Source organism: Neolamprologus multifasciatus, chromosome 13 (assembly GCF_963576455.1).
Source record: "Neolamprologus multifasciatus chromosome 13, fNeoMul1.2, whole genome shotgun sequence".
Taxonomy (NCBI): domain Eukaryota; kingdom Metazoa; phylum Chordata; class Actinopteri; order Cichliformes; family Cichlidae; genus Neolamprologus; species Neolamprologus multifasciatus.
The window spans coordinates 28450160-28579719 of NC_140451.1; the positions used below are offsets into that span (position 1 = coordinate 28450160).

General features: G+C 37.9%; 5 protein-coding genes and 2 long non-coding RNA genes across 10 annotated transcripts; 2 read left to right on the forward strand and 5 right to left on the reverse strand.

Annotated features, from left to right (window-relative positions):
- Positions 1-2696: 2696 nt before the first annotated feature.
- mtx2 (metaxin 2) lies at positions 2697-9391 on the reverse strand. The gene is made up of 10 exons (XM_085182990.1): positions 9209-9391; positions 8051-8098; positions 7927-7973; positions 6904-6976; positions 6555-6631; positions 6343-6435; positions 6191-6229; positions 5989-6114; positions 4702-4778; positions 2697-4325 (listed from the first exon to the last, which is right to left on the reverse strand). Exons 1-10 carry the CDS (start codon positions 9246-9248, stop codon positions 4166-4168), a joined length of 780 nt encoding a protein of 259 aa, XP_085039116.1. The 5' UTR covers positions 9249-9391; the 3' UTR covers positions 2697-4165.
- A 3932-nt stretch (positions 9392-13323) lies between these two features.
- On the reverse strand, positions 13324-21212 carry LOC146505740 (homeobox protein Hox-D4b-like). Its single transcript, XM_085182991.1, has 2 exons — positions 15378-21212; positions 13324-14698 (listed from the first exon to the last, which is right to left on the reverse strand). Exons 1-2 carry the CDS (start codon positions 15811-15813, stop codon positions 14373-14375), a joined length of 762 nt encoding a protein of 253 aa, XP_085039117.1. The 5' UTR covers positions 15814-21212; the 3' UTR covers positions 13324-14372.
- Positions 21213-24888: 3676 nt separating this feature from the next.
- Positions 24889-28045, reverse strand: LOC146505741 (uncharacterized). Its single transcript, XR_014877621.1, has 3 exons — positions 27281-28045; positions 26935-26978; positions 24889-25575 (listed from the first exon to the last, which is right to left on the reverse strand). It is a non-coding gene; the product is annotated as an uncharacterized LOC146505741 (long non-coding RNA).
- Positions 28046-32026: 3981 nt separating this feature from the next.
- On the reverse strand, positions 32027-36321 carry LOC146505742 (homeobox protein Hox-D9b-like). Its single transcript, XM_085183291.1, has 2 exons — positions 35520-36321; positions 32027-34412 (listed from the first exon to the last, which is right to left on the reverse strand). The coding sequence occupies exons 1-2, from the start codon at positions 36199-36201 to the stop codon at positions 34168-34170; spliced, it is 927 nt and encodes a 308-aa protein (XP_085039417.1). The 5' UTR covers positions 36202-36321; the 3' UTR covers positions 32027-34167.
- Positions 36322-49618: 13297 nt separating this feature from the next.
- lnpk (lunapark, ER junction formation factor) lies at positions 49619-64221 on the forward strand. 4 transcript variants are annotated; one of them, XM_085182608.1, is made up of 16 exons: positions 49619-49763; positions 50732-50802; positions 51919-51960; positions 52161-52211; positions 52304-52440; positions 52649-52707; positions 53281-53321; positions 54430-54513; positions 54607-54658; positions 54826-54942; positions 55205-55291; positions 56285-56390; positions 57043-57113; positions 57415-57585; positions 58770-58850; positions 60554-64221. In XM_085182608.1, the coding sequence occupies exons 2-16, from the start codon at positions 50776-50778 to the stop codon at positions 60748-60750; spliced, it is 1323 nt and encodes a 440-aa protein (XP_085038734.1). In that variant the 5' UTR covers positions 49619-49763; positions 50732-50775; the 3' UTR covers positions 60751-64221. The 4 variants fall into 4 exon arrangements, with proteins under 4 accessions (XP_085038734.1, XP_085038733.1, XP_085038735.1 ...); XM_085182607.1 differs by having other exon boundaries at positions 49620-49763; positions 55187-55291; XM_085182609.1 differs by lacking the exon at positions 58770-58850 and having other exon boundaries at positions 49621-49763; positions 55187-55291.
- On the reverse strand, positions 63646-82495 carry LOC146505744 (acetylcholine receptor subunit alpha-like). Its single transcript, XM_085182606.1, has 12 exons — positions 82157-82495; positions 75177-75317; positions 74447-74578; positions 71713-71849; positions 67909-67953; positions 67437-67546; positions 67073-67268; positions 66738-66975; positions 66424-66647; positions 66204-66318; positions 65978-66102; positions 63646-65325 (listed from the first exon to the last, which is right to left on the reverse strand). The coding sequence occupies exons 1-12, from the start codon at positions 82209-82211 to the stop codon at positions 65197-65199; spliced, it is 1647 nt and encodes a 548-aa protein (XP_085038732.1). The 5' UTR covers positions 82212-82495; the 3' UTR covers positions 63646-65196.
- LOC146505745 (uncharacterized) lies at positions 67544-71453 on the forward strand. The gene is made up of 2 exons (XR_014877567.1): positions 67544-68977; positions 69497-71453. It is a non-coding gene; the product is annotated as an uncharacterized LOC146505745 (long non-coding RNA).
- Positions 82496-129560: the final 47065 nt, after the last annotated feature.

The window sequence follows — 129560 nt, forward strand, 5'->3', positions numbered from 1 at the left end:
CAAAGTCAGCCACTCAGTCTCAGTGAAATTATTTTTTCAAGGGTGGGATGATTCTGTCATGTTAAAACATAACATTCACAGTGTGTGTGTGTGTGTGTGTGTGGCTCACACCCATATACAAACCCACAGGCACTTAGCTCAGTGTGCGACTGCCTGAGGTCTCCAAATCACTTAAACCACCCCTTTGCTTTGACACCTGAGAAGACATGCTGATCCAGTTTATGTGAATGAGATTAAAGAATTACTGGGTCGCAGCATCAGAAACTACACATTGCATTGATTCAACTCAGTACTTGCATGGACACACACACACACACACACACAAACCAGCTCATACACACCAGATGTAATTAACATGAGTGAAAAAACAACCTCTTTCACAGAAAGTCCACATTATGCATCATGACTCACTCTGAAAATCAAGCTGTGTAATCATCAGCCTCCAGACGTATTGGCTAATCTGATATCACAGCACATGTACAGATGCACATTCACATCCTTGAATACAAAACTTACATTGTCAACTTCTTCCATGATGGCATAATGATTCCCACGATTTGGCAATAATCTTCATTTTTACCTCCTTCCCATCACCACCCTCATATTAACTAATTGTACTATCCTTTAATTTAATCTATCAAAGAGAATGCTAAACTGTTACATGGGAAGACTTTTTTGGGGGGGAACAAATCCATAAACGTATAAATCGATCAAGAATATTATCAAAAGAAAATGCATCGCCTGTTCCAGGCCATCACATGAAATCCACAGCTGAAAATAATAATTCTAAGTGCATTTGTACTGTACAGCTCCACCCATTCAAATTCCTCAGTGGTTTGAATTTGAGTACACACTGACCCAGCATGATCAAGAAACATAATGATAACCAGTGCAACCAGCTGTGTGACTTTTTCTCATAATAAGAACCAAATGTTTCTCTCTCTCCAAAACTGAAAAAGCAGTTAAACTAGACTCTCTTGCCATTTGTTTCATCCTTTTTCTTCTTCTTTCAGTTTTTTTCCTAACCGCAGTTTGAGAAAATCCACAATAAATTTGCTTTGACAAGCTGGCTCCAAATCCCTTAAAGCCCTGCCACGGCAACATACTTTGGAATCCCAATGCTGCCCCCTTCTGGACAAACGTTTTCAATACAATTTGTAGCTCGGGGTAAACCTGTGTTAGTGATAAACCTTGAAACCATGTTTCAAAAATATAACTGTATGCAGTCCCTTCCTGTATGCAAAAATTAAGCTTGTGTGGGAAGACAAATGCATGTTTTTCAGTTTTCTGTGCACTTTTATGAACGTAGAATTTGATTAATATTGTTTTGGTTTCTAATATTCCTCTGTCATGCTTTCGACTTGAGTTAACCCTCTCAAGGCAGGCGTTGCAGATTTGCAACAGTTAAAAACTAACAACCTGATTACCCCACATACATATTTTATGATTTTTTTTTTTTTTTTTTTACTCAGAAGTACCACTGCAGGACTGTGCATAAGCAACAAAAAGTTTAATTTGAGCCTGAGAGGGTTAATTTGTGATTCAAAACTGACTGTAGGTGTGGATATAAGACTGTGTTACCCTGTGATGGACTAGTGACCAGTCAAGGCTGTACCTCTGCCCTTCAACCCCAAACTCATTGCCACAGATTGAACCTGAAACCCTTTGCCCCCTCTAATGGCCTCAGGCATTGTCTCCTTGAAGTGGAAGGCCAAAATAAGAGTTTGGACACAGCATGAGAACATTTTAAAGGTAACAGAAAAGTCAGAGATGTGTGGACTCGGCTGTAATCTTCCTTCCTGCAGGAGAGTAGAATCAAGGGCCATCAGGGAAAATTCTGCTCGTCTGGTGTCACCAGTTTTGACAATAAGCCCATTACTATCTCTGCACCATAAAACATTCTCGCTGTCCACTACTGTTGTGACTCTATTTTAGCTTAAAATCAGCTGATTCACATTAGAAATCATGCATTGTTTACCCTTTTTTCCCTCATTTGAATCATATGAAATAGCACATCTTTACAAGAGCAATTCACATTATTATCATGCTGCCCAACTGCAAGCTCTAGATTTGGAGCTTATGTTTGTAGTTATATTGCTATATGCTATATTTGTTGTATTTTGTGTTGCCCTCTTGGCCAGGACAAATAAAGGATACATTTTCATAACTTTTATTCATACTGTGGTTTTGCATACGTTACATTTTTTCCTTAGAAATGTTCAACAATAAAAAAAAAAACCACGAGAATATTTATAAGGACCTAACTACAAATGACACTGTAGGTCTGCTGACAATTTCTCAGCATTGTTCTCCATCATCTGTTCAATTTCCAACCAAAACTAATTCACATTACTTCAGTCTTTTACTTGTATGGTAAATGGCCTGTATTCATATAGCACCTTACTAGTCCCTAAGGACCCCAAAGCGCTTTACATATCCAGTCATCCACCCATTCACACACTGGTGATGGTAAGCTACAATGTAACCACAGCCACCCTGGGGCGCACTGACAGAGGCGAGGCTGCCGGACACTGGCGCCACCGGGCCCTCTGACCACCACCAGTAGGCAACAGGTGAAGTGTCTTGCCCAAGGACACAACGACCGAGACTGTCCAAGCCGGGGCTCGAACCGGCAACCTTCCAATTACAAGGCGAACTCCCAACTCTTGAGCCACGATCACCCCATGGTGTTGTATGGTGTTTTAGGTCTATTTTTAGAGGTTAATAATTAATCAAAACCCTAATATAGCATGAAGAAAATCGACAAATAACTGCAGACTTGACTACATGTCTTCAATAAGATGTACCTTTTTGTTTTTCCATGTATTTATCTCTGTCTGGTGCCTGGCTGATGACCTCCAAGTGTGCAGCATTTGGTCGTTGCAGGTCATTAGTCATGATGCCACAGCTCCTGGAAGTTCAAGGGTCAAAGCCCGACCTCACAGGAAACCTGGAAGACAGACACTCGCTCTGCCCGTCTGTCACGCACTCACAACCTGTTCAACTCGAGGGCAATCAGAGGTGATCAGACATTACCATTGAGCTTGTATTAGACCCAAAGCTAGAAACAGACAGCCAATAACTTGGCAGTATGTTCCGTCTTTTTAAACTTCTCTCTTTCAGATTTTGTTTTGGCAACATATGAGGGATTAATCCAATAAAACCCGACGCTAAGACATACAGGGGTACCCAATGAAAGAGCCACTATATAGTTTTGTGTTATAATTTCAAACAATATCAAACAAACTTCCGAACACGTATTATTTGGGGGAGAAATGTATTGTGGCAAGTGTATTCCATCATGTAGGCACTTTCTATTCACACAAGTAAAACATGGAAAAAATAAGGAATAAATCACATCTTCATGATTATGTTCATGCATTTTGTACAGAATAAGAAGCAACCTCTCTCTGGATTTTCTCTCTCTGTTTCACATTTCTTGCAAGCTTTGGGAGTGCCCTGGAGGAAAAACACAGTGAGCCATTTGACCTCGGCCGTAGGTCAAGTGGAGTTCTGTTTTCTGAAATGCAGTCATGTCACGAGGCTGGGAAATCCACACCTCGGTTTTCAGCGAGGCGGTGGGCGTTTAGAAACGCACTCATGCACTCTGACACATGTAGACACCACTTCCGTGAAAAAGAGTGTAAAACGTGAAAAACCCAAGTGTGCGCAGACATTCTGCTGAGGTGAACTTGATCCTGACAACAAATCTGAAAGATTTAGAAGTCTGATCAGCGTTTAATCCTAATCTTTGATGTTCATTTCAGGCTGATTTATGGTTGTATATCAGCTTTGATATTTTTTGTATTCACTTTTTATAAAGCTAGATTCTCAAGGTCTTCCACTAACTGTGATAATCACAGTTACTAGCATATGTGGCATTTGTTCTCATCATATTTTGAAAAATACATTTAACTCAGGAGATTTTCTTTTACATATTCTTAATACACTTAAAAATTATGCTTACTTTAGGACATTCAATATCTTAAACTTCTGGAGATGATGTATGAACAGGAAGCCAAAAGTGAAGGAAAAATAGGAAAAAGGACACGTATGCAATTTTTTTTTAGGCATTTCAGCTTCTTGGGGCTACAATCTGGGGAATGAGAGAAGGAAAGAATGTACGAGAACAGGTGATAGAAAGACATATGTTATTTTCAGTCCTTCAGGAGCTCTTGTCTTCAAAGTAGGTCTGTTCAATGCGTCTGCAGAAGGACAGAAGATTGCTGTAGCTCTTGACCCTCTCTGCCAGCTCAGTGCTGGTCAGTCTAGTAGTCAGTATAGTGAAGAGATGGCCAAACACCAATGCATCCAGCTCCGTAGGCCTATAACACACATGCCACACACACACTCGGTTAATGACTGGCACTCCTTCAGCTTTAAATATAATCAGAAATAAGGTGTTACAGACACTGGCTTCACTTGTAATACTTTGTTTTAACACAAATCAAACATTGTCAGGAAGTACAGAACAAAGCTTTTCAGTTGATTACGAGATCATTACAATTTTAAACCACAAGGTGGTGCTCAAGGAAAACTGCTTGCAATAATTAAAAACATTTCCTTTTTGGTGTGAATGCCTATAACAGGGGTTGGAGAAAAGATTCTGAGAACTCAGATGTAGATTTGTTATTTAGTCGCTATAAACAAGACAAGAGAAAGCGATAACCAGAAACATACAGATAGAAAAAAAATACATACTGTTTATTAAAAAAGTATGACTGTGTTCCCAGCCTCTGAGAGAGAGCCTGGCAGCATTGACTCACATCTTCATAAACCTGAAACACATCAGGACGTAAAGACTTTTAAAACATGTTTGTTTACTTTTTTTTTTTTTTCCTAGACAGTCTGATGTTGACGATCAGACTGGGTTTTTCCTACATAGACAAATAAGAGACAAACACAAATAAGTTAAACTTAAGGGCCTTCAAACTGTCTACAAGATCAATTCTGTAAATTTTTGAAGAACTCCACCTTTAACCCTTTAAGACCTACCATAGAACCAAGTCCGCCAGAGCGTATATTATATGTTTACATGCTGTGGAGCCATTTTTGGGAGCATTTCAAGTTGCTATACATCAATACAACCATAACAGCCTAAATTTGAATAATATGCATGCATTAAGTGCATAGTAATTACAGAAATTGCAAAAAAGTGCAATAAACTACAAAAAAATTGAAAATAGTTTTGTTTTTTTTTAACAGATATTTCTAGTTAGAGAGATTTAAGTGGCTTATCCCTCAAAACTGTAAATACAAAAAAGTTGCACAAACTCGTTTCCCACCACAGGAAATTTATTTTGAGTGTCTTCATAGTTTTATTTTTGAAATACACCAATTTTTATATACTGCAGGAAAAACGAAAATAAATATTATGATGCAAATTTGCAAAAAAGCAGCATATGCATCAAAATAAACTATTTCCAGCAGTGCAATATGAGTCCTAAGCATCCCAGAAACCACACAGAAAGTCATAAAGTCAAAGATAACTTTTAAAAACACCAGTATAGGCTCATTGAGGCCCTGATGGTAAAAAACTACATTTCCGCAAAAATGACATCACTTCCGGTTTCGGGCAGGTCATGGCGGACATGCGATAGATCGCGCTGATGGACATAGGAAGTGTTATGAACAGCTGATCGGATCGGCAAAGCGTGTTTCTGGAATATTATGTTTTTGTTGCTGCAAGTGCTTTTTATGCAGTTTTTGCAAAGCTATATGTGGAAGGAAACTGTGACCGAGGACAAGCTGATGGCACAAGATGTAAGTACAACTCCTCCGGTTTCATATGCAAAAAAAATTATTGCGCTAGCTCATGTGGTTGCAGAGCTACCGGGATTTAAAAATAGTTACACAAAACGGAGCATGCCCGCTCTGACCGGTTTTAAAGGGTTAAAAGAAAAAGATATGAAATCATTTTTCTGATTGCAGAAAGGGAATTGTAGAGCTGGCAAAACATCAGCTTTTCACTTCCAGGTTGTCGCTAACCTGCTCCAACGTTTTCCCTCCCCAGCCAATGGCGTTCATCTTCCTGCGCACCTCCCACTGCTTCTGGTAGGCGAGGATTTTATTGAGAGGCCATGAGTACGGACTGCTGTATCTGGGGCGAGAAATCTACAAAAACAGATACAGCTGATTAGGAGGCTATCAAGACTTTAACAAGTTTTTTTAAAAAGCCTGGTGTACACACCTCAGTGGCTGTAGAATCATCACACCACTGAATGTACAACTGTAGAGAGATGAGGACATGTGTGAGAGGATATTTCTCAGACACATTCATAAAAACTGTACATGTGCTGAAGTTCTAGTATCAGTATGTTATGGTTTTTATGTTTTTCATACCTCAGCAGTAAGCAGCATATTGTTGACCAGCTCCATGTACGCTTTCATTTCAGCTCTCTGAACGTCATCTAAGCCATCGCTCAAAGAATGACCCTAAGTACCCAAAAGAAGACAACAGCAGAAAGAAATATGAAAACCTGCTCCTCCACTGGGAAAAACTAGAAGCAAATTTGCCAAAAGAAACAAACAGCATTCATCTGTACAACACTTGCCTTAGCTTTGGTAAATTGCACAATCGGCCCCAGTTCTGACACCACCTGGTTGCCCACGTGGATGAAGGGAATTTTACCTGTGGACACAAACATAAAAAGGCTGGGCATTAAAATCATCACATTTAATTCAACACAAAAAGCTAACCTGCAACAAAGTAACTTCCAGATGCACCTACACGAATCCTGGAAGCAAACTTAGCATTACATTTTATAGTGGACTAAAATTTTGAATACAAACATTACACAGCTTACACGTGTAATGTTTTAATGAGCAGTATGAGTGCTGAGATTCACACAGTGTTGAGATCAGACACCCAGAATTTGTTTCTGAAGCAACATGTATACTTACCAGAAGGTGACATGTATTCAGCATTTGCTCTGCAGAACACCTGAACTGGCAGACCACACATCCTCAGGTACGCCTGCACATCAGAAACGGGACAGAATTAAGCAGCTGAGGAATAAAAGCACTAGGAGGACACTAGCTTGTAATTCCATGAGGTTGGGTTTGCCTCTCCTCCCAGTCTCAAATAGTTCACCTGTGGGATGAATGTGTTAACTAAACATACTGTGAAAGTAAATGAAAAATATTACTTGTGGTATACTTTGATATGGTTTAAAAAAAACCAAAAAAACAGTTAACTTTATTTTGCAGCACTGCAGATTTCCTTCTGCAGTAAGGTCAAATCCAAAGTCAGAGTAGAGGTCAAAAGGTCAAATACAGATAATATCAACAACTGCATTTCATACTTCCATCCATTCGCTTCCGCTTATCCTTTTCAGGGTCGCAGGGGGCGCTGGAGCCTATCCCAGCTGTCATAGGGCGAGAGGCGGGGTACACCCTGGACAGGTCGCCAGTCTGTCGCAGGGTCAACACACAGAGACAGACAACCATTCGCACTCACATTCATTCGCACATTCACACCTAGTGACAATTTGGATTATCCAATTAACCTATCCCCACAAGCTTTTCATTTTCATTTCATACTTGATGCATTTAAAATATATATATATGTATATATTTTCAGCAGTATAACAACCTAAGATCAGTATCTTATTAGTTGGCAGTCAATTAATAAGATACCAAATAAGTTGACATTAAATCGTTGGCAGCAGCCAATGTTCATCTGTTATCTTATATCAGTTTTGTGCTGGTTAAATGTTCAAAATTGCACAATTAAGAACTGAAAGCTTTTATACAAGTTCAGTTTTCATTCATTAAATAATGAAAATAGTATTAAATATTTGAATTAAAACCACTAAAACGTACAGAAGCTTTCCTTGTTTCCTGAGCACAACAGACTGAGTTATTAACAAATAAACATTACATTGAGCAAGGTGTGTAATGTGTGTACATGCATGTTTGCTTTACCTGAACAGCGAGAGATGAGGCGCAGTCTGACAGGAGAATCTGATCCTCTGCAAAAACAACAACATATATAAATAGCTATATTGCTATTGACATTATGTATTGTGCCTCCATTTCACTAACTCACCCTTCAGTGGCTGGTACAAGGTTGCATTTTCAGGCCACGGCTCAGCAGCTGTCAACGTCACAAACAGACATGCAGGCAAACACACACAATTATACGGTGAGAATGTGACTCATTAACCTATAATGTTGCTTGTGGGATCGGCTGTCAACATTCTTTTACTAATTGTTCTTCGTCTACTTTTGACTCTCCCTTTAACAGTCGTCCCGGTGGATCATCTACCTTCATCTCACACCAACTCTCCGCATGTCCTCCTTTGCTATATCCATGACCATTCGTGTGGTCTTCCTTTTTTCCTCCTGCCTGCCAGCTCCATGTTCACTACCCCTCCTCTGCAAATATCTAAACCATCTCAGCCTCACCTCTCTAACTTTGTCAAAATCCTTAACCTGATCTGTCCCTCTGATATACTTAGTTCTAATCTTGTTCATCCTGCTCACTCCCAACGAAAACCTTAGCACCACTGACCTTTGTTAGTGTACCATCTACAGACCATACATCACAACAGGTCTCACTACCATCTTGCAGACTGTCCCTTTCACTCTGGCTCACTTTGTCACAAATCACCCCTGACACTCATCTCCATCCACATCACCCTGACTGCACCCTCTTCTTCACCTCTACTCATATAAAGTTAATCAATAAAGAATACAGACACGAGGTGCACGGTGCTCCCTCAACGACCTATGCTGTAACACCGCCGTGCTTGCAGTACAGCCTCCAGCCACCGGGGGGATCTCTGAGCATGTCTCTGTTAAAATTGATAGATTTGAGCCGTTTTTGTAACGATACGGGGTTGTCAGTAACTTTAGCCCTCTTGAGCTGTTTCCGCTTGAATTCGCCGTCCCCCTGCTGATTTATGGTTTTAACAGTAAACAGAAATATGGCGCTATTTACATTACAGTCCTGTGTTACACCTGCCAAGCAATCCACGACATGAAGAATGACAGAGTGCCTTGGGGCTTTTCCAGGCCAGTCAGCCTTTGTTTAAGAAACCAAGAAAAGGCGAACAAAAGCAGCTATAGTAACAGCTAAAGGTCCATATATGTAAGTAACTACATTTGTAAAGAGCTTATGTTAATGTGAACCTTAGCTCTTGCTAGCTAGCTGGCTAATGTTATTCATAATCAATAGAAAAACGGGGTGAAGTCAACATATTACCTGCCATCTGCGACATGAACGCCTCTGCCGCAAGAGACATGGTGCTGCTGTTGTACTCTTATTGTTAAATAATGATTAGAATAATGAGCGATCTGAGCAACAGCACTGCTTGCAAGTTTAAGGGCAAGTACTTGTTCTGCAGTCACTGACCGGTCCGCCTGCAATTGATGTCCGTAAGAGAAACGGTTGCATTAATCTTTAGTTCCACTTTATGGACGCGCATAGATGCTACTGTAGCAATGTTGTTATATTTAACTAGAAATAATTTGGGCTTTTGATGCATGGAAAAATACATATTATTAAAGTAGCATTTTTAATTTGGGTTTAAGGGAAAGAACTAACCGCACAAAAAGTGTATATGAAACTGACTAAAACAGACACATCATGTGAGAGAGACATGGACTCAGAGAAGCATTATTTGAAATCTGTGTGATAATTTTGTTACAGCAAACATAAGATTAAAAGGATAATTTCCAGGGCAGAGAACATACATTTGGAGGGTAAAGTCAGCAAAACCTAAATATGAAAGGATTTTATCATATTTGACCGGTGGTGTGGGGTGGCTGTGGCTCAGGAGATAGAGGGCAGTGGTTCAATCCCACACTTCTCTAGTTTGCATGTTTAAGTATCCTTGGGCAAGACACCAAACTCAGGTTTTGTGTGAATTTTAGGTTAATAGCGTTTGTAAAATTCGTGCATTCATCCACACTCCATGACTGCTGCTACCTAGCAGCAAGTACAATATCATTCTTTGACAAGCGTAGATTTTTAGCAGAACTGCATTTATGTGTGTTTATACCTTTATATCTGCAAAGTTAATATACTCGTTATTTTGCCCACTATTTTATTGTTGCTGTCTTATTATATTTGCTTTTTTTTTGTATTGTTATTATTTAATTCAGAGGAGTTTCTTTAAGAGTTGCCTCCTTCCCACCAAGTTTATGACCACAGAAATTAAAATCTTCTTACATATATACTCACTTCAATTGAAATGCAGTATACAATGCACAAACAGGGGTTGTGCAATTCTAATGAGCTTGAAAATCCATATTTGATATGACCACCTTTATTCTTCAACACAGTTTGAACTCTCTTAGACTCTATTAGTTTTAGACTTTCTTGTAATTTCTTTATTCAGGAATATTTCTCCAGCCTTCTTGAATGACACTCAAAATTCCATTTTGCATGTTGGCTCCTTTTTCTGTCAAGATGATCTCACATTGCTCTAATAATGTCGAGGTCTGGGCTCTGGGGAGGCCAGTCCATGACTGATAGTGTTTCATTATGTGTTTTTTCTATCTAGACATGTGTTTACTGCATTGACAGTTTGTTTGGGATCATTGTCAAAAAATTAAGCTGCTGGCAATCAATTGCTTTCCAGAAGGTTCTGGGTGGTGGATCAAAAATGTACTGTACTTTTCTGCAGTTATAATTCCATCTATCAAGATCCCCCAACATTACTGGTTAAAATGCAGCCCCCAAAAATGACACAGATGGCGGAAGCATCTCACTGTTGTACCTGTCTCCTTATGATCTCTGTTTATATGGGGATGAACCTAAAATTTCACATTTGGATTCATCACTCCATAAGACATAAGATAAGAAAGTCAGTGATTACTGATTTTCAGTCCAGTTCTTCAATAGTTTGACATACATCAGCCTTTTCTTCCCAGTTTCCTTCCATTGAGATCATTTCTGCAAACAGATGAATCAACTGAAAGGTCAGATGCATCTTTAGCATCCTGTGTCAGTTGATTTTCAGATACTTTTCACCTGCGGGAGATAGTTTTTAATTACACACTGCTCAGCATGCTGAGACATCCCATGTTTTTGTCTAATATGTGTTTGGGAATTGCATTGTTGGTGCAAAAAGACTAAATGCCTAAAAATGAGTTATTTGATACACACCTTTCGTCCCTTGTGAGATGACTTTTTACTCTTAAATGATTAATGTGTCGGTGTTAAGTGATGTAGAAACAACAAAAAGAAAAAAAAACATTTCTCTAAAAATAATCAGGTACAAGGAAAACGACTGAAAAGGCAGATGATGTGCAAATAAAAGATAAAAACTTTATCTTTAAAAACTTACAAGAAAGTCACAGCGACTTTATCTATTTAAACATTTATCTTTTAAATTTTGTTTATTAATCCAGACTATTTGCAGAAAAATGCTGCTGCATTCGATCATATCTAAACAAGCCTGTGGCACACCCATGTTTCTGTGTTTTTCTGTAGCTATGTTATTGTCCACACCCTAATAAGAAATGCTTCACTGTTTCATTCTCGTGACATTTCTCACCCTGTCCATTTTTAAGCTTTACAATCGAACACGTGACTGTATTTAAAGTGACCTCTTGTGAATCTTGTGAGAAGTATCCAACATTCATTCCCGTCTTAAAAGTCTTACTTGTAGGTAGATGTAGTCGTACATTTTTACGGTTGTGTGTTCACAGTGCAAACACAAGTGGACAAAGTAACTGAGACACATTGTGATGCATGGATAGATGTAACAACCCAAAATTGTAACCTTTGCAAAGATGTGTATGTTTCTGGTTCATATACCTTATTATTACTAAGGCTAATTTAGCATTGATTACGGTACATTGTATTATACACATTTCTGTTAATCCAAAGGGCTAATAATAAATATATCCATATATTTCTAATGTAAATATTTCCATGTTTTCTTAAATAGAAAAATATTATTTATCTTAACCTGAAAAAAAAATCTCTTTCAGACTGTAATACCTATTGCTACCAGTCGGGGGCATTCCTGTTTCATCACAGACTAGAGGTGTACACGCACAAACACAAACACATGCATATCCGCAAGTATGCTGTTCAGTATTATTGCATTCTGTTTGCATTCTGTTTCTGTCCATTTAAATGTACATAAAATACATGAATGTGTGTGAACTTGTGCTGTGAAATTTTAGGAATAATTGCATCTCGTTTGTAATCACGCGTGTCTTAGTGGGATCAGGTTTTGAATTCCAGATGTTTGACGTGTTTTTGTGGTATTCCCCTGAGTAACATCTCGAACTGCAGACATGCAGAACTTCAGAAGCTTTTCTGTTTTTAGTGAAGATCTGAACTTTGTTTGTCATGATTGTGGCAGCTCTGTGGTTGATCTTCAGCGTGTGATAGATAATCCAGGTCGCTCCGTGTCAGCCCCTTTGTGGCTATCCTGCACATGTAACCGAGTCTCCAACGGAAGCCACCAATTATTGGCACTCAGCGCTCATTTCTCTTACATATCAACACACAAATACACACAGCCATGATTCCACTACTTCAAGGGATTTTACTTTGATTTACGTTCCTTTCCCGTAAATTTACTATACACATAGGCCTAACCGCTAATCTTGATCCTGGCACAAACGATTTCACTTAAGTTGATATTCATACAAAAATTCGCGGTTTGGACAAACAAGATCTATGACGAGCCCGAATTATTGTATCTGGGATTTATAAACTTCTAAACAAAGATATCATCATAGACAATACTTAAGTCTCTTAACATAATAATTTACATCCCAAAAAGATTTAAACAGTAAAAGACACAGAATACCCACAAATTTAAATATTTTAACGCCGAATTTTCTCCTTAGTTTCGGCTCCGTTTAATAACTCCTCGAAAAACAGAAAACTGTAAAGATCAACCTAAATCCACCCGTGGGACAGCGTGCATGCATTTTAAAAGCTTGTCAACGGAGCCATGACGCACTAGACATTAGTCTTGGCTTATCTATACCATGAGCCCCCGTTAAGTTGTGACTGCGACAAAGACCGTGCTGCTTAAAGATGACACCGTATTTTATTTATTTATTTTATATATTTATTTATTTTATTTTCTTAAGCCGAAAATGGATATCACGATTTCGTCTTTAATTCAGTTTCTAATCACACGTCACTTCCGTTGATTCTCTCCCGACCTCATCTTCCCCTGCCGCCACAAAAAATAAAAATAAATAAATAAATAAATAATCGGTCCTTCGCTTATCTTCCAACACAGACAAATATTCACACCTTTAATGTTTGAATTTTTTTATTATTATTATTTTCTCATCTATTTTTATCAAAACATTTCCACATATAAAATTATTACAGGAATACACTTTTTTTTCAAAAGTAACGAAAAAATAACGACGAAGATGCTTGCTATAAAGAAGGAATAAAATATGCTTCTAATTAGTACAAATTAAACATAAGTACTGGCGTAGACTATGATAGATATCGATAGCATATTAAACTGGAATCAAAGAGAGAACATACCTATTTATATGCAACATCATGGTATTTCACAGAGGGCTAGTTTAATCCTCTCGGTGCGAAATCAAACAAGTTTTTTTCAGAAAAAAAAGATCTCTTTGTAAAACCCTGTAACCCTGAGAAAAGAAGTTGGATTTACAGTCAGGTGTGTGCGTTAAAATATTGTACCTTCATTTTGGCTCTTTTTAAAAAGAAATTATAAATGTGGGAAATAAAATCCAAGAAAAAAATATGGCTAATTTCCTTCCAAATATGAATATTTTTGGATGCTTCTCTGTACAAAATCAAAAGCTAAAACATAATTTGTGCAGTCACTCAACACGCAATTTGGTGTTTCTGCTCTTCTACCTACCCTCTAAGCGCCAGTTTTTGTAACATTTTGGTAACGTGCATATTCATAAATTAGGATTTTTCTACTTTTAGGTAGCTGTTCTATAACCCTGTATTATGTTTACCCTGTGGAGAAAAGAAAACCCTGATTCATCCTGGTTCCACGCAGTCACGAGTATTTTGGCACCGCAACAAACAAGCACTATGTTTTTGCGTCTTCATCGGATGTCTAAATATTAAGCAATTCCCTGTCTGCACCAGAGAGATCTCGGGGCCTCCGTGAACTCAAAATATATTCATTCATTAATTAATTATGAGATTCAATATGGATGAAACCTCAAAAAAGGAAAAAAAATTAAAATGCTCCAAAGTTGAAGTTAAAAACAAGAGAAAAATACATCATGGAATTTATAAACGTGTGTTCGTCAAAGCCGTAACTTTAAAGCAGGTGAGAATTGTTTGAGGACTGCAGTCACCCTGGATAAATTAAGCAACATCAGCTTTGGAGAATGAAGGTGCTACCATGGCTGCTTCGACTGCCACACTCTGCGCTCCTGCGTGTTTAGACAGTTATCACCGTCTTCATGCTGTCGCTGCTGCTGCTGTTGCTGTTGTTGTTGTTGTTGTTGTTGTTGTCGGTCGCTTTCTTGTTTTTGCTCTTTCCTTTGGTGTTGGGCAGCTTGTTGTCTTTCTTCCAGCGCATGCGCCGGTTCTGGAACCACACCTTCACCTGCCGTTCGGACAGACAGAGCGCGTGGGCCACCTCGACGCGGCGGCGGCGCGTGAGATAGCGGCTGAAGTGAAACTCCTTCTCGAGCTCCAGGACCTGCTGTCGCGTGTAGGCCGTCCGCAACCTCTTTGGCTCCGGGCCCACGTGATTTGGATTAACTGTAAAAACAAAGAACAGAGGTGGTTTACAGACCGCTTTAAATTTATTTTATTTATTTTACAGCTTTTATTTTGTTTTGTGTTCCGTAACGATGAGGATGGGCCTGGGTGAAGCCCCATATTAAGAATATATTTAAAATAAAAATGAGTTGATCTTATAAAATTCTCATTCCGGATATAACCGGATATAATTACGTAGCCTTTTCTATCGTAATCTCCATTCGTGGTGGTCTGGGAAGATGCCCAAGAAACGATTTTGACTTTTATCTTTAAAGGTTTGTTCCGCCGCAAGCGTTACACATCAGATACACAAGATGAGCTTGCTTGCACCCCCCCCCCCCACACACACACACACATGCACGCACACACACACACAGACACACACATACACACAAACAAGCTGTAGCAGGGCAGGGTCGTAAAACTTTATAGGGGTTGTAATTCTCGCTGACTCTCACTAAGATCGTAAATAACTCGACAACAAAAAGCGATGCTAACAAATGGACAAAACACTATACAAAGAAAGAAAGAAAGAAAGAAAGAAAGAAAGAAAGAAAGAAAGAAAGAAAGAAAGAAAGGCCAGACAGATAAAAACATTAACATGAGAAATACACCAATGTTGTGGAGAAATGAAATGGGGAGTGAAGATCGACTGATTAAAACGTTCAGGCTACCCTACCATGAGCGATGTGCACTTTCTTCATCCACGGGTAGACAACAATGGGCGGCTTGTCTTTGCCCTGGCAGGCCGTTTTCCTCTGCACCTGAGCGGGCTTTGCGCAGGTCATCCAGGCCTGGCACTGCAGGTCACCCACGGGAAACCTCTCCTTCACGGGCCCGTCCGTCTCTCTGTAGACCGGGTAGTTTGCACCTTGATGCTGCGAGGGGTCCTCTCCATCTTGCCGGCGATGCCCCTGCAAAGAGTGTTGATAACCGGTTTGTTGTTGTGTATAGGGAGGCGGAGGGGGCTGCACGGACATATAGCCCCCTCCATAACTGCCACTGTCTTCGGGGTTGTTGTAATACCCCCCTTGTTCATTAAAATTACTGTAATCTTCTTCACATGGCGGGAACTGCGGCTCAGCATATTTACAGCTCACCACGTAGGACTCCATGATTGATTTATAGTGAGGCTGGTAGGAGAATACTAATTTTTCTTTCTCTCCCCTCTCTCTGTCTCTTTTCCCCCCTCTGGCATGAAGCCATCCTGCGGCTGTCAAATAGACGGACGGCCACTCGGGCCACGTGACCCTGCGGCCAGCCAATGGGAGGCGACACTTTTGGTTGTTTATGTCAGACGTAATGGGATAATTTGGAGGAAAAAATGTTCATTATAGAACTAATGAAGATTTGCTGGCCGGGTAAGTTGCTACGGTTAGGTGTTTGTGGACACTGAAAAATAATCCCGACAGTTTAAAGTGTTAATATGAGTATCTATCTATCTATCTATCTATCTATCACCCTCTGCCACACAGCCCCTATTGAAGACGCACTGACTGTAGATTTATGACTTTTAGCTGACTGACTTTTACCCCCACAGATGGCCGAAGCTGAAAAATTAATCTGGCCCATATTGAGGGACGGCGGGGCCATATTTGGCCTTGTGGCCAGTCAAAGGACGGACAACAAAACGTGGCCGGTCAGAAAGGCCTCAAATAAAAGAATGGGATAAAAGGTTCCCAGACAGTGACTAGTAGTTGGCTTTGTTCGGCCGAGGTCAGGCCGAGGTGTCCCGCTCACCAGCACGGCTTTTAAAGGAGGGGGAGAAAAATGCATTGCTTTAAAAAAATGATGCTAAATCAAGCCGAACGAGAGAAAAATGCGACGGCTTAAAAAATGAAGCTTAATGCAAAATTAGTGGGAAAAAGGGTGAAAGAGATAAGTGGGAATATGCTAAATGTGTGCCCTCACACGAAGAAAGAGACATAATGAGCGTCATTGCGCAAGGAATTTTGCTCTTTTGCTAAAGTGATCCATTTAAAATGGTAAATCGCAAATGTCAAGGTCTTAATAGATCATCTTTACACCCAGCAATCGACCATTAATCCGTATGAAATCCTTCAAGATTTCACAGGATTTCTTTGGCTGCAGCTGCTCTCCGAGGATTTGGAAAGACTGATGCGCAGCTAAAACCCCAGTTTTACTACATGAACTACTTTTACTCCTTCCTATAATACTCTTGTAAAAAGCATTAAAGAGTTCCTATGTTGGATGTAATGCGTTTGAAGTCTTTGCCATGGCTGACAAAATACAACTGGACTTATGCATCTTTGAGCTTAATGGCTCTGATCTAATGAGTCATTTAGACAAAGCAGCCCTTAAAGAGTGACTGATAAGCAACCAAATAGGTAATAGAGTGTCAGAATATTTTTTTTTCCTGTGTCACGGTCTAGTGCCATTTAAATAGGCAGCTCTTCCATTGTTGTTACAATGGATATTTTTCAGCCGAAGCGTTTGTAGCTTCAGTTTCTATCAGACAGTTGTTGTTCCAGCTGAGATAAAGGGAAGGTGTGAACAGATTTTCACTGAAGAGTTACAGATTTACTACATTTGTGAATGGTCTGCAGAGGTGGTGTACTCAGGGCAGCAAACAGAGTTGCATTTTTTTTCATAAGCCAGGGCTTTATCAGCTCTACACCCCAGAACAAGATACTGTGCTGTGGTTCTTGTTGAGATGCTGCACTTAATATTGATTTTATGATTTGTCACTGAGCAAACCTTTACGCTACCATGCAGGAAATTAGATCCAGCGGCATGATCACAATTCATGCCGCGAAACTCAGTATGAGCAAACCATCCTGCCCGATTTGCCAATCCATTTGTATGCAGCAAAGCACAGCATCACTTCACGGACACTTTTCTGTGCTTGACACCGCACAAATGTCAAACAATCCTACTAATCTATGAAAGTGTGGAACTGTAGGGCTGAAGAAGGACACGTTCCTTTAGCAAAGCTAGAGCACAGTAAAGAGTCGTCCCTTTTTCCTCCCCTGTCGTGGATTTTGATGGATGGTTAGTCATCGCCCATAGACTCCCCAAGAACCCAATCTGTGACTGAGGCAGCTCCACACACATTCGGTTCTACAGGGTATATATAGGCGAAGGTTCACTTCATGGCTGGCTGCTGATGACTTCTTTTTGTTGTTGACAGAGATTTACACTCCTGTGCCCTCATTCTGACTTTTTTCATAGAGGCCATTGTGTTGACTAATGCTCTGCGTAAGAGTAATTACAATGCCCAAAATCACTATTCAGCCAGTCCCTTCTTTGTAAAGATGTGCGTGTACCTGTTGTTAAGTGTCATTGTGTAATTTATTGAAACCATTAATGGTGCTTCAGCATGTACCTTCTGACATCAATAATTCGTTATAAAGCATAACACATTAATTCTGATACATGTGTGCAATTACTGTAAACTGGTGAGGCCATCATCCAGAAGACTAGCAAGCTCAACAAGAACATCCTGAGACTTCAGACTTCTCCTCGGGTTAAATAATCATAATGATCTCCACATAGGCACGAATTGATTCCCTGGATCCAGAAGGTTATCTGGAGCTGGATTCGTTTATGATATTTTCTTGAAAACTGCAAGGCAGTGTCTTCTAATTATTCGTATATCATTTTAATGTGTATATTTTAAAGATATGCTGCAAAATGTTTCATTTTGTCCTACCTAATATCGGTAAATGTCCTTGAAGTTAATAACTTCTAAATTGGCTCTACAGTTTAACATAAAAACCATAAATTCTAGGCAGGTCCGCAATAATTGGCACAAGGTGAATTTCAGGTTTATGAAATTGGTCTTGCTGCATGAAAAATAGCTCACCTTCCACTGGAAAGAGGGCAAACAGTTGCCTATAAGATAACTGCAGCAGAGTATAGTTAATGTGAAATTGAGATGGTCACCTTGTCCTAGCCACATTCTCATTTGTTAATTATTATACCAAGTGTCGGAGTTACTCTGATATCAATTTTATCGTTTGAACACAATTCATTGAAGTTCTGCAAGTGTGACTGTGAGTCTGACCCCGCTTTCTCTTCCATGTCTGACTGAGGCATACTATTTTGGCTTTCTGAGGTAAAAGCTAGCTTATCAGAAAGACTTTGTTACAGTAGAGACGTTTGTTACTGATGACCTCACTTTGTTAAACAAGTATGCCACATTTCTTTACTTTAAACATTAGAAATCAACGAGGTGGCGATCTGTTCTGTTGCCCACCAGCAGTTAAAAGTTGCGTGTCTTTCATAATTTAGCCGGCCAAGCTTTGATTGTAGTGTAACTGCCAAATTGCAGTTGGTCTCCTGCCAAGTTTGCTGGTAAACAAACTACCAGCTGCAGTGAAACTAATCCACATTAAAATAGTGGCTGGGGGTAATTTCCAAACTTGGCCTCGACCTCAGATTTATTGGACTGAACTGAAAATTGCAGTGCTTCAGAGAACTTGGCCCTGAAACTGAATCTAAATTTCTCATTAGTTCCTGCTGAAATACATTTATGGTGGTCCACAGCGCCTCTAAATGTTTACAGCTGAACATCTGCCGTCAGCTGCCAGTGAACGCACCACAGTTTATACCCAACTATATTTGAATTCAAGTTGTGCACTTGCAATTGACAGCATTAGTCATCATGTTGACTCTTTTTGCTTGTATATTAAATTTTGGGTAAGATGTATGTGTTACACATGTATTGATTTGTCTCACGTGTCAATGCTCATGCTCCACTGAAGGCAACATTATCCACGCCTTTTTTTTTTCCCATTCCCACACACTTCACTTCTTTATACAGTAATGTATCATTATGAATATTGCTGACGTCTGCATTGTTTTTCGAGTTGTATTGCAAATTTGGTCAAGATGCCACACAGAGTTTCTGTTTCCATTTCTTCCCCTAGGCGATGTTCTGTGCTCTGGCAGACGCTCATTCCTTGTGTTTACATGTTCTAAATTCCCATGGCTGGTTGAATGAGTGCTTGATGACAACTCCGGTCAGAACCATTTGTTGCGAAAGCAAAAAGCTCGCGTTGCATGGAGTGAGAAGAACAGCAAAACTTTATGTAGAGCATGATTGGTTTCACGTTAAACAGTGGGAAAGCTAAACAAAAAAAAAAGAGCGAAGCAAACACTGATCCATAACAATTCTGATTGATTTTGGGTGAAAAATGAAACTGCGGAGTTTAGGGCACCTTTCTGCTGATGTGGAAAATACAAATGGTCAAAAAAGAGAGAGTTCATTCACGTTGAACTATTAATCCCGAGTTTTTTGTTTTGTTTTTTGACTTTCATTTTTCACAATTATTCTTGCCCTCGGACACTGGCGTCATTAGCTTACACCTTTGAATGGTGTTCCCTAGCTCTGAACTTTGGTGGATTTCTTTTACAGACAACAACAACGGAGCAATGCTTCGGTTTCTCAAAGAGCATTCTTCTTTAAGAATGTAGCCTAGCTGCCGTCAGGTCGCCAGAGGGTCAATCAGAATCGTTGACCGCTGGTTCACCGTTTCATTAGTCCCCGCGCTGGACAGGCCAACGCAGGGGCTCGAGGTGGGGACCACGCAGAGTTCACGCGGCCTGCGGGAGTCGCGAGCCTATTGTTCCGTGGGTTTCTCCCTCCCTCTCTCCCTCTCTCTCTCTCCCTCTCGCTCGCTCGTTGGATAGTCTCCTCCGATATTAGGGGTTAAAGTGGGAGGATGCGTGCGTGACCGTTATTTGAATATGATCCACTGATCTAAAAAGGGATTCTCTACCACATGTATGACTTATTGCTACTTTGGCAGCGGTTTAATCAACCTTCTCGTATCGTTTTTCCATTATAGGTTGATTATTGATTAACGCTGTTAATCTGGTAGTATAATTAGACGTCTTTAATGTCCCTCTTCACTCCGGTTGTGGATTTAATTCAGTCCAAGATGATCGCCTTGGATACTCTCGCTGCAGACTTTGTGTTCATGTGATACTCCGAGTACGTAATTTTTCACCAGGCTGTCTTTGCAGATCTGAATCCAACACTCGGGTCTGCAGATGATATAACCACAAGCAGCAGTAACATAAGCACGTATCCGTATAAGCAGCCTGCCTTTTAGAAGATCGCATAAATAAATTCTCCTCTCATCCCGAGTTTGACATGAAGCCATTCAGTTGTGGCTTTTCTTTCTGGGGTCGTTTCACTTTTTCATCTTAGACAGGCTGACCGCGGGCTCACCCCTCCACCCCCGGCCCTGTGCCGGGTCAAAGCCGAGCTGAGAGCTGCTTTAACCCGGTTTAGACATTAACTGCGAACTCCAGCCCCGCATGGGAACCCAGGCACCGTCTCGAACTGACCAGTGCGATCGAGCAAAACCCGGAAAATCTGGCTGTAAATTAGTAAAACTAACTGTAACATTAAATGCTGAGGGCAGTTTAAATGAGCAAGCACTTATGGCAAGACTGCAAAAATATTTTTGGAATTAATTTATTATCTATAACGCCGGAAACGATCGTTTTACATTTAACAAGATACACTTTATTAACCGTGAGACTAAAATGATTTACTTTAAAATTATTTCAAATATGGTCATTTTTCACTAAGAGGGAATAAATCAACTTTCAGCACAAAAACAACAATATTGACCTCATAATTCTAATTAAAAAAAATTATAAGCTTCTTTTTTAATTGATTTTTTAAGTTTGTAGTTTCCATAAACGCATGCGTAAAACTACAATTATATCAAACTACATCAAAATAAGACACCCCTAGTTTTAAATCCTCAAAAATCACACAGGCTCCCGCAACAAATGGAAATAGCTCCCATAAATATCTGTGAACTGAAAAGTTCTCGATGTAAAGACGCTGCACCAGTTCGAAATGGTTGCCGGTATCTAAACAATTAAATTCTTTAATTTTACGGAAAAAATAAAATGACATATTAAAAAATATATACAGTTAAGCCAAAATAAGAACAAGTAACACACACACACTGTTTTTGTTTCCAACTATCCGTCTTCAGAAGACTGAACTCACTTTTAAGTTAAAATATGAAAAAAGATGCCTCAATTGCAAAATTTGTTGTTGCAGCTTAGTGAGGCTCCCCTCTCAGTCGTAACCATTATTTAGTTATTTAAAAGATTAATGTCCCTGCTGCCATGTATTTTTTAAATTGTCGTGCCTCTCTGGAACGGAGTGCCCAGCTGTGAGTATAATCAAAATTTTCCCCTTGCCATAAACCGCTGGGTTATAGTTCTCTTCTGGCTTCTGTTTATAGCCTATAGGGAGCGGGGCTTGGCGTTAGAGAGATAGCTGTAAAATTTAACATCTCAGCAAAGACGCCATAACTTATCTGATTGCGTTTACATATCCATACAAACATGAGCCGAGCAACGACAATAGTCATTTTGAAAAATCATTTTGAATGCGCCAAAGTGTAGTTCCCAAGCAAGCGACTGGTTAGTTTTGCATTATTGCACTTCTCCAGCCTGATTAAATTATTCCACAGGATATTCATATTAATATTATTATGATTTGTTTTATTATTGATAATAATAATGATCTAAATGGGAGGTTATATTTTCGAAATGTACACAAGCAAGATAATCCTCGACATATGGAATAAAGCCCCCTCAGAAAGGATGCAGGCTACCGTTTTCCGATTTAGGAACACACACATATGCCACATGGAAATCGTAAACCCACACACTCACTCACACACACACGAGCACGGATATAGAGTTTCATGTTAAGGACTTCCTACAGAGAACGTTAAAAATTCTGACTACTGTTATCTTTCTTCCAGAATCAGAGGAACAGCTTTTCGGCATCAATCATTTTTTGTCCGCCATGAGCTGAATGCAGACAGCAACATTAAACCTGTGATCCTAAACAGTCCCCCACTGAAAGAGGGTTTTTTCTCCTTGAAAGAGGTGTAAGTGGATAATTTTATTTTTGAAGAAAATCATATATATATATATATATATATATATATATATATATATATATATATATATATATATATAAAAGCAACTACCGATATATACTGTGTACTGGAGTACTGGATATATATACCGGCAGTTTCAATATTAGATCTGAGACACTCAATATAAAGCAAACAAATATTTCTTCAGAGTCCATGTTTATTCTTTCTACTAAAACACGCCTTAAATCGAACTAAAAGGGAAAGTCAAATTTTTTTCTCACAAATTCGATGTAAGTTTACTTTCAGTCCAAACTTATTTATTGCTTCAGTTAATTCGATTATATATCGGACTACAGGTGGCTCTCTGAACCGCTCTCTCACTCTACCAAGGGCCCTCGGGGGTCTCCCGACCACCGCTTTCATTCGGAGATCACTTCCCCCACCCATGTTTTTCCTGCCCCCCTTGCCCCATAGTCATAACTTCATATCTGCGCCAAATATGAAAAACGAAACACACTTACTTGCTCTGTCCTGCTCTCGCGTTAAAACGCGATCGTTCGTTAGTGTAGTGTAAAATCCCGTTAGAGCGGATCGAAGCTGAGTGTGGGGACCGTCTCCGTTGTTTCTCTCAGCAATACAAAGCGCATTCTGTTGATTTCGGACAAATATCGGCTACCAATCCCATCTGGCCGCCTGTCGGCTATTCTCTCTGAGTTATATTTTGGGGCTTGTCAAAGCTCCGGCAATAAAACACACTTTATTACCGTCACGTGCTCAGCTTTTTTTTCTTGCAACTCCCACAAGGGTTCATAAATTATTAGGCCCTGCACCAGAACCACTTTATTCGATAATGGCGCCAAAGGAAAAAAAGGGGAGCTTTAATCTCTGGGGGTTGTGCTGCTGGAGATGTAAAAATTAACCGTTTTGTGGTCTTTTTTTATATTTATATATAGAAATGCGTTTTCCTTCTCACTTAAATGTTCTTTGAATACGGGTTTCTCAATTTATTGAAGCTTCAAATCCTTTTTATCTTTCATTTCTAAAATATATTGATTTTTTCCCCCATTTTCAATCTAACTTCTTTTTTTACCATTAAAATTTTATTTTAACAGATACATTTTCGTGCATAAAACACTTTGTGTGCGTAAAATGGGGAGTCTGCATGCTGTCACTCCCATGAGACTCATGTGGTTTGCACTGCAGTGCTTTCCTCTAAAACAAGCAGAGACTGAAGCCTTTTGCATTTTCCGGATGTGTCTGGAATGCTGTTTGGAGCATTTGTTTCCTGCTTTGATTTCCGTAAATGGGGAGCAATAAAGCCATAAATGTTGCTCTGTGAAAACAGACTGGACACCGGTATGCTTGCTTTAGCAGCAATGCGGCTGCTGGGCACAAACAAGACATTTAACCAAATGTTACACAAGAATCTCTCTAATGAAGTAGCAATGCTTCAAAAACCTAATAACCGAACTTACTGCTACTAATAATAAGAAGGAAAAATATGAATAAGAAAAACAATGGTAACACATAATTGAGCCTAATTCAACCACACAGGCTACTGGTGCGTACAAGCCAATAACACTTCAATAAAACGCATTATATCGGTTCTTTTAAACATATCGTTATTCATTGTATGGCAGATTTTATTGATTTTAGTTTTGGCTTATTCCTCCATTGAAAAGATGATGCACAATGCACTCAAATATTCAACATCTTGCTAATTAATAATTATGAATCATATTAAGCCAAACTTTCACTGATCAACGGCGTTCGTACGCGTTTTGTATAAATCTTTCCATCACTGAAGCTTTAGTGGTGCTGTTAAAACCACAAGCCACTTGACTCCCTGATTTATAGCACCTTGGCTTGGCGTCTTGCCTAATGACTCCCCCTAGCAGCTGTAACATAAAATCCCATCCAGACCAAACAAAATGATCGTGGGACACTAAGCGGGAGAAAATCCCCCTGCTCCAGGTGCATTCAATGTAAGTGGGAGAAAAGAACGTCATAACGGGGCTGGACCGTGAGGAGGATGAAGATAGTGTTGCTACCCCAGTCTGAACAGCGGCTGTTAAAAATCCATAGAGCTTCAATTTGTGCAGCTAGCTGAGGCCATTGTTTAAAAATGTCATCCTTGGGTCTCTAGCGCCATCTAGTGGTCAAACGACACCAAATAGCGCCAGCTCACATGTATTGGAAGTCTGAAAAGGATACAGCCTTTTCTTGTTAGTAGAAAAAAAATTATATATATATATATATATATTTTTTTTTTTTTTTTTATTTTTTTTAAATGTGCTACAAATTTGATAATGCTCTTGGGCTTTGTGTTACTGGCTTTTAAAAGCCGTTCCCTTTTCTGTCTTGAATGAAGTGGGATTAAACTGTCTCCTGTATTTTTCTATCTATGTGTGTGTGTTAGCACTGTGATAGAAGTCCATAAAGGTGGATGGATATTTTGCAGTATCTGCAGTGTGCGCTGCAGTGTGCATTGCCGATTTCCTGGCAAATAGCACCCCCTGCTGGTTAATAATAACATTAGCACTCCAGGCCTAGCAGTTCTCCCAAATTTGTCTATGTTTTTGTATCATCGGTTTTTGTCTAAGTTAAGAAAGTTAGATGGCAGGATCAATAAGGCAATCACTGCTTGTAAATAAGCATTTGCATTCAGTGATAATGGCCAATTTAGCCGAGCTGTGTGAGTGCTGGGAAATAAGGACATTTTTATAAAGAAACACATTGTTATTTAAATGCTCAAGCATGAGCTGAATTTGTAGAACTGTGCCAAACACCAAAGACGAGCCATGACAGAAGGACTATTGAAACAGAAATAAACACCAGCCTGCATGATCAAGCCTGAAATTTGATAGTGTTTAAGCAACTTAAACCTCGACGTCTGCCGAGGAAAACTGTGAAATGAAGCCCTCTGGACAAACCTGCAGTCTGTTTTTGTCTTCGAAAACATCCAGTTGAAACTTGGGTTTTTGCACTGCACTGCAAAGAGAGAGAAACGGGCATGTTTTATACCTCACACACACAAACTCATCTCACACATCTTTGTCATTCTTTCTCAGGCTTTCTTTCTGTCTGTCACAGGCTTTAATTTAATGTCTGCCTCGTTCTCTGCGTCACTATCTTCCCTATCTCCTTTTGTCTCTTTGTTTCTGTCTTATACGCATTGACACACACACACAGAGTCTTTGCCGCATTGCAGTAGGTTGTAAATACTCAGTGCCAGCTGAGCTTGAGTGAGCAGCACCAGTGAAATACTGTCTTTGTTTCTCTGTATCTCTCACACCCCGCCTGCTGCCCTTGTGGGAAAAAAATGTAAAATTCAAAAAAGGGAGAAAACACTGTCTTTCTGTCTATTTGTCTCTCTGACACTTGCCCTCATAAAAAGGGACATCAGCGAAAACAAAAAACATGGGGGAAAGCATTCCTTCTGTCTGATTCTGCCCATCTGATTAAGTACAATTACAGGGGAAAGAAGGAGAAATTGAATTTCTGACATAAAGACCTTGAAAGGTATCAGCACTGAGACAGATAGCAGAACAAGCACTAAAGATAACGTGCAAGAAGATGATATTTTGTGATAATACTGCCAGATAATCCCCTGAGAATGAAAAAAAATTGCTTTCTGGGGCTATTTTTGCAGTTTGCCTCAAAAGAGCCACCATGTGTCCTGTTAGCGTTGCACCCCAATGGTTCATGGAGCCATTTACAGATAAACATTGCATTGATGGCTGAAACAGACAAATATGTATGAACCTTGGGCTAGCATATTTATATGCATGCGCACATTGTCATGTGATCTTAAAGAGGTATGTTAAAGACTCAGAGGATCAGGCCTTATATCACCGTCATGTACATCATGTATATTTACAATTATATTATTGTTTTAAATGTATAGTATTTATATAGATTCAAATGATGCATTTTTCATATTTGACTTAAGGGAATTAACCCAATTCAGTTATATGCAAATATGAAGGATGCTGCTTCTCTCTTTTTCCCTTATTTTTTTTTATTTATTTATTTTTTACAATAGTATTAATATTTGGTTTCATCATTTGGATAAAAAGAGTTAAAGAGGAGTCTGTTTCAGTCTGTTTCTTGTGTGTACAGACAGACCCTGAAGCATTAATACCGTCATTACAAATTCAGTTTTTTAGTAAGGGTGCAAGGTTTTGCACACAGTGCACAAAGTTAAAAATTTCTGCAGCATAACATGAGAGCTTATTGAACCTTGGATATTAGTCGGCAGGAAAACATAACTACTGTGAGGACTCAATTACATTGCTGAATTACATTCTGGATAGTTCTAGACAGTAAAGAATTAGTCAGAAGTAGTACCTGACATCATCAGTCTACTGGACTCCATTTTCTTCCGCAGCATTCTGAAATAAGGAAAAGAAAAAGGAGAAAAAGAAAGGACGATTAAATCAGTCAGAAATCAGCGCAAATAGCACGAGGCTTGTAATAGGCCTACACACAACGAAAAGAGTCTAAAAATACGTCTCATTTTCAGCACTGCTTTCTTGACAGCCTGTTGGTTAGAAACTTGTCTTATATGTGTAAACAAGTAAAGTACATATGACGTCTTAACGTTCAAACGAAAAATGTAACGAGTTATTTAAAAAATAAGACCTTAGGGTGAGAACAGTAGAGAGACAAAAATAAAAAGTGAGAAATTGTTTACCGTCCATGGAGGCGCGCGGATGCCGAGAAACACTTCTGTGGTGTCGAGAGCGCGCGAGGCAAAGCTGTCTGCACACTGCACGCGCACACATGACAGTGAGCGGCCAATGGCGAACAGGGTCAGGTCGTAAAAGCGTTTTACGACCTGTGAGCTGTGCAAAGAGAAAATTGGAATTTGTGGCAGCTGGGTGCAAAAGAGAGCTGCATTTCCAAACAAACAAACACGCGCAGGCAGGGCTCCAGATAAATCTAAGAAGCAGTTTTAAGAAGGTTTAATCATTATTTATTTAGACCACCATCATCCGATGACCACCTCTGATACTAGCTGTTATTTAACCCTTAAAAATATAAATGTTGTAAGAAAAAACAAGTCAGCTCCTTTAGGCTACATTACACTTACAGAACAAAACGGAAGGCCCCAGAACCTTCAAGGCATCTTGTAACTAGAATTTTAGCTATGACGACAACAACCTGTCTGGATACACAGTTTATTTCCGTGTATTCATGTCGGGTCCGCCGCAACAGGAATATCAGTGTATTTTATTGGAAGATTGGAGTAATTAATAACTACCACAATTTCGGCCCACATGTTAAACTAATGCAGCCCAAACGTCGTAATATTAATAATAATAATTTTGCCTTAATTAAATTTGTTGATTAAATCATTAGTGAAGCGTTTTAAACTGGCCCTTTTTTTACCCTTCTTCGTAGACGACTACACAAGTGTCTATATATTATTATTACTGCCCTTCAAAATACTTTGAACTCTGGCTGGACTCCAACCGAATAAATAAAAATGGTTTTAATAGCAACTATAAACTTTTTTGGCGTCAGTTTAGACGTGTGAAGACAGCTTAACTTCTCTACTGAAATATTCATATTCCTGGCTGATATTGAATAGCCCCAAAATATGAGTGGTGCACTAACTTTAAGTAATTGTAACAACAGAGCTGCTGAAAGCATCACGTGTACTTTTTTATTTTTATTTTTTTGTTAAACAACACTAATTTTATTTTTTTTAACAAGGCAAAACAAACAAAAGTAAAACACTAATTACATTCATGGGAGATCTCCAGACCTCCTTGTGTTGGTGAAAAGTACAATATTACTAGTGTAACATTAATAGTTTAGGCTAATATTGATAGTATAATAGTAATATTTTAGCCTACAACGCTTTGTTGCAGAACAGCTCTCATATTTACCCTGATTTTCTGGTTATTTCCTGAAATAAAATAAAGTACATTTTATTAAAAAGTTTATATTGGTATCTATAGCAAATTTAGGCTGGCCTTATGCTATGGATGGATACATTTTATATTTGGTTAATGTGATAAATACTGAATTATTACAGCCTAATTATTTATAAAGTTCAGCGACATCCTCTGTCTCTCCACAGAGGGAGACAGAGGATGTCTCCCTCTGTGACATCCTCTGTCTCCCTCTGTGGAGAGGATAGAAAACAGAAAATAGAAAACAGAGGATAGGATAGAAAACATCCAGTCACATTAATCTGGTCACAACGCTCTAGTACATTCATTTTTGGTATGTAATAGTTTGTATTTTACAGAGTGAAGAAACATAACTTGTACAGTGCGTTTTATTTCTATTTTATTACACTGGAAGTCATCATGGCTAGCACCTGTATATTTAGTGTGTTAGTGTGTGTGTGTGTTTGTGTGTGTGTGTGCGCGCACCCCCCCCCCCCCCCACACACACACACACACTAATAAACTTAATAAATTGTGATTTTAGATTCCACAATTTCTCCTTTTTTATCTTAAACCTCACACATTCATCTCTTGATTCAGAATTCTGTACATGCGCCTTTATTTAAAATTTTATGTCTAAAACTGGTTGTAATGGTTTTAGACATAAGGTGGACAAAACTGAACACTGCCTGTTGTTAAGCAGTAATGTCGATATTTCTTTTCTAAATGTGTATTTTGTAGGCATTTTGTTTTCCCTCTCATTTTCTTTCTCCTGCTTTAAAATAAATAGCGTCAGATCATTTGGAGCACGTTTCAGCAAAGATAACCCTTTTTTTTAATTCTATGGACTTTAAGGCTGTGATCATAAACTGCAGGTCGAAATGATTACAGAGGCTTCAATTATTGCTTCACCTTTTATTTTGAAGAGGAAACAGAGCGGAAGTAGCGTTACTATCCCCTTTGACTATTAAATAAGAAACATAACAGGATTAGAAGAGGATTAATTTATTTAATAGGGTGGATGAAATTGATTAGAAACTCGGATCACGGACTAGCTGTTTGAATATTACTGAGCTGCTTTTTTCCTTCATTGTCTTCCTCCCAAATGAAATGTTCCATTATTATTATTATTATTAGTAGTAGTAGTAGTAGCAGTAGTAGCAGTAGTAGTAGTATTAGTAGTATTATAAATTCTTCCACAGGTCGAGAAAATGTAATTACCTGAAAAGTTACAGCTTTTAACAAGTCACCAGTTGAATACTACAGGTTGGACGTTTACAGCTAGTTTCCCAGACATGGATTAAGTTGTCTCAGACTAAAAGGAAATTTCAGTGACGATGTCCTCTGGAAAAAAAAGGTTCTTTGTCTAAGACTTAACTCATGTCAGGGAAACTACACGTTAATGTAGTAAAATGCTGTGGGGCAAGCATCTGAATGAGATTTTGCCTGTGAAGAAAGATGACGTCATAATCTGAGATTTGGACTCAGGTCCACAGTAATAAATATCACACCATAGAATTGCTGTTCGAGTGCAAATAGCTCATGAAAGACAACACCTCCGCCCAGTGGACATAATGAGTAATTACACATGAAGAAGCAGCCCTGTTTTTTGATTTTTTTGTGTTTATGAGGAATTTCAAATCAGCTCGTGTCTTGAAGTTACCTAATTCAAAAATGTTACTTTAACTTATCGAGGCCATCTTGATTAATAAAACTGATGTATACATTTTTAATTTATCTATGTTAGTATAAAACAGAATATTCATGTCAGGCCGCAGTAGGCCTACGTGCTTTACTGTCTATATTGTTTTCTTCGTGACATAATAAATGCAAGCACACATCACTTTTCTACATCAATCGTTTGCATGCAGCTCAGCTGGTGAGGCCCTGGACTCTGTTAATGGATCATTTTGAATCTATTTTTACCATACTGAAGAAATGTGATGGGGAGCGTGCAGCACTTAGACAGTTGTAATGATTTTAACGTTTCTACGTGCAATCCTATCATCCTAATACATCCGAATTTCTGCAGCACTTTAAATATTATTCTTTTGGAGGCTAATTACATGTAAATGCAGATGGAAGAGTTTCGTTTGTGATAGTTTTATTAAAAGTGTACATTAAATCAGAACTTTGGAGGCATTTACTTAAAAAATGTTTTCAGGTTATTAGTATTATTATTATTATCTTTTTTTATATATGTTATCTACATTCAGTGCTGTTTTGGGCTACAGTAATTCTGATGCATTTGTCCGTGTGCTCTGAGTGAAGTTTTGAGATTTAAATGGTTATAATACTTTTTATTCTTGTCCATCAGCTATTAAAATGGATGCATATATTCTTTCTTTTGTCACTCGTCTGTGCTCCAATGCAGGACCAAATTATTTTAATACTAGTCCATAGAAACCAATACCTGTGCCCAGTCAGCACAAAAGGCCTGAATGGTGTTTGCAACTCAGACGGCCATTTCTTAACTTTAAAAATAAGAAGAAGGTTCTGCTCTAGCTGAATAAAATCAGACTACTGCTGATGTTAAAGCTTCTTGTTTTTACCAGTACGGCTACACCGAAGTTGTAGATAACCTAGCCTAAATTAAACGATTACTTCTGAAACTGGAAAACATACACCTCATCGAGACTCACATGCTTTGTGGCAAATCCGTTTTAATTCCCTCCATAATGAAATTTCCTGTGTTTTGTGCTCTCGCTGTCTGTAAAAGACGTGACTGGAGCTGTCTAGTCTCATCTGCAGACAATGACTTTAACGTTTAGAAGGACAGTTGAGGCTCTAAGGCAGGAAAGGGTGTCCAATAAAACCATATAGTCACGATGACTGTCTGGGCGAAATTACTTTATGGCACCTCTCTCTGCGTGTCTCTCTGTCTTGAGTTGGGGCGGAAAGTCACGTTTATTCTCCAAATGCATGCTGTTGGTTTATGACCCTGCAGTAGGATGAGCCCTGAGAAGATTATATAGCCGCAATAAATGAAGGAAGCTACGAGGCGCTGCACTGACTTTGACAAAACAAGGAGGCAGAAATGTCTCTCCGTGGGCTGAATCTCCGAACACATACCTGAGAGCAGTGAAACACCTTGACGGTGGAATATAATCATAATGACAAACATAATAAATCGAGTTATTGGCCTATAATCCTGTTTAATGTCAACCATGAATTACTGCCTTTGTTTCCCTCCCCTGTAGAATCAGCCGCAGGATAATAATATAGGATAATGCTGTATGTAAGCCTTTTTATTGGGTTGTATTGCGCTATTTAATAAACGACAGCGCAATTTTAACCTTTATGAGTTTTAGGCTACATTGATCAGGGGCTACAAAATATTTTTGCAGTAGTTCTATAGCAGGATATTTTTTTTATGTCCACAATGTTGCCATGTGATGCTATAAATATTATTAATATGCCTTTAATATCAAGTTAAAAACAAACAAAAAGAAAAAAAAAACTGATTTGTGCGGACTAATCCGTGCGTAAAATTACCAAGTCGCCAAAAAGAAGGCGCAAATGAACACCGACGCTGTAATCCATCTTTTATTTTATTTAGAAAAATCACCATGAGCAGCATATTGAACCTATAACCTAAATGACAGGATGGAGGCCTTATTTGATCACACTTCGTCTCACAGTACAGCACAGGCCTGTCGCTGTAGGCTAACATAGCCTGTTGTTCTTCCTCTTCTCTCAAGGAGAATGTGGACAAAAACGAAAAGCACCAAAATACCTTTAAAATCCCCACAATGTTCCCGTTGCCGCGGATGTTATACCAACTTACATTGGAAAATGGAAATCGATTGTGCGTTGTTGTAAAACGTCTTAAGAGGACAGTAGCTGTTTACTGGAAGGAAACAGCGAAACAGAAAATCTAACAATCAAACTGCAGTCACACCATAGCTTAGCCATGACTGGTGTGTGTGTGTGTGTGTGCGTGTGTGTGTGTGTGTGTGTGTGTGTGTAGGCATGACCATATCTGCATTTCAAACCCACAGTAACAACAAATATACACAGCAACAATGACAACAACAGCAAGGACAACAATACCAACAAATATGCCCCTATAAGGCTACATGCAGAGTTTATAAAATCAAAACAAAGAAGCTTTATTCTGTCTTCAGGAGCAAATTCCTTAAAAGCTCCTTTCTGATTGATAAGGGAGACCAGGATTGGTTGTAACACAGAGAACTTCTCCACTAAGAGCAAAGTGAAACAAGTTTCTGTACAGACCTGTCAGGCACCCGAAATACAGCGAGAAGAAGAAGTGGTGTTTTGCTTCCTTTTTTATGTTGCTTATTGTAAATATATAAAATCTCGTAAATTTAGCAAATGCGCTGTGGTTACAAGTGTATGACATGTAAAAGGTTGTGATTATACAAAACCTACATCAGTATTTTTAACTATTATGACCCACGCATTTGTGCAGAAACTTCAATGGAGGACCAGGAAAAGACATGAGCGCCTTTTAAACCCAAACAAGAGGTGGTCCTATTTAAAATGCAGTAGACTAATTTTATTTACAGCCAATAAACCAAAGCCTCGAGTCACAGATAATGTGTTAGACAGAAAATATTCATCTTTAGTCGCTTATTAGCCAGTTGGACAAAGTACAGCTGACCCTGGTCTGAAAAAGCCGCTGAAGTGGGACAGATGTGAAAGTATCACATTTAAAACACATTATTACTTTAGCATGATCAATTCACCTTTTAAGTACTTGCGATTTTTAGATTATTCACATGTGTAATCTTGGTTTTTTCAAAGATACATTTGGTTTTGGTTTGTTTTCTAAGGGTAATTGCATTGTTAAAAGAGCATAAAGAGAATAACTCCAGCCTTAGCGAATGTGTCTTTTATCTTTTGGTAATGCCAACCCAACAGTATTAACATGTTTCACGTAAATATGTTAATACTTACATGCATCAGATACAGTCTATTAGGCCGAATCCTGTTTGCTCCCAAAAAAATATTTCATTTTAATCCCATACAAATATTCTGCAGCTATTTTTCAGGCTATAACAAGCAGGTATTCAGCCATGAGATTACTCATGGGGTTTATCTTTGATAGTTTTCCCTTGTACTTCAGTCCGAGCTTGCACATTAAACATAGTTTTTGTGAGGACGATACTTTTAGCCTTAAATCATAAAACACCATTCCCATTTTTTTGTTGAGAGCACAGACAGTTTAAGTATTACGTCTGGAATGTTTCAAGCATTGCCATTTCTGAACATGAGAGATGTGCATCCATATTAAAAACAGATGTGTTTTAAAATGAGTAGTCTTTGATATGAGCTGGTATGTTTGTGATCGGGTTTATTGACCTCCCTGTAAATGTTAACACATCATTATTTACAACTACCCCGGGTTTCAGATGAGCTGTTTTCTTTTTAAAACATGCAGATGGAAGAATTATGCGCCGAAGTACAGATTACCTAACTTTTTTTTTTTTAAGACATTAATGTGTGTGTTACAGCACATCCCGGTCTCCCCTGCAGAGTTTATCACTGCAGTTTTCAAAAGCAGCCATGTTAGCTCTACAATCCTTTGCTTAGTCACAGCTGATTTTGCCAGTTCATGTTAGAGATGTTGGCCATCTCTGAGCACTGTGTTTCTTTTATCACCACCACCTCTTCACCTATCACAGGAAGAAAACAAAAGCCCCAGCCTCTAAATCCATCATTCATTCACACTCCTCCTCTCCCGAATCATCAGCTTCTTCATCTTCATCCGTCTGTTTTGGAACCAGATTTTGACCTGTCTCTCTGTCAGATTTAAGAGTCCTGCCACCTCCAGGCGCCGATCTCTGGTCAGATACATGTTGTAGAGGAATTCCTTCTCCAGCTCCAGGGTCTGGTGTTTGGTATAAGGACATCTCTTTTTCCGGGTCGATTTGGCATGGATCCAGCTAGCTGATGGATTTTCTGCAGGAAAAGAGACGAGAGTTGCATAGGTTTTTACTCACACCAAACGCCATGTATATTCACTTTCCTCTGGTTTTAAGCATGTCTTTCTGTCTGTGTTGTGAGGAGTTCAAAGGCTGGCATACGATTCTAAGAAAACATTTTGTGGAGCGAATTTTATGAGCCCACAGTTTTTGGCTCATTAGAAAAAGAAACACTTCTACGCCTTTTTTCACATACTCCTCCTGTAATTTATGATAAACCCGTAATTTAACATAATGTGACATAATTTAAAATGTGGCCACATTTGAGGTTTCTGTCCTTTTCGATTTGGAAGGACAGGGAGCTGCTACAAATACAGCAAAGTATACCCAATAAAGATGAGCCTAAACCTCAGTACGAGAGGAGACAGGGCTGAAAAACAACCACAGCCACACTCATGCTCGTTTTTTCTGTTTTTTTAAACAGCTGAGTAAGGATATTTTTTAAACATTTAATAGTTTGATAGTCATGCTCTCATAATGCTATTTTGCATTTAAAAAAATTAAAGCACTTAGGATTCTTACATCATTAAATTAACTTTAGATTAGCTAAAATCTCTCATTTTACAAAAGTAGATATTTTAATGAAACCCAGATAATTGTTTTGTTTATCCCAAGATAAAATATATTAATGTATCTCTACTACTACTAATAATAATAAAGCTATGAGTCTGCACTCTGGAGTAAAGGTCCAATAATGTGTTTTAAATGGCATGGCATGCTTTTAGAGCATAGCATGACTAAACTGACTATTTTAGGCAAAACTAGCTTGGAGTAGTATTTGCAAAAACGGGCTCGCTAACTCTCCTACTATCAGAAAAACCTTCATGTGCAAGTCAACCTGGGTTTTCATACAGCTATTGACAAATTGTTAAATAACAATATCACCTTAATTATTTTAATGGACAATAAGGTTTTATATTTTACAGTTTACAAGACATTTATAGGCCCATAAAAGTCACACACTCACTTCCACAGTCCTCCCCTCTCTAACACACACACACACACACACACACACACACACACCTGTGTATCGCCACTTCTTAAAGCTAATAAACATTCCTGAGTTTAGTGTATCTGTGTTTACCCGGGTCAAGCTGCTGCTGCTGCTGTGTTTTTCTGTCGTCGTCCTCTTTCTTTGGCTCAGGCTTCCTCCCCAGCTCCTCTACAGTCCCAAGCCGCTCCAGGACCACCTCCGCCGGACTGGCGAAGCTGGAATCTTCAGGACTGTCGTGTGACGGGGGTGAACTCTCGGGCTTAATTGTCTCATACCTCGGGCTCGGATTGGAGAGGTCACTCTGTGCTGGGAGACACGCGGGGAAAGTGGCCGAAACTTGCGACAGAGCGGTCTCCGAGGTGGGGCTCGCCCCTTCCCAGCAGCGTACAAACCTGCTGTCCGACGCGGATGCAAGGTGTTCGGCGTGTGTCTGAGTCTGCGGGCCGTAGTAGGGGTGGTGGCTCAGGAGGTGATGTGGATGAAAAAGGCCGGGGATGGACGCACCGGGGGCGGATTGCCGCTGCGGAGAAGAAGACGTAGAAGAAGTGGAAGTGTTTGTCCAAGGAGAAAAGCCATTTAAACTCGGCTGTTTGTTGGAAAAATGAGAGAAATCCGGGATGTGTGAGCCGGGGGTCCCCTCCTCCTCCTCTGCTCCCCGGCCTGGCTTTGCGCAGCCAGCCGTCGAACCCTGCAAGCCTCCCGGGATGAAATGTGCACCGTAAGGCTCCTCGGTCTGGAGACCCATCATGGAATAATAATTCGTTAGCGACATGTTTATTTTATTATTTCAATAAAAAGACACTTAAATGCGACTGTAAAACGTTAGATGGGCTGGTATAGTGGCTTACATCCTCCCCTAAAATGGTAGTAATTTTTTCCTGCCCTTACTTTCTCCTCGGCTGCCCATTGGTTACTCTGCGGATCACATGGTTAGACTGTATTTAGCCAGTATAGAAGATAAATCAATTCATTCTTTTGTTTTCAGAAATGTGATAGCACGCCTACTGCAGATGGACCTGAATGTAACATATATATATTAAAAAAAAAAAAAAAAAAAACTTGGACTCTTTTTAGAGGCTGAATAAAAAGTAGTATTGGGCCGTTCGTATGCCCGTTTGAAGAGAGTGTAGGTGCTTCTGCCTTTTGCACTTATTTAATGCAAAAATATGACCTACACTTTATTAGTAATTATGTCATCACAGCCTCAGATTGTAACAGGACTGATTAAAACGGGAGGGGATGGGTTTCGGCTTTCCTTTGTGTGGATCGTGACTAATTTCGAGCTTAGAGTGATTCTCCCTTGAAGTTCATGTTGAATTGCGTGCAGCTTTATTTTGCTGGAACTATTACCCAAGATCAGAAATTGATTTATATCAGTTCACAAGTTCTGTGCTCAAATTAGTTACTTTTTTTCTAATTTTAAAGTGTCGAGTGTTTTGTTGTTGCTGTGCTTTTGTTGTTCTCTTACTAAATAAACCAAATCTAAGAAGATCATTTGATGTATCCGTTATTTTAAGCAGTGGAAGGAAAACAGTGTCATAATCTATATATATATATAGCAGTGCTTGTGCATAAAAGTGAAATTCCAAGTGCCTTTCTTTGTGGCTCTTATATGCTAGGTTAGGCCAGGAACGTTAAACAGTAAGGATTCATTTTGGCCCACTGACTTTTGAGTTCGGAAAAAGTGTGAAAAGCGTGAAAACTGCAAGAACATTTTTAATATATTGCACTGCTATTTCCAGGGTAATAGTGGTGGCGTTACACAGGAGTGAAAATAGATGGAAATGTAAAATTATCTCTAGATTTAGTCAAGTTGTTGAAATAATAAATAATAATAGTAAATAATACTGTTGGTTAAATACAAAACCTGTACATGTAAAGGTTTGTGTCTTTATAAATCCACAGTGATCAGCAAATGTTATTGTGCATCTAATGACTGCAGGCTCAAGGAATATAAGTAAAAGTTCCTGTTGTCTGGCAGATTTTGTGGGGGAGGGGTTGTGGTATCTTAATTGTTTCCGCTTTTCAAAAATCATAAGAGCCACGCGAATGTTTTCATCGTGATATTTTAGTTTTATTCATCAATTTTTAAATAAAGGCTGTTTTGTAAAGGTTTTACTTTCTCGCCCTACTTCAGATCTAACTGGTCTTTATGTGGCCCATTCACTAAAATGAGTTCGACACCCTTGGGCTACACCTTGATCGTGCACAGCTAGCGCCATCTTCTGGCTGAATTAGACGAATCTGATTGAAAGCACTGCAAGGACTCCAAACTTTGCAATTAAAGGTCTAAAGGCTTTCACTAAATTCATTAATTACTACAGCTAATAATATTCAGATAAAATAAGATTATATGCTTGGAATATAACGTCTTGAAAATAAATAGACACTTTGAGAGTCACTTCCAGCAGGATGAAGAGAGGTATGTGAGCAAAACAGTCCTCTATGTTATACAAAATATCCCAGCAATCATTTATAAATCGCTGCAGAAGTGATTTTAAGATCTGAAAATATTGTTTCTTAAGTAGTTTTATGAAAATACTGACATGGAGAAACACATGAATCAGAATTTATGATTTAATGACTTCAAACCTCATTCGGACCAGAGAGACTTCTCAATGCCTGAATGAAATTCAGGGTATCTTACTCTAGGTGGCAGTGTAATAACGGCTCCTCTGCTAATGGGCGGGGGGTGGGGATGGGGGGGTCTGAGGATGCTGTAAAAGAATGGAGAGTGTTTGCTGTGTAAAAATTAAAAGTCACTCAAGCTGCTCTTTAAATTTATATGACAGATTGTAAGATGTGATGGGACGATGTTGGCACCATTTCCCACGATGCATTTCCCTAAACTGATGCCAAGATGTTTTAGAGATGAGTATTAAGAAAAACAATTAGTGAAGTGTTGTTATTACTATCAGGCCATATTTTACACGATTACTGCCCTGATTTGTCATTCATCATCTTTTTATTTACTTGTGTTCCCCGTATTGGTAACACTTTGCTTGTGCTTCTGCAAACAACTATACGTTGTGTCTTATAAACATTATAATGGACACTAAATGCAAAATACCTCATTCAAGTGTCCCTGTTAGTAGATTCGGAGTAATTGCTGATATATTTCTACACACACTCTTTGTATTATCATGGTTTTAATTCTTTGAATAAAACAGAATTGTACATTTTGGTCAGTGTTAGAATATTACTATATTAAAAATAATTTGACACAGGACAACTACAACTAAAAGATGAGCCTGGTACCAAAATGTATCTTCATATGATCTTTCATATGCTATAACTTGTTTCACCAGCCATATATCTCAAATGCATCTTTTCAAGTTTCCTCCATCAGATAAAACATCCTAGGTACCAATACCTATTTCTATATCTTGCTCATAGACATTGATTTTTTTTTATTTTTCCTGTTGGAGCTATGATATAGTCCATGATAATGATGCTCAAAATTACTTAAACATAGAAAAAATGAAATTTTGGCTTTTGATTCGGACACTTGGTGAGTAGGTTAAACTGACTTCATCGTACTTAGGGACAGAGTTTAAATGTTTTTCTTTATCTTCTTCTTTTAATCTATGAAAAATCCCTGTATTGAAATTTTGAAGGCTCCAAAATGTTGGAAAAATAAGACAAAAAAAGTATCAAATTTCAACCATATGTACTTTGAGGTCCTGTGGAAAATCTTCCTTGTTTAAAGGTAATATACTGCATGGGTTAATTAAATACGCACCAACTTCATTCCACATTTAAAAAAAAATTGAAATGTTGATTTTGAAGGTTTCCAGTAGGAACTTTTTTCAGAATTGTTTGATTTTTTCTTTAATGAAATGACTGACTATTAAAGCCCCTGCAAGTCTACTTCTACACTCCTTTCATTTTCAATATTATGTAACTAAAGGTTTGCAACAACTACTAGTACGACAGCATCAAGTTCTTGCAAAGGTAAAACACCCAAAAAATAGTTTTATTGGGGGTAGCTAGCTTTAATGTCTTTATTTCCAGCCAGAAACACAATCTCTCCTTTGTCTTTCTTTAGACATCACTCACAAATACACACCCGTTTGCAGTCCCACTCACACACAGATGAGGTGAATGTTTGAGACAAACAAAGCGAGAGGCAGCAGACTGTCTGTATTGCCCCAATAAAAGTCACTGAGTTGAGGAAATGGTGGTTTGTGGCCGTGTGGTTTGTTGGGATTTGTTTGCGGTTCAAGGTTCATTAGCAGCCTTGGACTCACTGGGTGTTTCTGCTGTCTGGTCCCATGTTGTTCAGACTCAGCACACCAAGGTGTAACAGAACAAAGAACAGAAGTCTGAGAAGTTCTTCTTTGCAGATTTTCTTTAATGCAGTACTTCTTCTCTTTGCTGTCGAATGTTAAATAGTATAGTATATAGTATAGTATTTTAGACTGCCTTACATTTCAGTTACAACAGGCGTTTTTAAAATTCAATTAAATCCATTGTCCAGTATGGTTGTCGAGCTCCTTTTTCTGAGTACAGGGTTTTTTCAGAGCTTGGTAGAACATCATCCTCTTCTATTACTCCTTAGCCATAGAATAACCTTCAGGAAATACTAACACTAAATAATTTTGGTTTCTCTGGAGTTCAAATCTCAAACTTCTGTAACTGAACAATGACATTTGCATTCCTAAGTTAGATGTTGTGTTACTTGCCTTGATGTTATTTATTTCTGTTCACTGCTTTTGTTATACACCGACAAATTCAATTTTTAATGAAGTAATTTTCTGTAATATTGTTAACCAGTGATTCTTTTAATTTGAACATTTACAGAATATTTAAATATACTTAACACTGTTTTACACATTTTGTAACCTTGTAATATTGTTCATCCTTGGCCAGGTCTCCCATAAACAACAGATGTTGGAAACTTTAAAGCTATAAAATTTAGTCATTAAACTGTCACAAATCAACATCTAGGTTGTCACAACTCCCACTAAATCCATTTCAAAAGAAACAAGTCTGTGTTACTGTAAACAATCCTGTCACAAGGGTATTTAATAATATTTCATTACTTTACTTTACATTTAAGAATATATATATGCGACATTAAATGAGACAAAAAAGAGGAATTAGACATTAGACAATGTGTCAGTGGTAATGATATTCTTTTTAATGTTTAATCAACAACAGTGTCCTCATAGTCCTCATATTCATCATCCTTAAAAGAGTACATAAAGGAAAACCAGGAATGTAACTGCACTTCAGTTGATTTTGCTGATTAGAGGAGAAATAGCAAAGACAAACATCAAATGTTATGCAAAGATGATTGTTTAGACTCATATTCATTTGGTTTTATATTCAGCTTCAGTATACTGAGGTTACTGACTACCATTTTGCCTAAACTGAAGTTATTAGCATTAAGCAGGACATTTTTTATGAATGCATACACATTAACATCGTGATAAACACCAAATTAAAGAAAATAACATCAAAATCCAATATACATATTTTTAAAAAGATATTAACAGAAAACTCAAAACATATATTTTGTTTTGTTTTGCTTGTTTCAAATGAAAATGGATAAAACTTCATGCTTGCTCACATGGCCTCGTGTTCAAAGGACATGGCCTGAGGCAGAGAGAGCATTAATGGCTTTGCAGTGAAACCACATGACTTGAAGCTGGAGTTAAGGGAAGCATTCCAAAAGGTTTTCTCAATGGCAAACATAAAACTACAAGAGAAAAAACACCATGAGCTCTGGGTCTTCCTTTAGCTGGGTTTGTGTAATACCCTCTTATATGTCTCTTACCACCTGCTTATAGGTGTCCAAAGGTTGCAGATGATTGTCTTTTAGTTCTTCTTCGTCACCAGTTCAGAACAGGTAGCCGCAGTCTCCTGATTCTTCTCTTCATTCTGCTGTTCTCTAACCAGATTTTCACCTGAAAACAAAAAGATAGCACACTGTTTCGTTGTTTTAAAACGATGTTTTCTTCGCAATGTACTGCAATAGAATTAATAAACATGAGCATACTGAGACATATTTCAATATGTCACCATTCTACACACACACATCTAACAAAGATCCCCTATTTTATCTGCACTATTTTCATTGCTTTTGTCCTTTTAATTCCTGGAACATCAATACATGTCAAATATATATATTGATTTGGCTAATTTCAACTCTGGATATATTGGTTATCATTAGTTTCTCATTGTGAAGGCTACACAATATTCCCTGCAGCTGAACATTTAATAGTAACAGGACAGCCCATTATTGGTAATCATGAAGTCACATAGCTTTTTGCACTTTGCAAAGTTGGTAATTACAAGATCAACAATTAGAATAGGTGTCTTTTTGTTTTCATTTAGTACATTAACTGATTAATCATCATATTGGATAATATTCCATTGTATTTGACATATACTGATATGAGTCTTAATAACATCCAGATCGGATGGTTAATGGTTAATGAAGGTCAGTCTAGCAGGTACTCCGCAGATTTAAAATCTATCTTTAAAAGATAAAAACAGTAATAAAAAATATTATACGTTTATAGTGATAATTGAATCCGTAGCGCTTTACTCGTGTGCGTCACGTATAGTTGTGTTTTGTTTGTATCTAACAGAATCCTGAACACATAATAAAAGTAAAAAAATTCCAGGTTGAATTTCACAAGTTGAACAAAACCTCATGGGCGGAGACCATTCATCATCACGCCACTCTTAACACAAATCTTTGCCAAGATGTGTGTTAATTACATGCAGCTGCACAGCACATACGAGTCCTTCAGCCAGAACAGTGTCCAGAAAAGGCTTCACAATAACGAAGCAATACACATCATATAGTACTCGAATTTCACTTAAACGTAAGTTGCAGTCCAGTAAGCTGCTGACAAAGATGGCATATTTGCGCCTAAAGTCATTGTTGGAATTTTTTTTTTTATTTTGCAATGAAAATTGGGAAAAGCGAAGAGTAGAAATGCTATTCAATTGCATTGAAATAAACTATCAAATCCAGTCATGTGACCGTTAATCTAGAAACCCTTGTCTGATGTGGAGATCGTTTTATACATTCTCGTACTATAATTACGCCGTGACTTCAACTTCCTCTTAAAATGACTGCCGTTTACACTGTGGCCTACTCTCCGGTGCAGTCTCCCGGTGTTGTGCCAAAAAGTGATTGTCTGCCAAAAACTGATTTCCGGTATTTGCCAAAAACTGATTGCTCGTATTTAAACTGCTATAAGTAACTTGTTGGCCTATAATATGTTAAACATATGTCAAATGCATCCCTTATGGATGACATAAAGTTATCTTGAGCCACAAACAACATTCGTGTAACAAGGTAGAAGCCGCAATCAGTTTTTGGCAGTGACTTTTATATAACCTTTATTTATGCAGTTAAAAAAATCTCATTAACATTAAAAATGTCTTTTGTAAGAGTAAGCCAAGAGGACAGCAGAAATGCCAACAAATATTGCAATAGTTCTGTAAAAATATTTTAAGTGGGGATAAAGGACCGGATTGGCTATAATGTAAGTATATTAACACAGAGTTGTAAAGATACTTGAAAAACAGATTTTTTTTTTTATTTCTATATGTAACCCCTTTGTAATCCCTGTTCACCGAAGTCTATTTATGAACATACGTAAAGATATTACACATAAAAAATACACAGAAACATTGGAAATCAGTTTTTGGCAGACAATCACTTTTTGGCACAACACCGGCCCTCTGATATGGCTCTGACCCCGCCCTCCTCTCGTATCTCCCCTGCAGTGACAACTCCTGCACTCGGGCTGTTTCATTTCTTTCTCGTGTTGGTTCCCAGGTGTAAATTCCCTTCTATGTTCTCAATTCCCTTATACATCTGATCGAAACCATCTTCTGTTGGATTAGCGAGGAAAAAAATCGGAACATTATGTGTCCTTTGGAGAAATCCTTGGATCGAACGTCTTTGCTTAAAAATGGGTTTGACGCGGGCACTGTAAACCAAGATACTCGTGATAAGCAGCTTCCCCGGCAGCTTGAAGAGAGGATGGGAACAGATCCTCCTCCAGCCCAATTTGATGTAGAGTGAGCTGGACCAGTAAATGCTTAATACTGTACTGGAGAAAATACACTTGTTTTGCACTAAAAAGTTGAACTCCCTTGAAAAAATCATGTCACTGAGCTTCTTATTTAAGGTGTAAAGCATTTACTGAGACATCTTTTAAAAAGTTAGGGTGATTTTAAAAATATAACTTTGCAGATTCACATTCTCCGTTTGTTTTGTTATAATTTATGTAATTTACAGATTGTAGTGGCTCTACAGAGACACAAATCCTTCACACATGGTTTCTGTAAGCAAAAACAATATTATTTTACCTCTTTATGAGCAAAAATATAGAAATAGAAGGCATGATTTTGGAAATTTATCTATTAGGCCAAAATGGACAAATGGCGCCTGCTCCCAGTGTTTGACACCTTTGCAGTTGCTTCTTACACAGGAGTTACAATTAAAATGAACTTGCAGTTTGAGTCTCTCTAGGATGTTAAAACACCTTCAAAGATAAAACTATGAAAGAAAACAGAATAAAAAGATCGTGTTTGCATGTGCTCATTACCCTCAAGACCACAGTCAATGGCCCTCAGAAAGGAAAAGTTAGCGTTTGACCTTGAGTCTCTTTAAACTTGGTCTTCTGAGTATAAGTAATCCTACAGGAATGGCTGGATGTTTTTACACTGAAGCCACATCAAATGAGGCCTAATAAGCACCATGTAAGTGAATGTCATAAGAAAAATAAGGAATTCTAAACTTTTAATTCCACACCTGATGTCCAAAACAAATTTGAATTTTCCGTGGAAAAGAACGAAATAACAAATCTTACTAACACAGATGAGAATCTAGTGAAAAATTGATCTACCTGCAATAAGTTCCAGCCCTCTTTTGAACCCTAAAAGAACAATCAAGAATGGTTTATTAGATTGTTTTTAATGGATGAAAAATTATCAATTACTAATAATCAGTGGTAGTAATAATATTAGCAGTAGGAGCAGTCTCATAGTATAGTCACACAGTGGAAGTAGCAACTTATGAAATATGCTTTTTTTTTCCAACTGATGGATGTCTTTTTAAATAGTGAGGAGTAAGTTCAACCCATTCTGCTACTTTGCTTATTGTAAAAACAGTATGAGGTGACAAGTTATTGCCTAATAAATATACAGAATGTGTCTAATCACTTTCATTGAGCATTCACTTATTATGAGAACATCTCACTATGTGCCTTCAGTGAAAACATGACCAGATTTTTCTTTTTAATGGTCTCACTGTAGTAACTACTTAAAATGTATCTAATTTTGACATTTAGATTAGCCTACGGGCATTGATTAGAAAAGCCTTGTTTAAAGAAAGTGACAATAATACGTGGTTCACATCTTCAAAATACTTTACATTGTGAGCATTTGTGTTGCTTTCACATGATAAAAGTATAGCAAATATCCCTTATATTTCCTGAATACATTCCTAACTAAAGCATACACTGTCAAAAATGTAGATCTGTAAGTCATTTTGCAAAAGCATACATATTCATATCAAAATAAGCAACTTATGATGCCCCCACTTCATTGCCTCAAACAATATTGAAATTCACAAGGACAAAAGCTGGTCCTTCTGTAGAAGCATGGAAAAATCCCTGGACTAAACAACAGCCAAATCATGAAAGTATCGCACAAACAAATCCACCACCACTCTCTTGTTTCTAACCTTGGCCTGCTGCCTTAATCAGCTGAGGTTCCATACATCTGCAGCTGTTGTAGGAGAAGACAGAAGGCATTATAGGCAGCAAGTGAGGAAACTGCACCAGAGGTGTGGTTTACTGATTGGCTGATCTTTTTTGTGAAGGCTGCTCTTCAAAAGGATCTGTAGCCTCTTATATGAGGCATAAATCGTGACTAGCTTTGCAATGCAATAGTACAATCCTGAGAAATAGCTATATTATAAATATAAGATGTGTAAATTAGTTACTATTATGTTGACAGGCCTGCTTTGACAAAACTATTCTGATCAGTTTTGGATGGTTTGTGATTATGATGTGTACAGATCAGGTACTTTGCTGGTGAATTGGCCGGGTTCAGTGGTAACCAAACTAAATTTGCATGAAGTAATTTTGTGCAAAACAAATGTAGAGCAAGCTGATGCCCTAACCCTCTTTAAATGAGGCAAAACATCCTTGATGACAGAAACCACAAAGGACTGGTGTATTTTAATTTAATTTATTAAATAAATATATCCAGTGAAAATGATGCCCACTGCTCACCATTTAACCATATGGAACACAATATGCTTTGACATTTTTCACTTTGTACAATGTGTGTATATTAAACGGTAGTTACTGTAGCCCCTGTGGACGTCTAGGACACGCGTGATAATGTCTGGCATGCAGAATAGCTCCTCTTTAACACCTTCTCATCGCAGAGTGCCAAATACCGATGTTGGTTCTAAATGGCAGCTTACAGTGGTCATGGTCGTTACCTTTGGTAGTGCGTATGTTTTAGTAAAATTAATATAAGGCTGTGTATTTTTAGTAATCTTGTTCGAAAAATGTAGTTACTCTAAACTGCGGTAAGAAAGAAAAATGGAAAAAATTATGTTAGGGTGTGAAACGGCAGTTGTAAAAGCAAAAAACAAACAAAAACAAACAAACAAACAAACAAACAAACAAACCACAGAGAATGAATGAAACGTATAGTTCACTAAAAACATGTGTTGTTTGTCCTCCATCGATTAACTAACCAGATTTTCATGTACAGGAAATCCACCCACGCCAGGAAAATAATATCTTGTAAATTCTATATCTCCTAAATAACCGTAAATGTATTAGTAGTAGTAGTAGTAGTAGTAGTAGCTGTAGTATTGTGAAATATCGCGCAATTAATATGTTGTAATATGTGTATAAGTGTTTAGGACAGTATATTTAATATTTTGTGTTTTGATATATTGCGGCACAAAGCACTGAACATTTTGGCCTCGCACTTCATTCAGCGAAACAGATGCCCAAAACTAAAGCAATAAATAAATACACATTAAAATAAAATAAAAATGATGCGGGTAGATACATTATTAAGGCAGTTTAGTGAGGGTCAAACAGTCGAAACACTAAATGTAAATAAAACCAGAAAAAGTATAAGAGACGAAATTAATCGACATGTTGCCTAATGCCCTAATCAGTAATGTATGAAATCCTACAGTTAGAAAGGTAGGCGGAGTGGCGTCATCCAGAACAAATATACGGGCTCTGCCTTGGACATTGTCCGTAAAGAAGGTCTTTATTTTTTTTAGTTACACACACTGACTACCGAGTCCAAAGAACGATCTATCCCCACCACACTCGCTTCGAAATATTCTTGTCACGTTTCGCTAATTGAGGGGAAAACAAACGTGCAGGAGGCCCCTCATCCTACCTGAAGTGCACCCGAATCAACGTCGCCTTTTCAAAGTCGATTGTAGCGCAGCTTTTAATGCAAATAAGGACTTTAAATGAATCAAGTTGGAGAGGAAGCTGCAAATATCGTGGAAATCATTAAAGATCTGATAACAACATTTAAAAAATTTCTCGTTTTTTAAATTGTTTTTGTCGAGTTTTACCTTTTTGTTACATTGTTTCTGTATTTTTAGATACGTACGCAGAATCTGACGTTATCAACAATTACCCAGGCGATGAAATCCCTGTTAAAAAAGCTGTTTCACACATTTTTTTCTAATTCTCTTTAACATAAAAAACATCTCTTCTCTACCTTCATCTAAATAGAGGAATGAAAGATTAGTCTAATTAAAAACTCGATTAAATGCGCGTTTTATTGTACTGTGTCTAAAATTGTCAAACACGAGTGATTATTGTTTGGTGACATCCAGCTGTCCCGCGTAAATTAGCGTGTGTGTACTCTATGCAAGTGGGGCACTGGAGAGTTGGAAAAGTCCCTGTTGCTTATTTTCATTCAGTGTTTAATTTATTACAGGTTAATGAAACGGAAATAACATCAGCATCAGGATTACTCATCAGCTATAATATATACAGCATAGGCCTATCTTTGTGTGTGTGTGTGTGTGTGTGTGTGTGTGTGTAGGAGTGATTGTGTGTGTGTGTGTGTGTGTGTGTGTGTGTGTGTGTGTGTGTGTGTGTGTGTGTGTAGGAGTGATTGTGTGTAAGAGAGAAGAGAGGCAGAATTTTATTAGGCCCATAACTCTTAAGACTCCAGAGGAAGCCGGAAGCATAAAAGTTGAAGGCCAAATCTCTGCACACTGCAGCCAAATCTGAAACAGCTCGGCTGAGAGCTGAGAAATAAATATTGGTGAGATATCACAACTTCACATTTCCTGCGATGGCATAACAGTGAGACACCACGGGAACTTGTGATTAAGATGCTGAGCAGGAACCCAAATGATTTCTTCTTTTTTCTTTCTCTCTTTCAAGCCACTTTCATTTACTAAAGGTTTATATAAAAAGAAGGAAAAAAACATAATTTAGACCTATAATGGAGGCTAAATGTACACAAATGCGATTTGTTCAGTTGTTTAGTTTAACACCTAGGCATATACATATTCTCAGTCCTACTGGTGGGTTTAAAGTCCACATCATACAGTAAAACTGCGACATCTAATGGCAAGAGTTGGAATTACAATTTAAAGTTAGCCTGCAGCTTTGTCGGCCTGTTTGCTGACAACAAACTGGGGAACTACAAGAAAAAGGCTTGACTGGCACTGAGTTGAATGTTTACATCAGTAGTGTTGTTATGGAAAAAAGTAATTTCTTATTACACAGCTGAAATAACTGTTCAGTATTATGATTTTGGAAACGTGGCATGATGCAAGAATTTCAAAAGAAAATACTCTCCAGTGCTTTAGTATTATTATTATTTAGCTTAGATGGTTCTCGTAACTTGACAAAGACGAGAGAAAAGGCTGTTAGAGCTGTAGCTGTTACTTAAAAATGGAGACAAAGCACCAAATACAACTCCAGCTTTTTTCTGACGTTCTTGGTTACACTACTAAATTGACCTCCAAGTTACAGCAGTAAAGATGCCCCAAGGGGCCCATGTATATGTCATCCTCTCATAAGCAGCCAGCTGAGCCACTGTTTTAGCCCATTCATCCTATTTCTCCAGCGAGTAGTATCCGTAAAAGCCCAAACAATCCATCTTCTTTCAAGGAAGAAATCAAAGTCCAAAAGAAAAAAAAGAGCGAGCTTTGTAGAAATCTGAAACCTCTTTTTGAAGACTCCAAACAACATTTCAGGTACCATTAGACCAACATCTGAGTGTGTACAATACATTCCCCTGGTTCTGGTTCCCATTACAAAATTGTGTAGTCCATCTCCTTATATTATGATTATTACCTCTCAAAATAATTTACACGTATGCATATATTTGTATTGTACTATATTTTGATGATACCCACATAAAGGCAACCTGCAGATATTTGTGCTGATCCTATAAGTCCTCTGGTTTTTCCGCTGAGTTATCAGTTAGTTAACAGAGCAGACTTCTAAAGCGAGAATGGCTCCTTTGATTCACTTTGATTTATTTATTTATTCACCCATTCATTCATTTGTTTTGCAGTAGCATCAAATTAATTGATAGATATGTATGTTTTTCTCTGACAAACCAAATTATATGTTAACCTTTAAATGCACAAGTGGGTCAGAAAAACCCCCGCAGCCTTACCATAGTTGCATATGTCAGAAAGAAAGCTGCTGTACATCTGAGCGCAATATATCACAACAAAATGGTGGATGGAAATACCAGAAAGGTGAAAAAACACAATTAATCACATTCTACAACAAGACCAAAGGAGGTGTAGATACTATGGACCAGATGGCTGGAAGCTACACCTGCAGGTATGGAAATGGTCTGGAAGGAAAGCCAGTTTTAAGTGAAAAGCAATAGATGCTACTTTGAAACACTAGCAGCTCAGAAAACTATCAAGAAAGTGTTCACATCCATGACTTCAAAGTACACCAGCATCAGCATATCCTATATACATGTTAAACTTGTGTTTTTAATGTAATTTTCAATTATTGTGCACGAATCTGCCTTTCTTGTTTTCATTAGTCCTGTTTTTTTTTAAAAGATTGTTTAATAACGTTAGATAAAAATACATTTCACAAAATGAAACGAAAAAGACTACACCGCACAGGACTCTGGGAAATGGGTCCGCCCAGCACGTCACACACGTTCAGTTACGTCTCAACACCGCGCCAAACTCCCTTTCTGGTTGGCAGTTGAAATGTCAGTTTAGGTAGCGTTAGCAGACAAGATGTGCTTGTTTCTGCGTGAACTTTACTGAATGGTCAGTGAACAGAAACACCCAGACATCGCGTAAATGTAAGTTTCCTCTGTGCATACGTATTAATTTGAAAAGACCAGGTAAAGATGAATATTATTATCACAGCGTGCCTGCTGCTGATGTCGGCACCAGTATGTTGTTATTATAGAAGCTAGCTTAGTACATCAGTTTACGTACTTCCTTGATCAGAGTTCTGTATATGCCCCAAAAAGTAGTGGTCATGCTAAAGCTTAGTTTTCTAAGACTCTTCTTTCTTCTGAGTATTTAGGTTACCGTGGCTGATTTGCAGCAGTGTAAAATGAGCAGCTAATACTAGCCACAACTACCTTACGTTAGCAGGAATACAGCAAGTTATATCATTGTTTGCTGCTGCTGTTAATAGGAAATATCTTCTTTAAATAGCTAGGAAATACCAGTTATAAATCTCTGCTGCATCATTAGCGGTTATGTCTTGTGACCGCCCAGGGACTTGACTCCCAACTCTTAAAGCTAGGTCAGCTAGCAAGCTAGGTACTCAGCGGAAATACAGCACAGTTGGAGCTTTATGCATGTTGCTGCGCATTTTTGGAAACTACAAACTGTTTCCAGTTTCAGAAATATTTGTAGCTGGAATGACAGCGGTGACATTAGCCGTGGCTAGACTCATCTCATGATAGGGTCTGGCCATTTTAAAGTGAGGAGGATGGAACTTTAATCAACTGCTATGCATTACATTTAACCAGTGAGATTCTGAAAATTGAAATAAGAAATTGAAAAGTGATATATTTAGCCACCTTGTTGCATGCATAAGGAGCCATAGGGAGAGATTATGTTCGTAGATCCATTGCAACAAGAGTTGCCATTGTGTGTGATTTTGTAGGCAGCTTCCTAAATCCTGTTATGATGTAAGTGCATAAATGTCTAGGTCAGGCTCAAACGTGGAGTTAAACATCAAAAGTTGTGTAACTGTTGCAGCAAAGACCGTGTGCTTTGTTTACCTGTAACGTGTTGTTTGTGTGTTTCTTAGTGAACCAAAGAAATCAAAGCAAAGACTTGTGTAGTTTCAAAAACATGGGGGCCCTAATATCTCGATGGAAGGTAAGTGAGTGACAGAAAACATGTTTGAATACAAGAAAATGAAAAATTCAAAATGAAAACCGGATTTTGAATAAAAACATGATGAGAAATTTTCTTGGTTATGATAAATCATAGAGTGACTGGCATTTAAAAAGTTGATTGTATTGCATTGAATCCAAGTGATTATTTTGAAGCTAAGTTCACTGAAATGAACCACATGCACTAAATTTCCAGTCAAATGTCTAAGCCCAATCCATAAAAAACCCCAAAATCACTAGTCATACTCCAACTATGCATGCACAGTGTTTTAAGTGACTTGTTGTCAACCTTACATTCAAAATAACTTAACTGACTCATTTCTAAATATATATATATATATATATATATGTATTTTAATATTTGCCAATCTCGTTAGTTTTACTTCACAAGCCTTGAATAATTAAATAAAATGCTAATTCTGGATGCTGATTCTCAGTAAAGTTTTGCCTTGTGTGACTCTACTGTGAGACAGTTTGATTACTATAAACAGATTGAGCTTAGCACCCAAGCTAGGTGAATTCATACACTATATTTAGACATACTAACCAAGTCAAAGGGAAAGAAAGAGGAGCAGACAGGCAGCATGAGAGATTTAGCAACAGTGAAGGTATTGATTGTTATTTTCACTCAGAAAATCAAACAACCCATTTGCTTTACGTTTCCTTTGACTAAAATATCTAGTTAATCAGAAGGGTATACTATGAAGGAAGTTTAGCAAAGCCAGGATTTCTTTTCTGGCTTGACAAAACCTAAAACCACAGTCAAAGGTAAGGGATATCACAATGGGACTTATCAACTTTTTAAGCGGGCTTTCTGGGTTCTGCTTCACATATAAACCATATTACCCAAGCAGAAAATCTACATTGACTGGAGCCAGGTTATGTGTTAAGCATAAGTTACTACAGTGATTTAGCGAAACAAGAGACACTTTTGTGAGACAGAAAACTCAAAGCTCAAAATAGCATGATAAAACCATTAATCTCGCTTTTTTTGCAGACCCCTCTGGAAATGAACTCTTGATAAATCAAAATCGAGTCTTTATTGGCAAATCAGTTGATTACGCTAATGGTGATTTTCTGACTTTTATCCGCATTCCAGGCAAAGCTAACAACAGTTGAGCAGCTGGAGAACCTGGACAAGGTACTGACTGTGTATATTTTTCCTGATTTTATGGATTTGCACAATGTTTCAATTCTATTTTAGGTTTACTAAAAATATGATGTAGTATGCCACCTGGAAACGCCAACCTACAACAAATACAACTACAAACCTGAGTACATTCCATAGTAGTAGGTTTTTCTTTTAGTGTATACATAACCTTTACCATGTTTGTCTTGTAGGAGATTAAAGAGCTGGAAGAGTTTAAAACTAAAAACCAGCGTCTGCAAAAGGTAATGTCAGCAAAACATTAAAGATCTATAGTTGTATTCTTGAGCTGTCCTTTCTTTTTCTCGTTGATATATTTGTATGTGTCTGTCTGCAGCTATGGGTTGGCCGTTTGCTACTTTACTCATCTGCCCTTTACCTGTTGACCTCCCTGATCGTCTACTGTCTTTACCTCCCCGAGCATTGGTTGCAGAGAATAGCCATGGCCCTGCCTTTCTTCATATACCCTGTGCTGTGAGTGCCAGTGTTGCTTTTCACAATAATTCACAGCTTTGTCTTTGTTTTTATCTGGTACAGATAACTTTCAATGTGTCAAAGTAAAAAAATACATTTCATATTAGGTCTTATTATTTTCCACAAGTTGTGAGGAGATAAAAGGGTTTCTGAATGTGACGAAGATGACGAAGTCTTCTCTCTGCATTTCTTTCTGGCTCTTCAACAGGGTGTGGTTCATCAGAAAGTTATTGATTTTTCTCTTCTCCAAACGCACTGAGAGAAACAGTAAGTGATCTATCAGTCTTCCTTTGCTTGTCTGTCCATTAAACTTAAAAGCACATATATTATTTTTAGGCTTCTGTTAAGCTAGAAGTTGTCTCTCATAAGATACAATTGGGTTCGATCAGGAAACTGCTGCTTCAAATCTGTCTACCTACTGCTCGCGCTGTGCCTCCTTCTATAATTAATTAGGTCATACTCAGAGTTGAGCACAGGGAGGCTCAGGCAAAATGGCCTGCTGAGCAGTGGCCTATTGAAAAATGGTTTGAGGAGTAATGGTTGTTGACTACATGATTTGAAGCATTTCATTTTGATTGTCCTTGCTTACAAATGTGTTTTCTTACAACCTCCTACCTTTGCGACTCGAGTCACACTCTTATTGTTGACAGTACATACTGCTTAGGCTACAAAGACAAAGCAGCATAATTTGATCCTGAGATATGTTACGATACTAGCAGAATCACAAATTGAGCTTATAAGAATTTAAACTGTGTTTTATTTCCAGAGCACGGGTTGATGGAAAAAGGAGCTTATTGGAAATGATGCCAGTTGACTAAAGTTATTCATTCTTCTTTTTAGGCGAAAAACTCGAAGATTTAAAGGTTGCCAAAAAAAAGATTGTAAGTATTCAGTCTTTCACCGTAAAGGCCATTACACACTGAATGCACTGCAAAAAAACAGTTTGAAATTACAAACTTTTCACATCTGAACTTGTCGTGTAACACATATGAATGCATTGCGTTTTTGCTGGAAATTCGTCCTCAAATTATGCACTGTGAAAAAAATACAGTCGGTATTAAGCGACGATGAGCTGGTCCTGATGCTTCTAAAGAAGAAAAGGAATTTACAGATTTTGGATTCAGCTCTCAATTCTCATGAGAAGGCAGCAGCAGAGGGAATTTCATTTTTTAATCCAGGAGTCGAAGCTGTATCACAGTCGCTTTTGCACATATGTCGGTTGGCCTGTTTTTGTTGATGGCAGAGTTAGGACGGAAGAGGCAGAGAGATAATTTGAGAGAGCCGATGGACCTGAAGCAGCTTTTAGCCGTGTGTCTTAGATAAAATAGCTATTTTATAATTTGTATATTCATTACAGGTGTGTATTTTGAGCTACAGTCTGGTTATTGCCAAATACAGTGGTCCGATTGGTCAGATCTGTTTATTTGGATCTGAAAAATTGGGTGTTACACGTCCAGTTTTATTATTTTATTTAACTGTGATTGAAAAATTGTAAGTTTTCCCCCAGTTTTGTCTGTTTGTTTTTTTAAGTTATTTTTTTATTTCTCTTCAGGATTGCAGTGGTATGTCAGATTAAAATTTCCACTCAATCTCCGAATCCTCTGTGGTATCAGAGCTGGGTCTGTTCTTTTATTTTGTATGTTATTTAGTTTCACGCCTTGAGAAGCAGAAAGCATCTTCAAGAAGAAAATCATTCTGGCCTTTTTTTTTTTTTTACCCCTAAGGCTTAATATGTGTATCTGCTAAAATCTCAGATGAATTTGAATCTCAGTGACCTCAGCCTCAAGCTCAAGTTTTCTGAAAATCTTGTGAATGCCATAACTCGAGAACAAAGCAACATAGTGTTTTGAAATTGATACCATAAGTGTATTTACTAGGAGGCTGAGGGGTATCACTGGCCCCATCAATATTTTTTTTATTCCTCGAGCTACTTCAACATTTCTTATCCTGTTGGATGTTATAGCTTAGATTTCCCTTTTTTTTTTCCAGCTTGAGGAGGTGATGGAGACAGAAACGTACAAAAATGCCAAGCTCATCCTGGAACGTTTTGATCCTGAGGCTAAGAAGAAAGCTGTGAGAGCTTTTCACTTGATGTTTATTTTATCTGTTTATTTTTGTATCGTATTTTTATTTTGTTTCACTTTGCTCCGCTTTATTTTGCTGCAGGAACTTGAGTCAACTCCAGTGCGTTCTCCGATGACTCCCAGGCCAGGACAAGGTACTCCATAATTTTGTACAGAGTGTTACTTAATTTTACTTGGAAAGTTTCTGATCAGAAGAGTGGAGCTCTTCAAAAGAGAGAGAGAGAGATTTCTGTGATGGCATAAACACATCCTGTGTTTGGAAAGGACCAAATGCTTCAATGAGTTTCTTCCCCCTGGGCAGAGATTCGGCAGAGAGGGGTGGTAATGAGACCGATGCCAATGGGCACCCCGCATGGAATGGTCATGACTCCTCCACCGGGAGCACGCCCCTTGCTGGGACCAGCAGGCACACCTGTGGGTAAGCAGACAAAATGAGACACTTTAAGTATAATAAACGATCCTAATATTTCTTAAATCTCATGCAGTGCCCATTTGTAATGCATGTAAAAAGAATATTCAGCATCAAAATCTATATGAAGTTTGAGGTCAGAGGCACAGAACTAAGTCAAAGGCAGCTGTAGTAAACAGCAATGCCAGCTGCCTTTGACTTAGTTCTCTTAGATGCCAGTTTGTGTCCATCTCTTGTGTCGCTCTTCCAACAGAACGTGTTCCTCTCTCAGCTCCAGGAGGTCCACCAGACAGATCTGCTCTGTCTGCTTCGGTCCTACAGGGCGCAGTACCGAGGACTCCCCCCTCCCCAATGCTAGGTAATGTCTCTAAGAGCATCTTAGCTTGAAATCAGGCATCTATGCATGGCAAACAAGAACTTCTGCAGTGCCTGATGTCTCCTAACTTTTCAAGGTAGTAATTTGGACATCACCACTCTTATGCTGGGCTTATGCTGGGCTTACACTGTGCGATTTTTTTTTTTTCAGTTGCTATTCAGCTTCTGCTCAAACTGCACGATTGACTCGCAGGGGTTAGAAGTTCGTAGGTCATGATGCAGGGTATCACACTATACGGCCCGATGCTCGGATGCAACCTGAGTGCTCACACTGTGCGTCCATAAAATGAAGGTTATAACAGAAATTCTGTCGCTCGCTCTCCCTTTCTGTCTTTCACTCACACAGACACGCACACCACCACCATCAACTTTGCTAAATTGCTAATGAAAAACATTGATCAGGCAGCTGTGATTGAGCAGCAATGTAAATCCAACTATTTTCACAGTTGTTGTGGTTGTGATAATTTTGTGAAGCCACATCGAAAAGGCTCGGGTGAGCTTGCCATAGTTCTACAAGTTGTGCCTCCATCGCTTGTGTTCAGATCACACGCTGCACTGTCGTGCTGCGCCGTCTTTTTCGCTGACATTTGTGTTTGCGCGTGCGCAGTGTGAGAAGCTGCGGTGACACCCTCACGACCAAGCGATTGATGATCGGGAGCTGGTCGTGAGGTGTTAATCGCTTCTCGTTACCCCACGTATACTACACGATGCACGACGCACGATGAAGGCCAAAATCGGGCCGATCGCCAAAACGGTCGCATGACTCAAAAATCGTCTCAAAATGGGCCAAAAATCGCACAGTGTATGCCCAGCATTAGTGTTTATACCGTTTATATTGTTTTGAGGCTGGCAAAAAGCCCACAATCTGTTTAATCTGTTTGTTTGGTTTTTTTTTAACCCAATCTGTTTTTTTAAACTTACAAAACAATGTATTTGTAATGTCTGTATTAATTTCCATGTGTGGACTTATTTACAGGTATGCACCCTCCAGGTCCTCCGTTAGCTAGACCCATCTTGCCCAAAGACAGGGGAGCTCTGGACAGAGTCATTGAGTATCTGGTAGGGGATGGACCACAGAACAGGTGAGGATCCTTTTTTGAATTTACAGCCCTTTGTAGAATTGTCTTATTTCAAACTGATGGATTAGGCTCTACAGGAAGTGTTGGGCAGTCAATGTCAGCCCAACACTGCCATGTATTGAACTGTACTATAATATAGAATCAAAATAAATGCATTCACTCATGGTAAAGGCAACATTACTTTATTCCTTTAGCTCTGCAGCTTGTACCTGAATGATCTGCATCGAAATGAACGCCATAGCAAAAAATTACACAAGGGTGAAAAGCTAGGCTGCTCATTTTATCTATTATTTGTATGGTAAATGTGTTTAAAAAATCTAGTTACAACAGAAACTGTAAAAAATAAATAAAACCAGGTGGTGCATGCCAGGTTAGCTGCTTCTCCAGATAGATTGCTGTGGGAAGTTATCCCGCCTGAAATAGTTTATAATGAACTCACACCTGTTTGCTGTTCGACTGCACTTATAGTATTCACTATGTTTGTCTGTTGGAGTTATACCATTTGGAGAAAAAACATCATGGGAAATCATGAACTGAAAAAGATGAGGCAGGTTTTTGAGGTGTATGGTTTTTTTCATTGAATAGCTCCTGGAATGCAGCGATCATTATTCTCTTTGCCTCTATATTTTTCTCTGTCCTGTCTTGTTTCTTATAGATACGCGCTGATCTGCCAGCAGTGTTTTTCTCATAATGGCATGGCTCTGAAAGAAGAGTTTGAATATCTAGGTAAGCTCAGAAATGCACTACTGCATTTTTGAAGATGTTTTTCAGGTAAGACAGAAGTGATTGGAAGGTTAGAGACGTAAAAAATCAAACTGTCTTGACTTCTCAACAGCTCACTGAAAGCTCAGATTCCTGGATAAAGTGTTTCCATGATACATACGTTTTCATGGTTCTGAAACCATCTTTACAAATCCACAAATTGATGAAAACCTGGACATTCACGGATATGTGTACAGAACTTAAGCAATCGAATCGCCAATTCTTTTGTGTGTGTTTTGCTTCCTCTCTGTCCTCCTCCCTGCAGCATTTCGTTGCGCGTATTGCTACTTTATGAATCCAGCCAGGAAGACTCGTCCTCAGGCCCCCCGACTTCCAGAGTTCAACTTTGAAAAGAGGCTGCGGGCTGAGTCACGTTCACCTGGGCCATCACCACGTTCTGGGACAGATACAGAGGAGAGCGCGCCACCTTCTGGAGGTACTGGAAAACTCATCACACAAATGACACAGTTGTGTTGCTCTCACCTAACATGCTGAACTCTAACCAAGCAAGAACTAAATGTTATGACTAGTGCCAAGACTGTTCTAGTTCACTTATCAGAAGAGAAATCATTGTTTGTTTGTTTTTAATAAATACCTAAGTTTAAAAAAAGAAAAGAAAATTTAGTTTGAATGTAACCAAAGATAATATGTTGGTTTGTATTTAAATCTAAGAGAATGGGCACACAGTTATGAGGTTCCATTTATGCCAAAAGTGTGTTTAGCTGTGAATGTTGTTGAACTGTAGTTGGTGACAACATGATTTTGACAACCACACATTTGTGTTATAGTCTGGATTTGTTGCATTTTCTTTGAAAATTGACACTGAATTGTAATTTGTGATCCTGACCTCAAATTTCAATTAGGTTTTTTTTTTCTAGAGCATTGAACAAAGTCAGTGGCAGATTTTTAACCATTTAAAATTTTAATACAAGGCCACATCCAACTGAACAAGACTTAATCGAACTTTTTAGCAAAAGTATAGATAGGAGATGTTCCACCTTTGCTGGTGGGGCAATGAATGACATGACAGAGAGAACACACACTCCTAACAACACAGTGTCAATAATTTTGGTACAAATGGCACCCTGTATGCAGTCTTACACTTAGACTCTCCTGTACATCTTGACTATTTCTTCCATGTCCTAACACCTGTTTTAAATGCTTCGCTGCAATGTGCCGGTTGACCTTCTTCATTTATTTATCTTTGATTTTTTTCAACGTTAATCCTTTTTAAAGCTTTTTATTGAGCAACAAGTCAGATGAGTCAGCACACAGGCACACTTCGATTGTCACCACTTTTTATTTAAGGGGAATACACTGTGATTGTAAAATCAAGAAATATAATTCCAATGAGCAAGATGGAATGAGTTTCCTGTAACCGCTTTCTTGCTCAGTGCTCATGAAACTGCACAGTCGAACTAATTGAACAGAATTTCTAGGCTACATGTTTTGCAGTTTCTGTTCATGAGGTAGTTGGGCAAGAAACTTCTCTGCACCAAGTAGAAGCAGAAGCAGTTCAGCATGTATTTCAGTCAACAGTTGATCAAAAGCTGCATTCGTGCAAGTTTCACAGTACATTTCCTGTGACCGGTGGGTTTAATGGTATGATTTTGCTTCTAGCAAAAGCGCCAGCTCCGTGGAATTTGGTCCACAGTTTCCAGATCCAACAGAGACCAGAGACTCGACCTCTGCGGAGTCCAGGTTTCCCCGCCCCTTCTCTCCCTGCGCTGTGCGAGCTGGCATAATTTGAACTGATTTGATTATCGCCAGATGGGTCCATCTTTCTTTGCTGTAGAATTCATAACACTGTAGAATGCAGCCAATCCCAAACTGCTACCAGTAATCAGACTAAAGCAATGATGGGTGTTAGCTGGTGATGGATGTCACCAGACCTGGGTCTGATAAGAGTCATAAATGGATTTTATCCTGCCTTAAAGACATTTTAAAGCCAGACTGCAAAACAAAATAAGTAGATAAATAAAAAATATAATGTGACATTTTTATGCTTCTGCTGATCCACTGATCCTGTATTTCTTGAGCTGAAATTATCCTTATAGATTATATATTTAAACAACATGACTTTGTTCTGACTTATTTGACCCAGGTTTGGTATTCACTGAGTGTGTAAAATATTTAGACCTTCTTCTTAACTAAGTAATTTTTGCTTTGGAGTCCATGTAGAAATGTGAAAATGATCAGAAAAAAACCCCCAAAACATGCCATTGGTCCTGATTTAATTCCCATTCAGCTCGAATAACATTAATATACATTTTTGGGGCAATTTTAAATTGCTCAAATATCCAAGGACTGGTAGGTGCTTTCAGTCACCCCAGTGGAAAATTTTACCTAAATTTATTTACTCTGCACTAGAGCAGGGCGATATGACCAAAAATATTTATCACGATATACATTTGAAAATTTGCAATAATGATATAACTGACGATATAATTGACACTAGACAAAATATTTTACAAGTCCACAACTTTATTAGTGCAAAAAACCCATCAATGTATTTTCACTTAAACAAGCAGCTGTTTTTTATGTGGATTAAAGTTATATAAAAATGTAACAGTGCAAATGCAAATTCCTTGCTGACAGTTTAACCAAAAGGCGTTTCCAGTGGAAATTGGCCGACATATCCTCAGCATAACCATGTATAATATCCGCAAAACTTAAAAAGAGGTTATACACACACAATACGGTAATATTATGTTGAAGCACAGTACGTATCACTCCGCGAGGCTCCTGCCTACGATAGCCGTAATGCTCCGACAATCCATCAAGCGGTGCGGCTTCGTAGCTTAGCAAAGTTGTACTAAAACATTTGACAGATTTTCGAGCACCGTGTACATAAAATCGTTTCGAGGTCAGTAAACACAACCAGAATTCATACATAAGGCACACGGGATTATAAGGGGCACTGTCGATTTTCAGAAAAATCAAAGGATTGATTTTAAGTGTGCCGTATAATAACGGTAATAACGACGGCCCGCTAAATGAATCATTATACATCACAGCGTTTTTCATTTTCATTCCTAAAATGTAATAACATGTACTTGAGATGTAGATTCGTATGCCATAGCCTCTGATGTTGATCTTCCTGGCCCTTTAATTGATGGAAGAGGAGAGGTTTCTGGGTGTGTTAGTAAAGCTCCTTACATTGCTTTCTCCTTCCAATCCAATCTGTTTGTAGAACTCTTGTAAACTCTTGTAAGCTTACAGAATGTTAACCTAACAACAGGAATGCTGCTAATTTCCTTTACCACTTGATCCAAGAAACCAATCATTCGTTGTACTGCAAACTCTTCACGTTACCCCAAAGCTTGCTCTTTCTCACGCCTCCCTTCTGTTACCTTTTTGCTCCGTGGTTATATACCTTTCTTCCTTGCATGTTTTCTCCTCAGATGAGAAGGAGATGGGAGATTGCGAAGAAATCACTAAAGAAGTAGACAGCGAGTGCCCATTAGAGGAGCAGGATCAGCTGCAGCAGAAGGAGGAAGAGAAAGAAGAAGAAGAAGAAATTGTTCAGGAAGAGGTGGCCGAGGATGAACCAGAGCAGAGTCGCAGCAGCCCCTGTGAGACAGGAGCTCAGCCATCGTAGTTTCTAAGAGGCCAGAAAAAGTCCACAAGGATGTGATTGTTCTGTCCAGGCAGAAGGTGATGGTAATGGCCAGGATAGTTATTGATATTTAAAAGCAGCATTGATGGACAAGGATTACCATCATCATTATATATATTTATTAGTGAAATTGTCCAACAGTATTGCCAAAAATGATGCCAACATATCTTGGTCATGAGTTTGATCCGATGACTGGGAAGGAGTCAGATTGAGGGTTGTAGTTTGAATTTTAAGGCTATTTCTCTGTTGTGTAGTTGGTTGATTGGTGGTATTGCTCTGTAGGTGCACTGACTAACTTAAAGTAACGATTTACACTCTAAGGTCCTTTTAGGGTTCATGTAGTTGGATGCTGTATGGGTTTGATAAGAAAAAGTGTTTTAGATAGAACTGCTGGTTCACATATTGTTTTTCCTCAGATGAAAGGACATTAAAAAGAGGATTACTGCTGATTAAAATGACTTCCTGAAGTGGGTGAGAATGTCAGATAGTTGTAGCAAAAGGTCAACACAAACACTCCTCATCCAGTGTGGGAAACACTGGATTTTCCTACACTATCCAAACACTGACATGCATAACACATGAAGTCCATCTCAGGATAAACCTGTTGTGAATCAGGACAGCTTCTGTTGTGTTTACAGTATGTGCTGTTAGGTTTCAGGCTGCTGCTGCTGTGGCTTATTCATCTTCAATTTTAAGTCCCCGATCCGATATTTTAGGCTAACAATAAAAAACATTTATCTCTTTGGATACCGTCTGTTATAGTGATGTTTAGCCAATGCTGATGCATGTATGCTTTTATTCCCATACATTTTAATGCTTTTTGTTTCTCTTTTGTTTTCATTATATTACTGGATCTTTGTCCCAGACTGCCAATGATGAGATATGAGCAGTTAGTTGCATTTAAATCGATTGGAAGCAAAAGTACTGAAACTGAATGCTGAATGAGGGGAGTAAACCAGAGTGTGGCTAATATTGCATCAAGGAAAGGAAGGATGCTTATTACAGAAACAATTAGCTGTAGTCTGTTCACTGAAAGAGGGGAAAAAAGACTCATTCTCACTTCTTCTTCTTTTTTTTTCTTTTTTTTTAAGAGGCTGAGAGAATGAATTTAAATAATGTTTAACTTCAACTGTTACGCTAAAGAATCTGTGCTCTACCAATTGGTATGGTATTCACCACTTTTCTGATGCTGATGGAAACGGCTAACATGACTCTCATTACTCTTATTTCCTTTATAATCTGCATTTGTGTGTGTGTGTGTGTGTGTGTGTTCTCTCATTTTGTGGCTGGATTGAAACGAACTGGCCATCATATCTGGAAAATTAGATTTACCAGAGGAAACATGTTGACTCTATTTTTCCTTGCCATCTTTGAGCAGAATACATTTAAACTAAGCTCTTACTTTTAATCAATGTCTGCAAGATATTGCCTGTCAAAAATTGTTATTAGCTTAGTTATAACATTAGTATTTATTAGCTGGTAACAATGGAAAAAAAAATTGCTGAATAAACTTCTGTATACTTTGCAAGCAGAAGAAACAAACGACTTTGAGCTTAAACTGCCAGTTTATCTGTATGTGTTCATTGCCAATGGTTTTACTCAGTTAGGATTATAATTTGCCAAATCCATTGCTTTTATTCGTCTCTACTTCACGTCGTCATTTGCACTGAGTTATATTTTTATTTTATTTATTTGGCGATACAGTGTTTTAATTAGTAAATCAGACATTTTTTAAAATGTACTCATTTAACCTTTTATTGCCATTGTGTTCACAGCTATTTAAGTGTATTCCTCGATTCTGTTTCGGTAAACATTAGATCATAAAATATTGAAAGAGTTTACGTCTCGGTGTTTACATTCATTCTAAATGTTCACAGTAGGTACCTGGTGCCATTATTTTAAGTCCTAGCTGTAGCTTAAGGGATGGGAATTAATTCTTCTTTTGGCTTGTTGTGTTATTAGGTGGAACCAGGAGAAATGATGAGTGTCTATGCAAATGTAAATGTCCTGTATCACCTGTGTTGCACAGGTTGGGTCCGAGAGACCGACCCTGATGACGTGGGGAAAATAGTTTTGCCAAAAGTTGGCTGGTAGGATTGGGACAGCCCAAAGAATCCAGAGGCAAGAATATTTTTTTCAGATAAACCTTGGTCAAATGTTAAGGAGAGAACACTTTGTGAATTTCAAGTCTCCTGTCGTGACACGTAGAGTATCACTTGAATTTTTTATTTTTTTTTCTTAATCCCGTTATTTCCCTTCATCTGATTGTTTTACAAAGTTGGGGAAAACACTGGTACCTGCAGCATCTTACTGACTTGTGGTTAGCTTAATGCTTCCAATATCAACAAACTGTTTTTGGTATTTTTACATGCTGGTGAAATATGTGTATAACTTCAAAATATGAGGCTGTCTGTTAAATATTTAAAGAATGTTCCAGATCCTCAACATGGTGTCTCGCATCCTGATGTGTAATACTTGTTTCTTTTCCGTTTGTAGTTTTGTTTTTGCCTTCCTAAATTTATCAAATGGATTTCTACCCATGCTTTTGTCATTAAATTTGCACTTGGAACGCCCAATAAAGAGTTTTTCAACAACAAAGGACGGCAGTGGTTGTGTTTTGTTAATTGTTTTGATTCCTAAATATTACGATCCTTCTCTTAGATTACCGTAAATCACTTTTCAGATCACTGTCAGACATCACTTGTGATTTTTAGTGGACGTATTAATTATTCAGTCACAGGTTGTGTACTCTAAATGGGTTTTGTGAACAACCAAATTTACTTTGACCATCTTTCACTCACTGCCAGGCACACCTGTTCAAGTGCGTGTTAATGCGTGTAATTAACATGTGTAATCAGCCAGTCACATGGCAGCAACTGAACAATATTTTTCCCTTTAATCAGGTGGACACTGCAATGATGACCTGCAGAAGTTCAAACCAACCACCAGACTGGGGAAGGCAGGTGATTTAAGTGACTTTGAAGGTGGTGTAATTGTTGGTGCTGTTGTAAATGCTGATCTATTGGGATTATCCTCCATAATCATTTTTAGGGATTACAGAGAATAGTCTGAAAATGAGATAATATCTAGTCAAATAATGAGTCGTTACAACTAACGAATGTAGAAGAGCATCTTTGAATGCAAAACACATGGAACCTTGAACCAGATGGGCTACAGCAGCAAACCCACCAGGTGCCACTCATGCCAGCTCAGAACAGGAAACTGGGACTACAGTTCACACGTGCTCATCAAAATCAGACAATGGATGACTGGAAAAAAGATTGGGTGATCAAATAAGTCTCACTTTCTCCTGCAAATTAAGACAGTATGGTCTGAATTTGACAAAAACAAAATCCTGCCTTAAATCAGCAGTTCGGGTAATATCTGGTGGTGGTGTAATGACACACTGACTATTGTTGACCCTGGCTGTCCTTTTGTGACCACCATATACCTTTCTTCCAAGTAAGAAAACAAAACAAAAACAAATTAAACTGGATTCTTGAACATGACAAGAAATGAAAACATCCAGTGATTTGTCAGTGTAGTCTGAACTTCATAACACTAAAACAAAATGTTCTTTTTCACTTTATTCCACATCTAGAAAACTACAAATTAAAACAAAAAAAACAAAAACAAATGATTAACACAGACAGCAGGACTGAACCATATCATTATACTAAAATAAATGGTCTGTCGCAGCTGCATGCATACATCAAGCTGTCTTTAGCTTGTTAAAGCACATTGGCCAACACTGCAGCTGTGGTATTTCCATTGTTTTTCACTTAATGGAATCAAAGCTTACTAACCAATCTTAATTATTTGAACCACTTTTACTTGCTATAGGGTAACTAAAGATCTGCTTGACTTTAACATATTTTGGAAAAAATTGCTTTAAAAAAAACCTTGCTACTATCTTGTGAGTATAGTAGAAAAAAACCCTTAAGATATTGTCAAACTGAATGTCTGGCAAAAGCAATCAAAAGTTCCAAGGGGAAAATAATCCAAGACAACATCTGACAATAACATTTAAGAGAACCAATCACACAAACCTTAGATCAAGCTGCCAAATATGACAACGTAACAACTACTGTTCGTGATTTTACATAAATGTAAAATAACAGTGTGCGCGATTGTGAGGGCAGCAATCACCAACTGTAGAAATACAAGAGAAACAATAGAAAAATGCTGGATTGTTAATAACAAGAACAGCTTTGTGTGACCCAGTATAACCCATCAAGATATTTGTGTATCATCTGCCTGGAGTTTTTACTGCAGACTCCTCAATAAAAGTAAAAAATATCTTTGCACATTCAAAGTCGGCACGAGTAAAGGCCCTGAACAGAATTTTGAAATTAGCTCGACCTTTGACTGCCTATCTGTGCGTGAGGGACAGTGGGATAAATGCATTCTCCTCCATCATGAAGGCATCTACAGTGTGTTGAGCTCAATGAGTCTCCCAGCAAAGACAGCAAGAGTCCCGATGATGCACACAGCCATGAACACACAGAGCAGGATGTGATCCAAAACCATGGCAACGAACTTCCACTCCTCTGCTGCCTGCAATAAGACGGCATGGAAGAAACTTTAACTTTGAGCATTCACATATTTGGAATTTACTGATCAGTTGCTAGGACACAAAAAGAGATAAGCTTTTCAATTGAATCAATAACACTGCTAAAAGATGTGGAAAATCAGATTGCCTAATGTTGCCTTGTTATCTGTCAGATATGATTTTGTGGACTACATTTATTGGCAGAAGATAAGAAAGACTCATTCTCATCGGTGTAGAAATGATTAATCTAGAATGTAGAAGCCAGTAAGCTTAGCTTATACATTCAAAACATTATATTAGTTTTATTGATATGAAATAACAAGTGGTTGTTTTTTGGAGAACTGTGGATTAGATGGAGTTTCCCCAGATGGGGTGACTTCCTGGGGCCACACTGTTTGGCACACTTACTGTCATTCTAACCTTCCATTTAATTCATTAAAATTAAACCATTAAACCATTGTCTTTTTGGCCATTTCATTTAGATCCAGATTCAGAGGAGAAATGTAAAAAGTTTTGATTACTGTGCCTACGCTTGTAGATTCTTTTAAGTTTTAGAGAAGCACAAGAATGGCTGGGGAGTTGAATGCAAGGCTCTGAACGTCTAAGAACTTTTATGGATTGATACACTATCAATAATTCATGCAGATTTTCTCTTACATTGTTAAATTCTTCATCTGACTTCATAGTCTCTGCGATGTACTTCACCCCCTCGATTGCGCTACGAACATCAGGGTTTTTAACTATGGGGGACTGATAGGTGACAGCCGTCGGGGTAGGATTACCTACAGAGGAGAGAGGAAGGTCAACAATTTTAGGACAGACTTAAACTAAAACTGTTCACTAGCATACAATAATGGTAATGGGAGTTGCAGTTTAGCCTCGCCTGAGATGTCGGAAATGTCCATGTCAGTAGGGAATAGCCTCTTCTGCCGAATCTCCTGACTGGGGCGCTTCATTGTTGAGAAGAACATCATGTTGGGAATGGTTTCAATGAAGACCTGAGATGCAGGGAGATAAAATTATGATATTACTAGTCTTATAAAACAGCAACAATATTTCCCATTTATTACAAATGGAGAGAGAAAAAATACCCCCATACAAACCTTACGGATCCACCCCGGCATGGTGTGCGTACTTGGTGAGCGATGATGTGTGTTGATGACGATAACAGTGATGATGATGGAGGCGATGACCATTACCATTGTGAAGAGCATGTATTTCCCTATGAGGGGAACAGCACTCGAGGTGGAGGGGATCAGCTCCACAATAACCAGCAAGAAGACAGTCAGAGACAGCAGGACAGAGATGGAGAGAGTCATCTTTTCACCTGCAGAGAAAGTGAACCACCTCTAAGTTCAAAAAAATAATCACTGACAATTGTTTTCTGGTACCTATCAAGCTTGCAGAATGAACGTACCAGAGTCAGTAGGCAGGTAGAAGACCAATCCCGTGAGAAAAGAGAACAGCATGCAGGGAATTATGACGTTAACGATAAAATAGAGAGGCAGTCGCAGCATCAGGAAATGGTAGGTAATGTCCAGGTATGGTGTGTCAGGACAGCAAGTGTAGTACACCCAGTGCTTCCACCCTCTGTAGTCCTTTAACACCCATTCACCTGACTCCATGAAGTTACTGAGGTCAGGTCGATCACTCTCCTAAAAGACAGTGGTTCACAAACATTTTAGCGTCCCCATGTTCGGCTGTTTTGCACACAGTCTAAATTCCCAGATTAAAAAAAGCATTTACGCTCACCGGGTTGATTACGACCAGCAGGCCATCGTATGTCCAAGTTCCCAATTTCATAGTACAGTTCTGTAGGTCAAATGGGAAGTGAAGGACAACAATCTCGCAGTAACTCTTAAAGATGGCTGGAGGGTTCCATATGATCTTGCCAGTGTACTCTAGCAGGACTTTAGTTTCATGGATGATGGCAAAATCACCATCAGCACTGCAGATGAAAAGGAGGGTAGAGGACAGAGGCAAAGGAAAACCAAGCATGTAAGTGGAGCAGCAAGTCATTAACTCCCCCCCTCCCCCCCCAAAAAAAAAAAAAAAAAAAAAAAAAATATATATAGGTTTGTTTGTTTTTTTTAACACAAAGAGAAATGAAAATTACTTGTTGTATAACACAAGGTCAGGTTTCCATATGTCAGATGAAGGAACTCTGATCTTTCTGATTCCTCCATAGTCTTCAGGATTCCACCGTAAGTTAACGTCTATCCATTGCTGTAAAGTGAGTAAAAATTTTAGATCATTATTTCACTTCTAAGGTTGTATTTAGCTACGTGATGCCGATTAGAGGATTAAATGGGATGACCAGATCCCAGTAAAGTAACTGTGGGACAAACGCAGTGCTTGTGTGGGACAAAGTGGAATGCTGGGAGGAAATCAATTACATATTTTAATTTATTTTTTATGACTTATTTTCTTCTGTGCTTTGCATCATATTCATCAAAATCTGCGAAGCTTGTGATTTTCTGGTAACTTGTAACTTTCACTGATGTCCATAGCATTAGGCCAACCTTCAAATGGTGTGCAGTCCCACTTAAAGTTATAATGCATGGCCAGTTGTAGTCACACAGACTTACCTGTCGGAGACGGACATTACTGGTCACAATTTGGTTAACTTCATCCTGGGAAAAGACAAAAAGGCCAAGAACAGGTGAAAACATTTTTATGACAATTTATTTTGTGATGTCTACCCCACATACATGTTTACATGACCTGTATTAAAAAGTAAAAAATAAAAACAAAACAAAATGATGGTAACATCTTTTTTTTAAATTTCCTGCTGGCATCACCCCATATTTTAGTTATCTATCACAATAAAAAGAATCCAAATTTAACATCTTGAACCCCAAAGGTCATGACACGCGCAAAATGAATAGAGTATTTCTCTGCAACTACAAACTCTGTGTAAACAATCAAAATAAACCTAATGAGACTTCATCATAGGTGTAAATATTACAGCAGATGCTACTGCGTCATAGTAACTGAGGATGGAACACAGATAAGAAGATTGTTTTCCTGCTTAATTTTTTTGTGAATGTTACAGCATATAACCCCTTTGATATTATCCTGTGGTAGACAATAAATTCCAGAAATCCACAAATCAACATATAGACATTATTTGTGCAAAGGCTGATGCTGCTGACCAAAATTACAGATGGTTCTGCAATTTGGCACATTTTGGCTCATCTTGGCAGAATCTGTGACAGATGCAAAAATGATTTAAGTTTATTGCATGCCTAAAAATGCTTAGTGTTTTTTTCTATATATATTTTGAACGCACAGGTATAATGGGCCTTGTTTTTGCACTGCGAAAATAGTCTTTGAGACTTTAAATTCTGTGGAGCAGTCACTTCGGTTTCTATTGGCCGATTTGCATGATTGACCCCGCCATTTAAGCCAATAGGATCACGGATAACGTCACCACGTTTACGTCACTCCCGACAAAACGCAAATTGCAAGGCCAAAAACTTACACGCAGCAAACGCATGACGCTTGCCATTGTCCAATAAAATCTCTGTCATCGGGCTAACTTTGGCGATTTTTTTGACAGAAAATGGCTCTGAGGCATTATGGGAGATGCAGTTATTCAGTTAATGTAGCTGGCAGCGGTGGAAACCTGTTTCGGATGCAAGAAAGACAGCACAGGTAAGACATAATTCACTGTTTTCTAAAAATGAATCATAGTTTTGGTCTTCTTTTGCTGCTGGTTCAGTGGATTTTGGTCGCAGTGTGACGAAACCTGCTGTTTTGGAATCGAGATGTCGGCTTTGAGTCCAGGTGTTAATTGTCCGTGTACCTGCTATCAGGTGTTTACAACATTTTGCAGAATGTGCTGTAATGCGCTTTTAATTGTTTGTCGTCTTAACTTTAATCTCAGCCAAACTGATTCACTCCGGAACAAATAAAACCCCAAAATAAACCAAACCTTAACTTTTAGAAGCTAAGTGACTTATATATCATGTTTAACCTGAGGTGCAAAAGACCGCTGGGGGGTTAAAAACTAAAATTTTAACAAACACTTTCTCATGTTTTTGTATTTTACATTTTTTAGTAATATGAACACACTTGGGTTAACACGAGATACAAACATTTTTATGATTATTTTATTTTGGTTTGGCAAGCAGTACCCTCTTGACGTTATTAACTTTTCATCTTTTTTGTCAGCACTGGTAATACTAATTTGTTGTCCACTCTAAACTGCTTGGAGTAAAACTGAAGTGACAAGAGGAAACGATAAGACATTTTTCCATCTCTTAAGAGGAATAAAATGGATGAAGGGACTGTCCCAGATACTTTCAAACCTAGTCATCTTCATGGACTTAATAAGCATAGAAGGAGAGCTACACACAATGAGAGTTGCTCATTTTTTTTTATTTATACCTGTATCGCTTCTTTGAGGCTGCTGTGCCATCCTATATGTTTGTGGTTATCCTGGTTCTTGTGTCTTAAATTCAGCCATAGCTGGAATAGTCAAGTACCAGTTTGGTGTTATGCTGGGGTGTAACCCTTAGATTGCAGCTTGTCACGTTTTTGCATTGTATTCTCATTAACCTCTTAAGCCTCAACACCCCCTGATACGGGGGCAAAAGGCAGGAGATCAGTTAGGCTTGGGGCTGAAAAGGTTAACAGGATGTCTGTGGAACATGTCTGAGTTCAAGTCTTGGTCTTAACAGGGTGTCTACACCCCCAAAACACCCTGGTTGTTTGGGTGGCTTGTCATCTTCTGGTATAAATGAGATTTGGGCATGTATGTGGCAGATTAAGTAACTGCTTGTGGCGTTATATCTCTTATCATATGTGTTATTTGACATCTCTTGGTTTCTTCATGTGTTATCTAGGTTTTCAGAACTGATTTGGTTTGTTCAGCACCAACCAAAGTGATATTGCTGCATGACTTGATATGAATTATTCTAATTTTATATAATGGAAAATGTCCACTCTTTGGAGTTCCAGTTTTATACAGGGCACTACAAAAACAAAACTGGTCCTCCAAATCAGCACATGGCAGCCCTCATCTTTTAAATACTTCATTACGTATGTTCTTTTGTTTGTCTTATCCAGTTTATAACATTTGGTATAATAATTTCTTTCCAGAATAATGGTATTATCTCTGTGGCACTGACTGAGATTTAATTATGTATGGTCCTTTTTATTACTTTGCTTTCCTGTTGAATACAGTTAAAAAAAGAAAAACTTGGGGTCATATTGACATAGACTTTAATGTCCTCTCTAAATACTTTATTTTTCAGTCAAACCACAGTGTTCCTTTAACCTCTGTCAATTTTGTGCACTTATTTGGCAGGAGTTACATATGTTTGCATGAATTACTTTTTGGGGCCACATGAGAAAGTTGTGGGGCAATGCAGCAATAAGCTCAACTCAGTTCTGCTCAATATTATTTTGATCTCTTTATAAATGTTACTGTTAAGTGTAGATCCCACAATAAGGCAATAAAAATGTAAAACAGGGATAATAAAGGCACTTACAGTTTATCATTATTGATTCAACATTACCCAAAACAAATTAAAAGACCTAACTCTGTGCTAATGCTATTTTGCTTGGAGTTTTATGATCTAATCTGCAGTTTTAAGTTGTTTTTTTTTCCCTGTTCATTGCGAGAAATCTGGTCTTTTTGGGCTTGAACACGTGCACTGAAGTCAAGTCCAACGTTTGAGGTTGTAATATGAAGGACAGCAGGCAGGTGATCATGACCGCGAGAGGATCTGGATTAGCTTGAACTTCATCACAGAGAATGTTTGTTCATATATGAAGGCAGATCCAAAGAGAACCAATATTGTCTAAGCATATTTCCTTTTCCGTGCGTAAAGTTCTTCTCTTTGCGAAAATAACTAATAAATAAAGACGGACAACTGCTTGATTTTTTTTTTTCTTTTTTTCCCCTAAGTGGTCCAACCATAGTGAATCAAAAGTGCAACAATGTCTGTGATTCAGTGCCTTTGCCCAGTTTTTAGTCCTAACATCAACAACAAGTAATTTCTGGGTTCATTTCAGTCACTGTGTCTTGCAGCATTTTTCCCTGTCTGATTTAGACAGTCATCATCTGTAACACTTTCCAGTTTGTCCAATTTCAGCCTAAGACTATGAAGGTCATTTACCTTTGTGAACAAACCATTCCCTGTCACCATAGTCCTTTTCATTTAACACCTTAAGGCCAGCTCCTCCATAATCAAAAAATCTTTGGTTATTGTAATTTCATTATATTGGTTAGTATTTGAAATTTAAGCCAACAATTGTTTGAGTTTGTCCTTTTAGAGAAACTGCAATTACAGTCAAAAGGTCAAAGTCAAGAAACAACACAGTGGCGACAGCTGGTCATATCTTTCTTCATGTAAAATGCAGACAAAGAGTTACAGACTTACCACACTTATAAGCTGTATTAACTGTAGTCCCACAGTAACCACTACAGCTTCACTGAAGTGGTTAACAGGACGGACCACTTTGTTGTAACCAGCGAACAGTCGTTTCACCAGCGTCGTCTCATCGTTTGAGCAACATTCTACATTTAGAACAAACAAAAATAAAGTTTGGGCAGTCAGGAGGATTGAAAACGACAGCATAATGGTGTCAGACTTTAGCAGACTGATCGATAAAGAAGTTGAAGACAGTCTGGGTTGTCAAAATATTAATTTAAAAAGTGTCAGATTTATTGGAAGGAATTTTACTTATGAGGTATTGATTTTTGCACACTAACTCTTCACCACACAGCCATTACTAATTATATTTTGAAGTCACTTTGACAGCATTACATGATAAGTAGAACATCTTGCCACCCAGGTATCCCTAAAAATATTTTCTCTGAAGTGACAGGGAAGGCAGTAAAGGACATTTTCTGTGATTTACACTCCATTTTCCTGATGTAGGGACCAAAATGTGTATTTTTGAGTATTGCGGATGTAGTTCCTTTGGATTATTGCTTTGTCTCACATTTGTTACCATGGTGATATTAATTTCTGGTAAATGTTTCAATGGGTGTGGTTTCCCCTTACTTACCTGGTCTCTTCTCAAGTGGCAGACGAAGTGACCGGGTGAGAAGGACTCAGATATTTTCTGTTGACCGTCTCATCTGCTCCTGTTCTTATCACTTATACATCACTGGCTGATTGCAATGTAATATTTCAATGTTTCAAAAATCAGCATCCATAAAAGGCAAGAGGTTTTCAGAAGGGACTTTGTTGAAGTGTACAATGACAATAAAGGGGTATTCTATTATATTCTAGTCTCTATTCTAATTTAGCCTCTCAATATTGTTTTCAAAGGTATTTGTTGCGACACCTGACTTACCACATGTAATCTGAAACATTGCGTTTATCTCAGAGAAAGCTAGAGTGCATATAGAAGAGAGCAGGACAGAGGCAGGGATGGACAGATGCAAAAAGATCCACAGTAACAGCAACAAATGGTGGTCATTTTATACTGGTGAAAAGCCTCTGCACTGAATGTCCTATGAACACTGTAATCAAATCTGTTTCTATAAGTCTGCAAGTCCTAGAAGTCCTTGGTGAACTTTTGGTGTCTTAGGATGTTTGGGAATACCAATCCTGGCTAATCCATTTGACATTAAGTTTAGATCGGCATGAGTTCTGAACACTAAATCTGCTTTTAACCCTTCTGAATATATAGTACTTTAATGCATGCTATAATGGAGAGCACCATGCCCTGCAATTCTTTTTTTTTTTTTTTTTTTTTTTTTTTTTTTTTTTTTTTTTTGGTCTTTTATTTTCCCCATGCTTTTCCTCTCCACTAGGTCTGATGAAATTCAGCCTGGTAGTTTTTTGTCTGAGAAATAAACCAAGACAGCAAACAACCATCAAGCCAACGACAGGAGTTATAATAGTCTAGCATTTTCCATTAGCTTCACATTTTCGTCCTAAATTTAGTTTGCTTTCAGTTCTGTTTACAGAGTGGGTCTACTCATTTCTAATGGTACTGGGAGTTTTAACGTTTAATATATTATTGGCATTTGTCAATTTGTAAGATATAAAGTACATGAATACTTCGGTCACATATAAACTGCTTAAAAATATGTACCAATGCACCATTACTTTACTAAAGAAACTATTTACTTTAGTTACTTTAGTTACAAGGCCCTAAAAAAAATAAATAAATAAAAACAAAGTAAATAAATATTTTATTTACTTGTATTTATTATAAGGACCCAGAAAGCAAAAGACGCAGTGAATTGGTAATCTTACTGAGTATCATAGCAAAGACATCATGTAATTTTGTCTAACGTGACCAAGCAAACAGCCCTGTGAGCAGGTGACAGCTTTTGCATATTATTTTGGGAATCTGTTGGCTGGCTACACTGAGCTGCCTGAGCTCGGATCTGGTTTCATTTAGCCACCATGAGCAAATTCTCTCTCTCTCAGAGGAGCACTCTGTCTGGGCCGCTGATTCACCCAGGCACTCTGGTCCATAAGGAGGCTCTTATAGGCTGCGGTTAATATTGATCTACTTTGTGTTTTTATTTGGAAAATTTATTTTTTGAATCTTACCAATGTCATATGCCCTTAATTTTTTTGAGGTCATTTAACATCTAATTGCATTCTCCAACAATTGTAATTAATTTACATATTAAAATTAAATTACTTTAGATGCCAGCTGATGAGATGAGAGCTGGCTAACTAAACAGAAAACATTTATACCAGCTCATGTTAGGCTTGCATAAAAATTTTTTTTTTTCCTGCTGATAAATAGTTTGATTACATTCTTATTTTGTATGAGTTTATTCACTAAGCATTAGATAGATGCAAAGTTGCATCCACTTTAAAGAAATTTTCCCTAATGCCATGAACAGTCCCTTTTAAAGGATAACGATAGCTGACAGTGGCAAAAATGACATTTCCAGAATGAATGGAGTATTTCTCTGCAATTACAAAGTCTGTGCAAACATTATTGGTATCAAAATAAAGCTAACGCTTGTGACATTTCATCAGAGTTGTAAAAATTGCAGCAGATGTTACTGTGTCAAAGTTACTGAGGCTGGAACACAGATAAAATAAGTAGAAATTTTCCTCACCTATTTTTTTTTTTTTTTTTCTTTTTGTTTTGGAATATAACCCTTTTAAAAATATGCTTTAGTTCAGATTTTACCTTCTTTTGGCCCTTGCACTAATGGCATGGGGGGCTGTAGGATATCCTGTCTTTGTGGAACATCAGAATGAACATTTGAGGTGTAGGGAAGATCCAAGCTGGTCTTGCTCAACAAATGTTGTTTCACGTGTTCTGCAGACACACACAGACCCATAAGGTCAAAATGGGAGAGACGCACATAGACATGCAACAAAATAAATTAAAAAAAACAAAATGAAGAAAAACATGAGCAGACCATTTGCTACATTGTTTCTGCTAGTTGCCTTTTCCTTAATCAGATTTTTCTGTACAGAGAAAATCTTAAATTAACAAAACAAAAACGATGCTCATAGCTTTTCACCCCAACTGGTCGCGGCAGATGGCCGCTCCTCCCTGAGCCTGGTTCTGCTGGAGGTTTCTTCCTGTTAAAAGGGAGCTTTTCCTTCCCATTGTTGCCAAAGTGCTTGCTCATAGGGGGTCATATGATTATTGTCACTGTATATATATTATCATAGTCTACCTTACAAAATTAAGCGCCTTGACTGTTGTTGTGGTATGCTGCTGCATTAAAAAAATAAATAAATTAAAAAAAAAAAGATTTTTACACTCTAAAAGGTGATGATGGAAAGGACAAATTCAACATTTAAAATACATAAAAATGTTAATTATTCCTACAGGGATGGGCTTTTCTTGCATAGAAGATTCAAGAAAAGCTAGATGCATATAAAATCTAGAAAATCTCATCACTGACCAGGGAAGCTGTTCAATATGGTTTTGAACTCCTCCAAATCTACGTTTGATTCCATGTCCAAGTTCAGTTCTTTGAGGATCTGCGGGTTGTCCTTGACGAAGTTTAACATCGCCTGGATAGTATTCAGGGAGAGTTGTTCTCCTGCAGAGAAAGTGAAGAGGAGCGGACAATGGTATTACATGTTTTTCACAATGTTCGTTAACTCTGAGCAACACACAAACAACAAAATAATAAATCCACTTGATGATTCTCTTAATCAGATGTAACAATACATTGGATCTCTTTTTCATTGACAAATCAGTGAGTTAAATGTACCATGTTGCACTTGGGTAGAAATGAATAAAGACTGTACTATTATTGGCTGCTTTATGGTTTTCAGGCTGCAGTATACATTTGTCTGATAAACGTAGTGCAGACATTAACAGATGTGCATCAACATTCTAAACCTAGTGTCTGATCAAATGGGAAATATGGGCACATCCAACCATCAACATCCATGGCAAGAAAAAAAAGGAAACAGTGAAGCGTCAAACCCTGCAGTTCCTCCAATGTCCACTTGAGATTGGCTTCAAAAGTAGGTCAATCTCCCAACCCCACAGTGAAGCCATTCTTTCAGCTTTTAGGTATGAACTATAAACACTTCATGATTTTATGTTATTGGATATTTTTTTTCTTTTTTTTAAAATTACCATGTGAATTCTTGAGTTATACAGAAACGTGTTTGCTAAATTTAAAAAAGAAAGGAAAATCCCATTAATAAACTAGCATCTGAGTGTTATTTGTTTATTTTACTGTATTTGTACTTTTATAGGATGTTTTTCAACATTCTGTGTCTAACATGAAGCTACAGTTTCACTGAAGTCTTATGCAAATACAGATATCAGGACAGAAAGTCAGATTACTACAGATTATTAATGGGAGCATGCCACTACCATGTCCTTTGTGTTTGCATGTTCTCTCTGTGCTGAGTTACAGACAAGAAAGCTCAGATGGTGATTACTGTGAAGGTGGACAGAGAATTATTATTATTTTTTTGTCAACAGGACAAAAACTGCATTTAAACGTGGAAATACAAAGCAAAATCCTTTATCTAATGCAAATAGCATCTGGCCATCCATCATTCCTCACTGAGTCAATGTTAAATGGAGCTAATGCCTTTGAGTTCATACGCAGACGTTCTCATTCACTTTGTTCAGCCCTCCAGCTGCAATGGCAGGCAGGTTTGTTTACTTACTTTTAGTCAGAGAGACAGGCTTTTATTTTGAAATGGCTTCATGGCTTTGGTAGTAGGAGACACTTAATCAGTTTATCTGCAGTTTGTGTGAATTCAGTTTAGTTTTATAGTCATTTTAATGTCAAAGTATCACCAAAAAGGAAAATCTCAAAAACAGTCAGTGCGTCAAACTTGATACGTTTTTATCAAACATTTCTGGATGGACACCAACCGAGCTGTGTTGAAGTTTGTGTGTTAGCTGAACTTTAAAAGCTGGAGAGTAAAAACATTCAGAAAGTGTTTCATTTTGCTGTAATTATTGTTGTAAACCCTCATTAATGAGAACAATGGTCACATCTCTTTGGCTCACTCCTGACTGATGAGTTTTTAATGATGCTGCTGCCCAGTTATTTATCTCTCCTAATAAAATCATCTCCTTTCTGCAGCAGTTAGTTTGTTAAATAGTGACATGTGTTTCTGATGAGGGTTTTGCTCCACGAGTAGTGAAGTAAAATCCACAGTTTAGCATTTTTTTTTTTTTTTTCCTGTAGAGGAGTCGGCAACCATTACTACAAGAAAAGACAATCAATATGAAGGCACAAAATATATTTTACTGCAAAAGTAAACAAAGTGTCCTATTGTAAAGCATATGATTAGATTTGATTATGATGTGAAATGTAGATATAAAAAAAGGGTCAGAGAAAGAATAGATGCTTCATTTAAAGTTTAGTCTCCTACAGTGCTTTATACATCTGTATTCTACAAACTCTGATGCTGTCATGTAGTTTGAAGAACTGAGGCACACACTTAATCTGAATAGAAAACCAAGCCACCTGGTACATGTGAAGGGGCATAATATATTTAATGGGAGAATTTACCAAACTGACACGCTAATGTCAAACTTAAAGCTTCAACATAGTCTTTTGCTGCTAGTCCACCAGGGTAACAGCACTCAGACACATTATACTCCCCACCACCAGATTATCAAAACAAATAGATACAGGTTTTGAAAAAGTGAGTGTTATCTTACAATTGAGTGTTATTCTATATTTAAACTGCTTCTCTACAGCTGAAATTTCTCCGAGGACTAGCAACCTTTGGACTGAGTACCACTTTTAGTCTTTATTAAGTTTTTGAGAACTTAATTTAACCCCTTAGTTGGAGAGGAAACATTTTTGAAAGTAAGCAAAAAACAAACAAACACTTAGTTGTTGTGAACTCTGACTTGGAGGGGTACTCTACTATAAAATAACTACCAGCTACAGGTGGAGCAGTTTATTTTTGTCAAATCACTGCCACTTTCCTAAAGAGTTTATGGTCTCACTTATTGAACACAATATGAGGTTTATGATCCCATTAATGTAACCAAAAAAAGGGCAATCATTTTAGCTCACTGGTTGAGCAGGTGCCCATATGCTGAAATGCAGCAGCCCAGGTTTAAGGTTAACCGTCAGCTCTTTGCCCTTCCCCTGCTCTCTCCATCTCCTTCATGTCTATTCTTCACTGCTCAACTGCTAAAAAAGGCAAAAAGCCACAAAATTGATCTTTAAAAAAATATGTAAGATAAATTTGGATAAAAGCAATAACACAGGGGGTGCTTCAGGACAGGCAACCTATGCAATTTACAAGTTGTAGTCATATAAGTAAGTAGACTCTCAGATTTACAGACACGCTAAATCTAAGCATGTTATGTTTGTGTGTACAATCTGAGCAATAAGTCTGAGCAGGACTTTATGTTTTGGTTCAGGTTTACAACTTTTGCTATTTCCCTGGTAAGACTCAACCACCTGATAACACATCAGGATTTTGCTTGTTTTAGGCATTATTGACATGTTGTGGTGGGCACCAACAAGGTTTTAGACTCCAGACTGAGAGTTGCTATTGAATGTTAATACTGAAACTGGTTCCTCACATATGTGTTACAAGAACATGCACAGTGCCCAGCCCAGATCTAGCTGAATGTAAATAAACGTCATTAATACACAGTAATACTACAAGACACACAATTTGTGGTGCACAAAGCAGAACTTGGAGAGCAGTCAGATTGAGTTAAGATGCCAAAGTGTGTGTGTGTATGTATGTATAATAGTATAAGCCACTACCATGTACACACACATGCACACAAAAGCATGTTTTGGTTTCCTTTCAAAGTTTCATTTGGGATCTTTATAGAAGATCTGTATAATGAGTGTGGTGTTGTTGTCTGCAGTGTTGATATTCATTTCCTTGGCTGTCTGCCATTAGCCGTGCCTGTTGCTGTGTGCATGTCATCTGTCTCTTGCACTGAGAAGCTTTGATCTGACCACATACAAAAATAGAGAAGAGGCGGGACATGGGAGCCACTTGGAGCTGTCAGTCATTGCCCACACTCTGCATTTACACATGATGCCGCTGCAAGATAAAAATCTTTTTGTCTAATGCAGTTTCATATGGGCTCTTGAAACGTTTGAACAGAGATCACTAGTTTGAGTGACAGCACACAGAAGGTACAGACAAACACTTCTAGGGAAAATAATTTGTTGTTACTGTGACAGTATTTGAGCAAGTTTTTTAAAATATTCAAGTAACCAGTTACGCTTTAAACTAGCTCATCTGTCTGCCTGGCTTTGCTTTGAATTTTTTGCCTTCCATATAGTGGACTTTAATTGGAGCATCCTGTTAAATATGGTTGAACTGGTACGTTTGTGTCTATGATAACAGTTACATGTGTCCACAACAGGAACTGGGATCCACTTTCTCTTCTCTTTATGTGTCCTACTGGAATGGGCCAAATTTATTGGGGTAGTTGAGTTGGGGTGTGGATGACACACCAATACTTTATTAACTTAATTATTCAAAAAACTCTCTAAAAGGTTATTTTCTGCAAATATTTTAACTACATTGTAACAAATGTGGAAAAAATGTAGTAGTATGTTTCATTTCCTCTCCAAAAATTCCTTCTCTTATGGACATAATCCAACACGAAAACTCTACCATCTCAGATTCAGTTAGCTGTGGACCAGCAGGAGCATACGCAGCTGGTGTCTAAGATCACAGATTTTTCATTTGATATTTGTAAATTTTTTGCAGTCATGATATTCTGTTTTTATTTACAATTTACAGATTGTTAGAACTTTTTGGCAAACAAGAGCCTTTAAAAAACAAAAAACAAAAAACATATTTCAACTTATCTCTGGTACTTTGTGAATTCTTAAGCCCAATCTAAAAAGATGGTTTTTGCTCAAAGGGTTAGGGTTATATATTAAAACATGATATGCCATTGTAGAATATAGTTTTTTATCTAAATATCTAATTCTTACAATATTTAAGTAGAGTTTTGACTTGCTGAAATGTCGATATAAGACCCTGGTAAATGTGTTTCAAGGAACACTCATAACATCTTGAAATAAAACCCTTTTCAAATTCTTTATGAGCATCCATTTTTGTTTCACGTCTGCAGTGATGCAGATAATATCCAACTGGTGGCTTACATGCTACGCCCATTCATCCTGACATACCACCTCCATCTTACATCAATTTATCATCAATGTGTTTCATGAAATCTATCAGTATGAGTCACTGAATTGAAATAGAAAAATATGTTATTCCTGGATGAAGCTGTTAGTGGTGGACACCAACAGTGTGGACAAGTAACAAACTACTGACTGCCAGTGGTTGTTTGTTTTCAGCACGTTAATTTATTTATATTATATTAATTATAATTCTATTTAATTATATATAATATATAATATATTTCTGGCAATATTGAAAAAGCAAAACAAAAAAGTACAATTTGATTGATGCTTGCAAGTAAATGAAAGGTATTTTCCATTCTTTTCTAGTGAGCTACTGTCATTGATGACACACTACCTAATTTGAAGTAGGAATGTATTGAAACAAGGTGCCAGCAGTAGCAGCAGTGCAATAGTCACGATTTGGCGAAATGTGTTTGGAACCTGTGCAATATTGTCACATAATAAACTGAAAAGTATTTTCTGACTTGGATATTATGTCCTGGCTGCTTAAAGCCCTACTTCTCCTCCATATAACCACATCAGTAATTTCCATCCACCATTTGCTTTTCCTGTTTTCCAAGTTTCTTCCATATTTTGCAAAGTACAGTGCTTTGTTGGAGGTTGTTGAAGTAGCTTTTTTTATTTTTTTAATCTAATAAATTGTCCTAGCTGTTCCCCACTCATATCTGGGCTTGTCCCCTGTTTGTACACACCAAGGAACATAAAAACATGGCATTTCTCTAGCAATGATATTGCAATACAACACCTTTACATAGTGTAGAAATTACTATGAGTGATATCGTGGACGATTTTGCACAGCCCTATTTTCAAGAGATTGAAAGAAACTTCAGAATAAATTAATTTTATTTATTCCAGTTGCACATACACTAGCCTTATGTTCTAATCTTGGATACATTTGTACATATTATCTGCTAAATATTATATCCTTAGGGTTTTCTTTCTTTCTTTCTTTCTTTTTTCTTTTTTTTTTTTTTTAACAAACTCTGAAGTGCTATTTTTATGTATCATCAATACAAAGGACATGTTTGTGTTTGTTCTCTTTGACTGATTTCATGTATAGTTAATCTTATTATAGGTTCTTTGAGATAAAAGTGTATTGCTTCAAGGCAGCGGCTGAGGTAATTTGATACTAAATAGAACCAGAGTCCTTTTAAAAAAAAAAAAAAAAATCATTTCACCCTTTACCAGATAAGCCAGTCACTTTATGTTGCATCTTTCATCTTCCTTTCAAAACAGTAGATGACATGAGTAAATGAACCGTGCATTCATTTGTATGGGATGAGGTGATGAAAAGTACCATACTCCATGGGAAAAATAGCAGCATAAACCTCATGAACCTTACAGGAATTTATTCGAAAATGCATCGAATATAAGACTCTGAGGTTTTTGGTATTCTGGTACTGAAGTTGTGGTTATTTAACTATCTAGTACTTGAGAGGTCACCGTTTTAAGTACACCAAGAAACAGTGTGTTGATTAACAACTATGTGTCACATTAAATGTCCTTGGGCAAAGGCACTAAATGCATACCTGCTCAATGATAAATACACAGTATTGAATGCAAAAGGAATGTTAACAATGCTGGAGAGACTTTTTTTGTGGGTATGGGATATTTCAAGGACGGATGAAACCACAGCGTCATTTTAAAAATGATTTACAAGTAAAACAAAAGACTGAATATCATCACAGTGAAAACACGATACAACAGCTGTAAACTCTAAAGAGATGGTCTTCACATATACATAAAAAGCACAATTACCAGATAATTTTCTTTCTTTCTTTTTAGACATTGCTCCTTTGTAAAGGGTTTTTCAGAAGTAGCAAACGCCTCTCTCTCATTGTGCCAGTTGTTTCCAAGGGGATTCAATCTTGTCATTATGATTATGATGCTTCGAGATTTTTATTTGGATTTATTTTTATGCTTTTCATCGATGTGATGAAGCCCTTTGATTTCAGTATAATGGATTTGCCAAAATCAGCTGCTCCTCTGTGGTTGTTTAAAATGTTATTAACGTTGCTTAACGTGTTTATTTTTGGTCAGAAAGTGATGTCCTGTTTCCTGAGACTAACATAATTTACAGAAGCCTAAAATTTCACAGCATGGAAAGTACTTTGTAATGAACCATTTCTAATGTCTGATTTTCTGAATAATATTTTTCTTTCTTCTTTATCTGTTTTGAAGCAGCACTGTTACAGCAAGCTGAAACATAACCGATAAGATTGAAATATCAACACATACTGAGGATTACTTACCAGAACATACACAGAGGATGCATGTCAGTAAGACGTGGACCTTTGGAACATTCATATTTCCACCAGATGTTTAAAGAAACAGCTTAGAAATCCACGGCATCTGTTTGGTAATGTGTTGTCGAGTCGTTATCAGGTCAGAACCAAATCTAACCTGTATGCTAACTTTACATAGACACAGAAACATGCACTAAAGCTGTAGCAGTCACCTTAAAGCTGAAGTGAGTAGTGGGAAGGGGATCATCCAGTATGTAAGCTCATGTTTCTTATGGTCAACTCTACTTCCCCCACCCAACAACATCCCGACCTCTCAGCGCGTGTCATGTAGAGGAGACAGCTGGGACTGTGTGTGTGTGTGTGTGTGTGTGTGTGTGTGAGAATATACACAAAAAAGCACAATCATCATTTTCTCTCACTGAACCCAACTCATGCTCTGTCAATGAAACGGAGTAGCAAAGAACAGTCAGAGTTAAAGAAAGCTTGGCTTAAATCAGTGAAGACGAACATGCTAACACTTTAGGAGACAGAGACGGGAAGGCCAACAGGAGGACAGCTGATAGCTGTCACTGGTGGAATGAGAAGCATGTCCACACATGCTGCTAAGCGGTAATACACACTCCAGCAGACAGACACACACTATACCCACTACACTGCTAGCTTGCATGAAGCGGTGTGCTTCCGATTGACCAGTATTAAACGTTAAAAAAAGGTTTTTCATCCTTCTTAAGGTGAATTTTATTTTGTTAAAAATGACTCGGAGGAGTTTTATTTTATGACAGAACCACTGACTTTTGACGAGGCAATTTATTAAATTTTTGTGAAGTGATTTTCATTACTGTCATAAAGAGTTCTGCTTTTTTCCTTTGATTACTTCTGTCTGACTTTTTAAAAATACATGTAAGTATGCACTTACAATTTTCAAAATCACACCAAGTTTTTTGTTACTTTGGGCTTTTCATTGTATTGATTTGCATATTGGTAGAGCAGTCTAGACAGATTAATCTGATTTTCAGTTGGTCCTTTTCTAGCAGGACTTGTTAAAATTCAAGAAAATGATTAATTTAACAAAAAGTGGAAATTGCATATTGTTTTTTTTTTTTTTTTTAGATCTGGAGGCAATATTACAAAACCCTGAACATTATTTTATTTTGTTCTTCAATTTCTTTTCTTTAAGTGTGCAACATTTCCAAGTAAGTGTCTGTAAAATGTGAAGTAACTTAAAAAAAAAAAAAAAAAGTATAAGGGTGGAAAAATAAATTAAATTTAAAAAATCCCAACTTTAGGGAATGGTATTTTTACAGGTTGGTAAAAAATATGCTTTTGGCCACTATAGTTTCCCCCTTTATTAAAATTCAACAAGGGGTGATTTTTATAATTATTTATTTATTTATTTTCATTAGTTATCCAGTTGGTTGCTTGGAATTGGGGGCTTGGCTACTTTGACTGACAGGTCCCCTGACACAGGCAGCTGAAGCTCATCATTGCCTGCTAGGCCTCACTTCTGCGCACTGAACTGGACCTCTCCACTGTGCCTGCATTCTGAAATATTCTTAATAGAACCCTTTAACACTTGCTGTGTAGTATAGTAAATTTGTGCTTTAGTTTTAGTTAATGAACTTCTAGTGTTTTATCAAACATTTAACAATAATATGTTGGAACCAGTGTACAGTTTATGAATGCAGTTGCTGTTAGCTGATCATGCCAGCCTCTCTTCTAAATATAGCATCTTCTGGTTACAAATCAAGCCAAAAACAAAGCAAAACAGAAAACACAGTAGTGGCCAAAATGCTAATGTTCAGGCCTCAAAATGCAGAATCCAAAAAGCAATGCGTGACCACATGGTGGTTACATTCAGCTGCTAAAGTATCTGCTATTTCAAAAAGATAGAAGATAAGTTAGTTAAATAAGCTAGTGATCCAAGAAGAAAAGCAAGAAAAAAGATACAATTTTAAAGTGGAGTAAACCACCATGATCATGGAGCTCAAACATTGTAAAAATAGAGGAATTCTGACACTGGAGCACTGCTCTTCCTGATCTTAACCCCTTCTTAAACTAACTGCTAATCATCTCCAAAGGAGGATGGCAACAAAGTCCTGGAGCGCGAGAACAAAGCATAAACATCTTTTAGGGCTGTGATACTGCTCATGACACTAGTACGAAATATACAATTTACCAAGACCATTAACATACTGTTATAGGCTGTGGTCATGCTGCTGTTCATCCACTAGATGGCAGGATTTGTTTGAGAGCAGAAGCTTAGCGCATCAAACCAGAGACAAAATGTGAGAATACGAGCCTGAATGTGAGTCACGTCTTTAACTGGGAGCAGCAGAATATACTGTTGTAACAAAGAACTGCTCAGAAACTTTGCCACAAACTCTGGGCTGCAGTGACAAAAAGCTGGATTATTTATCTCCTAACATGATATTACTTTGCATGTGATGAAACTGCTCAGATCAGAAGCCTTGTCACAAATCAGTAGGTTTTATGATTAGACTGGGCAGCCATTAGCAGCTGTGAGAATAAAAATTTAATGTAGCTCAACCTCTAAACTCGAATGGACCACAGGGTAAAATATGACACCATTACCATTATATTAATTTATTTTGAAGAAGCAAGTGGACAAAATTTTATGATGATAATCAAAACAACCCAGTGCGACTTCACATTAAAATTGTACCAAAGACACATGAAGTTTCACTTCTAGCACACACAACTTTTACTTCCCCAACAGATAATCCCAGTGATGAACAGTAATGGGTCTTAAGTAGACTGTATACACTGTATTCTCAGTGCGTCAAAACCAAAATCGGACTTTATCAAAAGCAAATGTAATGCCTTGTTTTTTTTTTTCTTTATAAACCTTTGACACTAAATGTGCATCAGAAAAACATTTTATCTAGAAGTCAATGTCATTATGCAGGTAATCATAGTCAAGAGTTTTGTATCTCCAACTAATGTGTAACTTGTTCATTATTAGAGGTGGACTTAAAGGTGGTGGTGTTTAAAGAATCACAGAATTGCATTACACTGACATTATAGCACGCGATTAGTGTGTAGCAAGTCACTTAGTTAATAAATATTCACTGAAATAACTCGTGAACCTGAATGAACTGACTGCTGTCCACAGTAGATGGCAGTACAAGACTAAACAACAGGGTTTGATGGCACTGTGGCCTACCCTGGGTGTGTGTCTGTGTGTCTTTGCCTCTATTGCCCTGTCTAAAACTCTGTGCTTCTCTCTGACACTCTGTACATTTCCTCTAGGCTTTCTCTCTGTCTGGCACACTAGTTTCACATGTCTTTATGTGTTTTGCTTCCTGTCTCGGGTTCTGTTCAGGACACACGAGCCCACACACTAAACTCTAGTTTTCAGTCTCTCCTCTTTCTTGTAAAAGCTGATACTGGTCTTTGAAGGGAATATGAAAGAATACTTTGAGATAACTGGTGATAGCCGCCTGCCACTATCTCAGAGAAATCACAGGATCAAATGCCATGGCGAATTTACATTATTTTCAATTATAAAAAAACATTTCTGCACTACAATTATTACCCCAAATTTGACTGTTTTACTGGTTGCACAGTTTACAAGGTACTGCCAATCAAGACTTTACATCTGCACACTTACCATCTCTTTGAAGTGTCAGATCTCATGTTATAAAACTACATTTCTGAAAAGATTGTCATTATTAAAAGGACTTTTTTTTTTTGTCTTCTTCTGGTAACTCACAACAAACCAGTAACAACTGTTTTCCCAGAGGGATAAATGACACATTACATGCCCTACGTTGTCTGTGTTCATCTTAGGCCGCTAATTTTATCTGCAAATGAGCAACCATGATTTAATATGACTCAAGGCTTACTGAAGGTTATTTAGTAGACACACAGGCGTGATGCTCTAATTGGGAAAGACACAATTTTAAGTTAGCGAGGAAACAAGCTGTGAAAGAAATTTGGTATTAGTGCATCACGAGAGGTTAATTTAGTTGCCGTGTGAGGGAGTTGCCTAGTTGTTAAAAGGACACTCTTTCCTTTGAAAAAATAACCAGCCTGCTGAACTGAACCAGCCAACCTAGTGAATTATTATTGCGTACACTTTTTTTTTTTTTTTTTATATGAAGTCATAATAAATGTGCATTTAATCTTATTTATTTATTTTTGACCTAAATATAGCTTCCTGTAATCTTGCTGTCAAACAGACTAAGTTAATGGCTTTGATCAGAGATGCCATTAAGCAAACTGAAATCTTTTGAAAAAGCCGATTTGTTTAAACCAAATATTCTTTGCATGTTGCCATGGCTTTTTGCGTGTTTCTTTTTTTGTTCTGTCTGCTGTTTATTTATAAAAGGGTGGGGGTGGTGGTATTAATATTAGAATCTACTTTGGGTTTGAGCTTTCTGTTTTTTCTCTGTTTACATATTACTCTGTAATTTACTTTACTTTAGATGGTAGTTAAGGAGCCTCCACACTGGAAGTGAGGATCACCAGAAGTGACGTGGTGATGATAACCTACAAAGTCAGCAAGATGCACAGATTTTTTTCTATGTTCTGCTCCTGTGTTTGGAGGTTCTGTGAGGCTGGATTATGAAAAATATTAACTACATTGAGCAAAAGGCTGGATGACAGAACCAAATGTTTTAAGTCAGGAATTTACAAACATGGGTCCAGACAACTATTTTCCAAATGCATTCGTTTGATCAGATCAAACAGTTGCTAACTTAAACGTCAGTGAAGTCTGTAATACTGATTCCTGTCAGATAGTTTTTATAACAAGCAAAACATGCAGTGCAAAAACACATTCATGGAAATATTTTTACTTCCACTTATTGCTGAAGAGTCGACCCTCAGTGATCCTGTCATCCCAGCTACTTTCTCATCCAGACTTATTTGGCCTTTGCTTTTGTTAGTATTGCTAATGTTACAGTTATAGTTGTTGAACCACAGCCGTCATTTTTCTTAACATCTCCATTCCCACAAGATCACGTGAAGTGGTAAATTGCTTCCTCTGCCAAAGCAGTTTTAATATCCTGTAGTGTCTATTTTTGCATTATTTTCAAGTCTTTTTCTTTCTATGCTTAAATTTTGAAAAAAACGAATATGAAGTTTCCATTTATACTCATGACGCAAACAGTTTCTAACAGGTTAACAGACATTATTAGTCAGTTTGAGGCTTCTCTAACTGCTGCGCAACCTCTCTGCTTGACATCATGGTGAAATCAAAAGAAAGATGTCACACAAGTCTAGTTCATGCTTTGAAGTCATTTTGAAGTTTGAAGGTATCTTATTCATCTGCACACACAATAATACGCAAACATAAACGCAACTCGATCATACGGCCATCACGTAAGTCAGGAAGGAGACATAATCTGTCTCCTACAGATGAAAGTAAATTCCAGAGTCACACCGAAGAAACTCATGAAGATGTTGGAAGAATTGGGCGCCCAAAAAAATCTGTATTCACAGTAAAATACAAGCTACTCAGTAACGACGAAGCCACTTATGTTCTGGCATAGAAAGACCAGACTTAGGTTAAAGATGACCTACTTTTAGATATATACACTACATATAGAGAAAATCTCAGTATGCTTTGAGTTCTTCAGATGAGCTGACAGTTTATCTATAGTGAGGAAAATGAAGGATAGATTATTTTTTCTTTTATTTGTTGCACACTAGTTTCCAAAACAGGAATGTGCACTGAAAAAGGCTTAACAGCACACTTTCTTATGTGTATTGGATGTAAATTCAACCGCAGCAAGCAAAGTACAATATGACACCATCAGTGTTTGCTAGGCTTAACTGGCACTGATCTTTCATAAATACAGCTAACTGTCAAAACAAGAACATCCCAAATGATTAAATTTAAGCTGCACAGTTTCTTGTTTGAAAGACGAAATTGGATGACAAGTAAAAATGTAATGCTTTAACATGACTACGTGTGTAAAGATGCAGGATTTGGTTCATACGTAGATGTTTGGGCCACCTAGTTAGAGTGGACAGGCCTGTTCACTTTAAAACATGACTGGATCTGGAACAAAAAATAAATTTCTATATTCAAACGTATTTCTAGCGTGCTCCACACATGAAACATCTTTAAAACCTCACAGCTTTTTATTTACTCAGCTATTATTCTGACCAACTGAAGGGCTGGAAAGACTCCAACTGCAAAACAGCTTCATTTTAATTTGTTGTTTGGGATAACATATTGCAGATACAGATACTGTGTGTTTATTCAATATATTCTTCTCTCAAGCTGGGGTGTTGATGGTTACCACAGCTGTTGAATGAAACTGGACTGGAACATATGAGAGGAGGTGGGAGTAATATTTCATCCATGCAATATGCTGGAAGTTAAAGTCTGAATACTTTGAGATTAGAAAGGGCAGATTTCTCCAGCTGGCTAAACGATGTCTGGTGAAGAGCTTACATTCCAGTGGTTAGAGTCTAAAAAGACCAGACAGAAATATGTTTAACATATGTTGAATGAAAATGCTTGCAATTTGAGGTGCTTGATGAAAATTTGAAGCGCTGTGTGAGGGGATATTAGTTTGTTTAGTCATTCTGTCTGGCATATTTCAGTCATTTTAAATATTTTACAATGTAAAAACATCTGATTATCACATGAATACAACAGACCACATATATGGAGGGAGAGACATAAAGATAGACATACTGAAGAAACAAGGATAGGCATTCCAGCCAAGCAGAGATTTTAAAAAATGAAATCTTTTTTACAGGGTTTTGAGAAAGGCCTTTGTCGTGAGACACCATCAAGAGAATTGAAAGTGTCCTTACGAGGCACAAAAAATCAATTTCATCCTGCCATGGTCTCTGTAAATGTGGCTTTGTGTAATAAATGATTGTGTGTAATACAAATACTGCCCTAAGAGGATGGTTATTTGTAAGGATAGGAAAATATGTGGATGTCTTCTAGACTATTTGGTATTTTTAAAGTATAGTAGAATAGATAGCACAAAAGATGGAAGTTGTGTAACTTTTTTCCACCCATCACCAAAAATGAAATGTATTACATCACACATCTCAGCTCTTAAGGGAAGTGTAGTTGCGTAGTCTGCTACAAAGTATCTATGGTTCTCAGGAGAAATCAAAGGCAAATTGCTGAAGGTAATTTGACCAGAGTAAACTGCGGTCACTGGTAACAGCAAACGGCATTGCGTAAAATGCAGAGAAAGAGATTGCTGATTAAGAGGAGACAGTTGTCAAAAAGCTGCCAGTCTCATTGCTGTCATATAGTCAAGGAAAAGAAATAGGCCTCTGATTTTGTGGATGCATTAGACCCTGTCTTTGCAAAGTTTTTTTTCATTTTTAATTTTTTTTATCAGGAACCCAGTATCCTGAATGAGAACAGAAATGATCTATTCAGGACAGCTGTGTAGCTCACATCCTTTTTGTGTTATTCTTTGCATATAATGTTTTTCTACAAAGACAGAAATGTTTTCAAAAGTTTTGATGTATTACATAAGGTGAGTATCATGTGAGAGACATTATATGTTGAGAAGTGTTTCAAAGTCAAGCAATCCTGCATTGAAGTCCATGGAAGCTTAATGAAACACTGTGGATGTTCTCCCCAATAGAGCGAGTCAAGATCTAAAAAAGGAAAAAATACAGTTTAATTTTCAGTGGGAGTATATTCAGTTCTTAGGAGACTCCACCCCAACTTACTCTTAAATGACACTCCCAGACTTGTGACATGCTATCTTCAACTGGTGCTGTGGGTGTTGGACCACGTTTTTGCTCATTATTTAAAGGAATTCCACACAAGACTTTTTGATGGTTTTAAGTTTGGCTCAGTGTGTTTTTTTTTTGCTTTAGTAAAGCAGCATGCAATTACGCTACACCATGAACACTGGACTGGACTGCATTCTTCTTTTTCATTCACCTGATGGTTCAAAAACAAAGAAGCTATACATTTTAAGATAAAAACAGTCACATCAACCTTTCTTTTTTGCTTATTATTTTCAAACATTTGAAAATCATGATCTTGTCAAATCTGAAATGGGGGGAAAAACAATTAGTTATGATGTTGATCCTTTTTTACATCTTTATAAAATCAAGACTAGGGATGGGTATCGTTTAGGTTTTATCTGATACCGGTGCCAAACCGGTACTTTTGAAACGGTGCCGGTGCTTAAACGGTGCTCGAACCGGTGCTTAAAGAATGGAGAACACAAAATTGGTCCAAAAACCTCTCATGTTCAGCTGTTTTTTTGTAAAAAGATAACAATGTTAGCCTTTTCTGCAGCTATAGGGCATATATGGTATCACTCTTGGCTGGAAGCAGTGCTTAAACAATGGAAAAAACACAAATTTGTCCAAAAACCTCTCATGTTTAACTGTTTCCCACTTTTTCTTTGGTCATTTTAGCCTTTTTGGCCAGGGTGAAGGGAGTATCTGCCATCAAACAAGAAGGCAGCCGCATGTAGCTATGATGATGTTTGCTAGTTCACCTTACATGCATTAATTTAATAACGTGGTTAGCCTACTCAACGTAAATTAAACACGAACAACATTAAGCTACTCACGCAGAGAAGAACGGCTGCTGCTGCCATCATCATCCTCATCATTTCTGCTACACTGGCAGGGCTAGGGGCCAGGACTCTACTCTTCAGCTTTTTGGGGGATGTTGCTAACTCCGGGTCCGATAACAGGCACCACACCTGCAGTAGATGCGCTCGGTGTGAGGTCTCGCAGCAAGCTATCAAATACGGCGCATTTTTCGGCTTTTAAAAAAAGACGCTATGCGTCGCCAGGTGTTTCATCGGATTTCAGGTGTTACCTCCTTTCCACAGTATCAGCTTAAAGCACTTGTTGCAGGCTGCTGAGTTTGCATATTTTGCTGTGAAGTACAGCCAGACTTTTGACCGCTTCGTCTTGGACATTTTTAATCTGTAGCTCTGCTCTAAAAGAACGTACGTACCTGGACCCGCCTACTATCCCCGGAAACGTAAAATGATTGGCTACAATTCGAAGTGTATCACATCTCAGGAAAAAAAAGCACCGAAATAAAGCACCGAAATGTGCGCTGCTTTTCGGTCTGGTTACTACCGTTTATGTCAGAACCGGTGCCATCATGGCACTGGACACCGGTACCCATCCCTAATCAAGACTGGATTTTCAAATCTTCTGTGTAGTCAGGTCACACTTGACTTAATGTATTCACTCATTGTTATTTGTCAAGATATCAGAGTATTTGTGCGATCATGCACTGAATAGTGTTTCTTGGAATGTTGTCCAAAGGGCACTAAATGGTTAAAAGAACAAAAATAATCACCCAGCCACATGATATTAATCCAAATACAACAGTGTCAATGGCCTCTATCGTTACAAAATCAAGACTGTGCTTTTTATTGTTGTGTGCTTATATACCGGGACAGTGAACAAAATTGACTTTGTTAGAAAACATGTTCAGTAACTCACCTCTCTGACTCCACAGCATGGGTATTGACTATAGCACAGTATGAAAGTAGTAGGCAAAAGACAGAAGAGATGGACAGGAAGCGAGATTTAATTTGTTTCTTTTTTGAGGGCATGCGCCTATCTTTCTTCTCTGCTGCTTTGAGTTCTGTGCTCATGATTCTTTGAAGTAGGAAAAATTCTCGCTTGCTCTTTTGTTTCAAAGAAACTCTATTAGAGAAGGAAAGTCAAAATCCAATGTCCCCTTGAACAGGCCCCAGGTGAGAGATGATCACTTAAGTCCCTAAATGCCAAGTCGAGTCCTAGTATATTTTAATTAGCCTCAATTCTTGGTAGAGATACTATATTTACTTACATTTTGTCCTTGTAAGATGAGAGCACTGATGTGTTTTTAATTTACCTACATCTACTACGTTTGGTCCCTGGTGGGCATGAGGTAATATGACCATCTTGATGTACACAACAAGAAGTTTATTTAATTTGTTAAAGTGTCTAGTTAGAAAGATGAAAATCCATGTCCCACTGATATTGTTTTTCAGTCTCTGTATCAGTTTAACAGTAAAACATGACCTTTTTGTTTTATAGTGTACTGAAATAAAACTTTCAAGAATTTTAAGATACTGTGGTATGCTTTAAAATGATCAAAGTATACTGGCTTCTGCAAATATACAGACTTAAGAAAACAAAAGATTTTGGGGGGGGGGGGGGCTGACAGAAACAGAAGCATAATTTTAGTGAGTTTATGTCTGAATGTATCAACTTACGAATTCTTACGATATGCAATGCAGTCTTACGTTGTTTCAAATATGTAGTCTAAGAGTACATACATGATCAGCCCTACATGTCATATCTACAGTTCGTATATATCATTTTCTGGTTCTACTTCAACCCAAATGACCCCCAATAACTAATGTACAAGAAAATCAATTCTCCCTCAATAACTAATGTACAAGAAAATCAATTCTCCCTGTGACCCTAAAGCATGTCAGAGGAGGATTCACAGTACTGATTAATTTTGAAAAAAACCATAGCTAGTTAAACCAGACTAAAAAGCAAAAATTCTGCCTGTAAAAGAAAAAAAATACTTGTAAACACTATAATAACAATAAGCATTATCTATATTCCTAATCTAACAAAAACGCGCTTAAGTGACTTTACATAAAATGGCAATACCTCCACTTTTTGTGTCTCAACATCCTTCTTGTCCACAGTCATGAATAATCAAAATGTAGTGTCAACATTTTCATGCAGGATCCAAGCTCCAGTCCTACAAAGGAAAAGAAAACTTTGAAGCTTTCAGAGCTAACCCTGTGAGCATGCTCTAGCTGATGGACAACAACTGGTGCATTGCCAAAATATTCTGGGTGGAGTTCTTAGAGTTCAAGTGCACTTAAATCATTTGAAGGAACTCAATATGATTTAATGAAGTACAGAGTTTGCGTTAAAAAAATTGTCAATTATATAGAGAATGATGAAGCAGTGTAACGTCCAACACTGGTAGGAAGTAGAACATGACCCCCAGATTCTAGACACAGGCGGTGACAGAGATGATTGTATCACAGAGCATACTAAGGGCTTCTAGAACAAAGAAGAAGCTTGGCAGCCATGTTGAAATGATTCTATTTGATTATTTTGTAACCACAATCTTAATGAATGTGACAGAGCTGTTATAACACGTTTTTGTTTGTCACATGAAAGCACTTAACAAATGCTAGGCTAATTTGTGTTATAGACACAGTACATAAAGAAAAGCTTAAAAGGTACACTTAGCTATATATTATCCAACTTATATAACTGCTTATAATAAGCACAGAAGTTTGTTGGCCATCACACAGCTAAAATTGTATTATTATTATTTTAAATCCGCTCCCATCCATCAGTGCATTATGATTAGCTAATGTGTTTCACAGTTTGACTGTTGATTGGCTCTTTGGGGCCAGTGAGGTCATCTTTAGCATTTCAGAATTCTCCAGTATATTCTCTCCTCCTTATAAAAAGGATTGTGGGCATACCTGAGGGCCGTTTATATTGAACTGAACATAAATTAGTTAAAATGGTCAAATCTTAGCTGATATTACATTTTCTCTTATATATATCTTTGTCATGATTCACTCGAATACACGTACAGTCATGCACACACGATGTATGTAGTCCATAAAGTACACAACCAGACCACAACCGGACTTTCAATCCCATAAAGTCCCACACTAGGGGTCAGCGTGTGCGACCTGCGAATAATGGGGTTATGGCCCCTGCAGCCACTGTGGAGAACTCATCACATGGGCTCTGAACTAAGTGCAACTGACAATGCTGGTATTTTCTTTCTCTATTTTTCTCTCTGCTCCCTCCACCTTTGTCTCTCAGTCACACACAGACACCATTTTCATACATTTGCAGCACAAAAACAGACTCTCACATACACATTTTTATGCACATTACACATATGGGCTCACACCAGGCATTTCCACAAAGATGTTAAAATTGTGAATGCAGAATTACTTGAGTGCATACATACATAGAGGCGCTCTATGCAATTTAGGGTATGATCCATATACCCGCAGTCTGTTGGGGATGATGTGTCCTGCGTGTGCTTGACTGTCATTATCAGTACAGCCTCATGCGTATTATTGGCTCGAGAAGGGCAAATCAATCTTTACCCTCTATGAAAAGATTATACAACTCAAAATAAACAAAGTTTTATAGCAGACCTCGCTGCTAGAAAACACAAGCTGCTTATAAAAAGGCCATTCACAAGTGATGCTTCACAGTATGAATAGGTAAGCATTAAAAACAATGTGTTAATTGGCCTTAGTAAGCACACTGAAACATCATTATTAGCTTATCACTTTGACATACCATTTAATAGTGTAATATTTAGAGAACATTTTTACAGTAAAAATGAAAAATTATGTGTTCAGTAACATTTTAAAAGCAAAAAAAAAAAGATGCTCAAAAAGCTTTAATTCAATTTCACTAAAATTTCGCTAAACTGTTCACAAAGAACCAAAAATCATGTCTGTTCATTTTTGAGTGAGGTAAATATTTTGGCCAAATTTAAAAAGAAAAAATATTTCAAGGTGTCAAGGACAGACAACCTGAAAACATAAAGCTTCCAGCAAGAGCTAATAATGTTGGGATAAATAAAATGCTTGTTGTTCATTTATTTATTTAGTTAGTTCATATAAGACTGAAAACTGGACACTACAGCATGCATTTTGCAGAATATTTATTTCATTTATTACATCCTCATCTGTCAGCAGTGTGCAAACAACAAAACATTAAAAACAATGCAAAGCTAAAAATATACAAATCAAAAATGATGCATTTGTTCTTAGCTTCTGTGTTGCTGATGCCCATGCTAAGTGCATTGAGTAACATTAGATACACTTGGCTAGGCTTGCTATAGTGACATTTAATATTTTAAAGTGATTTGATCCATGAGGGAAGTCATGTACTGAATTACAGAGAAATGGGAAGCAACATTTTTTTTATGAAACTGTTTCATAATTTATAGCTAAGTTAAACCGTAATGGACAGACTTAAAATTATCAAATTATTTTGTCACTGTTAATCAGTCAAGTCAAATAAGCTGCATTGCTCAGGAGACACTGGGTGGTATACAGGAAGTAGCAGTTTTAAACAGTAAATGGTATCCAGTTACATAATGTTTTTCTACTTTGGGGTTACTTAAAGCACTTCTCAGTATGCACGCAAACACCAATGAAAATCTACTTCACTGCCTCAGCGGTTTATATTTTTTTAAAATGCTAGATTGTGTAATTTTGGTTATAAAGTTTCAGTGAAACAACACTTTATCTTTAGAATACACTGTAGAGAAAAAGAAAAGTTGGTTTTTGTCTTCTACCTGACAGATGTGGCAAGAAACCATAGCAGACAGGGTGGGGCTGCAGAAAGATCTGCAAAAGAGTGGAAGAGAGAGAGTAAAATGACAGAAGAAGGAAGAGAGCTGCTGTGGAAATCCTCTTCATGTCTGATATGGAAGTGTTGTGATGTTTCACATTGTAAAACCTCACCTAGACACAACATCTCCCCAGGGCTTCATGTGTCTGCTCTTTTCTGACAGTCTGTTGATCTATTTCTGTGCTTCCACCTGTCTTCTTTTTTTTCTCTCGCTCTGTTGTGTCTAGATGGTTAGACTTACAAAGTCAGAATTATGCTCGGAAATAAAGATTTAGCAAGAAAATCAAGATTCATTAATCTACAGTAATTGTTATTTTCTGTCACAAAGCAGAATGTATGTAATACTAAGCTCTATGCCAATTTAGGCTCTATTACTGATTTATTAACTTGGATAGCTGAGAGTTTCAGATGGTCTGCTAGTTTGTTTCATTTTGCCTGACATGAAACATTTCAGATTGTATTTTCTTTTTATAGTACATAAAAGTAACAATTGCCATGTCTCTCTTTAAATGTGTAAATTGCAGCTTGTTGTAAAACCAGGCTATACAGAGTTGAAACCCTAAGCATTGTCAGACCTAAACTAGAAACATAACACTGAGATCATGTCTAGTATGTGTGCTTACTGTTCAAAATAAAACTTTTGATGTTTGTGGTACTGAAGCTTGGCTAGCTGAGTGCATTCCAGCAAACTTTTATCTTACCTCAGACAAGTTGATGTTAACAACCAGTGTATGTTCCACTTCAGTCAGGCATGGCAAACTGTAGGACACAAATCTTGATGCGTTCTCAATAATCCAGGTAAGGAAGTCCCAGAAAATTGATTCCATTCATCTGGATGCAGGATTTTTAGTGCAAGAAACTTTTCATGGCCACGACCCATATTCAGTGGCATTCACAGAGACCTCTATGTACTCACTCAAGCCCTCTGAATAGTATTCATGGCCATTGATCAATGATTCATGACAGTTTGCACATTTATGATCATAAAAGCTTGTGGCTCATTGTTATGGTAACTAATGCTAATACTAGTTTTGGTTGTTATGCATCTGTACTGTTTATAAGGTTGGGGAAGCCTGCAGTCAGCTGGATTGAAGCAGTAACTTGGATGAATGATGATGTTTCTCCCACTAAAAACACTCTGTCCAAATGAACAGAATTAAATGTGTATATCAGTTTGAAATAACATACAGTGGCATGAAAAAGCCGTGATGCCGGGAGATACTGCAATGCATAGATTTAGTTCTTGTGCACATAGCATACACGTATAGTGGTCTTCTTCCACACTTATTCTCTGTCTGTACCTCTCCCTAATTAGCTCCTCCTCCTTTTTCCTTCTCTCAGCACCTCTTGCCAGTATCACAGTTCTGCTTCTGAATGAGTGTACAAACAATTAAGTAGAGCTCAACGAGCTTTTCTTGGGAATTGCACTTTTGTGTCTACTTAGAATAGAAATACACACTAAGATACAGCCTTAGACACACAGGCTCTCTAATGGTGATGGCAACATGGCTCTGTCATTTAGATCCAGGTCATACTGTAAATTCAGTGTGATTGCGAGTTGCTGCTATATCTAACCCCTGGATTTGCCTCTGTTTCATCTTACTGAATGCCTCAACACCTTTAAAGGTAACTGCAATATTTTCATCCTAAATTAGCTAAACAGAAAATGGCAAGTTTCATAAACTTGAGCATCTGTCTTCCTCCCCTGTTCCATTCATTTTGGAGGTACTTTATCCATCAGTAGCTAATGGATAAAGTTCCTGGAACAATAGCTGCCTCAGTAAATTTCATTTCATTTTAATTCAGTTTCATTTCTATAGCGCCAAATCACAGCAGCAGTTGCCTCAAGGTGCTTTATATCGTAAGGTAAAGACCCTACAATAATACACAGAAAATGGAGAAAAACATTGTTCCAATGATACCTGAAACTTGATATACAATTAAAATAAAAATAGGATTACATTTCAGGAATTTTAGGTATCGAAAGGTATTGGATGTGATGTAATCCCTAACTGGCATGTTGTGGGCGCACTTACTCACTGCAAATCTATACAAAGTTCACCTGAGGGATCTTTGTCTTTTCTTGGGGGAAACCTTTCTATCCTATTAGGTATAAAAAGGTCTTGGCAATTTGTCAGAATTCAAACCTAGCTACAATTTTTGTTCCCAGTCATTGCAAAAACAAAATAGTATGTCAAAATTTTTACTTTTTTGATTATGTATTTGCTACAGAGATTTCTGTGTTATAAGTTGCTCTTTTCCTGTATAACAATGCACTTCAAATCAAATTTACTTGCTGAACCAACAGAGTCTGAAGTCTACAATAACTATCTAGAAGTAAAACTGTCAGGATTTTGTAGTTGAATAAATTGTAGTATTGGTGTGGAGTATTGACTGAAGCTGCCTTTGTCTGTGGATTGCTGCTACCTTGGCCTCTCTTCAACCTTGCGGTGGCAGGCTGGCAGGCATCAGTGGTTTCCCCTGTAAGATGGCCTAGAATGCCTTTTTATGCCCAGTTCAGTTCATTTGAATTTCATTTTTTAGTATTTGAAGTTGTTTAGAACCACAGTCTCTATTTCACCTTGACAGCTGTCTGGTCAAAATGTTTTTATCTGACAAAATGTTCATCATTAGGAAAAGTCGCCACAAATTTTCATGAATGGAAAAGTGATCTAAGTAGCTTGGAAGTCGCTTTTCTTTCCAAGCTCTTTAGATTACCATGACCTGGATGACTGAGAACCTTCACAGACAAGTCGAAAAATGCTTTAAAAATAGCCTTTCAGGATAACTCCATTATTTTTGACAGCGGGACGAGCAGACTACATCTACATGTGGCAACCTGACAGTAACAGCTAGCTTAATTAATGTTCACTCTGTGGCTGCACTTTCTTAAAACAGATGGTGTAAAAGTGGAGTGTAAACTTTGTAACACACAAACTGCCACAATCTAATCTACCAAGAATTTATATTGTAGTGAGACTTACTGTAATGTGTGTTTTCCTGTGCTGACTTTTCTAAATTAGAAAATGTTAAAAATGGCAGAAGAGCAGCTTTTTAATGTCTGTTTATAATTCAGGCTAAAAAGGCTAGGAGGCAGAGTGCACCTCTACACTGTAGCAGATTAAGTTCATCAAGAGAAAAATCCTCCATGCACGCCACTGGTCAAGGCTTTCTTTGGTTGAAAACAGCCCTAGACGTATTAGGCTGGATTCTCTGACACCATCAGCAAATGAGGGATTATCTTTATCTTTAGGAAGAATTGAGTTCGATCTCTCCAGTAAGGCTTCATGGACCTATAGAATCAACACCAAAACACTATGAAGTAGTTTCATGTGCACATGGTGACCTAACAACATAAGGCTCTTCATGTTGGCTTTTCCTTTAATTTATCGCACATCTGTGCTTCATCTTCTGTAAACAGCTGGAAGCTTTGGGGCTAAATACTGCGTAACCTTGAGGAGTTTGATGCCAGTGTATGTCTTCACCCCCGCAGTGAGAATAATTTAACTGATTCCCCCGGAGCACATTAGCAATGCGTGGTGGGTCAGTTCGTTTGACCCAAGCTGTCAGACTAGCAGCATGTGGCAAAGAACCAGAGGAAAAACTCTCAGAGCGAAAACGACAAACAGCAGACAAGAGTGATCTTTTCATCTTGGCACAGAAAACCGAAAGAGCAAAGGAGAGACCGCAGATTGAGATGGCAGACAGAGATGGCACGAAAAAACAATCTGACTGAAGAGCAGAGCAAGAAAAAAAAAAGTCATCCTCATCTTTTTATGAAGGGGAGAATAGAGGAAAATAGAGACAGATGAGTACTGGCATCATAACAGTATGGCCCATGAAAGGCACGAATCGGACTACAAACAGACAGATTTCATCGAAGCTTCAAAAGCCCAACAAGAGTGGAGGGAAACGAAAGGAGTGTCAGAAAAAGAGAAACTGCAGTAAACAGAAACAGCAAAAATCTCTTCTGTGATTCACTTTCCTATTTCCTGTAAAGGAAGTGACGGGAAAGACGAGTTTAAGGAAGAAAAGATGACGAAAGCAAAAGATACAGGAAGAGGGGCGAACATATTGAGCAAAGGGAATTTAGATGATCCAAATACTTAGGATGGGGGGAGGATTATTCTTTGCTTACTTGTTACACTGGCTTTGTGAAGGCTCTTAAATTGGCAAAACAAATCCAGCTTACCGAGAGGATGATGGTCATTCTAAGCATTATCATGTCTGAATCTCAGTTCATGAAAACCAACCTTTTGTACATGGAAGATTTCATCTGAAAGCAACCGTCATTTCCTTTGTTGTTGGAAAGAAAGCAATCAAGCCGCAATCATGGTTACAACACCCCTACTCAAGTCAACCCTTGTAGTGAGACTTACTGTAATGCGCGTTCCATCTGCTGCTGTCTAAATGATGTCCCAGCAGTAATAGTGTCCGCCGTCTGAAGCTCACTGAACCAATCCCGAGAAAATCCCCTTTTTGTCATCGAGTGTTTTGGAAAATACCTCCTGGGAGCAATGAGGGTCGGCCTGCAGCGTCATGAGGACGGGAATCAAAATCAGTCAACGTCAAAGGCCCAGTTACATGAGTGAAGTGCTACCATGCTTTTACTGAGAGACTTCCATTAACCAAATCAAGGAGAGATTGTGAGTGAATTGTACACAGCAAATCCAGCATGTCCAAATTAACACTGTCAGATTTGATTTCAACACTTTTAAAGTGTCTATATGGGTCCACACCAGAGAGTGTTAATTTAACTCTTTTTGGAGAGTTGGTATGTTAACTCTGATTTAGTGTTAAACACCAAATCTCTCTGGAGTTGATAATTTAACACTTGGTGTTAAGAGTTTATATATTAACTCTCAAAGAGTATTTTAGTTTAACTACGTAAGAGTTATCTTCTAATTAATTCTAAAAAGCGGGAATTTTACTGTTCTGAACTCCTAGAAATTTCTTTTGGAAATAAACATTTACTAAAAAGACGCAATGGTTTTTGAAAAACATTTATTCTGAACTGTGCACCACAATTTCAAAACATTTTCTGAAAGATGTAACAGTGTACATGTTCTCACTTTCATTAGAATTTCGTTTATCAAAAGGTCTGACATAGGTGAGCTGGTAAATGCAAATAACAGCATTCTCATCACTTATTTCAATAAATACAAAATACAATATGCATGTCCTTCATTCATCACTTTGTGGAACTTCAACGCACTTCTGCTCTCCCCCATATTCCATCTTCACAAGCATATCCTATGTGGAGATTGAATAAAAATTAGTTGACACTAATTAATGGCATAAATCAATTGCAGCACAGTAAAAGAAAAAAAAAAAGAATCCTTTTTGAGCCATTACTTGTGTAAAGTATTTTCCCAAAAGACAAGGACACAGACAACAGGTAATACTGAACTAAATGTAAAACCTCAACCTTTTTCATTTTTACCTAAACCGTGTGCACAAAACTCTGGAGGAATCTAAATGCTAACGTAGAACTCAGTCGGGACTCGGGACATCTGCTACTGCTGTTTGCTCGTTTTTTATGGGAGATCATTTTCAGGCTTCAAGTAGCACCATTATATCAACATTTCACATTCTAGACATTGTTTTAAGTGTATTTGACCAAGAAATTTGACTGAAAATTCACATGCAAGCTTTTTTTCAAGGCTGTGGTATTTGCTGAAAACAATACCTTTCAGCTAGCTAAAACAGAATATGATGCTATCAGCGAGCAACATGGCTAATGCCTTTCACACAGCTTTGTCTCAACTCCAAAGAGCCACAGAAGTAAAAGCTAATAACAATAATTGAAACAATCTTTGAAAACATGACTTACCAAGCATGGCAAACAACTCAAATATGTAGAGCAAAATGTTCTGAAACGGCTTCACTTCAGCTTCGATTGGAACCTATGGTGCTGGGGGCGGAGTCTGTGAATTGGTGTCATAGCCCCTGTAGGAGTTCAGAGTTAAGAGGTCAAGAGTTAATGTTTCCATTGTAACACCTCCAGATTTGAAATAGAAACACTCATTTTTAACACTTGATTTTAACTACTATCATTTTACACCTCAGAGTTACATTAAAAGAATGTGACTCTACTTAGAGTAAAATTAACTCTAAGACTACTAACACCAAAACATTTAACACTTTTGAATTTGCTGTGTACTTTTTGGTTGTAATTGTGATGCTGAAGATCTAAAAAGATTAAAATGTTTAGTTCAAAAGGATGTGTAGAAACCACAGCCATGGCTTTTTAAAGACAGTTCACAAAACGTGAAGAAGTTTAATTCAACATGAAAATCACACTATCAAGTGTGGACGGTAAGTATTTATAAATATTTGAATGGCCACTCATTTATTTAAAAGAGCAATGCATTATTAAAATCTTTTAAAAATTGCCATAGAACCCATTAGCTTATGTGATGGTAAGGCATCCATCTGTCCCTCCATGGTTCAAAAGAATTACTACTCGTCAGATCAGATTTTAGTGAAACTTGCACACAGCGATAACCGAATGGGTTTTTAGATAAAAGGTCAGAGCCTTTGACATTTTATGGGTGCATTTCCACTTTCACATGAAATATGACTTCTTGAGTACTAGTCTAGTTTTTATTTGAAACAAACAAACAAATGAAAACTTTCTTTCTTTACTTCACATATTACAATTTACAATATTTGTGATTATTTGTGAAAAAAAAAAAGTTCAACAGTGAATATCGACCAGTGTTTTTGTGAAAAAAAACAAACAAACAGTTCAGGCATATGATGGAGAGTTGCTAAATCAAGCAAAATGGTCTTTAAGTTGACAACAACACCGTAAAAATTTCAAGAGTCTGTGTTGTAATTGATAAAGATATTATCTGCCCAAGTCAAGATAGTAGTCTTAACTAAAAAGGAAAAGATAAAACCCCCCAAAAAAACAAAAAAACAAATCGATGTTTCAAAATTGAAAACTGAATACGCATCCGATGAGAATATCCCAATGTCTGGGTTTAGCTCTGATCTCTTCCTTACAAAAATATCCTTTGTTCTGGCACAGAAACAGCTGCCTCTCCACATCAAAATGTTGCTTTTTAAATTATTGCATTTCTGTTTCCTGACCATAGAAGTTAGTAAATATAGTCTGGACTGACTGAAGCTGCAGATACAAGCTGTTGTTTAATTTATCAATACCATTGCTATTCAGAGTCAGGGTTTGCCTTATCATATTTCCATGCAAACAGCTTTATGCTGTCAAATGACGAGTATTCCTAGCCGACACCATCTAATGCAAGTCAGTAGCTTTCAACACTTTCAGTGATTTAAAGTATCTGGAGTTAATGTGTCTAGGATGACTTCTAAATAAAGAAAGGTAGCGGTTGTTAGAGGAGGCTGTTTTTAAAATAACTGTTTTTTAAATAACTTTCTGCACTACGTCTCCTGTAAAATCAATTTCCAGCTCTGTGACTGGCATTGTAATGATGATCCTTTCTTTCATTTCACATTGCCCAAGGTTAATAATACAATATGTTAATAAATAGCATTTTAAGCCCCTTAAGTGGAAAAAATGTAACATGAGTGGAAAGTCGATCTTGTTTTGTTTCAAGAAATTGCTCTAAAGTTCATCTCTTGGATGAGGCGCCCCTGTATTGCTTGTATCGGTGGTTTTTGTTCCAGAGCTGTTCTGTGTATTCTGTTATATCTCTTTTTTTAATCCTTCCTTTTCATCCTCTCACATTATTTGTGTGCATACTCCTGTCTTGCTCTCTGTCTGCGCTTTAATCTACCTGTCAATCATTTTGTCACGGTGCTTCCAAAGTCTCATTTCGCAGATAGAAATCCATTAGCAGAGGGCTGCTCTCCCATTACCTGTGGAATTGCCAGGCTGTCCCTGACAATTAGCTGAAAGATGGGGGACACCAATCTGTAGTGGACATAGCCCTCCTGACAACTGGCATGCAGCCAGACACTTGTACACAAGGCTCAGAAAAGCAGGGTTTTTTTTTTTTCCATCAAAGGATATTCCCCCAAAACTATTAGGAACAGCTTTTTTTATTTTTTATTATTTTTTATTTTTTTATTTCCAAACAAAACAAAACAAAAAAACAACCAAAGAAAGAAATCTTGTGTCAGCTGAGTGATTGCTAATGTGTTCATCTGCACTTGTGCCTACTATGGGCAGCTTCCCCTGTCATACCAGGGTGATTTTAATAACTCATCCATGTGGATTCTGGAGTTGGGGTGTGGATGCACAGTTTTACTGTCTTTACAAAAGACTGTCAACACAAGCAGATTTTATTCCTTCTCCTTTGCACTAAAGGGATTGGTGATAGTTTGTACAGATAACCCAGAAATTTACCTTTTTTGGTTTCTCAGGCTTTTTAACATCACTAAATCAATCTGTCTTAAAGCAGGTTTGTCACTGCATTTGAAATTAGATTATTGTAATCCTGTTACATCTGTTGCTTCCCAACTTTTGGTGTCTATGCTATCCCAGTCTTGTTCTGCCAGCATAACCTTTGATATCAATTTTCTCAGAGCTATGTGTTGATTGCTTGTTTTTTCTGATGTGAGGTGTTTATGAGATCTTGAGGTCGTATTTTACAGCAGCACAATTTCGTTTTTCATCTTGTTTTGCTTTTCCCTTATTGGTTTCATTATACATCTTTTCATTTTCATTCTAGTGTACATCAACATAGGAAAACAAACAATATGGGGATTTTTGTATACCATTCCTTTACTAAGCATGGTGCTGGGGAGGGGGTAGTGAAATACTGATCTTTATTGTTAAAGCTTTTTGAATTGCTGAAACAGTAACTTCCATTCTCTGCACAAAATGTTCTTAAGATGATTTACAAAATCACTCCCTTTTGGCAAAGCCTTAGAGAGCTTACATGTATTTAGACACAATTTGAGAATCTCATTCAAGTTTTTGCAACACTTTAAATAGATTCTTAATGACCAAGACACATTTTTATAGTGTTACCCTAGTCACTAACAACATATGTCAGAGGTTAAACACAACAGCAACTTACTAGATAAAGTTGATACAGTTTAATCATCAAGCGAGTTCACAACCAGAGGTGTGTGCTATTTCGTTTCATGGACAATGGCTAAAACCCCACTGGTGCCACAACTTAGAGAATAAGAGCTGGAGAAAACAAGCTGTAACTCTACATGTGATGAGGAATCACACCAAGATCTACACTGAATTGACATCCATTTTATGAAATGTTTATCTAACTAGCTGCAGTCCACCCTTTGAACCTGTGTCATAGGTTGAGAATTGGGGTACCCCGTGATTGCTAGTTCATCACAGGGCTAACAGAGTGAGACATTAGACTGTACACTCTGCCCATACACCTATGGGCAGTTCAGAATCATCAGTTCACATAACCAAAGAGGAAAACCAGAGTACTTGCAGGAGATCCATGCAGTTAGCAATGAAAACAATACCAAGGCCCAGCTGATGAGCAGAAAGATTCTGGGTTTGAACAAATGATTTACAGAGGATGCAGGGACACTGATAGTCCAATATTTGTTTCCAAAACTAACCAAATCCATTTCCTATGTTTACCTTAATCAGCACGAACTGGGCGTAACAATATAAGTATGACATAATTAGCCATTTCCAGGTCCAAATGCTCCTTAAATTCCCCAAAACAAACAACCACAAGGCTAAAAACGATCCAGATTCTTTCAGCTTTAATAAAATATACAATATGTCTGTTCCTCCAGGTCTTACTGAAAAGTGTATTGCCAAGTCCTCCATGAAAAAAAAAAAAAAAAAAAATGGATTTCCTAAACAAAACGAATCCACAGTCCTGACACACCTCAGAATATACACAAAAAGAAAAATCTCTATACTTGTGATGTTTGGAGGGTTAGTGAAGTTGGGCTAGATGACATGTAAATCTTTGAATATGCTCCAGACACAGTGTCTGAGGTATAGTCTGGATCCAGAAACGAGGTTGAGTGATCGTCACTTAATAAGCAGATACTGTACTCGTGTTTCTACCATGATACTTGGTCTGCATTGTAACTTTAAGAGCCAGAAGGGCACGTTTGCGCTGACAAAAAGTTGTTTCCTAGTTTATCTGTTTTACATTCTAACCCAGCCTTATTCTGTCAACATGTGACTGTCTGAAGCTGGATCAGACAAAGAGAGCAGCCTGGACATCAGACCTTTGATCTAACTGCCTTCTGTGTGTTTGACTATTTCTGTGTGGAAGTTAAAGTGAGTGTGTGTATTTTTGTGCTGTGGTTATTCTACATTAAAGAGACACACTTGAGAGGAAAAAGGACAGGTAGATCCTGGCCTTTTGATCCTAACCTTGGATGAAGAGAAAAAGAAAGTATGTGTCAGTGTATATATTCTACCGTCAGAAGACATCATTGAAACCAGAGTCTCAAATCTTTTTAAGTGGCTGAAGTGCAAATGCGGGGAAAAAAAATAGTTTAACGATACTTTCTGAGTGAAAAAAGCTGACATATGTGATAAAACCTTGAGAAAAGGATTCAAAAGATGAGAAGCCAGGAGTGTAAAGGGATAATCTGAGGAAAAAAGATATAAACTACACTTTGAAAAATATAATACAGTCTGCTGGGAATTATGAAATGTTTAGGATCAGTCATTAAAGAATAGTAACTCAAGAATTTGCAATATATTCTTCAGTTCAATACATTTGTATATGTATATGTACATAAATTAACCTGTGGGTTTAAGCAGGGCCCACAGGTTCTCAATAGGGTTTAGATCATAGGAGGAAGGGGACCATGCCATTATTTTTGCACTTATTAACTGCACATCAACTTCGTAACAGTTGAGACTGAACATTAAAAACAATAAATAAACATAAAAACAACAAATGTCTCACATTTTGTCGTTGCCGCAAAATGTTGTACTGCTTGAAATTCTGTCTCCACCGTTGCTCGACACTGCGTGTATAGAGCAGGTAGTACAACAATAGAAAAATACTTGCGGGACGGCACTGTGTAGCGTTTGTCTAGGGTGTTGATCATTTTCCTAAATCCCTCGTTTTGCACAATGTTGATGGAGCCATATCTTTGGTCAGGTGATAAGTAATAGCCTCCGTAATTTCTTTGTGCCTGTGGGAGTTCGACGTGTATAGGGAAGCGCTGTATAAGGTTCCCGTTATTGATGTTTGGGTGGTTGACCGGGACGGATTTTCTCCAGTCACTTTCTCGTCATCCCTGACGTGCTCTACGTTGTTTTTTCCCTGCCATTTTTAGCAGCCAGCTTCTGTATCACGTGGTATAAGGCTCCGCCCTTGTCATTTGTTGAGCAGGAAGAGTGAGCGCTTGTTTTCATGCAGATTACGTCCCGGATCAAAATGCGGTACAATCGCCTCATCTTATCGTTGTCATTTAGAAATGAGATTGCACATAAGTATGAATTGAGATTGCGATTTTCTAACGATTAATCGTGCAGCCCTAGAGCATTGCATGAAAAAAAAGAATCATAGTCTTCCTGAAAGATGCAGACTTTTTCCTGTACTACTGCTTGAAGAAAGTGTCTTTTAAAAACTGGCAGTTGGATTTGATTTTGAGGCCATCTTCAATCTGAAAAGCTCCAACTAGCTCATCTTAAATAATACCAGCCCATACCAGTACCTCACCTTCACCTTGCTGGCATCTGAGTCAAAGTGGAGCCCTGTGTCCTTTACTGATCCAGCCACGGCCCATCCGTCTGGTCCATCAAGAGTCACTCTCATCTCATCATTCCATAAAACCTTTGAAAAATCTGTCTTCAGATTTTTCTTGGCCCAGTCTTGATGTTTCAACTTGCGTGTTTTGTTCAGTGGTGGTCAGGTTTCAGCCTCTTTACCTTAATGATGCCTAGTACTGAACACCTTGTACTTCTGGACACTCTGGGTAGGTCGCAGTTCTGGAATATGACAGCACTGGAGGATAATGGGTTCCTGGTAGCTTCACTTCTGATTCATCTCAAATCTTTGGCAGTTAATTGGCAGTAGTTATTTTTTCTCAATACGTTTCTCCCGACCGTGTTCGCTATTTGCAACAAAACGTTTGATGGTTCTGTGGTCACTCCCCAAATATCTTAGAAATTTCAAGAGCGCTGCATCCTTCTGAAAGACCTTTTACGATTTTTGACTTTCCAGAGTCCTTTAAATGATTGTTCATTCAGTATTCAAACCTGAAACCAGCTTATTCTTAATAAGAGATTTAAGGCCCTAATGAAGTGGAAATCTCCTTTAGTGCTTTGAATATCCTAAAAATAAGACACCATACAAAATGGCTCTGAGAGCTGCAGTGGAGGTCATTTTCATTGAGCCATATCCAATTGGCATTCTCAGTCAGTTGGAATCCATTCCTGTAGCATCAGTTTGAGCATACATCAACGTGCAGCGTGTACACACATGCTAACACTATTTCTAATGGAAACATTGTCGGGCTGTGTGTATGTGAATGATTTTGTGTTGGGGGTACCATTTGTACTGGTTTTGTTGTCAGCTAGGGAAATAAGCATTTTCATCATGTTGTTGTCCCATTACGTTTTAAAATGATATCAGGACGTCATTAAGAGCCGACCCATTCTATTCTGTTCTATTGCATTCAATCCCCCGACACTGGAGATTGATGGTACAAACATTCCATCACATCTCTCCCAAATCCAAATTACACTTCAGGTAAAGCAAAGGCAATGGGGTCAGCTTGTAATCTGCTAAAGCACAATCACTCTCATGCATAATAGAACGGTCTTACGGTGTAATCATAATGCAGACATGGAGATAGCTAGTTGCTCAGGCAATCAGTTATTTGCAGTAGACAGTTCCATTTGACGTTTCAGCCATCTAACTGATGTTTCTATACAGACATACTTACAGTAAGGACACGGGCTGAAAAAAAAAAAAAATTGCGCATTACTTGTACTGCTCTGTTAAAAACTTTCTCCACATGGGAGGCATTTTAATAATATTGGAGGGTGTAGTGTTTGGGGAAAAATGCTTCTAGTCCCTATACACAGGGGAGCAAGGTGAAATAAAGGAATCCCATTGTTCCTTACAACTGTTACAACCAATTTTAATTTTGCCAATATTGGTGCAAGAAGCAATTGCTTACAACAGATTAAACAATACGATTTTCCCAATTGGTACTGTGTAACACTGATGAAGCGCCAATGAATCAATACAGGCTAGGTATTGAGTGAAGTATTATGGTTATTATTAATCGGTGAAGTATTATGGTTATTATTAATCAGAAGATTTAGGAATGCTACAGGAGCTGATGGCAGTAATTAATAAACACACACAACACAAAATGCTTTTGCAGGTACCATGTATTTAACCAAACCCCAAAATAACAAGAAAAAATAGGAAAACTTAAATAATCACTCCTGCTGCAGCTATTCAATTAACCAAAAACCCAGTGAGGGTGCACAAAACAACTAAGCATATTCTTCCACAGGAGAATTCCTAAAGAACTTTAGAAATGACTCTGATTTGATGTCTTTGACTGGATAAACAAGTACTAATAAGAAATTTGACCTAGCAGATTTATTTTAGCTCCAAAAACTTTAAAAGAACACGGACTAAGATAAAATGCCCCATGAAATACCAGGAAAAATCCCTTTTTAAAGTGTTACACTAAAACTTAAGATGTATAACTGCATTCAGTAACTTAGAACATTCAATTACATTTAAGTATTTTAAGTAATAATTAACCGTGTTATACACTTAAACCTTCAGTCCTTAAAAGAAGATAAAAAAAAAATGTTACCATAAAAAATGAGCTCAGTCTCAGCTAAATTTTCCTTTACTAACCACAAAGACATTCTTTTAAAGTGCAAGGTTAGTACACACAATTTGTTGAAAAACATCATGCCCTCATCATGCAATGAGGGCTTTATCATTGCATAGATAAAGCCATCTGCCGCACTTTTACAACCATTGAATATCTCTTTCCCTCCATTATGATCAACACACAAGCAGGGGTGTAATCTTCTTGCATGGACAGCCCTTCATTACATGATCTTCCTGTCCAATATCTCTCTCTCTCTCTCCCCCTCCCTCCCTCCCTCTAAAAATATAGTTTCACATATTATACATATTCTAGGAGTTACCTGTATTTTAGATTAGGTTTAAGCAAGTGCATCAAGTCTTGTGCAATATGCGGTGAAAATCATGCAAATACAGTCACTGTCCTTGGTGTGTCTAAATAAAGTTGTAAGGACCATTTGCATAAATGTGACCCGATTATGGATGACAAAATGCAGTTTTTTTTAATAGCTTGATTAAGTAGGCACAGTAATGTATAATCTGCTGATTTTTTATTTTTATTTTTTCCTGGCTCAAAATAATTGCACGTAATTGTTCTGCATTAAATGAATATATAAATTGTATGTTTTCTTCCTGTCAGCTAACATATTTGTCATGACTCAGGAAATATTCTGACGTGTCTGCAGGAGAACCATCATTACTAAGAGACCTACAGTTTGCACACTTTTTTGCATAATATCCAGTTTGTTTCTCTTTGCTCGACCTTTCTGCCTACCCGTGTAAATGGCAAGGAATATGTGTTGTTTAAACTCTATTTTTATGTATTTGTGTGAGCATCTGCCTGTGTATGTATGTGCCACTTTACTCAATAGCCACCTATGTCAGATAATTGCAACCCTCAGACTGATTTCTACTTGTCTGATTTCAATATATCTGCTCTTTGACATCAAGGCTGTCCATATAAGTATGTGGAGAAAGAGGGTTGGTGAAGGGTAAGAGGAGTTTAGACATAAACGAAAGAGTAAATCATGTTGATTGCATGTCTGTTCTCTTTCAGTCATCTTCTGTATTGTTAGAATAAACAAGTTAAAGCTTGCAACGCAGTGCACACAATACTTGTTACTTTGAGGTTAGTTATATTGGAAAACTTCTAATATAATCAAGCGCTCCGTCTCTTTGAACTTTGTGTTTTTAAGATACACCGGTGAGGAAGTCCACGAATGAATATAGCTGTTGCCATAAAACAGAAAATTTTGCAGTCTAATTATTTTTCCTCTGGCAATTTTCATCATATTTTGTGATAGATAAAACGCAATCAAGCGTGATAAATGATTAATATTAGATAAGTATTAAAGACTTCATGATATCCACAGTTTACATTGCATGAAGTGACCAAGAGTGGAGATCCAACAGTTGCTTGTGGTTTAACTATTGGTCAGACATGGGTTCAATCAAAAAACATTTAAAATCCTAATAAATTAGCAGAAAGCTTCCACTTTATCAGGTGAAATGGCTTCCCTGTGAGACTAATAAAATAAACAAAAGATTTTCCTTTTCTAATTTGGATGTATTATCAATACTGCATTTGTGAAAACTAAAACTAAATAATTGCTTTTGTGTAGAAGTGGGTGTAAATGACAGTTTCTACTACTGATTGACGACTAGTTCTAAAGCGCTCCCTACCACAGTAGGCAGCGTTGACACTGTTTGTACGCTGAGCACAGTGCAATTAATAAGACATACAATGACTAATCTAAGAGACGCATTCAACAAGGTGGCTAAAGTCAACCATAAGTTTTTTATTTTTGCTTGGTTTTAAGCTGCTTGTGGTAAATGAAGGACTTGATATTTTTAAAAATTTAATGGGGAGTATTGTCCGTTGAGTCAGTTTGATATAAAGAGAAGATTCAAATTTTTGCACAGTGCACAGCAGCTGTGATTTTTAGTTTAAGTTACTAACTAGTTACGGACACTGTTATAGGGTTTAAAAGCTTTAATTTTATTGATGGACTTCATGGTTTAAAAGGCTCTCTACTGCATAGTACAGAATTCAATGAATTAGTTTTCCCTGCTCACACCCAATCATTTGGACAGCACGTTGCCTTAGTAGTCAGACACCCTGCTTTGTAATTAATTTCTGTTTTCTTTTCTAAGTCTTATAGTCCAATTGCTAAATCTATTTCTATCAGATTTGTCTTTCCCTCCACCTGATTGGCTAATTATCTGCCAGCTCTCCAGATTTCAAATCTTCCCATCCCTTGGATTTTAAAATCCTGTCTTTTGTTTGAATTTCATTTCGAGCCTTTTTTTCTCTCTCAATGCAATTCTAATTTCTTTTTGTGGGAGATACAATAAAGTAATGGTACTCTGTGATGTAATCTGACTGTAAAGAAAGTATAAAGCCTTTTTAAAGGCCATGGTCATAATTGGCCAAAAAACCACTAAATAAACAACAAAAAAAAAGCTTTTCATTCAGACTGGCCAGAGTTCTAATTATTGCTCCAGACCACATGGTCCCAGAAATCAGGCAGCATATCAGCTTCTTAGACCCTTATGTAAAATCAAGCCTTAGAAACCTTGGCGTCATATTTGACAGCTCGATGTTTCACGAGAGCAGCATTCTAAGCTGCTGGTCCGAAACTGTTTTTATCATTTGCAAAATGTTTCTAAACTCAGACTAATGGTATCAAAGCTTGAACTTGAGATGATTATTCATGCTTTTGTTTCCTCTCGTTTAGACCACTGTAACGGTCTGTTTACTTGTTTTAACAAATCAGCCTTAAATCGTCTTCAGACTGTGCAGAATGCTGCAGCACGACTCTTAACAGGCACCAAGAGAAGATCTCATATCACTCCAGTTTTGGCCTCCCTTCACTGGTTGCCTGTAAATTTTAGGTTTCATTTTAAAATTTTAGTTCTAACTTTTAGGGCCCTACATGGTCAAGCTCCTCAATATTTATCTGACCTGCTGAAACCACATTCATCTTCTCGGGCTTTAAGGTCATTAGATCAGAGACTGCTCGTGGTATTGTGCATTTGTTTTAAAACTCGTGGTGATCGGGCCATTCAGGCTGTGGCACCACGGTTGTGGAATTCTCTTCCACTGTCTCTCCGCTGCACGGACTCCATTGATTCTTTTAAAAAACAGCTGAAGACATTTTTATTTAGAAAAGCATCTGATTAATTTCCTCTTATGCTGTTTTTATAGTTTTGTTGTTTTACATTGTTTTATTTGCTGTTTTATTTACTGTTATATTGTTTTATATTTCCATTTCCTGTGTTTATAAAGCACTTTTTTTTTTTTATCTGTGAAAAGCGCTATATAAAAAATGTTTACTTACTTACTTGGTTACAAAAGCTAGTTTTGTGATACAAATATCACATTCAGAAATTTCCTGTTAAAGAACAGACTATAACTGCTTTTCCTTCTTGTTTTTCTCTGCTGTTTCTCTTCGTGTGGGTGTTGGAGAAAATCAGAGCTGAGTGCTCTACTCCCTACACAGTGATCAGTGTTTTCATGGAGACCCTCTTTGATGCCGTAATGAGACCAGTGTGCTAGGTTATTATTATCCAGAGAGACCGCAAGTGGAGAAAAGACGGATGGACAGACAGAGGAAGAGAGGGGGTGGAAGTGAAAACAAGTCAGTGGGTGGCACATTTGGAAGTGTCTGAACTTCTGAGCACTTTGACTCATTTGAGATGATCATCAAAATGCAGTTTTAATGGGTAATTATGGCACAGAGACGTGATGAAAGTTGGTCTTCTTTCAGTGAGACTGCATAATAAAAATAACATTTAATACAAAGTTTGTCTGAAATGGACACTGCTGGTTTTGATTAGGTGAATTTGATTAAATTGATGATGCTGATTATTGGTAATCAAGGAGATAAAAACAAAGATGCTTACATAATTGTTTTTTTCAGTATATATTTGCGATAACAAAACTAAATATGTCAAAGGAGCTTGCAAAGAAAAGCGTCTGGACTTCTTTAAGTTACTTGAAGACGTTTCACCTCTCATCCGAGAAGCTTCTTCAGTTCTGAGGTGGTTCAAATGGTGGAGAGTCCCAGATATAAACCTAGTGGGAGTATCCCCCCACAGAGGGACAAAAGGACCCCCTGATGATCCTCTAATCGCCTGAGGTGTGAAACTGGGTGTGGGTCCCAATCAGCCAGAGTTTCGGATGAGCCCATTGTGAAACCTGGCCCCACCTTATTATGCGAATTCCTGAGGTCAGATGGACTAAATATGGAGAGTCAGAATCTAGTTTTTTGTAGTGTTTGTTGACTGAAAACAATTAAAACATTTATTGTGTACTATTGCTATGTGTTTTGTTACCTATATTTGTAGTTCCCCATTCCTTGTTTGATGTTAGTTTTGCTTTCCAGTTGTCCTGGTCTCTGTGTTTGGTCCCTACCATTTTCTGTGTGATGTCAGTCATATCTCTGCGGGTTTTCCTTGTTTGTATTTTTGGTCTTGTCTTAATTTGCCCGTGCCCTTGTCTTGTGTGCTTTGTGTTTAGTTTTGCTTCCCCTTGTCTCGTTCGTTTGATCCTGTTCACCTGCATCTCGTATTTCCCAGATGTGTCCTCTCTCCCCAATTACCTCACATGAGTATTTAAACCCTCTGTCTTCTTCAGTTCTATGTCCCATTCGCCCTTCATGCACACAGCATGAAGGGCTTCCTTCCTTTTAGTATCAACAATAAAGCTGCCTCTTTGAGTTCATCCTCTGTCTCTATAGTCCTGCATGCATGTCCACAACGCTGCACACCATACAGCAATATACAGTGGGGCAAAAAAGTATTTAGTCAGCCACCGATTGTGCAAGTTCCCCCACTTAAAATGATGACAGAGGTCAGTAATTTGCACCAGAGGTACACTTCAACTGTGAGAGACAGAATGTGAAAAAAAAATCCATGAATTCACATGGTAGGATTTGTAAAGAATTTATTCGTAAATCAGGGTGGAAAATAAGTATTTGGTCAATAACAAAAATACAACTCAATACTTTGTAACATAACCTTTGTTGGCAATAACAGAGGTCAAACGTTTACTATAGGTCTTTACCAGGTTTGCACACACAGTAGCTGGTATTTTGGCCCATTCCTCCATGCAGATTTTCTCAAGAGCAGTGATGTTTTGGGGCTGTCGCCGAGCAACACGGACTTTCAACTCCCGCCACAGATTTTCTATGGGGTTGAGGTCTGGAGACTGGCTAGGCCACTCCAGGACTTTCAAATGCTTCTTACGGAGCCACTCCTTTGTTGCCCGGGCGGTGTGTTTTGGATCATTGTCATGTTGGAAGACCCAGCCTCGTTTCATCTTCAAAGTTCTCACTGATGGAAGGAGGTTTTGGCTCAAAATCTCACGATACTTGGCCCCATTCATTCTGTCCTTAACACGGATCAGTCGTCCTGTCCCCTTGGCAGAAAAACAGCCCCATAGCATGATGTTTCCACCCCCATGCTTCACAGTAGGTATGGTGTTCTTGGGATGCAACTCAGTATTCTTCTTCCTCCAAACACGACTATTTTTTCTGGGCTTATGCATTTTTATGTTTTATAAAAGCCATCAACCTGCCAGGAGTTATAGCAGAAAATCAGTTTATATGTCTACATCTCATCCTTTATGTAAACAGCTTTAGCAATAGAACACATCTTGTGCAACCAATGAGATGGCTCTGTAGGTGAGACATTAATGTGCTCGATGGAGTGGTGATTTGATTCAAAACTGGTTTAAAAAATAATACTGATAATATCGATAAAAATGTTGAATGTCTGCCCAATAATCTGTAGTTTGAATGATTAGTAAATGTGCCCTAAGTTTTACTGTTTGTAATATGATCCCAGCTAGATTAAAGTGTATTGCTTTGGACTTTACATTTTTTGTCCTGTGTCTTTTATTTTTTTTTTTTAAAATGGAGCCTGTTTTTTCGCTCTTTACAACCCCTTTATTGTACATATGGGGGAAAAAAAGAAATTATAGGGCTGAAAATCTTTTAGCTCCAGTGGAATGTGACAGTCCCTGTCACCATAAAACAGATATGTACTGGACTGAAAAGTGGGAAATGGAAAGAGCAAGGAAGACGCAGAAATGGTGATCTAGAAAGAAAAAGAGGGAGGAAAATCTGAGACTGCAACAAATGTGCCCCCTGAGCAGTCCCATCAGCTCTGTGATAAGTAGCTCTGCACTTAAAATGAACTGTGCATGGTTTCTTCAGTGTCCATACAAGAGTAGCAGAATGACTGCTGTTTCCATTAATGCTAAATTACCTTTAATTTTCACAGACTAGAATAAGAAATCCAGATCACGGGAGTACTCAGTATTTTTAATGCAAATTATGATCTCATCAATGTCCTGGGGTCTTTCTCAAAAGATTTGTTGCTGTTTTTGGGAACAGCAAAGAAAGACGTGGTAATATGATAACTTGAAGTCTAAGACACAACATGACATCAGCATTATTATTAGATTTGATAAGACCTTTTACCAAAACTCTCATTATGACACCAGCCCAGTAAAGTATTTACTTATTTGCCTTATCATTGAATCCTTTTTTAAAATTTACTAACTACAAAATCCATTCATTATAAAATTATTGTGCACATTTGTGGCCCACCTGCAGTAGCTTAAGCTCCCATTAAGATCTGCAGGTCACACTTTGAGATTCACTGGTCCGTATCAATTTGCCAGTAGCGGCAGATGTCTATGGAGGGCCCTGCCTGCTGGAGGTTTCTAACTGTTAAAAGGAAGTTTTTCAAACCCAATATCCCAAAGTGCTTGCTCATAGCAGATCATCTGATTGTTGAGGAGATCTTTTTAACCTTGCAGGGTCTTCACTTCACTCACAATATAAAGTGCTATGAAGTGACAGCTGTTGTGAATGCTCTATTTATAAAAAAACTGAATTGAATATAAACGAATATTCTTTAACATCAGTAAAAGATAAAAAGAGTAAAACTTCCTTAAAAAGATGTATATCCAACATTTCAACAGACAGGGTAAAGAAAGCAGTACTTCTGAGGACGTCCTGCAAATACCCAGATTGGGGAATATGAAGGATTAAAAATTGTAGGGAACAACAGCATACCCTTCTTTCTGTAGACTAATACATCAATGCATTACAAGAAAATAAGGATGCAGATTCATGTTGTAAGTCAAGAGCTACTTAGTGCAAAAGTAGTCACAGTAAGTAGTTTGCCCTTTTTCTCCGACTGCAAGGTTGCAGTAATTAGGGGTGTTTTTCACCAAAAAGCAAGCAGAGTTATTATTCCAATTGGAGCTGAAAAATCACCCAGTAGCACTCTGCAATGTTATGCAGAGTAGGAAGACGACAGGGAGTAAAAGAGGGGCTTATCTGAATAAAAAGCTCTTATCATGTTGTTTCTGCCTCTCTAAGCCATCGCCATATCCCCCAAGGTCAACAGCTAAATAAATGTCTTTATGGGGGGATATTTGCCAGTTTTCTGCAGAAATCTCGTTCAATTATACACGTTCTATCTCTTTCGAGTGACATGATACCCTTTTTCCCTCCTTTAACGGATACACACTCAAACGTTTGTTTGTGCCTCTAACGCCGGAGCAAATGTGTCCGCGTCTGTAACACGTTTTCTAGTTTTGCAAATAATCCTTAAAAGATTTATTACAGAGAAAAGTGTCATTAGACAACAAGGTCAGCAGTTTATAGTGTCATTTACATTTTTTTTCCAGTTCTAACATTTTGCCCTGTTTTAGGGGTTGTCATATGGAGTTATGGAGGCCCTTGTGAGCACAGCTGGCTTTTGGGCTTCACTAACATAAGTGAACAGGAGACTCCGTTTAATCACTTTCATCAGTCACTTTATCTCGGACAGTATTGTCTTCTGAGGGAAAAAAAACTTGCCATAAGTTGTCGTTTCAAATCCCTTGTTTGGAAGTAAATTTGGATTTCTTTTGCATCCATTAAGTACGAGAAGTCAGTGTGGACCCCAATGGTTCAAGGTTCTTTATTTGTCACATGCATAGTTATACAACTTTAATTTTGCAATAAGTAGATGAGCAATAATTTGAAAATCATTTTAGTGCCATCATAAAATAAAAGCATACAGCCAAAACGATAAATAAAATACACACTGTTAATGAAAATTGTCAGTAAGCAAATAGAAAGTCAGCCCTTGACTGAGGCTGCCTGCCACCTTTTATTGAATACATGACAGATTGTTTGCATTAATAGATGACCTCTCTTACTCGGCTTAAACCCAGAATCTTTCCCCAGTGAAGCTGTTGAAACCACGTCCTCTGTGAGTTCTTCTTCCCAGGTTTCTGGCTTAAATTCTGAAGTCCTTGTAAAACTTGCTTTTAGCCTTGAGTAACATGATTGCTGCTGCCTAAGCCCTGCCCACACTGAAACTCAGACACACAGAGCAGATGAGTGAACAAAAGCAGCATGACTAGAAAGTATACCCCCCTCCAAAAACACATGGCTTCTCTGATAGGCAAAAGTTCCCGTATTCCCTCTCTAGCCTGTTTTCATACTCTCACAGTTTTCTCTTTGTTTCGTTGTTGTTGGATGTGCTGTACGCTGTAATTCTAAATGCTTAAAATAATGTTTTGTAAAATGTATATGTTAATTCAGAATTAAAATATATACACATCTTAAGTGTTTTGACTTTGTTCTCTGATATTCTTTCTTTTAGAGTTTCTTAATCTGTTTTCTGCATGAAATACGCATCACTAGAAAGTATAGTTTCACTATACTCATTGCTGTTTTTTTTTTTTCATGAGTGTACGGCTACATAATTCAAACAGCCTTGAGAGTATTATGTATGCATTTTTAGTTTTTATGCAGTAAAGGGAAAAAAAAGACAGGTTGGAAAGGTGTATAAGGCCCAGCAATACCAGTTTAGCTTCAACTTGAACATTATTTTTGCACAATTTATGAGCTGGCATGTCCACATATGTTTGCTAAAAATAATATGCGTGCAGTCTCATACAAAGCAGTTTTGATGTTTGTTAAATAGTTTATGGGTAAGTTGTTCAGGGTGCGTGTCATATACGTCCATATGGGATTAGAAAAACTGAGACCCACCATGAAGGAAGGGAGTAGTTAGGATGATGTCTGTCACCATATAGCACAGATGGACGTAAATATCTGTGTAGTTATGAGTGTCACAAGTTGACCATGGACCTTCACAGCAGGAAACAAATTCAGCTGCTTGGCTGAAAAGAAGCAGAGAGAAGACGATAGGTAAAATTATCAGACTCCAATTACTTGTATTATGTTTTAACTCGTTTTACTGTAACTATTCATTGGGCCACAAGAAAAAAAACGAATATTGCAGCTGTTTTTTCCCTTCATCCAATGTCTGCTGATGATGTATTCTTACAGACAGTTAGCTATGAATTACAAATTTTTATTGTTCTGAAGTTATAACTATGAACAATAAGGGTGTGCTGTTAACAGCTCTTCACAGTGAACAGTATAATATTTTTTGGTTTCCAAAAAAGTAGCTACTGTAAATACCCCTGTAACACTTTGGCAGCAGTATAGGAAATTAAAGCTGGTATGTTAGATGAACCTTTTATATCATCTATCCATCCTCTTCTGCTTATCGTTGTCAGGGTCGTGGGGGGCTCGAGCCTATCCCAGCTATCATAGGGCACCTTGAACAGGTCACCAATGTGACGGCTAACACAGTCTGAGTGTCAGCCTGAGTCTGAGCCAAACTCAGGAACTTCTTGCTGTGAGGTAATGGTACTAACCACTGCGTTACCATGCTGCCCCAGTACCAATTATGGAATGAAAATAGGCATGTCTGCAGAACAACAGGTATGGGAAAGTACCTGGAAATCAGTTGTTGGTGCTTGGAAACAAATGATGGTGCAGAGGTGACTCTTAATGTGTTATAAAAAATACCTTATGTAAACCTTTTGTGAATATTGTAAACTGCTGACTTTAACTTCTCTCTTATAATACTACAGATGTCTTTATAAAACAATAGCAAGGAAACATGGACACACACACACACACGCACGCACGCGCCAAATAGCCTTTAAAGCTTAGTTGAATCCTTCTCCCATTCCCTCAACAGAAACACTCACAAACACACCGAAATCCTCAGCTGTCTGTGGATTAACATAAGTATACACACAAACACACACACAGACACACACACAACCTCTCCTCCTCCTCGTAATCTCTCCTTTTAGTGTCTCCTCTGTCCTATTATGTGGGGATTTTCCTTCTGATGGGAATTCTAGCAGCAGCCCCACCGAGAGGCCATCTAATTAGCCATAGATGGATGACTCCCAATATAAGTAAATGAATAAAGATCTGCCAGTGGACAAATCATTTGAACCCTGATACAAAAAAGAGGCCATATAGCAGTGCTAATCATCATCGTTGGAAACAAATCCTTACATTAAAGAAAACACATTTGCTATAAAGCCACATTGGGGAGAGAATAATGTGTTTTGCCCCTGCTTTTGCAGTTCTAATCAGGTCTTTCCATGGTTACGATCACATGGGAACATTTTCTTTTCTTTTTATTGCCACTTGTCACTGCAGGTCATCAAGATCACCTTTAGAATTTAAAAAGCACACACATGACTTTAGAAACATAGTAAAACAGGCATTTGTTGCAATATTTCAAAGGCCTCACTCCCGGCAAACAGCGGGTTAGAAAAGCTGATCGTATTTAGGAACTGATCAGATAGTCTCCACTATTCCAGTTACCACCACAGCTACAACAAGCAGCAACCTCTATTGCTCAAAAATAAAGCAAATGTGGAAGTTCAGCAAAAACATCAGTTCATCTAAATGGGCACTTAGCTCAAAAGCTAGCAATTTCCTACAGACTCCTATGTTAAAATGTTTAGAGCATTAAAAGTTTGCAGCCTGGTATAAAAGTGTTTCTGCATTGATAGCTTTCCCCTCCATAAAAGTTGCATAGTATGGGGTGATTCTTTTTCTTTTCATTTAATCCTTTTTTTATATATATATATAATATTCTTCATAACCTTGTAGTGGATGTTGTATGTGTTATCATGGCACACAACAGCATCCTATAGAAACCAAACTAAACCAAACACTGGGTCCGGCCACCAGCCTGTATACTGTATGGTCACTCATGCTTTCATAGAGAAAATCCTTCTAGAAAAGTTGAATTAAAGTAGAATTAGCAGACTGCAACCATCGGATTGATCCTTTAAGAGAACCGAAAGCTGTTAGTGGTCCTTTGGCCCCTATCCACTTCACTAAAGCACTGTTTAATACCCCCATTCTCTACCAATATCCATCCATCTTTCACTTTATCCCTCTTTCTCTCTTACTGCCTTTGCAGTGTTCTTTCTTTATGACTCTTTCCCTTTCCTCAGCCATTACTTTATCCTCCATTCATCCACCCTTTGACTTCTGTTCATCCTGCTGCCCATGCATCCATAATGGAGTACACAAAGCCTTGCATTCTAGGGATTACCTCTACAGATTTCCTCTCCTCTCGGCTACTCTGTCCCTTTATGTCTTCTTTACACTCTGTAGCTCTTTTTAAAAATTTTCACCATGCCATTCGCAGCTTCTCTTCTTCTATTGACATCTCATTTTGTTCCTCTCCTCCTCTCTGTCTACCCCACTCACTATCCACTGTGAGTTATCTCTTGTTTGAGGTCGTATTTCTGGGCTGACATATAGAGCTTTTGTAGACTCTTAGTAAGGTAATTTATGCTGCGATGTGGGCAATTTCTTTGGGTAAAACAATCGGACACAAGTCTTAATGAGTCAGAGACAGAGCATGACACACAAGGAAAAAAAACAAAGACAATTTAGTGCAATACAGTGAACATACAACACTCATTTAAACTATTGCTCAATCATGTTGGGTGGAAATTCAAAGTTTTTATTGACAACATTAAGGCATCACTCTTCACAGTGAAACTAGCAAATGTAAAAAGAGACCTTGTTAAGTCACATGAAACATTTATAAAGATAGGATGTATGCTTCGTACAAAAGCAAACAATCCCGTTGTTTATCGCCTCCATGATTGTGCTGAACACAGGTGTTTAAAAAAATGTGAGTCCCTGTCAACGAGATGTGCTTTTGATTTGCTCTGTGCTTTGGTGTTGAATTGATTAAAAGTAGAGAGAAAAACAATAAACTCTCTCAGGACACAATATGAATTAAAAAGACAAACCGATCAACAAGACAAGCAGTCAGATGTTGCAAGCAAGTCCTTGTTGGGTGTTTGTCCATTTACACTCCAAACTCAAAATTGACAGACTCATTCTGCACGTCTTTCCAGCTCTCCTGACACGAATAGGTTTTGTGTTGTGTAAATCTGTTCGATTGTAACGTCTTTGGTATTTTCCCAGAGCTTTGATAGATGTAAACCGAAGGTTGGCTGCGCAACTGCACATTCGTCTCACATTTATTCACAAACTGATTTTTGGAAGGAAATTGATTTTATACAGGACTTTGAGAGTAACACACAAAGACCAAGGAGAACCTGACATGCAGTTAAGTTTTCATTCAGTCAAATATGATTATGGTGTCAGAGTAAAGGGCAGAACTGTCAATCAGCTGTGGCTAGACTGATGTGTGTCTAAGAGCTGATTCACATATTCACCGTTATTGGTTTACATTGGATTTTAATTTTGAACTGAATTTAGTTTAGTTTTGTTTGTATAACAGCTTTTCGCAACATCAATCATCTCAATGTGACTTATATTTCACAATAGAGACCCTACAATATTATAGTGGGGACACCAATCGTCAGACAATCCCCTGACCAAGCAATTTACAGTTGTGGGGAGAAAGAAATCCCTTTTAACAGGAACAGCTGACTGTGTGGTGAGAAGGGAAAAAGAAGAGAGAAAAGAGGAACACAGATAAACAACACACAGGACAAAACACAAACTATGGGAGAGAGGTCACTAGTGGCATATAAATCCAGTGGGAGTGAAAAGGAGGGAGTAAAGCAAGTGCGTTATGGGACATTTTGCAGCAGCCTGAGTTTATCCTGTTGTTAAATGATGATACAACTACCCTGTTTCCTGATCCAACATCAAACAAATAACTGAAAGTCCTGTATTTTTTAGTGTTTGCTGTGGTGGCATGTTTATGAAGTATTCCGGTATATGGGCTGATCAGCCCAGAGAAGTGAGTCTGGGAAGGTAAGCTGACCCTGAACCACTGAAATGGCATGGCATTTATGCTGGTACACCAAAGGACAAGGGCAGCAATCAGCGGAGGGTATGATTTAAGGTGTTAAACTGGAAGACAATAATGAGGTGATAAGAGGTGGCGGTGGTGGCGGCACTGAAGCAAAAGACTCGGGGGGATAGTTGTGGTGTGTTCCGGAATAAGTTGGAAGTCAGAATTTCTGAGTTTCTAGTCTGAAGTTTTGTTTGCTTTTTCTGGAGTGCTTCCTCCAGTCAGATTTGCCACTCAGAATGTCGGAGCGAGCACCCGGTACCCCAAGTTAACAATTCAAGATGAACAAATCAACACAAATCCCATTTTTCCTTTTTTCTTTCCCGCTTTTCTGACTTTCCAACTGGAACTTGAGGGTGACGTCACTCTAAAGTTATTTTCTTTTTCTCACCCTACAGTTGTTTATTACTCTAACACTGGTCACTTGTGTTGTGTCTTTAAGCTCAGCTTTAAATAAATAAAAATCACTGTGTAGACCAGATCGCATTAGCTTACTGTGTCTTAGACAAAAATATTTTGACACTTTTGAATCGATTTCATTGATGACAGTGAGCAAAACTGTCCTTTTTTACAGTGAATAAATCAAGCTTCACGGCAACATCTCAATGACTAACCTCGTTTTGTGCGAAAGCTGATATTCAGATGTCCTATATCTATTTATCTTAAGGTAGACCCTACAATAATACATACAGAGAAAAACCCAACCATCAGATGATCAAGCACTTGACATTGACAGTGACAGTGGGAAGGGAAAAACTCCCTTTTAACGGGAAGAAACCTCCAGCAGAACCAGGCTCAGGGAGGGACGGCCGTCTGCCGGTTGGGGGCCGGTTGGGGAGAGAGAAGAAAGACGGGATAAAAGACATGCTATGGAAGAGAACCAGAAATTAATAAAAAGTATGGTTCAGTGCAGGTCTATTAACACACAGTGAGTGAGAAAGGTGGCTGAAGAAGAAATACTCAGTGCATCATTGGGCACCCCCAACAACCTATTGCAGCATTACTAAGGGAGAATTCAGGTCACCTAATCCAGCCCTAGCTATATGCTTTAGCAAAAAGGGAAGTTTTAAGCTTAATCTTAAAAATAGAAATAGTGTCTTGTTCTATGATTTTATTGGAGTTGAAAGAATTTGGACTGTTTTTAATTCAGAATTATGCCTCAATGCTTCTTTGCTTTTGGGAACTGAAGGAGCATGTAGCCCTTGAAATGGGTAATGACAACAGACTTAATAAGCACATAGCAATATAACTGAGAGACAGTTGAGGGTCAGCTGATCCAGCCCCAACTATAATCTCTATCAGAAGCAAAAGTTTAAAGCCTAATGTTAAGTATCTCCTGACCATTGACTTTGAGCTGGTTTCACAGGAGAGGAGCCTCCTGTTCTGCTTTTAGAAGTCTAACAACCTTAGATAAGTTTACATTCGAAGGGCAAAGTCCTCTATTTCATTAATGGTTAAATACAATAAATAATAAACTGTTAATTGTTAATTGTAGCTTTTCTCTTACCTTCTCTGCACAGTCCCAAGCAAAAGAGAACACACTCTCTCTCTCTCTCTTACTTACACACACACACACACACACACACACACACACACACACACACACACACACTAATTTCTGCTGTTAATTTTGCATATGTTGGCTGTGATCGATGGATTTGTAGGCTAATGGTTATAAATGCATTAGCACCAAGACCTAATCACCCAGACACACGTGCACAAGAACCCACATTTGTGCACTTAGTTGTCAAGCTACACACACACACAGCTCCTTGTGCTTTGCTCTCTCTAATCGTTATCTAGTTCAGAGTGTGGTGAGCTCTGCAGTCCTTCCGATTCAATTTCCTGTTGAGCTTTATTTCATTACTAAATCATGAACCGCCATGTTTACAGACCCCCACATGCCAGAATTCCATCGCATATGGAATGAAGAGTGGAATAATTTGACAAAAAATATGAGCAGATTCTGCACTCATTAAAGTTTGGTTTAAAATGTAATTAATCAACACAGAGTAATGCTGGCAAGGAATACTTTTACATACATGACTTCAGGAGCCTGTACTGCAAAGCAAGTTGCACAGAGCCAGAATACCTTCTTCCCTTCTGGCTCCAGTTACTCTAAAATCAGCAATCAAGTGAAGTGTTCACACGAAGGTAGTTATCAACTCGATAAGTCCACTCAGGGTTTCCCACTTTAGCTATAAGCGCAATCACAGAAAATGATACGTTTCATATGAGGTTAGCTAGTACAAGGCTTAGATGCTCTGTTTTAGGATTATATCAGTATCTACTTGTTAAATCTGATGTCAGTACAAGCCATTTCTGGGTCCAAATGCTCTTCTTGTTCAAAAAAAGGTAAACATGCAATGAAACATCATTGTGAGTTAAAGAGTTTAAATTCTTTCAAGTCAAATAAAATGATCAGTGTGGATCTTGTCCCATTATGTTAGCTAGTTGATACCTAAGATGACATACCATTTTCTGACAGACATGTTTGATACTTGAATTATAGCTTTTCTGGAAAAAACAAAAACTGTCTTTGCACCACTACAAAGCACAGGTCAAGCCCTAACGTTACATTGCTAAGCACCAAATCCTTCTGCATCACAGGCCTGCAATGTCTAATTCTTCCCAGAAATACAGTAGCCATAACTGTAACTTATAATCATTACTCAGTGGGATGGTAGGTAAACCTGCCTGATTGTAAGCATTAAAATATTAGATGTTGTGATGGACAAACATGTAACATTCACATATGTTCAGGCACAAAAAGTATGGCTTAATGGGCATGAATAAGATTTTACAGGTCTGCATATCTAGTAATTCCTTTTTAAGCTGATTTTATTCAGTTCTAACACTCAAACTGCACAATATCAGCTCTTTCTATTCAAGACAGCAGGACCAAAAAAACAAGAACAAGCCAAAAAATGAATGTACCACGATATCTCCTCATGAATCAAAACACATAAAACATAAGTATTTAATTTATTCCCACATTCAAATCTAGTATTTTCAAATGAGAATCAACTGTGCATTGCACAAAATAAATACAGTGTTTTTTTTCCTCTATCCCTTCTGTGGCAAAGCTGGATTTTTAATATCAGGGTTTTGTTTGCATATGTAATGCCATCTAAGCTCATTGTGGAAACTTCAGATTAATTTCTGAGGCTGAGATGAGGCTTGAATTATAACAGAGAGCAGAGGGAAGCAGAGGGAGATAAAGGGGAAGAGAAACAAGGCAGTCGCAAACAAAAAGTCAGACAGGCCACGGGACACAGACAGGCATTATCAGAAGAGTATTACTGTACCTCATAGGCTTACAGGCATAGAGCTCTGACAGCTCTTATTATTGACAGAACAACAAATGGAGCTCTGTGCCGAAAAGAAAAGGTCACATTATACAACTTATGGTTTAGGAGGCGACAGTGTCACCTCAAAAAGCCTACTGAAAATGTCAGAATGTATTTCGCACTTTATAGGTGGTGATCTTTATGGAGCAACAGTGTACACAGCAGTTCGTATACTGGGAGAGTGGACCTGAGAATTGTGAAAACATGGCAACGCAATTATTATACAACTGATGTTAATAATAGACAAATAACATGTTCTGGAGAATGAGGGATTTTTCTGAGAAGAGGGAAATGCAAAGCAATAATTGTTACTTACTTAAAAGTAAACAAGTCGGTTGGCTAATGGAACACATTCTAAACAGACTTCATTTCTGGCCAGCTGCACTCCAGAGATTAGCTTAGTCAACCATGCAAGTACTGTTGTATTGAACCAGCAGAACTGATCAGGCCAAAAATAGAAAGAAAGAATGCAGGAAAAGGGGGGGGAAGAATGGAAGATCTTAGGATAATTATGAGTTGCTATTTTACCTTTTTAAAACAAAAGGACAGAAAGTTATGTTTTAAATGGGACTGTATGCAAAAAACAGAAAAAGCAGTATGCAGCATGCGGCAGTAAATGAATGCGCATGTGTTTGTGCAAAACATACATGTGCTATGTTTGTGCTGTATCCATGAGCGATTGCAGTCCTAATATGTTACCGGTACAGAGATTGAATCCTGTGCCTCAGACATTAATCATGTTTATTGTAAGTTATTAAACATTAATCATGTTTAGAATTACTCGAACACAGAATCAGATTCTCAGGATGCTATTAGTAAAGTTAATTACAGTTCCTGGAATCATAAACAAACAAATGAAACGTCACCATGAGAGGTTAGACTGTAGGGGACCAAGGCTGAACCTGACTATAAGTTGAACCTTGTTTAGAATTGTTGCCCCCTTTTTTCTGACTTTAGGTTTTTTTCTCCAAATTATTCTGAGATATGTTTATACTGTAGTACTGATGGTGTATGTTGGCAAAGTTATGTATCATATGACTTTTATGATAAGCTGTTGGAGGTAGAGCACGGGCAAAGGATGAGCCTTTACTTTTTTTTAATTACACTCTGCAAAATGTAACTAAAACTTTCACAATGAGGGAGCAGCGTCTTTTATCAGCGGGTGTGTTCAAATATGTATAAGTTGTTGTTTGCCTCTCTGTATTAGAGTGTACCAGGCTCTAATACACGCCCTTTGAGGCCTGAGATACTCTTCCAGAGTGACCCTGAGTTGGATAAGTGGAATATTATTTCCCATGCTGTTATTGTAAATTAGAAAGTGTAGAGGTGGGGTTGTTTTTTTGTTTTGTTTTGTTTTTTGTTTTGTTTTTTCTTTACACTGATAAATGAAGTACAGCCCAGCCTTGGACATAAAGTTGCTAGTTTTTTGTTTTGTTTTGTTTTAAATTTGGAGGTATTTTCAGCTGCTCGATAATTTCCCATTGGGTCACTACATCACATCTATTTTATTTTGGGTGCCCAATGAACAGAGATTTTATGCTAATGCCATTTCTGAGGCAACTATCCAATTATCCAGGCTTGGGTCTGGCACTAGAAGTACAATGGAGTACAACGCAAACATACACATCAATCAGCTTATCAGCAGCTTATATTACAAACTGACCAAATTGATGAAGAACAAAACTAAACACTTTTCCTCCATATCCAAGTTTTTAATTGTAACTTTACTAGATAAATACCAGCTAAAAGCTAAATTTTAAATGTTTGATGCAAATAAAATATTCTAATACCCATCCTGCCAATAAGGGAAAAACCATAAAGTGTATGGTTCCAAGAAAACCTCAATATGGTTGTCTCTGTACCATATTTACACTAACAAGCAGCTCAGCAAATAAGTTTATTTGTGAGTCTTTTCCTTGTAAATGCCCAGAAATAAGCAGAGCAAAGGAAGATGGATTGCTCGCTCAAAATGTACAAATATTCTGGTGTCTCTGGATACTTCAGTTATATGGAATAACACATACAAAGCTTTTCAGGTTAGTTAAATTGGGTAAGTTTAGAAGTTCCAATCTAACTGCAGAGTTTTTCATTGCACTGAGACAGCTCTCCCTAAAGTGATGAATGACTCCACTGTTTTAGCTATAGATCTTAATACAGCTGTTGACAGTGTTGATCATTCTCTCCCAGTCATCTCAAGCAAGCATCAAAGTCAAAGATCTGACTTGGCATCTCAGATAATCCTCTCGAGTGGATGCGAACCTCAGCACCCAACTTGCACTCATCATCTTAGTTGATTAAATGCTGTAAGACAAAGTGTATGACAGGGCAGGACAGGCATGCAAATTATAAACAATTTCATGTAGCACTGGCAAAATGAAGGGTCACGTATTGATCACATAAACTAGTGCATACCATGATGAATACGTTCCTACATTAATAACTTAATGTCTGACAAATCATTCAACACCAAACCTAATAAACTGGGTGAAAGAACCATATAGGCGTCATTTCTTTAATTTGTGTTCATAGATAACTAAACATGAATAAATAAAATAAATGTAACACTTACTGGACAGGAAAATATATATTAGAAAGTATATAACCTCACTCAGTCTCAGAAATGGAGTATGTATGTTGCTTTTTTTTTTAGTATTATATTGCACTGAAATACCCAAATTCTGTGTTTTCACTTTCTTGAGTTACTGGTTTGATTATGTTATAAAACATCAATTTTTTTTAATTTATTTATTTCAATTCCTGTTCTGTCTAGGGTCTCATCTTGCAGAGCATTTCTGTGACTAAACGGCCTCCAGCCTGTCTCAAACCCAGTGCTTCTTCATATTAAACAATGATCCTGTCCCGTGTAACACGACAACAATCCCCTCCAAGTTGATTTCACACACAGCTGATTTCTATACTCTACATATTTTCTTTTTGAAAAAACAATCAGTGTTACTTTTACATAAAACCTTAATCTTAGAACATTAATCTGTCTCATAGTCAGTCATGCAATGCACTTATGGCTCCCCTTTCACGATTGATTGTGTAGAGCACCTACAGTCGTTTATGTTTACTGGATCTCACTTTTTGTGTTGAGATTTGCAGTTAATTTCATGCTTTGTCAGAATATTTCATGATAGGATATGGCCACATGTATCCACGAGATGCCTTTTTACAGTCACATAGTTTTCCACACTATACGATTCATTGAATTCTCCTCAGCAGTAAACAGAAGGATAAAGGTGACAAACTAAATCATTTTTCCAACTAATGACTCTGACTGACAATCACTAATTTCATCTTCTCTGTGAACTAAACTAAAACGTACAAGTGAAAATGACTGATTGCCTGTAGCTTTTCTTTTGACCATTATTCCAAAACCCATCTAATTGGAAAAAGATGTTTACCTTTCTATCTAGTTTCATCACCATGCAATCAGTTTCCCAGATTAGTTTGCTATAGCCTATCCTTGGAAATATCACTGTTTCCCACAGATTTAGATTCTGTTTGTGCAGAGTAATGGCATCTTCACATGCACATGCAAGTGCTCGTGTGTCATGTTGCACAACCTTCTTAAAAAGGAGTTTCATTAAATAATAGCATCAATACATTTTTTCTTTGCATTCTTTATTTACCAAGTACTTCAATAAATAACTGACTCCGACTTTGACTCTTTAATCCTGTCAATGAACTCCAACTCCACCGTCTTGGACTGCAGCTGGAAATTGTAGTCCATGTTCTGCTCTGTAGTCTTTAACCTTGCCATACCAACGCTCCACCTGC

Bases quoted from the DNA above. Each gene is read 5' to 3' on its own strand.
- mtx2 (XM_085182990.1), bottom strand. From the start codon at position 9,248: ATGTCTCTTGCGGCAGAGGCGTTCATGTCGCAGATGGCAG. The intron at 6,977-7,926 runs GTAAAGCAAACA...TCTGATGTGCAG, and splicing joins CCTCATCTCTCGCTGTTCAG to GCGTACCTGAGGATGTGTGG. The intron at 6,115-6,190 runs GTGTGTACACCA...CTGTTTTTGTAG, and splicing joins ATGATTCTACAGCCACTGAG to ATTTCTCGCCCCAGATACAG.
- LOC146505740 (XM_085182991.1), bottom strand. From the start codon at position 15,813: ATGGAGTCCTACGTGGTGAGCTGTAAATATGCTGAGCCGCAGTTCCCG. The intron at 14,699-15,377 runs GTAGGGTAGCCT...TTGTTTTTACAG, and splicing joins GAAAGTGCACATCGCTCATG to TTAATCCAAATCACGTGGGC.
- LOC146505742 (XM_085183291.1), bottom strand. From the start codon at position 36,201: ATGTCGCTAACGAATTATTATTCCATGATGGGTCTCCAGACCGAGGAG. The intron at 34,413-35,519 runs GTAAACACAGAT...CTTTTCCTGCAG, and splicing joins GCAGCAGCAGCTTGACCCGG to AAAATCCATCAGCTAGCTGG.
- lnpk (XM_085182607.1), top strand. From the start codon at position 50,776: ATGGGGGCCCTAATATCTCGATGGAAG. The intron at 51,961-52,160 runs GTACTGACTGTG...TTTGTCTTGTAG, and splicing joins AGCTGGAGAACCTGGACAAG to GAGATTAAAGAGCTGGAAGA. The intron at 53,322-54,429 runs GTAAGTATTCAG...TTTTTTTTCCAG, and splicing joins AGGTTGCCAAAAAAAAGATT to CTTGAGGAGGTGATGGAGAC.
- LOC146505744 (XM_085182606.1), bottom strand. From the start codon at position 82,211: ATGAATGTTCCAAAGGTCCACGTCTTACTGACATGCATCCTCTGTGTA. The intron at 74,579-75,176 runs GTCAGTGATGAG...GTGTGTCTGCAG, and splicing joins CATATTGAACAGCTTCCCTG to AACACGTGAAACAACATTTG. The intron at 66,976-67,072 runs GTGAGCGTAAAT...ACTGTCTTTTAG, and splicing joins TGCTGGTCGTAATCAACCCG to GAGAGTGATCGACCTGACCT.